This window comes from Salvelinus fontinalis, chromosome 21, assembly GCF_029448725.1.
Source record: "Salvelinus fontinalis isolate EN_2023a chromosome 21, ASM2944872v1, whole genome shotgun sequence".
NCBI classification, from domain to species: Eukaryota; Metazoa; Chordata; class Actinopteri; order Salmoniformes; family Salmonidae; genus Salvelinus; species Salvelinus fontinalis.
The window spans coordinates 38,935,822-39,068,023 of NC_074685.1; the positions used below are offsets into that span (position 1 = coordinate 38,935,822).

Here is a 132,202-nt window from a genome sequence, read left to right on the forward strand (position 1 = left end):
AAAACATGGCAAGATAACACTTTTACTTCAACATAGGTCCCCAGAAAACTCATTCAGCAAAGACAATCAATGAACAAACATGGACTTAAGATGTTGCCATGTAAATTTCAGTTCCCATTTTTCTAACTCAAGTTTAAGTTAAATGATATCAGCAATATGAATTACAAAAATTTTCATTAAAAAAATTAAAGTGAAATTTGAGGCCCATATCATGGGATTCAATTCATATTTTCACCAAATATTGACCCAGATTAAATTAGCGCATTGGAATTCATGTTTAATGGGATATGACTATTTGTAGGCCTTTGCTAGCTCCTTTTGAATACTGTTTATCATAGTTTGTTTGAACTTGACATGTGCTTTGGTGAACATGGAAACGAGTGCACTATCATGACACTAGTGATTGCGTTTTGTTAGCAATGCTACATATAAAGGAAATTTCCAGTTGAGATCGGATTGAATCCCCTGCCTTAGTGCTGGATTCAATCCCTATCGAGGAAGATCTGTTCTAACTCACGTTTGCGGTGACTGCATTCACGGTAAGGGCTGCAAATGTCGGCCCAATGAGACATTTTCTTTAAATGGCGTTTATTTTTTTTAAACCTTTTTTTGTCAAATCATATTTTACATTAACATTTTAGTCATTTAGCAGACGCTCTTATCCAGAGCGACTTACAGTGCATTCATCTTAAAATAGCTAGGTGGGACAACCACATCACAGGCATAGTAAATACACATTTCCTCAGAGTAGCTATCACCAAAGTCTGAGCTGGGGAGGGGGGGGGGGGGGGATCAAGTGCAAGTGTTGGTTCAGGATTATTATTGGGGGGGTTCGAGGTGAGGGGGATTATTTAAGATACTTCTTGAAGAGGTAGGGTTTCCGGTGCTTTTGGAAGACGGGCAGGGACTCTGCTGTCCTAGCTTCGGGGGAAGCTGGTTCCACCATTGGGGTGCCAGGACAGAGAAGAGCTTGGACTGGGCTGAGTGGGAGCCAAGAGACCAGAGGTGGCAGAGCATAGGGTTTGAGCATAGCCTGAAGGTAGTGAGGGGCAGTTCCTCTTGCTGCTCCGTAGACCAGCACCATAATCGTGTAGTGGATTATGCGGAGGAGCAGGGTGACTTTTTTTGTTTTATTTAACTAGGCAAGTCAGTTAAGAACAAATTCTTATTTACAATGATGGCCCGAGAGAACTTGCAAACAGAGATCCAGCCTAACAAAACTGAGTCACAGGTTTCTTGAAAGTTTACCATAGTCTGAACTGCCCACACTATCTCTGCTACTCTCACCCTGATCTGGGTATGTGTAAAGTTCAATTGAACTTCCCTATATTGTGCACAGTTAGCTGTCCTCCCTCTCCTACGAGCTATCCCCTGTAACAATATACCTAGTCTCTGGGAATGATACCCCTCTATTACCACAACCTTAATTTATACATTTATAAGCCCCCCACAGATCTTCACTGCAGTCACATTCCATCCCACTTAACAGCCCTATCTAAACATTCCGTCTCAAACACAGGCCTCGTGTACCTCGCCTCCTGCTACAGATACATTTGATTTGCACATATATCATTCCATCTAACCCATAACACACTAGTCACTACTCCTAATGCACTTCTACAGTTATAAACATACTGAAACATTCTCAAATCAGTAGGTTAATATACATCAGTCCCTCTGGAACAACGATCACTCTTATGTTCCACGAAACCTAAAAACATATTGATTTGAAAAGGAAAGAGAAAAAAAGTGCATGTTTAACGACTTCACACCACCCTTGATGCGACTAAAACTGGGGAAAGAACCGTCCATCCGTTACATTCTATACCCATGTAATGCTGGTCTCCATGCCCTCTCCTTCATTTTCCTCCTTGGGTGTTATCGCAAAACACAGACTATGAGCCTTGTATGCAATTAATTGTACCGTATCATCCAGCCATCTCTATGTATCGATGCGATTTAACATAAAAATTCTGACACGGTAAAACAAAAGAGAACAATAAAAAAAACGGAATGGTTGACCCAAGCGATCATCCAGTGAGTTCTCTAACAACCTCAGCATACTTAAAGATAAGGTATCTAGAGCCTCCCTAGGCCTAATAAATTTGAGCAGTGTCCCCACCCCTCACCATTTGAAAGCAACTCTCTCTCGCTGTGTCCGAATCATAACTAAAACATTTTATAAATTATCCAACCCAAATTCAGAATGACAGTCCTTAGTGCTTACTTTGAGTCTAACCCGGGCCTCCAACCCGGAAGCCAGCCGCACCAATGTGTCGGAGGAAACACCGTGCACCCGCCCCCCTCGGTTAGCGCGCACTGCGCCCGGCCCGCCACAGGAGTCGCTGGAGCGCGATGAGACAAGGATATCCCTACTGGCCAAACCCTCCCTAACCCGGACGACGCTAAGCCAATTGTGCGTCGCCCCACGGACCTCCCGGTTGCGGCCGGCTGCGACAGAGCCTGGGCGCGAACATGGACCACTTGAGTTTTTTCACTAGGTTTCTTTGTCTTACCTTGGCCATTGAAACCACTGTTAATGACTTTCCCTGTGGCCGTATTCACCACTTGCACATCTGCGAAGTGAACGGAGTTATATTCCACTCTCAAAACATCTTCCTCTATTTCATCCACAACCCCCGCAATTGTTGTTTTGATCACAGGTTTCAAACCTGCCATCAAAGCCGAAGTACAAATTCTATCAATGTACCCAATCTTTTTGCAGCTGAATACATCTACTAATTTCCCATATTCGAGCCAAATTATTAGACTGCTCGTGCGCTTCTTTCCATGGTTTTATTAAAATCCTCTAGCTCCACTTTACCGGGAGAATCTGGGCCGTCTGTCGCCATATCAATAGTTATTATTCCGCAACCCCTCCCATCGGTGTCCAGGGTGATTTAGATTTCTTCACTCCCATCTATAAAACACACCTTCTATTAACTATTTTCCAAGGTAGCGCTACCCACTTCCCCGGAGAATAGTTACGGTATTTGTACCTAATTAATTGATCACTGCAATTAATACCTTGTATTAGAACCAATACTATAGCATCTGCAAATGTATTGACTTAATGTCTTATTCCAGTATTACGCCTCAAATATCACTGTTGTTGATAACACACATTGCCAAAATTATTCACACTTGTCTTCCTATTCCCACATAATCTGCCATGGTTACATTAATAGGGTCCTAGACTACAGATTAACAATATATATATTCATTATAGAGGTTTAATATTGTTCCACAGTTTTTTTCTTAGAAAGAAACGCTCTGAGACAGAACTCTGCAGGGGAGTGTAAGAAATAAGAGACTAGTCAGACATTCCACTATAAATCAACTAGGGGAGTGGACATTTACTGCTTAGCCCTTAGAAAACATTGGATCTATTGTATCTCTCTTGCAAGTTTGTATAGCTGTGTATGCATGGGCTTGGTCTGATGAGTAGAAGGTAATGCCGTATGCCGTGACATCACTAGGGCTGGACTTTGTGCTTAACCTTTCAGTGATACCCATCCGGGAGCATCCTCATCAAAAAGGCTGACTAGCATAGCCTAGCCTAACGGGACAGGGATATCATATAATATAATTTTCATGAAATCACAAGTCCAATACAGCAAATGAAAGATAAACATCTTGTGAATCCAGCCATCATTTCCGATTTTTAAAATGTTTTACAGCGAAAACACTATGTATTTATATTAGCTAACCACAATAGCCAAAGACTCAACCGCATATTTTCACCATGTTTCTACCGCATAGGTAGCTATCACAAAACCGACCAAATAGAGATATAATTAGTCACTAATCAAGAAACAACTTCATCAGATGACAGTCTTATAACATGTTATACAATACATTTGTTTTGTTCGAAAAATGTGCATATTTGAGGTATAAATCATAGTTTTACATTGCAGCTACCATCACAAATAGCACCGAAGCAGCCAGAATAATTACAGAGAGCAACGTGAAATACATAAATACTCATCATAAAACATTTATGAAAAATACATGGTGTACAGCAAATGAAAGATAAACATCTTGTGAATCCAGCCAATATTTCCGATTTTTTTTAAAGTGTTTTACAGCGAAAACACAATATATATTTCTATTAGCTCACTACAGTAGCCAAACACACAACGCAATTTACTCCCCGCCAAAATAGCTTGCACAAAACTGACAGAATAGAGATAAAATTAATCACTAACCTTGAACAACTTCATCAGATGACAGTCTTATAACATCAGGTTATACAATACACTTATGTTTTGTTCGAAAATGTGCATATTTAGAGCTACAAATCCTGATTATACATTGTGAATAGGTAGCATCGATTCACCAGAATCTCCAGAGATATTTTGGACACTCACCTAATCTGACCAAAGAACTCATAAACTTTACATAAAAATACTTGTTGTATGGCAAATGAAAGGTACACTGGTTCTTAATGCAATTGCCGTGTTAGATTTAAAAAAATAACTTTACCATAACAGCTTGCGTTATTGCGAGACAGCGCTCGCCAAAACGGCGGAGAATAGGACTCAACACTTTACACAGAAATACGAAATAACATCATAAATTGTTCTTACTTTTGCTGAGCTTCCATCAGAATCTTGTTCAAGGAGTCCTTGGTCCAGAATAAATCGTTGTTTGGTTTTAGAATGTCCTTTTCTTCTGTCGAATTCGCGCCACAATGCTAGCCAATGTTGATAACGTTCCCACCTTCTCTTGACGCAAAGAATGGAAAACTCCAAAAGTCCCAATAAACGTTGAATAAACTGATAAAACTCGGTTGAAAAAAACGACTTCACGATGTTATTATAACATGTATCAAATAAAATCAGAGCCGGAGATATTCGCCGTGTAAACCGAAAGCTTTTCAGAAGCTAATGTCGAGCTCCGCCTCGCGCCTTGGTAGACTAATGAAATTCCTGACCTGCCACTCCAAAAGCTCTTGTTCGACCTCAGATCAAGCTAGACACCCCATTCCACCTTCCACTGCCTGTTGACATCTAGTGGAAGGCGTATGAAGTGCATGCATATCGATAAATATAAGACAATTGAATAGGCAGGCCCTGAAACAGAGCCCCATTTTCAGAATTTTCACTTCCTGTCTGGAAGTTTGCTGCCAAATGAGTTCTGTTTTACTCACAGATATAATTCAAACAGGTTTAGAAACTTGAGTGTTTTCTATCCAATAGTAATAATACTATGCATATTGTATGATCTAGAATAGAGTACGAGGCCGTTTAAATTGGGCACGATTTTTTCCAAAGTGAAAATAGCGCCCCCCCTATTGACAATAAGTTTAAAAAATAACTTGGGACTTTTCCTATTTTGCAGAACATACTTGGGAAACATGCGTGCTATGTTCCTGTTGTCAACTTCTGTCTGCAATTGCATTAATAAAGGTTTTTGAATGATTTAATTAAAGATATTGTCAGAATGATAATTTCGCCAATGAGCCAATGATTAACAAGGAACTAACCCCATCACCTGGAACTCAAGCCTAACCTAGTCCCGACAGGCAGCGCAGACATAATCCTCCAATGATAGGATGGTTTTCATACAGGACTGCTGGAACCATCGTGGGCAGCGTTCACAAACAATCTGAAGTGTATGATGAATTTTTTAAATATATTTAAAACAAATACATTTTCTTGAGTTACAATTATTTAATTATCAGACAAAGCGATCGATGATACTACCTCTAGAAATATTACTGCTTATACAAATTCGTACTCCTAAAAATGTGCCTTTTAGAAGTGAACAAGCAATTACCCAGTTAGTGTCTTCCTCATTATTGTCCACCTCCCCACAGAAGTGGCTCAGGTCATCTAGCCATTTGCTAGATGGCTCAGGTCATCTAGCAAAACATAAATGGCAAGTAGTCTATACATCTTTACATGTATTTTTCTGAGCAAAACAGGGAACAAGAGAATAGTATAGGTTTCTTGTAACAATTATTTAAATACATGTGTTTAGTGGCCATCTAGTCAGAAGTTGGATCAAGGAGAATTTTGGCAGGCAAGAAAATAGCTGAAATCCTCCCCCCTTTCTAATTTCCTTAATTTTGTGGCTAGAGTCAAAAACTTTCTATAGAACAAACTTCACGTCAGGATAGGCAACCGAAATGAATAATAAATGTATGTGTGTTATATTAAACATTGAGGGAGTAAAACTTAGGCAAGCAATAAACATTTCAGAACAACTACTAGTCGAATAAGACATGAGAGAGATGACACATTTTGGAAAAGAGATTTATTTATAGACTAATACACTTGAAACAAATAGCCAAACCGAAAACTGCAGACATTACAGGTGCCTCCCCTGCGATCAAACCAACATAAAAATGTTTATGAAACGCAGCCTGACGTGATCAGAAATCTCAACTAGCAAGCAAGTCGCAGCAATGAAGAGTTGAGTGTGTGTGTGTTCACACAAAGGGGGGGGGGGGGGGGGGATTCTGGCAGGGGGAGATTTTCAGCACAACACCGGCTCCTGTTTCACTGATTCTTGTTTGACTGCTCGCAGCGCCAACTGTTGAGTTTTTTTATTCTGAGAATTATAACCTAACAGACACTATAAAAGCTTAACCACATTTATTCTTCCCAGAGGGTCCATACGGCTGCATTCAGACAAAAACATTTTCACACAAGCACTGATATGTAACCCTTCCTCCTAGGCTGAATCTCCTCCTACACATCTGTACAAACATTGTATCTTTACTGCTAGGGGCCATACACTTCAAACTTCATCACTAATCCATGGCTCTCTCCCCTTATCAATGCCTGCCACACGTGATTGCTTCCCTGCACTCAATATTTCAATAGGATACCTGATATAATGTAAAAGTTATACATTGCCCTCTCTCCCTCAGTGACATGAATAAGTATATTTCATATTCTCAGAACCCCAACAGTAGTAACACGTGTCTTCAGTTCAGCATAATCTCGGAGAAAAAAACAGTGTGTCTGATACACACGAGCTAGGTAGCAAGTTCTCAAAGTACGAACAAATTCACTGTCCTTTAAACCAAATTCATGCAAAAACTCACACCAAACTTGAATTAACATTTCATTGCACGTTGCTAGTTAAAACAAAAGACAGGAAAAGACAGCCAGATTTTTATCTAATCAACTATATTTAAAGGATTAGGAGTGCACCCTTGTGCCGCTCCCTCTGAACTATCAGTTTCCCTGTAAAAATAAATCCATAGCAATTTCAGTACAATAAAATATAAACAATCAAAACATGACAATGTTTCTGTGTGAATTAAATTCATTCTTCAACCCATATTTTTTTTTTTTTATATATATAAAAAAAACAGTTTGAAGGAAACAAAATACACCCTAGGGAAATGTAAAATAAGTGAATTTTCCCTTTAAGCTTGGCCCTGGAAAGGTCAGAACCAGAGATGTTAGAGATATAACCATCCATCTAAGGCACTGTAGCCTTTCCTGAAAATATAGATAGTGACGCTAGAGACTGATGCTTTTGACCTCGTGCTTGTTGACAGAGCTGGCAGGAGGTAGAATAGATACAAAACAGTTAGGCAGAGAGAGTTAAAAAAAAACAATGCCCTAATTATCTCTATCCCCACAAAGAAAGGAAGAACTCCGGGGGACCATGCCCTTGTCAGTAAGTTAGTCCTACCTGTTACTTTATACTGCATAAAAAAGGATGCTTGGCTTAAGTGGCTCTCCTGTTAGCAACTAGCTTATTGACAAAGTGATGGTGAGGTTCTCTTGAATATGCCAGGGAACTGGGTACGTGCATGTCCGTGTGTCTGCCATCTGTGTCTGTTTCAGTGTGTTGGAGTCGAGGGGAAGCAGGCTCAACAACGGGCACATTATCTCAGTATCGGTACATGTGATAGGTTGAGACCCAGGAAGAGGGGAAGGCCCACTTGGGGAACCTCTGTAGCATGTCGTCTAGCTGAACAGTCCTCTGGTCCTCTCCAAAGTAATAGTGAGATGAGATGGCTACTGAGATCATCCCCTCTGGGCCCTCCTCTCTGGGAGGCTGGAGAGGGGAAATACAGACACATCAAAAAACACAATCATATATGGACAATATATAAATAAACACATAAATGTACATTGTGCCCAAATTAGTGTGAAGCTTTTGAAAATACAGTACTAGTCAAAAGTTTGGACACCTACTCATTCCAGGGTTTTTCTTTATTCTTTCTTTTTTTTTTTTTTTAACCCTTTTCTCCCCAATTTTCGTGGTATCCGATCGCTAGTAATTACTATCTTGTCTCATCGCTACAACTCCCGTACGGGCTCGGGAGAGACGAAGGTCGAATGCCATGCGTCCTCCGAAGCACAACCCAACCAAGCCGCACTGCTTCTTAACACAGCGCGCCTCCAACCCGAAAGTCAGCCGCACCAATGTGTCGGAGGAAACACCGTGCACCCGCCCCCCTCGGTTAGTGCGCACTGCGCCCGGCCCGCCACAGGAGTCGCTGGAGCACGATGAGACAAGAATATCCCTACCGGCCAAACCCTCCCCAACCCGGTCGACGCTATGTCAATTGTGCGTCGCCCCACGGACCTCCCGGTCGCGGCCGGCTGCGACAGAGTCTGGGCGCGAACCCAGAGACTCTGGTGGCGCAGCTAGCACTGCGATGCAGTGCTCTAGACCACTGCGCCACCCGGGAGGCCCGTTTCTTTATTCTTTCTACATTGTAGAATAATAGTGAATATATCAATACTATGAAATAGCACATATGGAATCATGCAGTAACCAAAAAAGTGTTAAACAAATCTAAATATATTTTAGATTCTTCAAAGCAGCCACCCTTTGCCTTGATGACAGCTTTGCACACCCTTGGCATTCTCCCAACCATCTTCATGAGGTAGTCACCTGGAATGCATTTCAGTTAACAGGTGTGCCTTGTTTATTTGTGAAATTTCTTTCCTTCTTAATGCATTTGAGCCAATCAGTGATCAGGCCTACCACTGTTGTTTCGTCAGCAAACTTAATGATGGTGTTGGAGTCGTGTTTGGCCACGCAGTTGTGGGTGAACAGGGAGTATAGGAGGGAACTAAGTACACACCCCTGAGGGGCCCAAGTGTTGATGATCAGCGTGGCAGACGTGTTGTTGCCTACCCTTACCACCTTGGGACGGTCCGTCAGGAAGTCCAGGAGCAATGGACATTAGACCGGTGGAAATCTGTCCTTTGGTCTGATGAGTCCAAGTTTGAGATTTTTGGCTCCAACCGCCGTGTCTTTGTGAGACGCAGAGTAGGTGAACGGATGATCTCTGCATGCGTGGTTCCCACCGTGAAGCATGGAGGAGGTGTGATGGTGCTTTGCTGGTGACACTGTTGTGAATTATTTAGAATTCAAGGCACACTTAACCAGCATGGCTACCACAGCATTCTACAGCGATACGCCATCTCATCTGGTTTGCGCTTAGTGGGACTATCATTTGTTTTTCAACAGGACAATGACCCTACACACCTCCAGGCTGTGTAAGGGCTATTTGACCAAGAAGGAGAGTGATGGAGTGCTGCATCAGATGACCTGGCCTCCACAATCACTCGACCTTAACCCAATTGAGATGGTTTGGGATGAGTTGGATCTCAGAGTGAACGAAAAACAGCCAACAAGTACTCAGCATATGTGGGAACACCATCAAGACTGTTGGAAAAGCATTCCAGTTGAAGCTGGTTGAGAGAATGCCAAGAGTGTGCAAAGCTGTCATCAAGGCAAAGGGTGGCTACTTTGAAGAATCTCAAATATAAAATATATTTTGTTTAACACATTTTTGGTTACTACATGATTCCATATTTGTTAGTTCATAGTTTTGATGTCTTCACTATTCTACAATGTAGACAATTGTTAAAAAATATATATTTAAAAAAATTGAATGAGTAGGTATATCAAAACTTTTGACTGGTACTGTACATTGTGCGCGAAAAAAAGCAAGGTATGAAATGAAGCGCTAACCCAGCAGGCAAAACTGGTCCAAATGATGTCATTACAATCAGATAACAGACAGTTTTGTTGTCACCAGCTTTGCCTGCTTGGAACCTTAAATCCCTAATATTCAATACCTGTATTTCGAACCAGAAGTTCCAGGCGGGGGCGTCCAGGCCATGGGTGTAGAATATGAAATACTCTCTAGCCAGGTATAACTGGGGGGTGCCGTCCCCAAACCACCAGCTAGACAGAGAGGCTCCTCGGTGGGGCATGAGGTAGAGGGACATGTGGCTGGGACCTGGAGGACACACATTCAGTTATGAAGTCACACACACAGTCTCACACACAACGCATAGGCTCAGGAGTTAATCCTGACCATATGATGTAATAAACTATGGGTTCTCGTCACACGAGGGTAGTGCCATTTTAACAAAATATTTGGAAAGAGCTGGGAGGGGTAATGGATCTTACAGAAGGTAGGAGGAGAGGATGTAGACACACGGTGCAGAGGATTAGAGGATGAAAGGGACATCTCACCTTTGACTTCAAAAGTCATCTTAACTGTTCCCCATTTTGTCTCCTCTTTAGAAAGGAGCTGAAACTCCACAGGAGACTTGGGAAAGACCTCAGGGGCTGGGAGGTACCAGTTATTCCTGAAAACAAGAAAAGTAGATTTTCTTTTTTACAGCTGTTATTTTGTTTTTTTTGCTGAACCAGTCAAAACTTGCCAGAAAGTGTTCAAGAATAAATATATGGTATATGCATGATACAGTAACATTTTAAAAACAGTTCATGTCTTTCTTTTTAAGTATACAGTACCAGTCAAAAGTTTGGACACACCGACTCATTCCAGGGTTTTTCTTTATTTGAACTATTTTCTACATTGTAGTATAATAGTGAAGACATCTAAACTATGAACTAACACATATGGAATCATGCAGTAACCAAAAAAGTGTTAAACAAATCAAAATATAGATTGAGATTCTTCAAAGTAGCCACCCTTTGCCTTGATGACAGCTTTGCACTCTTGGCATTCTCTCAACCAGCTTCATGAGGTAGTCACATGGAATGCAATTCAATTAACCTCTCTGGGATATGTGGGACGCTAGCGTACCAACTGGCCAACATCCAGTGAAAATGCAGAGCGCCAAATTCAAATAAATTACTATCAAAATTTTACTTTTGTGAAATCACACATTCAATATACCAAATTAAAGCTACACTTGTTGTGAATCCCGCAAATGTGTCAGATTTCAAAAATGCTTTACGGCGAAAGCAAACGACACTATTATCTGAGGATAGCACCCAAGCAAACAAACACAGACCATCATATTTCAACCCTCCGGGCGCGACACAAAACGCAGAAATAAAGATATAATTCATGCCTTACCTTTGGCGAGCTTCTTCTGTTGGCACTCCAATATGTCCCATTAACATCACAAATTGTCCTTTTGTTCGATTAATTCCGTCGATATATATCCAAAATGTCCATTTATTTGGCGTGTTTGATCCAGAGAAATACCGGTTCCAACTCGCGCAACGTGACTACAAAATATCTCATAAGTTACTTGTAATCTTTGTCCAAACATTTCAAACTACTTTCGTAATACAACGTTAGGTATTTTTTAACGTAAATAATCAATAAAATTTAAGACGGGATGATCTGTGTTCAATGCCGGAGGAAAACAAAGTGTAGCGAGCTTTCAGGTCACGCGCCTCTAACAAAGACTACACTTCTCTCTACCCTCATTCTGAACAGTGCTACTTCTTCATTTCTCAAAGGGAAAACCTCAACCAATTTCTAAAGACTGTTGACATCCAGTGGAAGCAATAGGAACTGCAAGAAGGTCCCTTAAATCTGGATTCCCAATGAAAACCCATTGAAAAGAGAGTAACCAAAAAATAAAAAGATCTGAATGGTTTGTCCTCGGGGTTGTGCCTGCTAAATAAGTTCTGTTATACTCACAGACATGATTCAAGCAGTTTTAGAAACATCAGAGTGTTTTCTATCCAAATCTACTAATGATATGGCTTTGCATATCTTAGCTTCTGGGCATGAGTCGCAGGCAGTTTAATTTGGGCACGCTTTTCATCCAAAATTCCAAATGCTGCCCCCTATCCTAGAGAAGTTAACAGGTGTGCCTTGTTAAAACTTAATTTGTGACATTTCTTTCCTTCTTAATGCGTTTGAGCCAATCAGGTGTTGTGACAAGGTAGGGGTGGTATACAGAAGATAGCCCTATTTGATAAAAGACCAAGTCCATATTATGGCAAGAACAGCTCAAATAAGCAAAGAGAAACGACAGTCCATCATTACTTTAAGACATGAAGGTCATTCAATCCGGAAAAGTTCAAGAACTTTGAAAGTTTCTTCAAATGCAGTTGCAAAAACCATGAAGCGCTATGATGAAACTGGCTCTCATGAGGGCCGCCACAGGAAAGGAAGACCAGAGTTACCTCTGCTGTAGAGGATTGCACCTCAGATTGTGAAGCATTTATTTGGGCTGCAGAGTTCAAGTACCAGACACATCTCAACATCAACTGTTCAGAGGAGACTACATGAATCAGGCCCTCATGGTCTAATTGCTACAAAGAAACCACTACTCAAGGACACCAATAATAAGAAGAGACTTGCTTGGGCAAAGAAGCACAAGCAATGTACATTAGACCAATGGAAATCTGTCCTTTGGTCTGATGTGTCCAAATTTGTCTTTGTGAGATGCAGAGTAGGTGAACGGATGATCTCTGCATGTGTGGTTCCCACAGTGACGCAAGGAGGTGTGGTGGTGCTTTGCTGGTGACACTGCCTGTGAATTATTTAGAATTCAAGGCACACTTAAACAGCATGGCTACCAAAGCATTCTGCAGCGATACGAAATCCCATCTGGTTTGCTCTTAGTGGAACTATCATTTGTTTTCAACAGGACAATGACCCAAAACACACCTCCAGGCTGTGTAAGGGCTATTTGACCAAGGAGAGCAATGGAGTGCTGCATCAGATGACCTGGCCTCCACAATCACCCGACCTCAACCCAATTGAGATGGTTTGGGATGAGTAGGACTGCAGAGGGAAGGAAAAGCAGCCAACAAGTGCTCAGCATATGTGGGAACTCGTTCAAGACTGTTGGAAATGCATTCGTCACGAAGCCGGTTGAGAGAATGCCAAGAGTGTACAAAGTTGTCATTAACGCAAAGATTGGCTACTTTGAAGAATCTAAAATATATTTCGATTTGTTTAAAACTTTTTTGGTTACTACATGATTCCATGTGTGTTATTTCATAGTTTTGATGTCTTCACTATTATTCTACAATGTCGAAAATAGTCAAAATAAAGAAAAACCCTTGAATGTGTCGGCCGTCATTGTAAATAAGAATTTGTTCTAAACTGACTTGCCTAGTTAAATATAGGTTAAATTTAAAAAATGAGTAGGTGTGTCCAAACTGTTGACTGGCACTGTACGTTCTACGAGGTTAAGGTTCAGTTTAGGTTTATTTGAACATCTTGGAACGTATGAGACATACATACAATGTCAAACAATATAAAACAAGTCAAAGAAAGATATGATCCGCCTAACTACATGGACAGTGCACCATCAATTCATAAGACGTAAACAAAATCCATCATGGCCAACAGAACTTTAAACAACAGAGCAGACGAGTCACGGAGATACAACAACACATCAAATGTATTGTAATTATAAAAACGTTCCATTTAATTCTGTGGGTGTGACTTACTTATCAGATCGGAACCAGGGGTAGCCACAGAAAGGCCTGTCCTCCTGACAATTGGCCATGATGGTATCATTGATCTCTGGTATGATAGGCGTGATGTGCTGCATGCCAGTGTAGTCAAAGCTGTTGATCCACAGACCTGAGTCTCTACTCTCCACCTGGCCGTCCAGACCATGGACGATACGAGTGGTGTGCTTTTGGGGAGGGGGGGGGGGGTGGGGTCCCCGCATCAGATAATCGTTTATTCAACGTGTCAACGTGGTTGCATCTGTTTCTAACTAAATAAACCATTCATGAATTTCATTCAAATAATACATTTGTTATTAACTGACTTGCCTGGATAAATAAAAGGGGAGATAAAAATCGGTCAAGGTGTGTGTGTGTGTGTGAATGTGTGTGTGTGTGTGTGTGTGTAAGCAGAAAGAGCCTCAGATGGTCTCACCTGGATGAAGACCCGTTTGGGGCGTGGACCAGAGGGGTCTGCTGTGTAGGGGAAGAACATACCACAGGATACAAGCAACAGAAACACAGTAAACACTGTTCCCAGACCTGCCAACAGCCACTTAGTAGACCTGGCCAGGTAGATAAAGTGGAGCTAGACGAGAGAAGGAAACAGAGAGAAAATGAGAGAGAGAGAGGCTTAAAAACACCTGGCATCACATTTTGCTCCTAAGAGACACTTGAAACAAGTGGAGTTTCTAATCTTTCGCTAAAGAGGTACTTGTAACTGTACTGACAAAGAAGGAGGAGAAGAAGAGTATGGTGAGGGTGACGATGGTGGCCAGGACCACATCAGCAGGGTATGTGTTGCTCCTTCCCAGGGTGGGCGTGAAGACCTCAAACACCAACCAGATCAGGAACATGAAGTGGACGTAGGGCAAAGCCAGACCCAGCTGGTAGAGCACAGAGTACTTCACCGAAGCACCTGGAGATATAGACAGGAGAGATACATTTACATGAACTAACTCTAACCCAGCTGGTAGAGCACAGAGTACTTCACCGAAGCACCTGGAGATATAGACAGGAGAGATACATTTACATGAACTAACTCTAACCCAGCTGGTAGAGCACAGAGGTATCCACAGATACACCTGGACCAAAGCAGGACAGGAGGGACATATTAACAGCCAGGATAATAACAATTCCTGCCTTTCCATTTAAAGAAACAATAATGGTTAGACACATCAATGCATCAGCTGAGCTGTGAAAATGAACTGAAAAAGACCTTCTGATTAAACATCACACTTAATAATAACAACAATGGGACCATTGAACAGTATCCAGTAGGGTTGGGTCGACATATGATTAAAATAGAATATCGTGATATTTGACATTGACGATATATCGTGAAGTGGAAGAAAGACTATACTCCGTTTGAACTTCACAAATAAAAACGGCCCTTTTATCAGTTAGGCTGCACCGATATGTTGACAACGAAGTCCAAATGAATTAACTAAGCCTCATTTTTTTTTGCCACACAAAGATTATTTAAATGAGGATGTGACTATAAAATTGTAAATCGGTACAAAAAAATTATTTGGCCGTTATTGGCGCCAAACGATCATATTGGATATTGAGACATTTGGAGTAGCACACCGCAAATATCACCCAACCCTAGTATCCAACACTAACCAGTATCCATTTATTTTCCATGAAAAGGATCTTCCTCATCGGAAAGAAATTCGAATAAAAGTTATAAATCTGTAACACAGAACCAGGTACAGTGTGGTACAATGTTTTGACCACTCAAGTCTCTTGACCTCGGAGTTTGAACTCCCTGGCGAGGAGCAGCTTGGTGGCCAGGGGGAAGGCCACCATGAGCATGGGGACGTAGGCAGAGCAGAGGCTGTTAGCTGTGAAGTAAACCAGTGCGCCACACCACAGCAGCAGGCTCACGTCAAAGTAGAGCTCCCCCACCTCCAGACGACGCGCACCCTGGAGGAGGAACAGACAGACCCACGGAGTGAGAGGGGTCAACAAGGGCATGGAAGAACCCTGGTGACATCTATAGCAGGAGAAAACCATAGAGAGACAGGTCACTAAGGGCAAACACATTATCACCACTTAACCGCTGAAATATTATTCTCCCAAAAAAGGCCCATCAATTTCAGTTCATAGCAATACAATGTTCCTTGATTCTCAGGGGTAGTTGCACCTCTTAGCTACACAAAAACAGTAACACTAGTTTTGAGCTGTGTTCTCCCTGGAGCCCAACTGTGGTCTTGCAAAGTGAACGTGTGAGAGATGGAGTGTGTCTGAACGTCAGTCTAGATAGAGTGAGAGGGATGGGAGGGACTCTCTTGCTCTTTCCCCCTGCTCTCTCAATTCAATTTAAGGGCTTTACTGGAATGGGAAACCTGCCAACATCGCCAAAGCAAGTGAAGTAGATAATAAACAAAAGTGAAATAAAGACTGTTGCTCGCGCTCTCTTTCCCCCTGCTCGCGCTCTCTTGTTTCCCCCTGCTCACGCTCTCTTTCCCCCTGCTCGCACTCTCTTGTTTCCCCCTGCTTGCACTCTCTCGTGCCATGGCAACCTCTCACTCTCTCCCAGCTCCACTTATAGATGTATGCGCTGAGCACTAACAGAGGCCTAATTCACAGGCTGTTCAGAGTTCAAAACCACTTCATTATTACTAGCCACTGTGCATGTCTGCACACTCTAAATACCCTCCTGAGAATACCTTTTACCACACACACCGAATAACGCTCTCCTCCTCTGAGGCTAGTAAATACTGCAGCATACTGCACTCATTAGGGAGACCCCGTCATGTTGCAAGGAGCAGAATGTTGTTTAAATTTACCTATTCCAGGTCACAACGCGGAGAAAATGACTTTGAAACAACGTTGATTCAACCAGTTTATGACCAGTGGGAGGAAAGCTTACTGTGGTTTCAACTTTAAGCCACTTGTGAATGTACAGGTAGACAGAATGCTCTGCTCACCCCGTACAGGAGGTTCTTGACCAGCGTGGGCCACGCACCGCACACCCACCCACACACACAGCTCACCCCATAGAGGTTCTTGGAAAGTGTGTGGAAGAGGACCATCATCCCAGTGGCAGCAGAACCGTACATAAACATGCAGGTGTAGAAGTTGTTGTACCTAAAGAGAGGACAATGGAAAATACAATATTTATGCAAAATTGACTTGACTTCTATATGTAATGACAAGATTCAACATTATTTTGAAAAAATTCTAGAATTGTCCTCCGAAGTGGGTGGTGGGGACAAGCCAATATATACATACAGAACAAATATTGATTTGATAAGTCTACTTCCATATTTCTGTTCTTGTTATACTCAATATTAATATCTCAATGTTTTTAAATAAAAGCAGAATAAACTAGAAAAGGTACATTTCCTGAAGAAAATGTGTGTTTCAAGTGGTACTACCAGAACATGGATCGTCCCATCAGTGACACCACAAAGGCTATAAAGACCACGGTCAGCAGAGTGACCAACCAGCTGAGGATGACCGCCACCGTGGCACATGCCAACTCCTTCACGTAACGACCTCCTGGCAGAGAGACCGGGACATACAGACGTCATCAGCTTTAACCTACTTCAGAAGAAAAGATCTAGACTGTAAATGGAACGACCATATGAGTTGGCTATTCCGCACTAGAAAAGACCCTGTGCCCAGGTTACATAACCAGACCAACCTGCTCTGCACTGACACTTAGACCACATTAACATCCTTCACAAACATACAACACCCATTCGAGGGCAGAGTGTCATGTGCTTACTGCTGCTGAACCTGGAACACGTCGAATCAGAACCACTGCCCTTCTGACTCGCACTCCTCCAACCTTTCCTTTCCACGGGTCCCTATCCGTTTAATACAAACGCAAACAAAGGAATGAATAAATGTCAAAATATGCTCATGATACCACTTACCCACGTTGCTGGGATGGAGGCACTTCTTCAACAGGTAGAGGAAGGTTGCTATGGCAGTCGTGTAGTTGATGATGGTGCCAACATGTTCCGGGTACGCCACCACCACCATGCCAAGCAGGTCAAAGAACACCATGTTGCCATGGGCATACTCGGACGGGTCCGCCAGCTCCTTAGACATGACCAGGTGCTTCAGTACTGCCAGGATGTTGTCACCTAGGGATACGATGAGGTAATGTATTCATTATGTATACATTTGATTTATTTATGTGAGGGCAATTTGGATAAGCAGTTTAATAAATGAACAATGGTTCAGAGGGTTTCGTCTGTTCAAATCCCATCTGGATTATACTGCCCATGTGCCCTTTAGAAGGCAACAGCCTGAATGGCTGTAGGGATTCACTAGTATAATTAGTCGAGCAATTGCTTTCAATAAAAGCATTTGCTAAGCAAACACAATGCAATATATCAATCATTAAACAAACAGCAGAGCAACGCAATATATCAATCATTAAACAGACAGAGGGATCAGTGGGAGGATGAGATACATGAATGTGTTGCATTCTATGCAAAGACAACAACACCCCTAAACAAATGGGCCAACAATACAAAGGCAGAGATACACTATATATACAAAAGTATGTGGACACCCCTTCAAATTAGTGGATTTGTCTATTTCAGCCATACCCGTTGCTGACAGGTGTATAAAATCAAGCACACAGCTATGCAATGTCCATAGACAAACATTGGCAGTAGAATGGCCTTACTGAAGAGCTCAGTGACTTTCGATGTAGCACCGTCGTTGGATGCTACCTTTCCAACAAGTCAGTTCGTCAAATTGCTTTCCTGCTAGAGCTGCCCAAGTCAACTGTAAATGATGTTATTGTGAAGTGGAAACATCTAGGAGCAACAATGGCCCAGTCGTGAAGTGGTAGGCCACACAAGCTCACAGAACGGGCCCACCGAGTGCTGAAGTGCGTAAAAATCGTCTGTCCTTGGTTGCAACACTCACTACCGAGTTCCAAACTGCCTCGGGAAGCAATGTCAGCACAAGAATTGTTAGTCGGGAGCTTCATGAAATGGGTTTCCATGGCTGAGAAGCCGCACACAAGCCTAAGATCACCAAGCGCAATGCAAAACTTCAGCTGGAGTGGTGTAAAGCTCGCCGCCATTGGACTCTGGAGCAGCAGAAACACATTCTCTGGAGTGATGAACCACGCTTCACCATCTGGCAGTCCGACGGACGAATCTGGGTTTGGCGGATGCCAGGAGAACGCTACTTGCCCGAATGCATAGTGTCAAGACTGTCCTGTGAGGACAATAATTCTAACATAAAAATGTGGGGAACGGTCAGTGAGGAGCTATTGAAAACTAATGTAATATTGCTTTTCATTTTGTGATGACATTAAAAACTCTATGGACGAAATACTGTAAGTTGGAAAGTATATCCCCTTTGTCAAGTTTCCATCCAATACGTTGCGCATATAATATGAAAAATGAAAGTATTTTTGTTAAGATATGCATGTGATTTTAGGAGGTATACGAGTATCTATCTCTTTTAAACTGTGCATAAGTAAGTAGCCACGCCCCGAGTATGGTTGGAGAGCGTGTCAGACTGATGGAACCATCCTTTTCTGAGGAGAACGCTACCGAAGTTCTACCAACACATTGACTGTAGCACTCGCTCTGACAAAACATTGGACCACTGCTACTCAACTTTTTGAAAAGCCTACAAGGCCCTCCCCCGCCCTCCCTTCGGCAAATCTGATCACGACTCCATTTTGCTCCTCCCTTCCTATAGGCAGAAACTCAAACAGGAAGTACCCGTGCTACAGACTATTCAATGTGGATCTGACCAATCGAAATCCATGCTTCAACATTATTTTGATCACGCGGACTGAGATACAAAACCTATTTCCCCTCAGGACACTGAGAAGAGTTGGCATGCGTCCTCAGATCCTCAAAAGGTTCTACAGCTGCACCATCAAGAGCATCCTGACTGGTTGCATCACTGCCTGGTATGGCAACTGCTCGGCCTTCGACCGCAAAGCACTATAGAGGGTAGTGCGAACGGCCCAGTACGTCACTGGGGACAAGTTTCCTGCCAACCAGGACATCTATACCAGGCAGTGTCAGAGGAAGGCCCTGAAAATTGTCGAACACTCCAGCCACCCTAGTCATGGACTGTTCTCTCTGCTACCACATGTCAAGCGGTACCAGAGAGCCAAGTCTAGGTCCAAGAGGCTTCTAAACAGCTTCTAGCCCCAAGCCAAAAGACTCCTGAACATCTAGCCAAAGGCTATCAAGACTATTCACATTGCGCCCCCCCCCCCCCCCCTCCCCACACCACTGCCACTCTCTGCTGTCATCTATGCATAGCCACTTTAATTAACTCTACCTACTACCTCAAATAACCGGTGCCCCCACACCCGCACATTGACTCTGTACTGGCACGCCCCTGTATATATTGTTATTTTTTACTGCTCCTCTTTAAATTACTTGTTACTTTTATCTCTTATTCATATTTTTTGAAACGGCACTGTCGGTTAGGGGCTCGTAAGTAAGCATTTCACTGTAAGGTTGTATTCGGCGCATGTGACTAATAAAATTTGATATGTTCCGGGTAGCCTCTTAGAATAACATTGATACGGTGACTGAGTTTATCTGGTAATGCATAGGAGATGTTGTACCCACTGTGACTATTAAAACCTAGATTGCATCATTCGTGCAACACTGAAAGCACAAACCACCGCATTTAAAAATTGCAAGGTGACTGGGAATATGGCCGAATACAAACAGTGTAGTTATTTCCAACGTATGACAATCAAACAGGCAAAAAAATCACTACAGAGACACAGTGGAGTCGCAATTCAACAGCTCAGACACGAGACGTATGTGGCAGGGTCTACAGACAATCACAAACAACAAAAGGAAACCGAGCCACATCGCGGACACCGACGTCTTTCTTTCGGATAAGCTAAACACCTTTTTCGTCCGCTTTGAGGATAACACAGTGCCACTGATGCGGCCAGCTACCAAGGACTGTGGCCTCTCCTTCTCCGTAGCCGATGTGAGTAAGACATTTAAGCGTGTTAACCCTGGCAAAAACAAAGGAGCTGATCGTGGATATCAGGAAACAGCAGAGGTTAGCACCCCCCAATCCACATCACCGGAACCGCAGTGGAGAAGGTGGAAAGCTTCAAGTTCCTTGGCGTACACGTCACTGGCAAACTGAAATGGTACACCCACGCAGACAGTGTGGTGAAGAAGGCGCAAAGAAGGCGCAACAGAGCCTCTTCAACTTCAGGAGGCTGAAGATATTTGGCTTGGCACCTAAAACTTTTACATAGGCCCAATTGAGAGCATCCTGTACGGCTGTATCACCGCCTGGTACGGTAACTGCCCCGCCCGCAACCACAGGACTCTCCAAAGGGTGGTGTGGTCTGCCCAACGCATCACTGGGGGCAAACTACCCAGTCACCTAAAGCACCCGATGTCACAGGAAGGCCAAAAAGTTCATCAAGGACAACAACCACCCAAGCCACTGCCTGTTCACCCCGCTATCATCCAGAAGGTGAGGTCAGTACAGGTGCATCAAAGCTGGGACAGAGTGACTGAAAAACAGCTTCTATCTCAAGGCCATCAGACTGTTAAATAGCCATCACTAGCACGTTAGAGGCTGCTGCCTATATACATAGACTTGAAATCACTGGCCACTTTAATAATGGAACACTAGTCACTTTCATAATATTTACATATTTTGCATTACTCATCTCATATGTATATACTGTGTTCTATTATACTTTATTTTAGTCTATGCCACTCCGACATTGCTCGACCAAATATTGATATATTCTTAATTCCATTCCTTTACTTTAGATTGTGTGTATTGTTGTGAAATTGTTAGATATTACTTGTTAGATATTAGTGCACTGTTGGAGCTAGAAACACAAGCATTTCGCTACACCCGCAATAACATCTGCCAAACGTGTATGTAACCAATGAAATTTGATTTGAGTTGTGCCATATGGAAGAATATTTTTGTTTCTACTGGGAAATTCCAAGCATCTTACGAATCTTAACCCATACCTCTTGGGAATGTCGTAGGATTGGGCTAGCCTCTTCAGTTTTGCGGCCTCTGAATATTTTTTCCGTGATAAGGTCTCAATAGGTCTAAACGTGGCCGTGATAGACCTCTCAATCTGAGTCCATCCCAAATGGAAATCACAATTGCCCCAATGTCTGGCCAATTTGGCTACGTCATATGATATGTTATATAGTTCTACATTGGATAATGCTAGTCCTCCTCTATCCCTTGGAGCATATAACTTGTTCACATTTATTCTGGGGGTTTTCCCTTCCCAAAGGTAATCCTTAATCATTTGATTGTATTGCTTAAATAGTAAGGAAGAAATGGTCACAGGCAGCATCATAGACACATCATTGAACTGTGGTGCCACACCTATTTTAACAGTATTTATTTTGCCCTATAAAGTAAGATTAAGCAACCTCCATTTATCAAGATTATTATTTATTTTTTGTAGTAGTGGCATCATTAATTTGCATGATATTCTGTAGTTCGTTGCTCAGTCTTATACCTAGGTATTTCATCCCTGATGGCATCCATTTGAATGGAAATTAAGCAATTGCAACAGGAGGATAACATTTGGATACACGCATAGCCTCTGACTTCTGCCAATTAATGTTATAACCAGATATCTGTGAGAATGTGTCAATTGTGTTAAAAACCTGAGGGATCGATGTGGCCAGTTCCCTTATAAGTAACAATATGTTGTCAGCATATAAAACAGCTTGTGCTCTCTGGCACCTCCCATCACTCCTTTGATTCCTGAAGCAGTTCTGTTTGCTGCTGCCAAGTGCTCCAAAAAGAGTAAAAAGGAGAGGCGAGAGAGGACTACCCTGCTGGGTTCCCCTTGACAAATTAAAAAAGGAAGAGACCATACCATTTGTAAGGACTGCTGCTCTGGATTGGAGTATAATACCTTAACCCACTTGACAAATCCAGGGCCAAAGCCAAACTTGAACGGTATATGTCAAAAAGCCTCACTCCACCCTATCGAATGCCTTCTGCCTTCTCCGCAAGAGCTGCCAGCTGAGTATCCTCTTTTTGACTCAGCCACGAGGTGAAGCAAACGTCTAAGATTGTCTGTGGAAGTTCTACTTTTTACAAATCCCACCTGATATGTGTGAATCATATGAGGTAGAACCTTCTCCAGCCTCATGGCTAGTACTTTGGAGAGCCCCTTACAAATTAACTCTGATTAAACTGATAGGGCGAAAACTCCCTGGGTCAGTGGGGTCTCTATCCTTCTTGAGAATGAATGAAATGAGTGCCTTAGTAAAAGTGTCAGGTAGCTGCTCAAGTCCCAGAGCTGCTGCGCACACCCGTGTTAATATATGGGCTAATACGTCAATAATATTCCCCTTATAATACTTAACCGGGAAGCCGTCTAATCCTGGTGACTTTCCAGACTTCGTTGAGATGATGGCTGTTATCTCAGATTCTAATATAGGAGCATCCAAATCTTCTATTTGATTTGGGGACACCCCCAGAAGCTATTTTTTTTTTTTTTTTTTTTTAAAGGCATTCAAATGAACTGCATCTAAGTTACATTCAGACTTATAAAGCATTGAATAACACATTGTCAATATATTTTGTACCAGTCAGTACCTCCCCACTTTAATTTTTGATAGCTGGTATTACAAAACTGGAATCTTTTTGTTTACATTTTCTAGCCAAAATGTAACCTGCTTTTTCATAAAAGTTGGTCCTCTGCCGAAACATTGCATACTCAGCCTTTTTTGTTAAAGATCTCATGTAATTGAAACTTCAGATCACAGACTTTTCTTGGATAACTCTTTTTCCAACTCTTTAATTTGTCCCTTTCTTTCTACTGGTGTGTGCTATTATTTTGCCCCTAACAAACTTTAGAGGCCTCCCACACTGTACTCATTTATCAGTGGAACCAATGTTTGTCTGAAAAAACCCCACTTAAGATTAAATGTTTAGTTTTAGAATAAGGATGAATTCATCCTCGATCTAATGCTTTTCTTAGACATATCAGCACTGCTATACATAATTCCACTATTGCGTGGTCAGTCAAAGTAATAACCCCTATTTTACAATCTATCACCTCTTTAGTCATACTCTTGGAAATTGGGAAGTAATCTATCCTGGAATGATATTTATGGTTATGTGAATAAAATTAATATTCCTTCTCTCTAGGATTGAGAGAAGGAAGTCTCCATACGTCTACCAGATCCCTCATTAAGGTTATGAGAGAAATCATTGTTGGAAATACAGTGGTGGCGGGAGACTTTAACCAGGTTCAAGATGGTATCTTTGATAAAGCTACTTATTCTAAAGCTGTAACAAGGAACAAAGCAGCGATACACCAACCTCTTAAGGATCTGACCCTTTTCCCCCCCAATTTTCGCTTAAGACGACATACCCAAATCTTTTAAAAAACACAGCAGGGGTTCAAACTGTAGAACCCATTTCCTACATTTGAATATAAAAATTGATTTTACCTATGCTACATTTTATCTCTGGGACCCTCAGGATGACCAATCAGAGCAATATTACTGAATGTAAGTACATTATTTACCTTCAGAGGTGAATGTCAAACCAGTTGCCGTGATAAGTTTTTTTTTTGTGCACTCTCCTCAAACAATAGTATGGTATTTTTTCACTGTAATAGCTGGTGTAAATTGGACAGTACAGTTAGATTAACAAGAATTTAAGCTTTCTGCCCATATAAGACTTGTCTATGTCCTGGGAAATGTTCTTTTTACTTACAATGTCATGCTAATCATATTAGTGCATGTTAGCTCAACTGTCCCGCGACAGTTGAGGTTAACCTCATGGAAAAACCCAGGATCCTCCTTGTTTGGTGCTTAAATATTACACATAACCTTATTACCATTTACCAGAGCCTCAACACAAATCATTATTTCTTCCTCATACTTATGTTGCTTTAACATGACAAAATTCAATTTATGTACCAAAATTGCAACACCATGTTTTTGCTTGAAAATAAGATATGAAATACCTGCAAAATATATTTCTCCCATGGGCAAAGAAATTCAAAAGGGGTGATGGTTTTAATTAACAATAATTTTGATCCAAATGTGCAAATTGTCCAAACAGATCCTCAAGGTAGATGGATTATTTTAAATATGATATTGGACAATAAACAGATATGGCTTATTAACCTATACGGTCCGAATAATGATGATCCAAGCTTCTTTGAAAATATATAGAAGAATTTATCAACTCTACAAGCAACAGTAGACTCTATTATTATGGAGGGAGATTTTAATACGGTCTTAAATACCTCTATGGACCGGAAAGGAAATCCCACTACAAACTATCACCCTCAGGCACTTAAGGAAATCATGAATGTCATGGATATATTGGAATTAGTGGATATATGGAGACTTAAATACCCTGACCTAGTGAAATATACATGGCGGAGGCTTAATCAAGCTAGTCGTCTTGACTACTTTCTTATGCCATTCTCTCTGGCACCAAAAGTTTAAAAAGTGTTGATAGGGGACAGAATGCGGTCGGATCATCACATAATTGGCATATACACTGCTCAAAAAAATAAAGGGAACACTTAAACAACACAATGTAACTCCAAGTCAATCACACTTCTGTGAAATCAAACTGTCCAATTAGGAAGCAACACTGATTGACAATAAATTTCACATGCTGTTGTGCAAATGGAATAGACAAAAGGTGGAAATTATAGGCAATTAGCAAGACACCCCCAAAAAAGGAGTGATTCTGCAGGTGGTGACCACAGACCACTTCTCAGTTCCTATGCTTCCTGGCTGATGTTTTGGTCACTTTTGAATGCTGGCGGTGCTCTCACTCTAGTGGTAGCATGAGACGGAGTCTACAACCCACACAAGTGGCTCAGGTAGTGCAGTTCATCCAGGATGGCACATCAATGCGAGCTGTGGCAAAAAGGTTTGCTGTGTCTGTCAGCGTAGTGTCCAGAGCATGGAGGCGCTACCAGGAGACAGGCCAGTACATCAGGAGACGTGGAGGAGGCCGTAGGAGGGCAACAACCCAGCAGCAGGACCGCTACCTCCGACTTTGTGCAAGGAGGTGCACTGTCAGCGCCCTGCAAAATGACCTCCAGCAGGCCACAAATGTGCATGTGTCAGCATATGGTCTCACAAGGGGTCTGAGGATCTCATCTCGGTACCTAATGGCAGTCAGGCTACCTCTGGCGAGCACATGGAGGGCTGTGCGGCCCCACAATGAAATGCCAACCCACACCATGACTGACCCACCGCCAAACCGGTCATGCTGGAGGATGTTGCAGGCAGCAGAACGTTCTCCACGGCGTCTCCAGACTCTGTCACGTCTGTCACATGTGCTCATGTGCTCAGTGTGAACCTGCTTTCATCTGTGAAGGGCACAGGGCGCCAGTGGCGAATTTGCCAATCTTGGTGTTCTCTGGCAAATGCCAAACGTCCTGCACGGTGCTGGGCTGTAAGCACAACCCCCACCTGTGGACGTCGGGCCCTCATACCACCCTCATGGAGTCTGTTTCTGACCGTTTGAGCAGACACATGCACATTTGTGGCATACCACTAGAGTGAGAGCACCGCCAGCATTCAAAAGTGACCAAAACATCAGCCAGGAAGCATAGGAACTGAGAAGTGGTCTGTGGTCACCACCTGCAGAATCACTCCTTTTTTGGGGGTGTCTTGCTAATTGCCTATAATTTCCACCTTTTGTCTATTCCATTTGCACAACAGCATGTGAAATTTATTGTCAATCAGTGTTGCTTCCTAATTGGACAGTTTGATTTCACAGAAGTGTGATTGACTTGGAGTTACATTGTGTTGTTTAAGTGTTCCCTTTATTTTTTTGAGCAGTGTATATTACTCTTACAGAATTTCCACGTGGGCGAGGATATTGGAAATTTAATCAAAGCCTACTAGATGATAAATTGTTTAGAACTAGGACAGAAGAATTTAGAACTGACATTTTCAGACATAACATAGGTACAGCAGATCCCCGTATTGTATGGGACACTTTTAAGTGTGTCTTTAGAGGCCATGCAATTCAGTACTCATCTATAAAACAAAAGCAATTTATATCAAAACAGTCCATATTAACAAAGGAAATTGAAGGACTAACAGTACAGTTAGATAGTAATAAAAACGGTACCATAGAGGCACAGAATAAGTTAGAGGAAAAACAAAAAGAAATGGAGGAACTTATTCAAGAAAGATCCAGTGTAATATATTATAAAAATAAAGCGAACTGGATGGATTATGGGGAAAAATGCACAAAATTATTTTTCAATCTTCAATATAGAAATGCTACCAAAAAAATGTATTAAAACTTGTTACAAATGATGGAGTCACGCATGATTCACCAAATTATATTTTGAAAGAGGAAGTAAAGTACTTTAAGAATATGTTTTCATTTCAGGCTCCTCCATCTCCACTAACTGAAACTAGTATTTAAAAAAAAAAAAAAAGGATTTTTTCCCTAATAATAATGTAAAATTAACATCTGTACAGAAAGATTCATGTGAAGGCCAAATTACAGAGGAGGAACTGCTTGATGCAATTGGGGCCTTTAAGGATGGGAAAACTCCAGGGCTGGATGGCATACCAGTGGAAGTATACAAAACTTTTTTTGATATACTCAAAGGACCATTATTAGCATGTTTTAACCACTCCTATATAAATGGTAGATTATCTGACACGCAACAAGAAGGTCTGATATCATTATTACTGAAACAGGACCCAAGTGGTAAATATAAAGATCCAGTCCATTAAAAAAATTGGAGACCTCTTACACTTCAGTGTTGTGATGCAAAAATCCTAGCAAAATGCTTGGCGCATAGAATTAAAAAAGTATTGTCAGATATTATTCATCCTAATCAGACAGTTTTTTTTACATGGACGATACATTGGAGATAATATAAGACAAGTACTGGAAAAAATAGAATGCTATGAAATATCGGGGACACCAGGCCTGGTTTTCATAGCTGATTTTGAAAAGGCTTTTGATAAAGTACGACTAGAGTTTATATATAAATGCCTAGAATATTTCAATTTTGGGGAATCTCTTATAAAATGGGTTAAAGTTATGTATAATAACCATAGGTGTAAAATCTTAAATAATGGCTACATCTCAGAAAGTTTTAAACTATCTAGAGGAGTAAAACAAGGTTGTCCACTATTGGCATATCTATTTATTATTGCCATCGAAAATGTTAGCTGTTAAGATTAGATCAAACAATAATATTAAGGGATTAGAAATCCGTGGCTTAAAAACTAAGGTGTCATTGTACGCTGATGATTCATGTTTTCTTTTAAAACCACAATTAGAGTCTCTCCACGGCCTCAGAGGATCTAGATACTTTTGCTATCCTCTCTGGATTAAAACCAAATTATGATAAGTGTACTATTTTACGTATTGGATCACTAAAAAATGCAAATTTTACATTACCATGTAGTTTACCAATTAAATGATCTGACGGAGATGTGGACATACTCGGTATACAAATCCCAAAAGAAAGAAATTATCTCACTCTTATAAATTTTTATAGAAAGTTAGCAAAAATAGATAAGATCTTGCTACCATGGAAAGGTCTTTTATACTGATAACAAGTTCAAACAGGTACTATTAATACAGGTAACGAGTGGAGGACAGAGGAGCCTCTTAAAGAAGAAGTTACAGGTCTGTGAGAGCCAGAAATCTTGCTTGTTTGTAGGTGACCAAATACTTATTTTCCACCATAATTTGCAAATAAATTCATAAAAAATCCTACAATGTGATTTTCTGGATTTTTTTCCCTCATTTTGTCTGTCATAGTTGAAGTGTACCTATGATGAAAATTACAGGCCTCTCTCATCTTTTTAAGTGGGAGAACTTGCACAATTGGTGGCTGACTAAATACTTTTATGCCTCACTGTATGTCGGCCCTGTATTAAAGAACATAAATGGTTAAAGAAAAGTGTGATAAATAAAAACATATACCAATTTCATTTTAAGGAACAAAAAACTGACAGCTGTGCCATATAAATTGCAAAATAATTTCGGAAGAGATTTTCGATGTACCCATTCCATGGCACATGGTTTATGAATTGATACGCAAAACAACGCCGGATTCAAAACTTCGAATTTTTCAATTTAAATTACTGAACAAAATTCTTGCAACTAATAGAATGTTATATACATGGGGGATACAATCTTCCCAGCTCTGCAGATTCTCTTGTGAGGAGGCAAAGTCATTAGATCATTTATTTTGGTATTGTCCATATATAGCTCATTTTTGGTCACAGGTCCAGGAATTGCTGAAGAATTGCAACATTTGCCTAGAACTAACGCTACAGATAGCAATACTGGGCGATTTGAAAAGCCATCGTCAATCAATCAATAATATAATAATTATTTTAGCAAAAATGTTTATTTTTAATTTACAATCTGTAGAAGCTATGAGAATAGAAAGTTTCAATTATTTTGTGAAGCATCACAGCACAGTTGAAAAATATATGGCAAATAGAAACCCGAAATGGATGATGTTGAGAGATAGATGGGAGGGGTTGAATGGAGCTGAAGGGTGTGACTAATAACAAGATAAACAATGTAAAACATACGGGATCTGTAAAATGTATATAGGTTCGGAACTTTTGTGAAATAGCAAAGTTACAAATAGAAATCAAACTGGATGGACATCAGAAATAGAGGAAGGACTAAGAACAAACAAGAGAGAACTATTGTAAAGTAGACTGTGTCTGTAAAATGTGTATAAGATGTATAAATTGAAGGTAAAAGCCGAAGTGTTTATTAGTTTACTCCAATTGGGGGATCGGTGGTAGGGTTTGCAGGGAATAATAATAAAGGTATATTCTTTAAAAAAGTATATATATCTATATAGGTATGTGTAACAGTTTAACTTTAGTCCGTCCCCTCGCCCCGACGTGAACCAGGGACCCTCTGCACACATCAACAACAGTCACCCACGAAGCATCGTTACCCATCGCTCCACAAAGGCCGCGGCCCTTGCAGAGCAAGGGGAACCACTACTTCAAGGTCTCAGGGCAAGTGACGTCACCGATTGAAAGGCTATTAGCGCGCACCACCGCTAACTAGCTAGCCATTTCACATCCGTTACATATGTTTATATGTGTATATGTATGCATGCGTGTACGGATATATATATATTTACAAAAAATATATGTGGGGGATTGGAAATGATGCAGACAATTACATTGATGGAAGCAACATTCTTTCCGCAATATTAAGCTGATCCACCCCTTAAAAAAAAAAAACATCACACCCTCTCCCTTTGTTTTTCTACTTGAAGAAAAAAGCCCTCCTCCACTTGGTCTGCGAGAGACCGCTTGTAACCGAGGAGAGTGTGAAATGTACTCATGCAGCCTCAATTTATCCGCCGGCTCCTTGATCATATCGGGAAAGAATGATAGCTTGCAGCCCTTCCAAGCCACCTCTCTCTTCTCCCGATACATTCCCTTCGCAGAGGCCAGCACTCTTTCTCTCCAGACCCCTGAGAAAGCGGATGATGATCAGTATGGGCGGCTGATTCTCGTGTGGTATTTGGTGCAAGGGAACCGTGGACTCGTTGAAGCTCAGGTTCTACCAAATCCACCCCCAGAGCCTTCAAGATTATTTGTCTCACGCATTCCTCAGCTTGCCATCCTCCAGACCCTACTTGACTACTAAAAGTCTTAAAATGAGGTGCCTGTCTCGGTTAGCTGCGTCCTGCATGGTTCTGTGGAGATCCTCATAAAGTTTGGCGTTCTTCTCAGCTTTCTTGATCAGCCGGTCATTATCGTCCTCCACCGTTGATATCCGACCCACTGCCTCATCGAGCCTCTGTAATATGACCGATACATCTTCTTGCATATCCATCTGAGATTGCTTTACCTGAGAGACATCCGATTCAAGAATGGTGCTGACTACAGCCATTTCTTCCATGGCCTTCTGTAGGGATAATTGCAAGGCCGACAACGAGCTGGGTTCTATGTTCTGCCCTTTCAACATCATGCTTGCTGAAGTGCTAACAGAGCTATCCCTGTTAGCCGCTGCGCTAGCGATCATGCTATGTATACGCGTTGAAGCTGATTTTTTTTAAACGCAGACGATAAAACAAATTAAAAAAGTAACTTTTCCCTCAAAAACAATTATACTAAATTAACTATTCTATCGAACTTTGAGGAAATTGGGAGGGTTTTATCAGGAGGCTCCTTTCAGACAACCACCCTGCTTCACAGCATCACAACTCCGATTCTCTCTCCTTAAATATTTGTCATCTGATGTATTCGTTTTGCTCTCTGAATTTTTTTATTCAACTGTTAGCTACCAGCTCCTGATATCAGGGCATAAAAACTACAATCTGTGTCCTGAATTAGCCTATTGCGCATGTGAGCCCAGCATGTTTTCCCGGTTTTCCCTGGCTAAATTAGCTGGCTAGTTGAACTATGCTAGCTTTCGTCCTCATTGCCAAATTTCTTAAATACTGCACCCTCAACTTTAAAACGTATTTGATAGTTATATAATAATGTAACTAAGAAATGTTTAATTTCTTGTTTTGTTGAATAGTCAAGAATGCTTCGAGGTATCTGTCGTGGTAAAACAAAGGTGGCAAAGGATATCATTGCTACTTAACGTGGATCCAAGTTCAGTTTTGAGATTCACCGGCGTCATTGGCGTAGGGTTAGCTAGATGTCTCTGACTGGTCTTGGAACTGTGACAACGGGCAGCTTATCCCTGCTTGGCTCGATGGGATATGTAGTGATTTTGCCAGCACAGCCAGGTACCCTTAACCTTTAAAAAAATCTTATTTGTTGATTAAATCTGACTTTTATTAGTACAATGAGTAATCCAGGAATGTCACGAGTTAAATTGGCACAAGAAAACGGCAACTCTACAGAGCACAATTGGCTACAATGAATGGCTAAATTACTTCTAGACACGAAGGCTCCGTGGAGCTCCTCCTCACCACCACCACCGTCGTCGTATTCCCTATATAAAGCCCTATGGGCCCTGGTCATAATTAGTGCACTATATATGGAATAGGGGGTCATTTTAAACCCATGGCTAGTGTGGGAATTCCATTGGTGATAATGAGGTAAGTGCTTTGTACTGATCTTTCTTTCTGTCTGTCTGGCCTGAGCTGTGCGTCGGAGCACAAAGAGGAGAGAAGGACGGAAGGTTATGGGAGGTGTAAAGTTGTTAAAGGTGACCGTATTACTGCCACATCGGCGGCCACGAGTCATGACGGCAGTCAAATTCCACATGACGGTTTAGTCATGGTAATTGCTGATGGTCATTAGTAGTCTACCAAACTTGCTAACTGTCTGGTACTCAGCAGCGCATGTTACGCAATATTTATATAGGCTACGAAATTCAGTGAAAAAACAGAGTGATGGCCTCTTAAAAACAGTTATTAGGCTAGGCCAACTATATTTATTTATCAACTTTTCTAATATTAAAGCACATTGCTTCTCTTTACAACAGGAGTATAGCCTACCTGGCTGGCATGAAAATGGACCACGGGAAAAGCGTCCTCCATTCGCTATTTAATGCATAGATGACATGTATTTTTCCCCCCTGCTTCGAGTTAAGAGCATGATAATGGTCCATTCTAAATCAAATTTTCACACATATATTATTTAGTATATGTAAAGATAAGATCAAATCAAGAATTTGCCTATATATTATTAGCCTATCACTTGTGAATGATGCCCAGTTGGTGTTCAGTAAGAAACAGCGCATGTCTTTTTTAGTAACTTTTTCAAATCCTAGTCGCACACCTCATGTAGTCTAGCCCATAGGCCTATATGTTTTGATAAGGTTTGTATTACAACTAAAGTGGCCAAATCACTTCTTAAAATTAAGCACATTAATCCGCTTTACAACAGGTGTAGAGCCTAACTGGCATGCAGCGCGTGAGTTTCAAGTTTGGGGAAGCTAAATTGCACCTTTTATAATAAAAGCATTGCATGCATAAATCACATTTGCAGTCACTTTTGAGAATGGTGTTTTCCCGCTAATTGCTTATATTTTGGAACATTTGCTCTTATAGCCTACTGTCGTGTGCACATTGCTGCACTTATAATGTAAAGAAATAGCTTAGTAGTTTATCAACATTTTCAGGTAAACGTTCTGATCTGTTGCGTCTGCCTCATTGCCTAAAAACGTTTTTTTTTTTTTATGCTAGTGGTTGTATTCATTTGGGATCTATCGCATCCCACAACTGTCCCAGACTATGTTTGGAATATTTTTTTTTTGCACAGAATAGGTCAATTTTTGTACTATGAGGGATGGTAGATTGCTATGTCAATCTAATATCCCCCATAGTACAAAAGTTGATAGGCTAGTGCTTTTGCTGTTCATTAGGCCTACTCATCTTGTTGCCTGACGAAAAGTAAACGTTGACAGTTCTTACAATATCTTCAATATGCGCCTCCGAATTGGATCGTCGCATCATGCAGCCTTATAATTTATTAAAAATCAAAAACATATTATCCAATGTTTGTGTCACAACTAAAGTTGCATAAATAATTCTAAATTAAGCATATAGGATGACCTGTTTCTTTGTTAACTGCTCAACACAGAAAAGCCGCATGTGCGCACTCCCTCAAATCGTTTGAAGAAAATATCCTTTCTAATTTATGTTCAATGGTATCCTTCATACTATAAAATAATGCCACGGAATTCTAAGCAAATCTCGTCTACTAAATTAACTAGTGTAGCCCACAGCCATATGGCATAGCCAGATCAGGACCTAACACAAGGACAACTCAGAGTATGCTATTCTGTTCTTCTGAAATAGACATTTTATTCATATCATGTCTCTTTAGAATAAAAAATAATAATTAATGGATTTATTGTGACAATGCAGGCTATATTACATGGATTCATTAGACTTTTTAAAATGTAGATGTTCCAAAGGTCTGCATCAGTGGCTAATTAATTAACGGTGAATTACCGTGAGACCGGCAGTTATTTGCTTGACAATCAACGGCTGACAAGATTTCTTGACCGCCACTGCCCTAGTGTGGCCTGAGCTGAGCTGAGCATTGGAGCAAGGAGAGAAAGATGGTGATGGAGGGAGGTGTAGGTCTAGTGTAATTTCAAACGTCACTGCAGAACACCCACCATTTGCATATGCACCAAGCTCCAAGACAGGATTGTGTTGAGGATCTGGGGAAAGGTACTAAAACATTTATGCAGCATTGAAGGTCCCAAGAACATAGTGGCCTCCATCTTAAATGGAAGAAGTTTGGAACCCCCAAGACTCTTCCCAGAGCTGGCCGCCCAGCCAATCTTAGCAATTAGGGGAAAAGGGCCTTGGTCAGGGAGGTGTTCAAGAACCCGATGGTCACTCTGACAGAGCTCTAGAGTTCCTCTGTGGAGATGGGAGAACCTTCCAGAAGGTCAACCATCTCTGCAGCACTCCACCAATTAGGCCTTTATGGTAGAATACATGAAGGTCAGGCAATCCAGAAAGGGTGTTGAACACCTCTTTGGTTACTACATGATTCCATGTGTTATTTCATTGTGTTGATGTCTTCACTATTATTCTACAATGTAGAAAATCATAAAAATATAGTAGGTGTGTTCAAACTTTTGACTGGTACTGTATGTAAATGTGTTATCAGTTTTTTTTTTTTTTCTAAAAACAAGTTTTTGCTTTGTCATTATGTGGTATTGTGTGTAGATTGACGTGGGTGAAAACACGATTCAAATCAATTTTAGAATAAGGCTGTAACCTAACAAAATGTGGAAAAAGTCAAGGGGTCCGAATACATTCCGAAGGCACTGTAGGCCTCCTGCCTGTGCGATCACACGAACCAAATATTCAGAATAACTTCATAGTACAGTTTGTAAAGGAAAACACATTTTCCTACCTTAGTTTTCAAAACCTGACCACAACAACACTCCCCATGTCAAATCCATTTAACGCCAGTAAATTTCTGTCTCAAAGCCATGAACAGGCTTGTGGCAGTGACATTTAGTTTCCTTCTAAAGTTGTTCTAAAGACTGGATGTAGTGTCAATTTTTTCATTTTGAGTGTTAACTATAACCTGGGTGTCCTCTTCAGCCTTATCTACAATGGTTGCTGACACCAAATACGCCTTGGTTCGGGCATGTTCAAAAACTTTTTTCCTGAGGGCTCTGTTTTTTTTCTGTCAGAGGCAGAGGATGTTACTATACATTTGTCATCAAACTCAATTACCTTTTCTTATCCATTCCTTATTTGACTTTCCCACGTTTCAAATTCAGTAGGGGGACGACTAGCCTAGGCTACGTGACGTGATTACATCGGGACCTTTTCACTAGTTGACCACCACAACCAAGACCTGTGTTAAGATCAGTTACTTACCCAACTGGCCCTCCCCATAACCTCTATGTATAAATAAGAGAGCAGGACTGGAATCAGTGTGTTTCAGGATAGAATGATTACACAGAAGGATGATTTAAATAATCTTTCTGGGGGGGAGGCGAGAGAAATAACGAGGAGGCAACTTGATTTAACACCCATCGCTTTTATTAGAATGTTTACAGTGAGAACAGTGAAACAAATAAAATCATTCGGCAAGAGGTACCGGATCCGGGTAAATAGGTGCCGAAACAGTCAAATCTGAGGTGCAGGATCCTGTTCCGTCTCAAATTAAGCACTTGTAAACAGGCGTAACCCACTATCCCTTGCCTAAACCCCACCAAAGCGGAGCTAAGCTGAGCCAGCCATGCAGCTGAGCCGTCCAAACACCCCGGTACCAGTCTTCTTCGACTCCCTGCAGCTTCAGATTGATGACGGAGAAACTGCCCTCCACACACACAATCTTTGCTCTTATCTGAGAAGCACCGCTATATGGCCCAAAGTACTCACCCGCCCTCTGGATGGAGTCTGTCAGTATCCTGTCGGGTGTGTCGTATTTGGTGTGGTAGATGAAGCCGTTCTCAATGAAGGCTAAATCAATGCCTACAGACAGAGGGACATGAGTCACATTGGAGGAAAGACTCCAGGGAGAGTATAGGGGATGGAATTTACTAATTAGAGGCCGACCGGTATAGTTTTTTGGGGTCCGATACCAATTTTGGGAGGAACAACTTACCGATATACAGTTGAAGTCGGAAGTTTACATACACTTAGGTTGGAGTCATTAAAACTCGTTTTTCAACCACTCCACAAATTTCTTGTTAACAAACTATAGTTTTGGCAAGTCGGTTAGGACATCTACTTTGTGCATAACAAGTCATTTTTCCCCCAAATTTTTTAGAGACAGTTTATTTCACTGTATCACAATTCCAGTGGGTCAGAAGTTTACATACATTAAGTTGACTGCGCCTTTAAACAGCTTGGAAAATTCCAGAAAATTATGTCATGGCTTTAGAAGCTTCTGATAGGCTAATTGACATCATTTGAGTCAATTGGAGGTGTACCTGTGGATGTATTTCAAGGCCTACCTTCAAAATCAGTGCCTGTTTGCTTGACATCATGGGAAAAACAAAAGAAATCAGCCAAGACTCAGAAAACAGATTGTAGACCTCCACAAGTCTGGTTCATCCTTGGGAGCAATCTCCAAACCCCTGAAGTTACCACGTTCATATGTACAAGCAATAGTACGCAAGTATAAACACCATGCAGCCATCATACTGCTCAGGAAGAAGACGCGTTCTGTCTCCTAGAGATGAACACACTTTGGTGCGAAAAGTGCAAATCAATCCCAGAACAACAGCAAAGGACCTTGTGAAGATGCTGGAGGAAACCGGTATAAAAGTATCTATATCGACAGTAAAACGAGTCCTATAATCGACATAAATCGGCATTTGGGGTGGCAGGTAGCCTAGTGGTTAGAGCATTGGACTTGTAACCGAAAGGTTGCAAGATCGAATCCCCAAGCTGACAAGAAAAAAACTCTGTCGTTCTGCCCCTGAACAAGGCAGTTAACCCACTGTTCCTAGGACAGTTAACCCACTGTTCCTAGGCCGTAATTGAAAATAAGACTTTGTTCTTAACTGACTTGCCTGGTAAAATAAAAAAATTACCTGAAAGGCCGCTCAGCAAGGAAGAAGCCACTGCTCCAAAATCGCCATAAAAAAGCCAGTTTACGGTTTGCATCTGCACATGGGGACAAAGATCGTACTTTTTGGAGAAATGTCCTCTAGTCTGATAAAAAAAAAAGAACTGTTTGGCCATAATGACCATCGTTATGTTTGGAGGAAAAAGGGGGAGGCTTGCAAGCCAAAGAACACCATCCCAACCATGAAGCAGGGGGGTGGCAGCATCATGTTGCAGGAGGGACTGGTGCACTTCACAAAATAAATGGCATCATGAGGTAGGAAAATGATGTGGATATATTGAAGCAACATCAAGACATCAGTCAGCAAATTAAAGCTTGGTCGCAAATGGGTCTTCCAAATGGACAATGACCCCAAGCATACTTCCAAAATTGTGGCAAAATGGCTTAAGGACAACAAAGTCAAGGTATTGGAGTGGCCATCACAAAGCCCTGACCTCAATCCCATAGAACATTTGTGGGCAGAACTGAAAAAAATTCTCTCTACTATTATTCTGACATTTCACATTCTTAAAATAAAGTGGTGATCCTAACTGACCTAAGACAGGGACTTTTTACTAGGATTAAATGTCAGAAATTGTGAAAAACTGAGTTTAAATGTATCTTGCTAAGGCGTATGTAAACTTCCGACTTCAACTGTTTCTGCCAACATACTGTAAAACAGTGGGGAAATTAAAGTGTAATTTTCCCACACTGATAATTCTCATAAATTGCCACTCAAAATAGCAATTGTCCAAGAAATATGATTCAAATGTTGACCTCTTACATTACAACAATAATGACATCACAAGAATGGGTGCAAATGATCAGATGAGCACGAAATTCCCTTTTTTTATCCCATTTATGGATATCTGTTATCGGTGGAATATCATCCGATATTGATATAACAGTAAGGCAAATATCGGACGATAATAAAAATCGGGAGAAAATATAAAAAATATTCAGTGGGTATCGTAAATTTTCACCCCCTTGGATTTTTTTCAGATTTTGTTGCGTTACAAAGTGGGATTGATAGATTTAATTGTCATCTATCTACATAAAATACTCCATAAGGTCAAAGGGAAAAGAAAATTCAACAATTGTTTACAAATAATTGTAAAAAATTATAACAAAAGTATAGTTGTTGTATTTACCCCCTTGGATTAGGCAAGCCTAAATTATTTCAGAAGTCAAGCACTTCCCTTAATAAATCACAGACTCCAGCCACCCTAGTCAGACTGTTCTCTCTGCTACCGCACGGAAAGCGGTACTGGAGTGCCAAGCCTCGGTCCAAAAGGCTTCCCAAGCCATAAGACTCCTGAACAGCTAATCAAATAGCTACCCAAACTATTTGCATTAACCCCCCCCCCCCCCCCCCCCCCCCCCCATTTTTACGCTGCTGCTACTTTGTTTATTATCTAGGCAGTCACTTTACCTCTATCTACAAGTACATATTACCTCGACTAACCTGTGCCCCCGTACATTGACTCTGTACCAGTACCCCCTGTATATATTGGTCTTTTTAAATCACTGATGAATGATCTTGAGACTGATTCCCTGACCTGTCAATGTTTTTAACTTGCTGTTTTTGATTTTTGTTATACTCTTGTGAATTCTATGGTTTTTACTAGATTACTTGTAGTTTTTCATGTTGTCTGTCTGTAATGAATTGGTGCTGCCTATTTTGGCCAGGACGCTCTTGAAAAAAGAGATTTTAAATCTCAATGAGCCCTTCCTACTTAAATAAAGGTTAAATTAATAAATTAAATTAAATTAAAATATAGCCTCGTTAATGTTATTTTATTGTTGCTCTTTAATTATTTGTTATTTTTCTTTTTTTTCCTTCAGTTTATTTTAGTCTTTTTTTAGACTTATTTTTCTTAAAACTGCATTGTTGGTTAAGGGCCTGTAAGTAAACATTTCACTGTAACTGTTCACGTGTTGTATTCGGCGCATGTGACAAAGAACATTTGATTTGATAATAAGTTACATGGGCTCAGTGTGTGAAATAATAGGGGTTGACATGATTTTTTTAATGACTTCCCCTTCCGCTGTCACCCATATATACAACATCTGTAAGGTCCCTCAGTTAAGTATTGCATTTCCAGCACAGATTCAACTGCAAAGACCAGGGAGCTTTTCAAAAGCCTCATAGAAGAGCAGTGATTGGTAGATGAGTAAAAATAACAAATCAGACACTGAATATATATCTTTAAGCATGGCCAAGTTAATAATTATGCTGTGGATGATGTGTTAAACCACACAGATACACAGATACAGTCGTCCTTCTAAACTGAGCTGCAAGACAGTAAGGAAACTACTCAGGGATGTCACCATGAGGCCATTGGTGATTTTAAAACAGCTACAGAGTTTAATGACTGTGATGGTAGAAAAATGAGGATGGATTAACAACATTGGTAGTGACTCCACAATAATGACCTAAATGGCAGAGTGAAAAGAATACAAATATACAGAATAAAAATATTCAAAAAACATGCATCCTGTAAATCAACAAGGCACTAAAGTAATACTGCAAAAAACACACAAAAGGAATACACCTTTTGGCCTAAATGTAAATCCTTATGTCTGGGGCAAATCCAACACAACACATCAATGAGTAACTGCCTCCTTATTTTCAAACATGGTGGTGGCTGCGACATGGTATGGGTATGCTTGACATCGGCAAAGACTTGGGAGTTTTTCAGGAATAAGCGTAATGAGCTACGCACAGTCAAAATGCTAGAGAAAAATCTGCTTCAGTCTGCTTTACACCAGACACTGTGAGAGGAATTAGCCCTTCAGCAGAACAATAACCTATAACACAAGGCAATATAAATTGGAGTTGCTTACCAAGAAGACAGTGAATGTCCCAGAGTGACCAAGCTACAGTTTTGAGTCAAATCTGCTTGAAAATCTATGGCAAGACTTGAAAATGGCCATCTAGCCATGATCCCAAACACCTTGAAAGAACTTGAAGAATGTAAAAGAAAAAAAAGATTTGCCTTTTTTAAATATTGCACAATGCAGGTGTGCAAAGCTGTTAGACTTACCCAGGAAGACTCATAGCTGTAACCACTGCAAAATGTGTTTCTAACATGTATTGACTCTGGGAGGGGGGGGGGGGGGGGGGGGCAACACTTATTTAATCATGATATATTTGCGTTTGAATTTTCATTCATCCTTAAAAACAAAACAAAAAATTATGAATTCCACTTTGTACCACAAAATGTGATAAGAATCCTAGGGAGGGCGGTTCAACACTAACGCATACATTAATGTTGAACTACAACACAGCAAGGCTTCAAATAAAGTGAAGGCAGACTGCAGTCGACTGAAAACAAGATGGCAGACTGAAGTCAGAGAGTTGATAACTTTACTTGAAGACTTCATACTGACGCTTTACCCTACCTGGAATGTTTCCAAAGTCCCTGTAGATGCGGAAGTCTGTGTCGGATGGGATCAACCTGCTCTGGAAGATTTCCTGTCCCACCACAGAAGCAAAGGGATGTTTGGCAGCATGGTTATAGGCCTGGATCAACCAGGGATTCTCAGGACCTGTGTGTATCAATGAAGGTGAGACGAGAGAAGACAGACTTGTGAAAGATGTGAAAATATCACTTCAATTGTACACAGAATTCACCCTATAAAGCAGGGGTAGGCAACTAGATTCAGCCGTGGGACGGTTTGTGTCGGATCAAGTGGTTGGTGGTCCGGAACAGAATTATAATCATTTATACACTGCAAAATGATCACAAATAAGTCCAAAAATAGATTATTGTATTTGAAAATAACTATTTAATATCTTTGATTTACATTGAGACACGATCACATAAGTCTATTTTATTTTACTTGTGGGAATACTTGGGAACAGATTTCTTAAATGAAACAAATGTTTAGCTTAATTCCTGGTGATTTTACCAAAAACTAAAATGCCTGCAGGCCACCTGTTGCTGACCCCTGCTTTAAAGGATACAAAAACAATAGCAAGCAGCATATACGGTAAGGTATTCACAACAGCAGGACAGTTTTGTTTCTGCAGCCAGTGAATTGTTTTTCCTAAAACACCTCTCCTCAAGTTGACATTTATGGGGACATTTGCATTTCTGCCAGGCAGTATAGTGCAACACAGCTCTACTCCGTCCCGAGGGGCAAGAAGGCTTGTTCACAGACACCTATATAAATGTGTTCCAATTGGCCCAGTTCCTGAGTCTTGTTCATTAGGCACCAAACTGAAGAAAACTGACTGAAACTGGGTTAACTGAATTTGTCCCGACGTTCTTGATTTAGTTTTTTATGTACTTCTATATATTGTTTTACTTTAACCCCTTTTTCTCCCAATTTCGTGGTATCCAATTGGTAGTTACGAGCTTGCCTCATCGCTGCAACTCCTCTACGGACTCGGAAGAGGTGAAGGTCGAGAGGCATGCATCCTCCGAAACACGACCCTGCCAAGCCGCACTGCTTCTTGACACACTACTCGCTTAACCCGGAAGCCAGCTGCACCAATGTGTCAGAGGAAACGTCGTCCAACTGACGACCGAGGTCAGCTTGCAGGCGCCCGGCTCGCCACAAGGAGTTGCTAGAGAACGATGAGACAAGGAAATCCCGGCGACCAAACCCTCCCCTGTGCGCCGTCCCATGGGGCTCCCGGTCACGGCCGGCTGTGACACAGCCTGGGATTGAACCCGAGGCTGTAGTGACGCCTTTAGACCGCTGCGCCACTCGGGAGCCCCTTATTTGTGTACTTGTTTGACATTTTACTGCATTATTAGGAGCTACTAACATAAGCATTTCGCTGTGCCCATTATAACATCTGCTAAACTGTGTATGCGACCAATACACATTGATTTTTAACTGAACCACCTGAATCCCTTTCTTGTTTGCAGTTGCAAAACATTTGGCTGCAGTGTGCCCTAATAAAAGGCGTCCACCAACCTGTCTGGAACACCAGCTCTTTGCCCCCCACCCCCACTGCCTCCAGGTTGATGAAGGCTCGGACCTGCTTGGCCCAGGGATGCTGAGTGATGAAGCCATGACTCCCCTAACACAGAGAGAGTAGAAAATATTTCACATTCCATATTATGTCATTGAATAGAATTCTACAAAGAACAAAAAGGTGTCCTTGCACAAAAGCGGACTAGTATTTATGATTCTGGCCGAAACGCGATTGTGAAATTCCTCTCAGTTGACCTGACCAGTGATCACTACTGTTCCCAGTTTCTCTCTCACCTGCAGCATGGTCTCCTCTGCTCCGTTGAAGAGGAACACCACCCCGTGTCGTAAGGGAGTGGACAGATTGGCCAGGGAGCTGAGCACCTCCAACATCACCGCACAGCTCACCGCATCATCACTTGCACCTGTCACACGCACAGGTGACATGGGGTCATACACTAAAAAAAATGCTGTCAGAATAGCTTTGCGCATGTGCGCGTGTATATATAGTCTCGTAGAATCACACAGGTGTGTTTGTCAATATTGGCGAGCGAGATTAGTGTGTGTTTGTGTGTGCGCGCCCGTGCCAGTGAACGCTCTGCTGAAATTCCTACCTGGAGGGATGAAAGCCTAATTTTAACATTTAACATTTAAGTCATTTAGCAGACGCTCTTATCCAGAGCGACTTAGAAATTGGAAATTTCATACATATTCATCCTGGTCCCCCCGTGGGAATAGAACCCTGGTCCCCCCGTGGGAATTGAACCCACAACCCTGGCGTTGCAAGCGCCATGCTCTACCAACTGAGCCACACGGGACCTAATCACACAGTGGGAGCAACAGTGATCACTTAATGCCCAACTGTTACTGCCTAAACATCAGACAAGCTACACAGTGGGAGCAACAGTAGCCTAAGTCTACTTAGAACCGTTAATCAGAAAAGCTATTCAGCACTGCGCGCCCAATGCATAGCCTGCCCTGTAGGTAAAATGCCCATCTCGTGACAGATTCTGGTTCAGCGGTTGGTGCTGAAGACTCAGGACCACAATTCACCCCCGGAAATGCAAGGTTGAGTCGCGGTCCGGCCGCTCACCCGTGTTGCCTTCTAAAGCTATTCCCATCTGATAAAAACTTAAAAAATACAAAATACACTACAAGTAAAACAGAAGGAGGGTGGAATTCCACACTTTGGCCCTTTGTCCCATAACCCAAAAAAATCATGTCCCGCATTTTAAATCAACAAATTCAAACAGCTAATTTACAAAAAAGGCAAATTTGTCCTGGATTTCAGTCAGACATTCCAACCTGTCTATTTTGCAGTCAAGTTTTTCTGTTGACGAGATATACACCCAGTTTGGCCAGTTTATTAGGCACTGGGTCGGACCGCTCTTTGCCTCCAGGACAGCCCAGATTCCTCAGGGCATGGAAACATTGCTCATTTGGAATCAAGGGACCTAACGTGTGCCAGGGAAACATACTCCACACCATTACACCACCAGCCGGTACTGTTGACACCTGGCAGGATGGGGCCATGGACTCATGCTGTTTACGCCAAATCCTGACTCTGCAACAGGAACTGGGATTCATCGGAACAGGCAATGCTTTTCCACTCCTCAAATTGTCCAGTACTGGTGTTCGTGGGCCCACTGGAGCTGCTTATTCTTGTTTTTAGCTGATAAGAGTGGAACCTGGTGTGTTAGTCTGCTGCAATAGCCTATCCGTGAAAAGGACCAACAACTTGTGCATTCCGAGATGCCTCAACAGTGGTACTGCACCGTTATTTTCCTGTTTGTGGACCACCTGTTAGCTTGCACAATTCTTGCCATTCTCCTTCGACCTCTCAATGAGTGGTTTTCGCCCACAGGACTGCCTCTAATGTTTTTTTTGTTTGTCGCACCATTTTCGGTAAACCCTAGACACGGTCGTGTAAAAGCTCAGGAGGCCGGCCATTTCTCAACTCTTGGAACTGGCGCGCCTGACGCCGACGTTCAAGGTCGCTTAGGTCACTCATTTTGCCCATTCTAACAGTAACTGAATGCCTCGATGCCGGTCTGCCTGCTTTATATAGCAAGCCACGGCCACGTGACTCACTGTCTATAGGAGCGAACCATTTCTGTGAACGGGGTGGTGTACCTAATAAACTGGCCACTGAGTGTACAGTACCAGTCAAAAGTTGACACACCTACTAATTCAAGAGTTTCTTTATTTTTACTATTTTCTACATTGTAGAATAATAATGAAGACATCAAAACTATAAAATAACACATGGAATCCTTTAGTAACCAAAAAAAAAGTGTTAAATAATTCAAATGTTTTATATTTGAGATTCTTCAAAGTAGCAACCCTTTGCCTTGATGACAGCTTTGCATTCGCACCCCTTGACGTTTTCTACATTTTGTTACGTTACAGCCTCATTCTAAATGGATTAAATTGTTATTTTTCCAAAGACACATTTGTTGTATTGTACTGTACCTGGACTGTTGGCCACAGTATCAAAGTGGCAATTGGCCAGCATGAGGTGCTGAGCCCCAGCCTTGGGCTCCAGACGGACAGCAATGTTGCTGACCTTACAGTAGGATGTGAACCCTCCCGGGATCTTGTAGGAGCCTGTGGGTCTCTGTACGTCCACAGTGACAGAGTTTAGTCCGGAGGCGCTAATGGCCTTGATGTGCTCTATCTGCTCCAGCAGGAAGTTCACCGTTAGGACCTCGTTCTCTCGGCTGCCCACGGGACGGGGACCGACGCTGGTGATGCGCTCCAGGTGCTCCCTGGTACCAAACAAGGCATACAGGGAGTCAGCAAATATGCTGAGGTATGGCCATTTCCATGTACAAGGACCCATGAGCACCAATATGTGAAGTACATAGGAGCATGTCAAATTGGGTGTAAAATGAAAGCTAGGCAAAGGCTTTGATTTCTTGTCAAACAAATGGAAAGGGGGTCAATAAACAACATCAAAGTGTTCAAAAAGGTATTCAAAATATATCAAAACACAATAATGTTGAAGTCCACTTCCAACTAATAAACACAACGTGTTGGTCCTATGTTTCATGAGCTGAAATAAAAGATCAGAGAAATTATCCATATGCACAAAAAGCTTATTTCTCTCAAATTTGGTGCACAAATTAGTTTACATCCCTGTTAGTGAGCATTTCTCCTTTGCCAAGATAACTTCTTGATATGCCACACCTGTCAGGTGGATGGACTGATTAAACAGGTGAAACTTGCGCTGGGGACAATAAAAGACCACTCTAAAATGTGCAGTTTTGTCACAACACACAACAGATGTCACAAGTTGAGGGAGCGTGGAATTGGCATGCTGACTGCAGGAATGTCCACCAGAGCAGTTGCCAGATCATTCAATGTTAATTTCTCTACCATAAGCCGCCTCCAATATCGTTTTAGAGAATTTGGAATTTGCTCTTCACAAATTAATCCCAGTTTCAACTGTACCGGGCAGACAGCATGGCATGTATGGCATCGTGTGGGCAAACTGTTTGCTGATGTCAACGTTGTGAACAGAGTGCCCCATGGTGGCAGTGGGGTTATGGTATGGGCAAGCATAAGCTGCAGGCTTATAATTTAATTTTATCGATGGCAATTTGAATGCACAGATAGACCGTGACGAGATCCTGAGGCCCATTGTTGTGCCATTCATCTGCCACCATCACCTCATGTTTCAGCATGCAGCATGATAATATACAGCCCCATGTCACAAGGGTCTGTACACAATTCCTGGAAGCTGAAAAAGTCCCAGTTCTTCCATGGCCTGCATACTCACCAGACATGTCACCAATTGAGCATGTCCCCTGCAAGACCCAGAGTTACCTCTGCTGCAGAGGGTAAGTTCATTAGAGTTACCAGCCTCAGAAAATGCTGCCCTAATAAATGCTTCACAGAGTTCAAATAACAGACACATCTCAACATCAACTTTTTAGAGGAGACTGCGTGAATCAGGCCTTCATGGTCGAATTGCTGCAAAGAAACCACTATTAAAGGACACCAATAAGATGAAGAGACTTGCTTGGGCCAAGAAATGCGAGCAATGGACATTAGACATTAAACTCGAAAGCCCAGGGAAATTAACAGGTACAGTAGGCGACAATATTGTAAAGTAGGCCTAATAATGCTAAAAAATAATGCATAAAAAAATCTACTGCTGGTCTTTACTGTATGCTGCACATTTTTACATTGTATTCCATTTCCAATGAGATTATTCAAGCCGTCGACTCGCTGATGAATGAAGATGATGAGCGATCGGCAAAGGCCATCTGTAATCGGCTAGCATCGCGGCACGACATCAACATCGCTCTAATCACAGTCAGAAGACAGTTGAAGAAACTTGGATTTACGGAAAGGCTCGGTAAGAAATGTTATGTTTTTTTATAAATTCTCTGAACATTAACCATGTGTTTGCTTGTTTTGTACTGTTCTGTAGTTTTGACCCAATGATTCGTCTGACAAACAAAGAACTTTGCGTCCTGCAGGCCCAAGGATCAAAGCTGGCGAGACATTCAATGACGTCATCTTCACATACGAATCAGCCGTGGCCCTTGGGCAATTTACTCAAAATTGCTACAGAAAAAAAGGAAGAAGATCAAGCAAGCTGTCCCAAGCATCTGCTCAAACTCCATGTGTGGGAGGCAATTTCTCACCAGGGACCAAGCCCATATTAGATTTTTGATGGTAAGTTCAGCTATTTACAAAGCAAAAGCTACATAGAATATTGTAGCCTACACCTCACGGACTGTTATGTTTTCAACAATAATTCACTGTTGCCTCCTTTTTCAGGTATCATGGCTCGAGAGTTCTTTGAGGAAGAAATCATCAAGAGATATGCTGGACCCTATGTCAGAGAGGTGTTTCTGGGAACACATTGTTTCTTTCAAGGTAGGATTAGAGCAATATTTTGTTATGTTTATTACATGTATATTTCTAGTATTGTATTTTTCTTCCCCGAATGCAGACAATGACCCAAAACACACTGGGTTTGCATTGCAAAGGAGGGCATAAACTGGGTCAAAATGCCAACAGAGTATGTAGACCTTTATGTAGTAAAATAAAGGTTAAATTAAATAATAAAATGACCTACAACACCTACGGTAGGCCTACAGTATATCTACAAATATATATTTTTTTCCTCTCTACATGTAGGTCTCCTGATTTAAAGCCGATGGAACTTGTTTGGCATCAACTGAAAACATTCATCCGTAACTCTGCCAAGCCGACAAGCAAAGATGAACTGGTCAAGGCCTTCAAGACGTTTTGGCTAGAGAAATTGACGATACAACAATGCAACCATGTCACGTTCCTGACCTGTTTTCTGTTGTTTTTGTATGTGTTTAGTTGGTCAGGGCGTGAGTTGGAGTGGGCATTCTATGTTATGTGTTTCTATGTTGGGTTAAGTGTGTTGCCTGATTAGGTTCTTAATTAGAGGCAGGTGTTTGACGTTTCCTCTGAGAACCATATTAAGGTAGGCTGTTCTCACTGTTTGTTTGTGGGTGATTGTTGCTGTGTCTGTGTTTGTGCACCACACGGTACTGTTTCGTTTTGTTTAGTCTGTTCGTGCGTTCTTCGTTTTATGTTAGTTCGCATGTTCAGATCTGTTGACGTCGTTTGTTGTTTTGTAGTTTGTCTTGTATTTTCGTATTCGTTATTAATATTAAATTCATTATGTCTACATACCTCGCTGCGTGTTGGGCCGATCCATGCTCCTCCTCATCTGAGGAGGAGAACGACTTCGACAGCCGTTACAAACCAATACATTGATCATCTCAGCAAGGTTTTAGCCGTGGTTCTCTCATCAGTTTATTAACGAAAGCATAAAGATGTTGATGAAGAAATACCGTACTGCTGTTTTGAGTTAGAAATGTAACACTTTAGAGTACTTAAGCGTCGAATACATTGCAAGTTGAGGGATCTATTGTCCTGCTAATAGGAAACATTGTTTGCATGGTGGGCTACACCTGCTACAGTACACTTGTGAAAAACAAGTGTTTGAAAACCTGTTTTGAAAATGCCTCCAGTTGTCCATCACTACTATATATAAAAAAAACACAGCATCTTGTTTACATTCTTTATTGTATCTACCGTTACAATTACTTTTAGAGTTTGGGATTTACAAATGTGCGCTTTTCATTATTACTTACATTGCACGTTCGAACTAAAACAGACTTTGTCTTTAAATGATAGTTTTATGTAGGATGCTACATTTTTGACCAGTTGCAATTGTAAGTAGGCCTAATACAAAAATCCTACTTCGATTAGGCTGTTAAGCCTCATAGCCTACCTCAGCCAGTTAAGTTATTTTATATACAGTGGCAAGAAAAAATATGTGAAGTCTTTGAAATTACCTGGATTTCTGCATAAATTGGTCATAAAATTTGATCTGATCTTCGTCTAAGTCACAACAATAGACAAACACAGTGTGCTTAAACTAATAACACACAAATTATTGTATTTTTCTTGTCTATATTGAATACATCATTTAAACATTCCCGGTGTAGGTTGGGAAAAGTATATGAACCCCTAGGCTAATCGCTTCTCCAAAAGCTTATTCGAGTCAGCTAATCTTGAGTCCAATCAATGACACTAGATTGGAGATGTTGGTTAGAGCTGCCCTGCCCTGTAAGAAACTCACACAATTTGAGTTTACTATTCACAAGAAGCATTGCCTGATGTGAACCATGCCTTGAAGAAAAGAGATCTCAAAAGACCTAAGATTAAGAATTGTTGACTTGTATAAAGCAGGAAATGGCTACAAAAGTATCTCTAAAAGCCTTGATGTTCATCAGTCCATGGTAAGATAAATTGTGGACTTTTGCTACTCTCCCTAGGAGTGGCCGTCCTGCAAGGATGACTGCAAGAGCACAGTGCAGAATGCTCAATGAGGTTAAGAAGAATCCTAGCGTGTCAGCTAAAGACTTACAGAACTCTCTGGGGGGCGATTCGACAATACGTCAAACAAGAATGGTGTTCATGGGAGGACACAATGGAAGAAGCCACTGCTGTCCAAAATAAACATTGCTGCATGTCTGAGGTTCGCAAAAGAGCACCTGGATGTGTATTTGATGTGTATTTGTCACGTGCGACGAATAAAACAGGAGGTAGACCTTACAGTGAAATGCTTACTTACAGGCTCTAACCAATAGTGCGAAAAAAAGGTATGTGTGTGTAGGTAAGTAAAGAAATAAAACAGTAAAAAGACATTTGAAAATAACAGTAGCAAGGCAATATACAGACACCGGTTAGTCAGGCTTATTGAGGTAGTATGTACATGTAGCTATGGTTAAAGTGACTATGCGTATATGATGAACAGAGAGTATCAGTAGCGTAAAAAGCGATACTGGCAAAATGTTCTGTGGACAGATGAGTTGTTAGGAAGGAACACACAACACTATGTGTGGAGAAAAAAGGCACAGCACACCAACATCAAAACCTCATCCCCACTGTAAAGTATGGTGGAGGGAGCATCATGGTTTAGGGCTGCTTTGCTGCCTCAGGGCCTGGACAGCTTGCTATTGTCGACGGAAAAAATGTATTCCCAAGTTTATCAAGACATTGTGCAGGAGAATGTAAGGCTATCTGTGCGCCAATTGAAGCTCAACAGAAGTTGGGTGATGCAACAGGACAATGACAAAAAACAAGTAAATCAACAACAGAATGGCTTCAACAGAAGAAAATATGCCTTCTGGAGTGGCCCAGTCAGAGTCCTGACCTCAAAGCCGATTGAGATGCTGTGGCGTGAGAGCAGTTCACACCAGACATCCCAAGAATATTTGCTGAACTGATAAAGTTTTGTAAAGAGAAATTGTCCAAAATTCCTCCTGACCGTTGTGCAGGTCTGAGCCGCAACTACAGAAAACGTTTGGTTGAGGTTATTGCTGCCAAAGGAGGGTCAACCAGCTTTTAAATCCACGGGTTCACAAACTTTTTCCACCCTGCACTGTGAATGTTTACAGTCTGTTCAATAAAAACATAAACATATAACTGTTTGTTAGTTTAAGCAGACTGTGTTTGTCTATTGTTGTGACTTAGAGGAAGATCAGATACAATTTTATGACCAATTTATGCAGAAATCCAGATATTTCCAAAGGGGTCATATACTTTTTTTTGCCACTGTAGGTCTAGGCCCCGAAGAAAGACTCAAATTATTATTATTATTTTTTTCTTCAGAACATTAACGTGTGTAGGTAGATACATGTGTGTAGGTAGATGTGGAAAGGTAGATAAAAATGATTTGTAGGGAGTTGGGGAGGGGGGGGGGGTTCACACCTAGCTCGGCTATTAGACAATTCTTTAGTAAAGGTTGAATAGTCTATTGTTCAGCTAATAGAAACATTGTTTGCAGAATTCACAGCCTGCTTGTGAAAAACAAATGCCTTCAGTTATCGAAACACAGAATATCTAAGGAGCTTTTATATAATAACAATGCAGGGTTAATAATAATAAATACTTTTCCCCCTTTCCACTTGTTAAAGATTCCAATGTACAAAGTATTTTTAGCCACAATCGGCCCAAACCCCAATTAATATATTTGGCCAGTCGATTGCGCGCTGTACTTCGGGCTAAAAAGTGGAGGATTTGAAACTTTCTCCCCGCTTGTTTCATTACATTGGTGTCAGAAGTGACCGGACCTTTCATCCACAAACGTACGGGTGCTTGGCCAGTGAGCGCGTTCCCGTAAGACGTTGAGTAGCAAGCAAGCAAGGTATCGACTCTGCCGCTTGAGCATGCTTTTGGTGCACAGTTGATAGCACGCTGGACTTCGGGCTAGAAGATTGAGGGTTCCAAACCTGCTCTCTGCTTGTTTAATTACATTATTATTAATCTAATCATTATTTTTTAAATTCCAGAACATTAACCATGTGTGTTCTCTTGTTTTGTATCTCTTTGATTTATTTATCAAAACCAACCAGTCCCCGTGCAGGTCTCAGAGCAGCGCGAAACCGTGATGAAACAGTTGATCACATGTCATTCAGTGATATTTACTCCCCTGGTAATTCGTTGAAATTCCCTCCAGTTGTCCATCACCACTGTAAATAAAAACACAGCATCTTGTTTACATTCTTTACTGTAACCACAATATCTACCTTTCCAATTACTTTTTTTACAAATGTGCGCTTTTCGTGTCATTTTTCGTTAAACCCATTTCGGTTTTAAGTATCACTTTTGCCCTCCGAATTCATAAGGGGCATTTTTCGTTAGGGCAAATCTGTTCTGTACTGTGTTCTACTTTGATGTCCAAACTTCTGAAACAGTCATCAAGTTGACAGTTGATGTACAGGCATGTAGACCCCTACTTCCTAGCCTGGTCCCAGATCTGTTTGCGCTGTCTTGACAACTCCTATGGTCATTTGTCATGCTTTAAAATCACCATGAGTTGGCAAGACAGCACAAACAGATCTGGAACCAGGCTACCCCTTTTCTTTCTCCACTCAGGAGACGGAACTGCAGAGTTCGCGCCCAGTGCCCGGGCAGTCGCTGTATAAACATTTCACTTCACCCACTATAACATCTGCTAGTCTGTGTACATGACCGATACAATTTGATTTGGTAGTCTCAAAAGGGCTATATGGGTGTGGCTAAGTAAACTGCACTATCCAAATAACTTCAGATTCCTTTTCCTTTGTCTGGCAGGTTTGTCCTCAGATTAAGTAGGCATAAGTAGGCACCTTCATAAGGCTAATGTATGTAGACTCCCACCTCTTAAGTTCCTTTCCTCCACTAAAGAGTCACTAATAGAGAGTATGGCTGTGGCTAGGTCTAACATCCTTTCCTGTATGTTAGCCTCAGGGTTGCCCTCGGATTATATAGTCTATACAGCCTATATGTGTCACATGAACTTTCATCGGGTGTATGTGTCTACTTTTGTCTCTCTATGCAATAGCGGCATGAAGCAGGATTTCACGAAATAAGCAGCTGCTCTTTGATTAACTGAACCGCAGACATCAATCAACTGTTTTTTATGGGAATGAAAATACATATGTTAGATCATGGGCTATGCTATACAAGCCTTCAAGTATCTATGCTGCAACAGTCTATGTGCCAGGGGGCTAGGGTCAGTCTGTCCTATCTGATGTCATTCTCCTGTCTTATCGGGTGTCCTGTGTAATCTTAAGTATGCTCCCTCTAATTCTCACATCTCGCTCTCTCCCCTTCCGGAGGACCTGAGCCCTAGGACCATGCCTCAGGACTACCTAACCTGACGACTCCTGGCTGTTCCTGTCCCCCTAGTCGTGCTGCTGGTCAAGTTTCTGCTGTTTTGCCTGTGGATATGGAACTCTCTCGCCTGTTCACCGGACATGCTACCTTGTCCTGGACCGTCTGTTTTCGACCCTCTCTCTATCTATATATATTATTATTATTTTTAATCTATGAACATCTTGAATAATGATCTGGTTTTAATGGCCATGTATTCTTAGAATCTCCCCCTGGCACAGTCAGAAGAGGACTGGTCACCCCTCTGAGCCTGATTCCTCTCTAGGTTTCTTTCTAGGTTCCTGCCTTTCTAGGGAGTTTTTCCTAGCCACCATGCGTCCATATTGCTTGCTCTTTGGGGTTTAGGCTAGGTTCTGCATAAGCAATGTGACATCTGCATAAGCAATTTGTGACATCTGCATAAGCAATTTGTGACATCTGCATAAGCAATTTGTGACATCTGCTCATGTAAAAACGGCTTTATAAATACATTTGATTTCATTCAGTTAAGCCTATGTACAGGAACATTGGTCTCTCTGTCGGGTGATATCACCTTCACTACTGACATGTTCAAACTGTCAAGAAACAATGGAGAAACATTGTTTTCCATTTACTCCTCCAATTATCAACCGACCTTAGCAACACCCTAGTGACACCTGGGGTGTAATTAGTCCAAACAGTTTCGTTTTGCAACGAAAACGAGAATTTTTATTGGACAAATTTAGGTAGGTCCCTCCCTATTTAGTTCCGTTTCAGAAACGTTTTGCAACAGAATGTGGCTTAACTTGCAGGAAAACAACTACCGGTGGATTGTACTGTTAGTAGCTAGGTGGGACTCGTTGAGATAAACAACTAGAGGAAAGGTTGGTTTGCGCAACGGGGACTTTAAAAGGTAACCTGGAAGTGATTATCGTGAAATAAGTTATATAATGCAACTTGTTGAGATTCGAGAATACGTATCTGCAACAACATCAAGACTTACCTTGCCCTGACAGCATTGAACTCGCCAGTAGCTTTTCCAAAGACAAGTTGCTGTAATGATAAATGAACAAGTCCCCACAGCACCAGAATAAATACAGTCACCAGTGCGACTCCGACGCCTTCGTGTAGCAGGTAAAAGCTCACTTCGGGTTTCTTTTTCAAGACACTGCATCCGTTGGTTCCGCATTGATCCTCAGGGTCATAATTCCTTTCGGAAACATTGTTTTGCAAGCAGACTTTTATTCTCCTAATATTGGTGCCACTCTGCATCCTTGCCACTGGTACACCTTCAAGCGTCGCTTCGGTGAACACCTGATGGATGACGGCGAGGGGAAACTTCTTTCACTACAAGGAAGTAGACGGTGGTAGAAATAAAATCGAAGTTGCATCAGTTCCCAGTCAATTATAAGTTCTCTGGTCTTATCAATTAGGTATCTATTAGGTATCTTGGTTATGTAGAGAATACTTGTAAATAAGGCCAATACCTGTGCACACAGTCCCGGTGATTTCTTCCCTTCTCAGTTGTCAGTCACTTACAGCCTCCTGATTTCCACCAATCAGCGTGCCCGAATGCATATTTGGACTCTGACCCCTCCCACTCCAGGTCAGAATGAGGGGACTCGTTTAATCTAGCCCAAACGAAAGATGATTGCATTCGTTTTGGAACCGGGCAGCTTCCCAAGCACAAACCAATTTCCCCGTTCAAAGCCAACGGTGAAGTCGGTTCAAGACAAAAGTGACATCATTAAGCACGTGGAGTGATGAGTAGTGTTATGTGTTTCCACGTGCAAAAGTGATTGCTTTTGATTAAACCACATTATCTGCCTTCCCAATGAAATCTAGTTTGAAATACTCAAACATGTTTTATGGAAAAGAGATATTGTATGTTTCTGGACGATGCGCCTTGTTGACAACATGGCCAAGCGCCGCAGATTACTGTTCGATTGGAGAAGGCGGCTCCTCTCTCACCGCTTTTCCCGTTTACGTCATGGGCCATAGACCGGTCATCCCAGCTCAGGATAATCTAATCCGCCCAGTGGCTATCCTTGTCGGCAGATGAAGGCGCAAATTTGACTGCCGACCAAATTTTCAGTGAGTTTTAATCTATATTGAACAAAAATATCAAAGATTTAACTGAGTTACAGTTCATGTAACGAAATCAGTCAATTTAAATAAATAAATTAAACGTTAATCCAGGGGTGCAACTTTCACTGGGGACATGCCCCCACGTTCTGAAATTGCATTTTTGTCCCCTCAGTTTTATAATTGGAATGTGATACAAAACGAGGCAACGGTGTGCTTTAGGACCATGTGGACGCCTCCAAGTGGTTGGGTAGGCTGTTTGGAGTGTTTATCCTGGATGAAAAAAATATATATATTATGTCCCCCCCACTTCTAAAACTAAAGTTGCCACTCCTGCCCTAATCTATGGATTTCATATGACTGGGAATACAGATATGCATCTGTTGGTCCCAGATACCTTTTTTTTTTTTTTTAAATGGGCCTCACAATGGGCTCCATGATCTAATCACAGTATCTCTGTGCATTCAAATTGTCATCAATAAAATGCAATTGTGTTCGTTGTCCAAAGTGTATGCCTGCCCATACCATAACCCCACTGCCACCATGGGGCACTCTGTTCACAATGTTGGCATCAGCAATACACGTTGACAAGACGCCATATGCGGTTGTGAGGCCGGTTGGAGGTACTGCCAAATTATCAAAAACTACATTGGTAGTTAACATTAATTAACATTCATTTCTCTGGCAACAGCTCTGATGGACATTCCTGCAGTCAGCATGCCAATTGCATGCTCCCTCAACTTGAGACATATGTGGCATTGTGTGGTGTGACAAAACTGCAAATTTTAGAGTGGCCTTTTATTGTCCCCAGCACAAGGTGCACCTGTGCTGTTTAATCATCTTCTTGATATGCCACACCTGTCACATGAATGGATTATATTGGTAAAGAAGAAATGCTCACTAACAGGTCCGTAAACAAATTTGAGCACAACTTTTGATAGAAATACGTTTTTTGTGTTTATGAAACATTTCTGGGATATTTTATTTCAGCTCATGAAACATGTACCAACACCTTACATGTTGTGTTTATATTTTTATTCAGTGTAGAGGTGTTATGCATGCATCCGCAATAAACCACAAAGATAATTTATATGATGTGTGTGTGTGCAGCTGTGTGGTGGTGACCAAGAGTTAATAAAGCTCTGGATATAGACACATCTAACTTGTTCTTGCCGGATAGCCTAGCGAGTCAGAACTTTAACAATCAGCATTAAAGCCAATGAATGTTATATTGTTTTTGTGCATCTCTGAGTGATATTCTATCGATTCCTTGAGTAATTTCAGGTTTTCATGTGTATCTGCGTTATTGGCGTTCAAGCAGGCAGAAATCCGTCTGTGTGGTGAGATATCTGGATCCGGTGGAACACGACGATAGGAACGCTTATTTCAAAGAGCACTCCGTACACCACGCCCCAGTGGGCAGAGCTAGGCATGTTGGACTGGGACACGTTTTAATATGGTGAAATGACTCTCATTTTACAATGGGTCCGCCGTGGTTCTGTGTAGCCTATTTATACTAATAAAAATGAGACCAGTGTTTTGCAGTTAATTTCGTCTTTGACTTTATATGTCAAATATCTTTGAGTAGTAAACAGGGAAACAACGAGTCCCAGACAGTTCACAAAAGAATATACCAGAGGGTGACATTGTTTACTAGGCTACTTAAATTATCAGGATCATCTGGTTACCACCAGTGTTTGGAATACATTGAGTTCGTTGATAGGACACATTTTCACACACAGATTTTTGGGCCAAAGGTCCGCAGTGGGTCTTTGTAAACTCTGCAATTATATTGGAGATAGATTTATAGCAGTGAATGTAACCTATTAAATTTACTGTTATAGTATTTATAAATAGCCAGGGAAAGTAATTGTTCTCACTTTATGGTGGAACATTCATATGTTTCTGCTTGACTGTTGTGCTCTTTACCTGAATTGAGAGGATTTTCTTGTGATCACAACCAAACTACATATTTTGCTCAAATAGAGAGAGAATTAAATTGTGTTTTCTTTGAAAAGATGGGCCTGGCTGAGAATTTAACTTTCCGTTTTTTTCCCGAGTGTAGCGCTGTTTACTGCACGTTTTGGGAATATCTTATAACCAGACTTTTTTTTACTCAACTAGAGAATGAAATAAATGGTGTTTCTTTAAAAAGATGGGCCTGGCTGACATGGACTGTTTCCTCACCTTATTCTCCTTGTGGTTATCCATGGTCGCTGGTTATTTACCAGGTAACAACAAGTGAAAACGGAACAAGGACTAAAGCACTAGACTCCTTATTTTACTCAGATTGAATTAAATTAAAGGTGTAAGCATTTAACAATGCAATGCAATATCCATGAGCGGGATGGACAATTGGTATGCGGCCATTGATTTCAGGTAGCTTCATCAACAGATGGATTGTGTCCCAAATTGCACCGTGTTCCCTATACAGTACATTCGGACAATATTCAGACCCCTTGACTTTTTCCTCATCTTGTTACGTTACAGCCTTATTCTAAAATTGATTAAATCGTTTCCCCCCCCTCAATTTACACACAATACCCCATAATGACAAAGCAAAAACAGTTTAGACATTTTAGCAAATTTGTTCAAAATAAAAACTTAAATATCTTATTTACATAAGTATTCAGACCCTTGATTCAATACTTTGTTGAAGCGCCTTTGGCAGTGATTACAGCCTTGAGTCTTCTTGGGTATGACGGTACAAGCTTTGCACACCTGTATTTGGAGAGTTTCTCCCATTCTTCTCTGCAGATCCTCTCAAGATCTGTCAGGTTGGATGGGGAGTGTCGCTGCACAGCTATTTTCAGATCTCTCCAGAGATGTTCGATCGGGTTCAAGTCCGGGCTCTGGCTGGGCCACTCAAGGACAATCAGAGACGTGTCCCCAAGCCACCCCTGTGTTGTCTTGGCTGTGTGCTTGTGGTCGTTGTCCATAAAGTCCCAAAGTTATTTTCGGCCATAAGAGACATAAGAGACAACATTATGTAGACCTGTTGTTTTTCAACTCTTAATGATCAGCTATGAAAAGCCAACTGAAAATTATTCATGATTATTATTTGACCATGCTTGTCACTTATGAACATTTTTGAACATCTTGGCATAGTTCTGTTATAATCTCCACCCGGCACAGCCAGAAGAGGACTGGCCACCCCTCATAGCCTGGTTCCTCTCTAGGTTTCTTCTTAGGTTTTGGCCTTTCTAGGGAGTTTTTCCTAGCCACCGTGCTTCTACACCTGCATTCTAGCTGTTTGGGGTTTTAGGCTGGGTTTCTGTACAGCACTTCGAGATATTATCTGATGTACGAAGGGCTATATAAAATAAAATTGATTGATTGATTGATTATGTACAAAATAAGTAAAAAAATAACTTACAAACAACGCTAAGAAACAAACAAAAAAACTATTGGTTGGGAATGCGTAAAACATCAGCCTTCTCCAGCGCCATCATGATGCTGCCACTACCATGCTTCACTGTAGTGATGGTGTCAGGTTTCCTCCAGACGTGACGCTTGGCATTCAAGAATCTTGTTCCTCATGGTCTGAGAGTCCTGGCAATCCATCTGGCCCCGCGGCCTCGTGAATGTTGACCTGTTTAAAGGTCTTACTCACATCGGCTGCGGAGAGTGTGATCACACAGTCGTCCGGAACAGCTGATGCTCTCATGCATGTCCCAGTGTTACTTGCCTCGAAGCAAGCATAGAAGTTATTTAGCTCATCTGGTAGGCTCGCGTCACTGGGCAGCTCTCGGCTGTGCTTCACTTTGTAATCTAATAGTTTACAGGCCCTGCTACATCCGACGAGCGTCGGAGCCGGTGTAGTACGATTCAATCTTAGTTGCGTATTGACGCGTTGCCTGTTTGATGGTTCGTCAGAGGGCATAGCGGGATTTCTTATAAGCTTCCGGGTTAGAGTCCCGCTCCTTGAAAGTGGCAGCTCTACCCTTTAGCTCAGTATGAATGTTGCCTGTAATCCATGGCTTCTGGTTGGGGTATGTACGTACAGTCACTGTGGGGACGACGTCCCCGATGCACCCATCGATAAAGCCAGTGACTGATGTGGTGTACTCCTCAATGTCATTGGAAGAATCCCGGAACATATTCCAGTCTGCACCAGCAAAATAATCCTGCAGTTTAGCATCTGCTTCATCTGACCACTTTTTCATAGACCGAGACACTGGTGCTTCCTGCTTTAATTTTTGCTTTTAACTTCTACTTCGTCACAATCCCGGATCCGGGAGCACCCCCATCAGTAAAAAAGCTGACTAGCATAGCCTAGCATAGCGTCACAAGTAAATACTAGCATCTAAATATCATTAAATCACAAGTCCAAGACACCAGATGAAAGATTCACAAGATGTGTATCCAGCCATCATTTCTGACTTTTAAAATGTTTTACAGGGAAGACACTATGTATTTCTATTAGCTAACCACGATAGCAAAAGACAACTTTTTTTTCTCCACCATTTTTTCCTGCATAGGTAGCTATCACAATTTCGACCAAATAAAGATATAAATAGTCACTAACCAAGAAACAACTTCATCAGATGACAGTCTGATAACATATTTATTGTATAGCATATGTTTTGTTAGAAAAATTTGTATATTTGTTACGGTAGTCCTCCTTCTCTTCAACCGAAGAGGAGGAGTAGTGATTGAACCAAGGCGCAGCGGGTTGTGATGACATATTTATTTACAGAAAAGACGAAAACACGAACTTGACTATAAACTAACAAAACAACAAAACGGAGTAGACAAACCTGGACATGCGAACATAAATAAAACGCAGAACTCACGAACAGGAAAATGACTACACAAAAGACCGAACTTACAAACAAACCGAACAGTCCCGTATGGTGCGACAAACACTGACACAGGAGACAACCACCCATAACAAACACTGTGAAACAACCTACCTAAATATGACTCTCAATTCGAGGAACGCCAAACACCTGCCTCTAATTGAGAGCCATACCAGGCAACCCTAAACCAACATAGAAACAGACAACATAGAATGCCCACCCAAACTCACGTCCTGACCAACTAACACATACAACAAACTAACAGAAATAGGTCAGGAACGTGACAATATTTCAGGTATAAATCATAGTTTTACATTGCAGTCACCATCACAACTCTCACCAAAGCAACTAGAATAACTACAGAGACCAACGTGAATTACCTAAATACTCATCATAAAACATTTATGAAAAATACACAGCGTACAGCAAATGAAAGACAAAGATCTTGTGAATCCAGCCAATATTTCAGAATTTTTAAGTGTTTTACAGCGAAAACACAATATAGCATTATATTAGCTTACTACAATAGCCAACCACACAACAGCATTGATTCAAGCCAACAATAGCGATAACGAATAAACCAGCAAAAGATATTAATCTTTTCACTAACCTTCTTAAACTTCTTCAGATGACAGTCCTATAACATCATATTACACAATACATATAGAGTTTGTTCGAAAATGTGGCACAAATCGTGGTTATACAATGAGAATAGTAGCCAAGCTGCCAACAAAATGTCGGGAGAAATCTTGGGAGAGGCACCTAATCTAATCAGTAACTAATCATAAACTTGACTAAAAAATACAGGTTGGACAGCAAATGAAAGATACGTTAGTTCTTAATGCAACCGCTGTGTTAGATTTTTAAAATTAACGTTACTACGTCATACAGTGTGCGTTAAAGCGAGACCGCACCGAAATTAATAACATCAAAAATAATTCTTACTTTTTGATGAGCTCCCATCAGAATCTTGGGCAAGTTGTCCTTTGTCCAGAGGAATCGTTGCTCGGTTGTAGATTGTCGCCTTCAACTTTGGAATTAGCAGTAAACATTAGCCATGTGGCGAAGACGTGTCCAAATCACTATAACGCAGCACTAAGAAATATCCGAAAATCGCAATATACTGATATAAACTGATAACTCGGTTTAAAATAACAACATTATGATGTCTTTAACACCTATATCGAATAAAATCAGAGCCGGATATATCTAAGGCCTATAACGGGAGCTTTCCAGAACGCAATCCTGAGGTCTGTCTTGCGTCAAGGCGAATGTTGAAAAGACTGCACCCCACGTTCCAAGCCCATTTATATGGCCTCAGATCTGCCTAGCAACTCCATTCCAATTCTCACTATTTGCTGACATCTAGGGGAAGGCGTATGCAGTGCATCTCGACCAATAGAAGACATGCAAATTAATAAACTGACCCCAGAACAGCCTGCCTGATTTCAGATTTCTCACTTCCTCACAGGAAAATTGCTCCAACTTGAGTTCTGTTTCACTCACAGATATAATTCAAACGGTTTTAGAAACTAGAGAGTGCTTTCTATCCAATAGTAATAATAATATGCATATTGTACGAGCAAGAATTGAGTACGAGGCAGTTTAATTTGGGAACAAAAATTTTTACAAAGTGAAAACAGCACCCCCTATTGAGAAAAGGTTTTAAACAAGAATCAGGAGGATAGAATTGTGGACAGATTTGCCAAATGGAGGACGAGGGAGAGCTTTGTACACGTCTCTGTGTGTGGAGTAAAGGTGGTCCAGAATTTTTTCCCCTCTGGTTGCACATTTAACATGCTGATAGAAATGAGGTAAAACTGATTTAAGTTTCCCTCCATTAATGTCGCCGGCCACTAGGAGCGCCGCCTCTGGATGAGCGTTTTCCTGTTTGCTTATGCCGGAATACAGCTCATTGAGTGCAGTTTTAGTGCCAGCATCGGTCTGTGGAGGTATGTAGACAGTTACGAAAAATACAGTTGAAAACTCTCTAGGAAGATAGTGTGGTCTACAGCTCATCATGAGATACTCTACCTCAGGCGAGCAAAACCTCAAGACTTCCTTAGATATTGTGCACCAGCTGTTGTTTACATAAATACATAGGCCCCCATCCCGTGTCTTACCAGATGCTGCTGTTCTGTCCTGCCGATAGAGTGTATAACCCGCCAGCTGTATGTTCCTAATGTTGTCATTCAGCCACGACTCGGTGAAACATAAGATATTACAGTTTTTAATGTCCCGTTGGTAGGATAAACATGCTTTCAGTTCATCCCATTTATTTGCCTGATACTCACACGGCACCCCGATCTCCTTCCACAAATTCTCTGTTTCCTTCTCCAGCGAATAACAGGGATCTGGGCCTGGTCGGGTGTCTGTATTATATCCCTCCCATCAGACTCATTGAAGAAGAACTCCTTGTCCAGTTTGAGGTGAGCAATCGCAGCTCTGATGTCCAGAAGCTCTTTTCAGTCATAAGAGACAATAGCAGCAACATTATGTACTAAACAAGTTACGAACAACGCGAAAAAAACAAACAAAATAGCAAGGATGGTTAAGACCCAATACGACGGCAGCCAGGGAGGCAACAACAGGCAGGAAGCATGTAGAGAGGGGCCAGGTAGGATTGGGCCAGGGTGCCCTCAGTCACAGCCCAAGAGCCTCAGGCCCTCTGGAAGAGGAGACAGAGAAAAGACAAGGGTTAGTGAGAGCATGGCTAAGACCATAGTACACCACATGCACTGGAGGTAAAGAATCATCAATAGTGTTGCTCTGGACATTGGATAATCTGACTAACACACACACTTGTTTGACCTCGCTCTGATACTGTAGGCCTACTTATGTTACTTTTTGGAGTCAATTCAGGAAGCATTCAATGTCCTGCGTTTGTATAAACCACTTCTTGTTACCTGGTAAATAACCAGCAACCATGGATAACCACAAGCAGAGGCGATTTTAGCATTTAACTATTGGTGGGGCAAAAAATTAAAATGTGGCATGCATGCCAGCAAAGCCACTATACAACACTAAACAACACACGAATTGCAATATAATGGTGCCAAACGGTGCCCACAAACTGTTAGGGCCTACATTAAGCTGTCCCAACAGCAGTCACAACACCTTACCACTGTTACACCTTGCTATCAGCGGAGCCTTGTCTGGCAGCGAAACAGTTCATTCAGCCTCATTTACTGCCTTTAAAAAAAACATAGCTGATATGGCTGACTTGCTTAAACAAATGTAGTTTCTACTGACAATTGAGATGTACAAACTATAGCATAAGGGGACGACAAGCGGATAAGAGGCAATCCGTAATTTAGATTAAGACATTAATGAGCGAGCGACGACGGACGTAGTCAATATAACTATTTGTTCAGCACTTTTGAAATGTACAGAAACATAATTCAGAACATGGGCCATTCTTACAGTATTCTCTCTGTATTCCAAGTCAGAACTGTAGGATAAATAAAGGGGGCATACAAGCAGACAATGAAAGCTCTTACAATATTCGATGATTACAGTTCTCTAAAACAGGTTATAGGCTACATGTGCACCACCAAGCTAGAATAGAAGGCGAAATGAAGAGGTGAAACTAGACCAAATTATTAGGGTGAGGCATATTGAACGCCGTTTGGGTCTTTGCGTGTCAAAAAAGATACGTCAAATAACACTATTTGACTCGTTATATAAGCTTTTAATTTGACACGTCAAATAACACAATTCTATTATAGAATGTTGTGTGTGCTGAATTTGCAGGTGCAAGCCAAGCGCCACCACTACTATCAGTAGCACTGTCAAAGCTGTACAGAAAATGTCTGCAAACAATCACACACCGGCTACTAATAGCTTAATACACAACATTCACTTAATATTACTTTCTTAGCTACCGTATACATATCTCCATGGCATATTACATCATTTATGCAGCAGCATACAAGACATTTTTGGACTCACCTTGCTCACTTAAACAGGACGGTGACGCGGCGGTCCGTTGTGGGCAAATTCTGTCATCAAACTTTGTCATCAAAGTCTGGCATTCTCTGGATTTATGGTGGGAATTTCGGGGGAAAAACACACAGCCACTCCACTGAATAGCAGGCTAGGGATTGCTTTGCTATGCTTGAAGTTAGCCACTGATTACTTCCAAACCCCTCATTGTTGAATTAGCAATTTTCAGCTTGTTGTGTAATGGGTATGTCCAGTGGCCGATGAGAACCAATACGTTTTATCTATAAATTCTCTTCATTCTTTCTCTTCATGTGACAAGGATAAAAAAGGATTTGCCTTTAGACTGTAGACAATGATTCATGATGATGACTGCTAGCTAAGATTTTGAAAGTAAGATGTTGACAACCTGCCCCACCTGCCCTGAATGACATGTCGCCACTGGCCAGGTCAGAATCCGGCGATATAAAAGATCATGTGAAAACAGCTAGCAGGAGCTCATCTGAGTGGTCGCTGTGAATGCCCTCACCCACTAGTACTTAAAGGAAAAATCCACCCAAAACAACTCATTCCTTTAATTTACAGTGTTAAATAGAGCTAAAATGTGAGATATTTTTTTGTGAACAAATGTTTCATTTTGGTGTTATAATAAGATTGGTAGAAACATGAAAAATCGTTGTCGAAATCTGTTCAAGTCGACTACAAAATCCACAATGCAATGCTCTCTCTATGGGCTAGCAAGCTAGCAAGCAAGGAAACGTAGCCACACACAATATCAAAGACATTATCAGCATGTAAAGTAACTAGTTAGCTGTAATATCGCCTAAACAAACTGCACTATCAATTTAGGAATCTACAATCTCACCAGGTTCAACCTGCAGATAGATGTCTTCTATGGTAGAATGGCGTTCGCAACAATTGATGTACATTCCGCCACTTACTGTGCGGGTAGATAATAAGGATCCCAAAAAAGGAAATAATGTGGGGAAAAATAAGTAGAATATCATACAAACTATCAAAAACGAAATTAACTAAACTAAATCAACCTGCTTTTCTGTAAAAAAACTAAAACAAATTCTAATCAGGTCCCTACACAGGCTCAGAAGACTCCTCTGAGGGTGGGACATTTCCTAGCGACAATAGTTCTTGCAGTGCTTCTGCCGCGAAGTCTTGGAGCCCAAAAAACTTCTTGACCTCAGATATAATGATGTCCAGCTTCTTGGACTTCTTAGACACAATTAATCACTGTGGTTATAAATGGCACAACATCCACCTTCACAATGAGTGTATTCAGATAACCTGATTGACTTAAAACACCAGCAACTGGTTGCAAAGCATCCACCGCTATATCTTCACTCTTCAACCTCTTGCCCCTTCGACTCTCTTCACTGCCTCCACATAGGAGATCAGCTGCACAGTCCTAGTCCTTGACACCTCGACCACCTTCACCCTAAGAGCGTACTCAAGGAAGTCCAGAGTATGGGGAAAAAACGGTCTCCGACTAGGAGAATATGTTTTGAACGGTCCTCCTACTCAAATCTGGCCTCTTTCTAGAGCTCCGACCTGAAGATCACTGACGTCATGATTCAACCTTGTTTTTTCCAGAGTTCCCAGTTGTCTTGAAAGCACCATAAATCCAGAAAAATACAGACTTTGATGACAAAGTTTGATAACTATAATGTATGAAGGTAAGACCCAGATGCAGACCACATCGAATAAACAATAGTTTAATGATCCAATTGGAGCAGGCAATAGACAGGTCAAGGCAGGCAGTGGTCAGTAAACCAGAGGAGAGGCAACAGTACCGGACAGCAAGCAGGATAAGGGTAAGCAGAGGTCAAAAATCCAGCGGGAGTTAAAGGTACCGGTCGGTAGGTAGGGTCAGGGGCAGGCAGAGTGGTCAGGCAGGCGGGCTCAGAGTCAGGACAGGCAAGGGTCAAAACCAGGAGGATGAGGAAAGAGAGACTGGGGAAAAGCAGGAGCTGAGAAACAAGCCGTTGGTTGACTTGACAAACAAGGCAAACTGGCAACAGACAAACAAAGAACACAGGTATAAATACACAGGGGATTAATGGGGAAGATAGGCGACATCTGGAGGGGGGTGGAGACAATCACAAGGACAGGTGAAACAGATCAGGGTGTGACAACAACAAAATTTGCCCACAAGAAGGACCGCCGAGCCACTTTCCTGTTCAAGTGAGCACAGCACAAGAAGGTGAGTCTAAAAATGTATTGTATGCTGCTGCATAAATTATGTAATATGCCAGGGAGATATGTAAACTGTAGCTAAGAAAGTAATATTAAGTGTATGGTGTGTAGTAAGCTGTTAATAGGTCATGTGCCTCACCCTAAAAATTTGGTCCCTTTCCCCCTCAGCTTATTGTTCTGACTTGGTGGTGCACATGTAGCCTATAGCCTGTTTTAGAGAAATGTTATCATTGAATATTGTAAGAGAATATTGTCTGCTTATATGCCCCCTTTATTTATCCTATGGTTCTGACTTAGTGTACAGGGAGAATACTGTAAGAATGGCCCATATTCAGAATTTTGTCGCTGCACATTTCAAAAGTGCTGAACAAATTATATTGACTACGTCCGTCCTAACTCGCTCATTAATGTCTTAATCGGAATTATGGATTGCATCTTATCCGCTCATCGTCCCCTTATGCCATAGTTTGTACTTCTCAATTGTCAGTAGAAACCACATTTGTTTAAGCAAGTCAGCCATATCAGCTATGTTTTTTTAAAGGCAGTAAATGAGGCTGAATGAACTGTTTTGCTGCCAGACAAGGCTCCGCTGCTTGCCAGGTGTAACAGTGGTAAGGTTTCACTACATGGTGCTGAAAAGAAAGCTCTGCCGTTGGGACAGCTTTATGTAGGCCATAACAGTTTGTGGGCACCGTTTATCACCATTATAGTGCAATTATTGTATTGTTTAGTGTTGTGTTGTGTAGTGACTTTGCTGGCATGCATCCCCCCCAAAAGTGGGGAGTTTGCCCCACCAAGATTTACATGCTAAAATCGCCACTGGACCTGGCTACAGTGAAGATTTCCCAGTACCCAAAAGAGGAGTTGTTTCTGCGCCCCAGGATGCAGACGAGTTATCCTGCATTCCTAAGCAGTATGGGTCTGCTTTCACTACCCACAACACACACACACACAAAGCCGTCAAGTCCCAGGAGAAGATGAGCTGCAAGGCCCTACACAACTCTCTCATCGCACAGTAGACCATCCCTACTGCAGGCCTCCTAATAGGTTACCATTGGCTCATAATACCTTATAAAAGCCTAACTACTTATTTTGCAAAATAATGCCTAGCTATCATCAATTCAAGTCAAAGTGTACTGGTCACACAACCAGAATACAGAATGTAAATGTTGCAGTGTAATTATTTTTTAATCCTCAACATAGAAATGCTACCAAAAATGATTTACTGAAACTTGTTACAAATGACGGAGTCACCCATGATTCACCAAACAATATTTTGAAAGAGGAACTAAAGTACTTTAAGCATATGTTTTTGTTTCAGTCTCCTCCATCTCCACTAACCAAAGCTAATTGTATGGATTTTTTTTCTACTAATAATGTAAAATTAACAGCTGTACAGAATGAAACACGTGAAGGCCAAATTACAGAGTAGGAACTTCTTGATGCAAACTAAAGCTTTTAAGTCCGGGAAAACTCCAAGGCTGGATGGCATACCAGTGGCGGTATACCAAACCTTTTTTTATATATATACTCAGAGGACCGTCATTAGCATGTTTTAACCACTCCTATATAAATGGTCGATTATCAGACACTCAACAAGAAGATCTGATTTCATTATTACTGAAACAGGATACAAGTGGTAAATATAACGATCCAGTCCATTACACTTCAGTGTTGTGATGCAAAATGCTTAGCGCATAGAATTAAAAAGTTATTGTCGGATATTATTCATCCTAATCAGACCGTTTTTTTTTACATGGACGATACATTGGAGATAATATAAGACTGGAAATAATAGAACACTATGAAACATCTGTGAAACCAGGCCTGGTATTCATAGCTGACTTTGAAAAGGCCTTTGATAAAGTATGACTGGAATATGAATGCCTGGAATATTTCAATTTTTTAGAATCTCTTACAACATGGGTTAAAGTTATGTTTAGTAACCCTAGGTGTAACATAGTAAATAATGGTTACTTCTCAGAAGGATTTAAACTGTCAAGAGGAGTAAAACAAGGTTGTCCACTATCGGCATATCTATTTATTATGGCCCTCGAAATGTTAGCTGTTAAAATCCAACAATAATATTAAGGGGTTAGAAATTCAGGGCTTAAAAACAAAGTTGTCTTTGTACGATGATAATTCATGTTTTCTTTTAAATCCACAATTTGTATCCCTCCACAGCCTCATGGAGGATCTAGATACTTTTTCTAACCTCTCTGGATTGAAACCAAATTATGTGTGTGTTTAACCTTTATTTAACTAGGCAAGTCAGTTAAAAACATTTTTCTTGACAATGATGGCCTACCCTGGCCAAATCATCCCCGAACCCGGACTACGCTGGGCCAATTGTGCACCTCCCTATGGGACTCCCGACCACGGCCGGTTGTGATACAGTCCTGGATCGAACCATGGTCTGTAGTGAGGCCGCTAGCACTGAGATGCTGTCAGGACCCGGTGTGAGAAACAGTCACTAATAGTCGGCAGAACCCAGAAGATGAGGCAGACACAGCAGTACTAGAGACGGTGGTTTAATCAAGGTAAAAGATCTAAAGGCAAAAAATATAAATCCACAACGTCAAAAGTAAAGCCAAGAGAAAAAATGGATATCCTCCAAAATACAATGAAAATCCACAAAGTGGTAAGAACAGCAGGGAAAAACAAACCTCAAAAGACTAATCAAAAATAAACAAGAACAAAACCAGAGTACCTCTGGAAAATCCAACAAGAGAAATATATGTTCACAGCATGGCTGGGGCTGGGTGCTAACATACAAACACAGAGCAAAGAACTGAGGGACACTAATGGTTTAAATACCTACAAGGAAATGAGGCACAGGTGAAAACAATAATTAGAAGGGGAAAAAAACAAAAGGTTCAAAAAGGCGCAATGGGGACCAAAACCTGAATAGTCCTGGCCAAAACCTGACAGATGCACTGCCTTAGACCGCTGCACCACTCGAGAGTCTATTACATATTGGATCACAAAAAAATACAACCTTTACATTACCATGTAGTTTACCAATAAAATGGACTGACGGGGATGTAGACATACTCTGTACCCATATCCCAAAATAAATAAATGATCTCACGCCCATAAAATGTATAGAAAATAAGCATGGAAAGGAACCAGGAACCATGGAACCATGGAAAGGAAAAAAACAGTATTTTTGTGGAAAAATCATTCTGATTAACTCTTTAGTCATATCCCAGTTTAACTACTTGCTTATGGTCTTGCCTACACCTAGCGACCTGTTTTTTAATTATTATTGTAAGGACAGACGCTGGAGATGAGAAGCAAGTACAGGGAGTGAACATTTAATTAACAATGGATATGAAACAGGACAGGACAGCATCTGGACATGAAAACATTAACGCTGACATGGAGAACCAACGGAGGAACAGACAGATGTAGATGGGGAAATCAACAAGGTGAAGGAGTCCAGGTGAGTCCAATGAGCACAATGAGGGTGACAGCCTGGCACCCTCGAGCGCCAGAGAGGGGAAGCAGGCGTGACAGTACCCCTGGCCTTTTTCTCTTTATTCAGATTACAACCTCTCACTTTCGGTTATTTGAAAATTAAATCACCTACAAAATATCACTATTTTTAAAACAAGCCATAGAAAGTTGGTTGCAATTTCAATTTAATCCACCAGAAAAGACAGAAAAAATAATACAACAAATATTGTGGTTAAACTCAAATATACTAATTGATAAAAAGAGAAACACACTGTTTTTACCACTGGTTTGGTGATGATGAATAGGTGGAGGAATTGCCCTTGAAATTAACTTCCAGTTTACAATTCCAAACATTATTCTTAGATATTTAAAAAAAAAATATTATCTTTGTAAATGATGTCATAAATAGGACTGGTGTCACACATGCAGCTAACAAAAATATATGGAAATGTCTGCTCTACCCAAAATTACAACCAACTAATTGCAGCAATACCGCAAAAATTGAAGAGGCAAGTAGAAGGGGGGAAAAAGTAAGGAATTTGTCTGTCGGCCCTGCATTAAAGGCCAAAATTTGTTTAAAAAATATACCAGTTTCATTTAAGGACCAAAAAATGTACAGCTGTGCCATGTAAATTGCTAAATAGTTAGGAAGAGATTTCCGATGTACCAATTCCATGGCACATGGTTTATGTATGAACTGATACGCCAGATTCAAAACTTAATTTTTCAATTTAAATTATTATACAAAATTCTTGCAATCAATAGAATGTTATTTATATGGGGGATACAACCTTCCCAGCTCTGCAGATTTTGCTGCGAAGAGACAGAGTCATTAGATCATTTATTTTGGCACTGTCCATATATATAGCTTGTTTTTGGTCACAGGTCCAGGAATGGCTGACGCTGCAGATAGCAATACATGGTGATTTGAAAAGTCATAGTCAATCGATGAATAATATAATAATACTTTTAGCAAAATAATGTATCTTTAATTTACAATCTGTAGAAACTATGAGAATAGAAAGGTTCAGAACTTTTTGTGAAGCATCACAGCACAGTTGAAAAATGTATGGCAAATAGAAACCCAATATGGATGGTGTTAAGAGATAGATGTGGGGAGTTGAATGGAGCTGAATTGTGGGACTAATAACAAGAAGATAACAAATGTAAAATATATAGGTTCAGAACTTTTGTGAAACAGCACAGTTAAAAATATATGGCAAATAGAAATCAAACTGGATGGACATCAGAAATAGACGGGAGAGTTGAGGGTAGAGGAAGACCAGGACTAAAAACGAACAAAACTTTGTAAAATAGATTGTGTCTGTAAAATGTACATAGTATGTATAAGCTAGAAGTAGAAGCCTAAGTATTGATGTTCGTTAGTTTACTCCAATTAGGGGAGGAGTGGTAGGGTTAGTGGAAAATAATAAAGGAAAATATATTTTAAAGATAGATATATATATAAGGTACCAGTCAAACGTTTGGACACACCTACTCATTCAAGTTTTTATTTATTTATTTGTATTATCGTCTACATTGTAGAATAATGGTGAAGACGTCAAAACTATGAAATAACACATGGAATCATGTAGTAACCAAAAAAGTGTTCAACAAATCAAAATATATTTTAGATTTTAGATTCTTCAAAGTAGCCACCCTTTGCCTTGATGACAGCTTTGCATTCCCTCATCCAGCTTCATGAGGTAGTCACCTGGAATGCTTTTCCAAAAGTCTTGAAGGAGTTCCAACATATGCTGAGCACTTGTTGGCGGCTTTTCTTTAACTCTGCGGTCCAACAATTTCAAAACCATCTCAATTGGGTTGAGGTCGGGTGATTGTGGAGGCCAGCTCATCTGATGCAGCACTCTATCACTCTCCTTCTTGGTCAAATATCCCTTACACCGTCTGAAGGTGTGTTGGGTCATAGTCCTGATGAAAAACAACTGATATTCCCACTAAGCGCAAACCAGAAGGGATGGCGTATCGCTGCAGCCATGCTGGTTAAGTGTACCTTGAATTCTAAATAAATCACTGACAGTGTCACCAGCAAAGCACCCCCACACCATCACACCTCCTCCATGCTTCACGGTGGGAACCATACATGCGGAGATCATCCGTTCACCTATTTTACATCTCACAAATACACAGCGGTTGGAACCAGAAATCTCAAATTTGGACTCATCAGACCAAAGTACAGATTTCCACCGGTCTAATGTCCATTGCTCGTGTTTCTTTGCCCAAGCAAGTCTCTTCTTATTATTGGTGTCCTTTAGTAGTGGTTTCTTCTTCAACCATGAAGGCCTGATTCACGCAGTCTCCTCTGAACAGTTGATGTTGGGATGTGTCTGTTACTTGAACTCTGTGAGGTGCAATCTGAGGTGCAGTTAATTGCCGATTTCTGGGGCTGGAAACTCTAGTGAACTTATCCTCTGCAGCAGAGGTAACTCCTTTCCTGTGGCGGTCCTCCTGTGCCGGTCCTCATGAGAGACAATTTCATCATAGCGCAATGATGATTTTTGCGACTGCACTTGAAGAAACTTTCAAAGTTCTTGAAATGTTCCTTATTGACCTTCATGTCTTAAAGTAATGATGGACTGTCGTTTCTCTTTGCTTATTTGAGCTGATCTTGCCATAATTTTGACTTGGCCTTTCACCAAATAGGGCTATCCTCTGTATACCACCCCTAGCTTTTCACAACACAACTGATTGCATTAAGAAATTCACGTTTAACAAGACACACCTGTTAATTGAAATGCATTCCAGGTGACTACCTCATGAATCTGGTTGAGAGAATGCCAAGAGTGTGCAAAGCTGTCATCAAGGCAAAGGATGGCTACTTTCAGCTAGGTTTGCAGCCTTCCACCATACATGGCTTGCAGTACTCAGTAGTAGGTTCAAAATCCCCTGCCCTGCTAGGACCTGATTCGGGGGGCCTGCTGTCTCCAGTTCTGAAAGACCCTCCGGCCCTCGCATCTGCGGAACCAGCTGGCCCCTCCGGGACCCAGCTGGCCCCTGCTTCCAGATCCCTGATGAGCCTCGCCCAGGGCTCCCCACCTGTTCCACCATGGAAGTCATCGCTTTCAGCTGTTTTGAAAGAGTCACCAACCTCAGCCGCAGCCAGTGAGCTGCCAACGACAGTTGTAGCTGGTGTGTCACATTCCTCCGCCGTGGCCAGCTGTGACCTCCAGCCGTGGCCAGTCTCCCTTTACCAGCATCCCTTTACCGGCTGAGTTAGAGGATCCTCCGCCACCCCCGTGGCATCCCATGGGGGCGGCCAGACACTGTTCCCACAATGTTGTGCACTCTCCTCACGGGGCGGCCCCTAAGTCCCTTATGTGCACCAGAGCCGGCACCCTCCAGGCACCCATGGTTCTCTAAAGTGACACTGGCTATCAGCTTCCCCTCTAGTATGGCCAAACATACACAAGGACTGAACTCAATCCTGTCTGGTACCTTAGCTGCTCTGCCCCTCTGCCCTGTTTGTCTTGCCGGATAGAACTAGGCGGTTAAGGTCTAAGCCCCCCATTGAGGCCTTGTCCAATGTGTGTATTTCCATAAGAAATCCAGAGGCGGCTGTAAAAAAAAAGACATGCCTGTGCACGTGACTTTCCCCACAGTCCAGTCAGGAGGATTTCTCCACTTCTCAGCTGTCCTGGTTTCCACCAATCAGCGTGCCCGAATGCACATTTGGACTCTGACCCCTCCCACTCCGGGTCAGATTGGCTATCGTTGTCGGCAGATTAAGATGCAAGTTTGGCTGCCAATCAAGTTATCAGTGTGTTTTAATTTGGGAGTGTTGTGCATGCATCCACAATAAACCACCAAGAGTACTTATATGATGTGTAACTGGGTGGTGGTGACCAAGAGATAATAAAGTTAGGATATGGACACATCTCCATTGTTCTTGCCAGACAGACTGTAGTGAGTCAGAACCTTTCTTTTTTATCCCTTATTTTACCAGGTAAGTTGACTGAGAACACCTTTTCATTTACAGCAACAACCTGGGGAATAGTTATGGGATGAATGAACCAATTGTAAATTGGGGATGATTAGGTGGACATGATGGTATGAAGGCCAGATTGGGAATTTCACCAGGACACCGGGGTTACCACTCCTACTCCTACAATAAGTGTAACGAACGTCGTCGGGAGAAGGAGAAGAGGACCAAGGTGCAGCGTGGTAAGTATTCATAATACTTTTAATAAATACGAACACTTGAAAAAAAACAACAAAACGACAAACGAACAGTTCTGCAAGGTGCAATACACAAAACAGAAAACAACTACCCACCAAGCACAGGTGGGAATGAGGCTACCTAAGTATGATTCTCAATCAGAGACAACAATAGACAGCTGCCTCTGATTGAGAACCACACCAGGCCAAACACCTAGAAATACAAAACATAGAACAAAACATAGAATGCCCACCCCAACTCACGCCCTGACTAAACCAAAATAGAGACATAAACAAGGAACTAACGTCAGGGCGTGACAATAAGTGCCATGGGATCTTTAGTGACCAGAGAGAGTAAGGACACCCGTTTAACATCCCATCAAAAAGACAGTACCCTACACAGGGCAATGTCCCCAATCACTGCCCAGGAGCATTTTTTTAGACCAGAGGAAAGGGTGCCTCCTACTGGCCCTCCAACACCACTTCCAGCAACATCTGGTCTCCCATCCAGGGACTGCCCAGGACCAACAATGCTTAGCTTCAGAAGCAAGCCAGCAGTGGGATGCAGGGTGGTATGCTGCTCACCTTTTTATTTTTATTTATTTATTATTTAACCAGGTAGGCTAGTTGAGAACAAGTTCTCATTTACAACTGCGACCTGGCCAAGATAAAGCAAAGCAGTGCGACACAAACAACAACACAAATTACACATGGAAAAAACAAACATACAGTCAATAATACAATAGAAAAAGTCTATATACTGTGTGTGCAAATGAGGTAGGATAAGGGAGGTAAGGCAAGAAATTGGCCAGAGTGGCGAAATAATTACGATATAGCAATTAAACACTGGAGTGATAGATGTGCAGAAGATGAGTGTGCAAGTAGAGATACTGGGGTGCAAAGGAGCAAAATAAATAACAGTATGGGGATGAGGTAGTTGGATGGGCTATTTACAGATGGGCTATGTACAGATGCAGTGATCTGTGAGCTGCTGACAGCTGGTGCTTAAAGTTAGTGAGGGAGATATGAGTCTCCAGCTTCAGTGATTTTTGCAGTTCGTTCCAGTCATTGGCAGCAGAGAACTGGAAGGAAAGGCGGCCAAAGGATAAATTGGCTTTGGGGGTGACCAGTGAAATATACCTGCTGGAGCGCGTGCTACGGGTGGGTGCTGCTATGGTGACCAGTGAGCTGAGATAAGGCGGGGCTTTACCTAGCAAAGACTTATAAATGACCTGGAGACTTTGGGTTTGGCGACGAATATGAAGCGAGGGCCAGCCAACGAGAGTATGCAGGTCGCAGTGGTGAGTAGTATATGGGGCTTTGGTGACAAAACAGATGGCACTGTGATAGACTGCATCCAATTTGCTGAGTAGAGTGTTGGAGGCTATTTTGTAAATTAAATCGCCGAAGTCAAGGATCGGTAGGATAGTCAGTTTTACGAGGGTATGTTTGGCAGCATGAGTGAATGAAGGAGGCTTTGTTGCGAAATAGGAAACCGATTTATAGATTTAATTTTGGATTGGAGATGCTTAATGTGAGTCTGGAAGGAGAGCTTACAGTCTAACCAGACACCTATGTATTTGTAGTTGTCCACATATTCTAAGTCAGAACCGTCTAGAGTAGTGATGCGGGAGGTGTGGGCAGCGATCGATTGACGAGCATGCATTTAGTTTTACTTGCATTTAAGAGCAGTTGGAGGCCACGGAAGGAGAGTTGTATGACATTGAAGCTCGTCTGGAGGTTAGTTAACACAGTGTCCAAAGAAGGGCCAGAAGCATACAGAATGGTGTCGTCTGCATAGAGGTGGATCAGAGAATCACCAGCAGCAAGAGCGACATCATTGATGTATATAGTGAAAAGTCGGCCCGAGAACTGAACCCTGTGGCACCCCCATAGAGACTGCCAGAGGACAACAGGCCCTCCAATTTGACACACTGAACTCTGTCTGAGTAGTTGGTGAACCAGGCGAGACAGTCATTTGAGAAACCAAGGCTGTTGAGTCTGCCAATAAGAATGTGGTGATTGACAGAGTCGAAAGCCTTGGCCAGGTCGATGAATACAGCTGCACAGTACCTTAACAATCAGCATTAAGTACTAGCAGGTGAGAGCATTCACAGCCAACAGTTCATACAAGCTCCAGCTAGCCGTTTTTACAATACTGTATGAAACACAATCATTTTGACATATCCTATTGTCTAATGGATACTCTATGGCAAACAATTATTATTGGCTTTAAATGTTTCAACATTTCTGCTTCATGTCTGTTTTTTCCAACAACAACAAAAATGTGGTTTATGACTCAAGTAGTTACCTTATTTGGTATGTGTTTGTTAATTCAGCAAAAAAAGAAACGTCCCTTTTCCAGGACGCTGTCTTTCAAAGATAATTCGTAAAAAATCCAAATAACTTCACAGATCTTCATTGTAAAGGGTTTAAACACTGTTTCCCATGCTTGTTCAATGAACCATAAACAATGAATGAACATGCACCTGTGGAACGGTCGTTAAGACACTAAAAGCTTACAGACGGTAGGCAATTAAGGTCACATATATGAAAACTTAGGACACTATAGAGGCCTTTCTACTGACTCTGAAAAACACAAAAAGAAAGATGCCCAGGGTCCCTGCTCATCTGTGTGAACGTGCCTTAGGCATGCTGCAAGGAGGCATGAGGACTGCAGATGTGGCCAGGTCAATAAATTGCAATGTCCGTACTGTGAGACGCCTAAGACAGCGCTACAGGGAGACAGGACGGACAGCTGATCGTCCTCGCAGTGGCAGACCACGTGTAACAACACCTGCACAGGATCGGTACATCCAAACATCACACCTGCGGGACAGGTACAGGATGGCAACAACAACTGCCCGAGTTACACTAGGAATGCACAATCCCTCCATCAGTGCTCAGACTGTCTGCAATAGGCAGAGAGAAGCTGGATTGAGGGTTTGTAGGACTGCTGTAAGGCAGGTCCTAACCAGACATCACCGGCAACAACGTCGCCTATGGGCACAAACCCACCGCCTCTGGACCAGACAGGACTGGCAAAAAGTGCTCTTCACTGACGAGTCGCGGTTGTGTCTCACCAGGGGTGATGGTCGGATATGCGTTTATCGTCAAAGGAATGAGCGTTACACTGAGGCCTGTACTCTGGAGCGGGATCGATTTTGGAGGTGGAGGGTCCGTCATGGTCTGGGCCGGTGTGTCACAGCATCATCGGACTGAGCTTGTTGTCATTGCATGCAATCTCAACGCTCTGCGTTACAGGGAAGACATCCTCCTCCCTCATGTGGTACCCTTCCTGCAGGCTCATCCTGACATGACCCTGCAGCATGACAGTGCCACCAGCCATACTGCTCGTTCTGTGCTTGATTTCCTGCAAGACAAGAATGTCAGTGTTCTGCCATGGCCAGCAAAGAGCCCGGATCTCACTACTTTTGGGACCTGTTGGATCGGAGGGTGAGGGCTAGGGCCATTCCCCCCAGAAATGTCCGGGAACTTGCAGGTGCCTTGGTGGAAGAGTGGGGTAACATCTCACAGCAAGAACTGTCAAATCTGGTGCAGTCCATGTGGAGGAGATGCACTGCAGTACTTAATGCAGCTGGTGGCCACACCAGATACTGACTGTTACCTTTGATTTTAACCTCCCCTTTGGTACACATTATTCAATTTCTGTTAGTCTGTGGAAGTTGTTCAGTTTATGTCTCAGTTGTTGAATCTTGTTATGTTCATACAAATATATACACATGTTAAGTTTGCTGAAAATAAACGCAGTTGACAGTGAGAGGACGTTTCTTTTTTTGCTGAGTTTACGTTCTGTTGCAGTGCTCATTGCAGTGGTTTACAACTTTATTTGACTATAATCTTATTCACAGGAATTCTAATAGGTTAGGTTAGAATTACAAAGCAATATTTTGGTATTATTTTAGTGATTCATTTGGTCATCATCATTTTTGGTGACTTGTACAGGGAAATGTTCAATATATCAATAGTGTGCAATAAAGGTAGGCTACATAAAGTTATTATTATGAACAGAAATTAAAAATAAATGTACTCAAATGATACTATGAATTATATTCAATATTTTAATCCTTGATGTATTACTTATATATAAGAATAGGAATAAGTGTTTATGAAGTTTCCCTTATTAATGTGAATAAGGAAGCGTGTTGAGCGCGAGCGCCATGTCAGACAGAAAGAGTCAGCAGATAAAGTTTCCATAATTGAGTCCATAATATAAATTGTGTTCTGGCTCCAGGACCGGAGGGGTTTCACGCCCATTAGTCCAGGTCAATGGCTTTAAGTATGAGCTGTAGAACTCGTGACGGTCATGAGAATTCCTTTCCTTGCTCACAGCTCTAACCTTTTCTCAAGTCAGAGATTTAAGCAAAGAAGAGTGAGACAGAGCTTTCGGGAAAGCGCTGGGAAGCAATTTAGAAGGACCGGACCCTTCACAATCTAATTATCTACTTTAGGTAATTTTTTCGACCAAAACACAGACCATTGATGGACAGGTCCATTCAGTTTTCTTTTGAACTAAGAAAAAAGTATTTTAAATTATTACATTTTCAAAATTATCAATTTATTTCAATATTGATAGAAGCGTAGGCTATACAATGTTGATCAAGTTTCAGATTTTCTGTTAGTTATGGTACAGGCTACATATTGCTGGTGCGATGAAATAACATTATTCATAGCCTTACAGAAAATATTATAGGATATAAAATGTAAATATCTTCTGATTTGTTGATATGTTGCTTTGGAATTTAGCCTAAATTCAATTTGTAGCTACGTATTTTAGCGGCAAAATGTTCAATATACTTGACCAGTGGATTAGCCTATATAGTTTAGCCTGTTATTGATGTTGAAATAAACGCGTAATAACGGTTTCCTACCGTCTATAACGGTAATTGCGTCATGTTCCTCAGGTGTAAAAGTCTGGATGGAAAGAGATGCCTCGCGGTGACTTCAACGTTCATTTTGCAAGCAGAGGAGGACAGCATTTCAGGGCCGAAGAGTTCGTGGATTTTATTGACTCGAACTAAAAAAAAAAAAACATGAATTAAATTGATGTTTTCTGATCATTTATATTATTTGTAGAATTACACTGGTAGTTAGAACTGTGTAGAATATAGGCCTAATAGACATTCAGAAAACTTCATTCGATTTGTTATGCCATCTTATATCTTAAAATTGATCCATTGGTGAAGACAGTATTATTCATTTATTCATAATACTATATTTTGTTTGGTGCTCCACAGGGCAGCTGGCATAGCTCTGTTGGTTGTAGTTCTCGCAGCCCTTCTCATCGTCGGATGCTGGTATTTCAAGAGGAGAAGCGGGTACAAAATGATCAGGGTAAGAATTGTCCAAGCTGCACCTGCCTTGCATGACAAAGGGTGCATATCTCTATAGTATAAAATGGCATCATCTTCTCCCCTCTCTTCTTCACTTCATGTAATGATCTAAAGAGAATAGGCCTAAAATAGGTGAAAGCAATAGGAATATACAGTATATGTATCTTTCACATGTCCAGGTCTTTCACAGATCTATAGGAGATGGAATAGTGGCAATAGGTAATCGGTTGCTGTCCAACAGGGTTTATTCCTCCTGTTCCCCTTACTAATGTTGCTGTTTTCTCCTGTTTTCTACCCACAGAGCCCAAGATCAGGGTCCCTGCCAGGATTCAGTAGAGGACAGTTCAGCGAGGGGAGAGCTGCAGCAGAAAACAAGATGGGCCTCAGTGAGCTCCGACCTGTGGTAAGAGACTCAGACTGGATGTACTGGGATGTCAATGGTCAGAACTTTCTTTTAAAGAGTATTTGATGTTTTATCGAATGGAGTTGTCCTCTATTGCTGCGTTTACACAGGCAGGCCAATTCAGATATTTTTCCACTAATTGGGAAAAGGATCAGAATTGGGCTTTCTGTGTAAACCCAGCTGCAGGTTTAAATCTGTATACAAAGACAGAAGTGAAGAGAGAGTTTCTGTTTATGCGTAGTGGTGGAACCAGGATTCGATCACATGCTGCAGACATGGGCAGTTATGCGCTGGAAGGCAATAGTGTGACCAACCCATGGCCATGATCATTCTCTCATCATAGCATACTGCATTCATTCGACTATACACAACAACACAACCTTGAAGGAAGGCCCTATAGTTCAAATCTCCATGACTTTTCCTGAAATTAAAGGGTTCTTTGTGGAATAAGGGGCACATGAGCTGCCTGGTGCAATATGGCTGCTGGTGGTGCAGCCAGAGATTATGTCTCCAGACGTCAGGAGGGGATTACGATCTGGAATTCATAGGGCCCCAAGGGCATATTTCGACATAAGGGCTTTTCACAAGACCGAGCCGAACCAAGCTGTACTGAGCTGACCTACGCATCCATCGTCATTGCAGCAATCATTACGAAAAGGACGATGTGAAAAGAAAATATCCAAGCCAGCAGTTTGGTTCGTGTCGGTACAATACTGTGGAAAGGGAAATAGTATTTCAATTATCAGAGGGGTTTATCCTGGTTGTTTCCTAAATGGTGTGTGTATTTTTGTATTGATGTGTTTCAGCTTCCCAATGCCCCTCCTGCCTATGAGAAGATCTCATCCGGACCCCTACCTCCTCCCTACTCGCCCTAATAACAACAGTCCTCTGTGGGATAACCAAAAAAAGATGAAACGTCACATGTTATTTCATTAAACACATGATCAAACTTGTGAAGAACAAATTATTGCACTCTATTTACTATCACAAGTTTATAGAAGTATTTTTCAATGGTTTTTTTTGGGGGGGGGGGGGGGGGGGGGGGCGACACTGTAGTTTCATGTTAATGTGCTGACCTTTTCGCTCCACAAGCTTTCATGAATGCTGCTCAAAGAACAAGACTTTTTATCAATCCCTGTATATCTAAACATAACATATATTGTACTTCGGAAATTGTTTGTTCATTTCGAGAATAACCTAGCTTCTGCCGAGTCCCCAACAACCGGATGTTCCGGTTTTCAGGAGAAATGGAAAGCGAGCTTGTGACGCAACTTCCCCTTTTGGACGTTTACAAGGCGACGCTCCATCTTAACTCCTCCTCCACATTTACTGGATTGGTTGAACAGTGCAGAATAGAACCTCCCCGGACAATATTTTTTCTTCTCGTCAAGACCAGTATGTAGGGGGGGATCTAGTTTCAGGTGTTTCTTTTATGCCTGCTACGTTACATTAGTGATAACCAAATGTGTAGCAGCAATTGAGAATTCCTCTGAAGTTAAATGACAACAGCTTACCTGCTTGATTGTTGGCTTATATATTTCAACATGTACGTATGAGGATTTGGAAATTATACATTTCAATAAAGAACTTAAAAAAAAAAAAAAAACACCATTGAGTTTACCAAGAGCCTAATTCACATGAACACCACAAATCTCTTATGGAGGACAGTTGCACCATTTATTTCCATGCAGAAATGTCCACAGTTATCCAATGACAATGTACCCACTAAATATTTTGAGAAATCTATGATAGGAAAAATAAATAAATATAACATCCAAAATGTTTTATATTGGCTCCGACAAATCATTTAGAAGTTGGACTTCAATCATGTAAAATGCTATTTTTTCCCCCAAATAGTTGCTGGAAATAGAAGAGAACCAATGTAATTACATTTGGACACTGACCTGCCTCTTGAGTAGGCAACACACATCTGAAGAACCTACTACAATAGGTCTGAGGGAAAGTCCTAAGAGTCTGGGAGACAGAATAAAACAAGGGTTGTTCCAATCTAAGGAATTAAATGGATATCATTTCAGAATTATATTCAATGTCAATGAAAAGTATTACCATCACATTCAAATCCATTTGCTCTACCCTGCAATCCTAGCAATCTACAACATATTTATTACTGGCCTTGAAAAGGTTTTTAAAAAACTAAAAATGTCCAAATTCACATTTAAACTTTGTGAGAAGGCAACCCCAAAATGCTGTTAGCTTAAAGAAATAGAAAACCATCACAAATACATTTCCACCTACATTTCTTGAGCAAACTGAGCCAACTATAGAGCTTATCTAGCATCGCTTAAAACACACTCAGGTATGCAAAGTAAGAATGCAGCTCAACCAGGCAGTTTCTCAACCAACCCCCCCCCCCCGCCTTCTACCAAAAACCATTCTAGAATGTTCTAAAGCGGTCCAGAACACAAAGTTAGCTGGAATATGTGTCTGCTTCATCACAGACACTGGTACTGGCTTTCAATCGCAGTCTTTCATTTGATAGGGCCACTTCACTCAGCCTGTGTAGGCATGAAGGGATTGGCAGTATTTGCGCTAGGCAACGGCACTCTCCCAGTGGAGTTAGGAGTAACAATCAACGCAGCCAAAGACTTGTTAGCCATCTCTGGCAGGCCTGTGATGGTGGTAGGGCCTCTAGCCACATTTAAAACAGCACCACCAGGACTCACTAGTAGCTTGGTGGTGCGGCTGTTTGTTTGCACTGCTGATGCAGGCGCCTGTAAAGGCTGCAAAGGGGGCTTGCCCAACCCCAGTATTTGCTGCTGCTGAGGATTGGATAAAACAGTGGGCATGCGGATGGTCTCTGCCGACATCACCGTCCTGATAGGTTGTGCTGGTGCCATGATTATAGTGCAGTTGGATGGAGGCACAGTTGCCACAGGAGACGCCTGTTTGCTACTGAAAGCACTCCTGATGGATGGTGTGGTTGCCACGGGTAGAGTCCGCATCCTGGAGACAGTGCTCCCTACTGGGCGAACAGCTACCGCCGGCAGCACCTGTGTTCTGGACCTGGAGACCACTCCCATAGGTTGCATGAATGACATTAGCTGCTGTGCTTTGAGTGGTGTGTTGACACCAAGTGCTGTGTGCAAAGGGAGCTGTTTTGATGGGCTCTGTGCAAGTCCTGCCATTTGAGCTGCGCTGGGACTTCCTGGCAGGGAAGAGAGTGAGAAGCCGCCCATCCCTTCGGGTTGAGATAAATGTGGAGCTGCAACCACATGAGTGTGTATGGTGGCCGGAGCAGGGAGCCAGTGTGAAACCTGTGGAGAACTGTTGGTGGTGGTGCTGGTGGGCGATAGTGAGGCTCGAACAGCCACCATCTGGCGAGGGACAGTGAAAGAGACAGGGATAGAGGGTCCAACTTTCACAGTGGATGGTGCTGCCAGGGTTGGGGATCTAAGTGCTGCTTGTTGAGGCCGGTGTGTCCCGGGTGGTCTGGCCATTCTGGGGCTTTGTGCAGGTAGGGCTAGCCCAGGTAACATTGGCCCTTGTGGTACACCGGTGGTTGGGATCGCTCCCCTGGGACTAGGAGCTACCACAGGCACTGCAGGGCTGGAGATTATGAGGACATGCTGACCAGGCCCAAGGCCTTCAGGAGGAACAACAAAACGGGTGTTGTTGAGGAGAATCTGCGTGCCGCCTGCAAGAGCAGCAGTGGTGTTGATGACAATCTTTTGTTGCAAAGTGGTGGTGGTGGTGCTGGAGACAGGATTGGTATTACCAGCTGGCTGTACTGGAGAGGACAGATGAGTGGATATAGGGGTAGTTGGAGACTGTGGAGTGCTTAGCATCTGAGCAGGTGTGGCGACACCGACAGAGTACTGAGACTGAGAAACCTGCGCCGGGGATGTGAGGGGGGATGTTTTGACAGGGCTTAGCGGTGTAGTGACTGACACAGGTGTGTTGCTGGAGATCAAACCTCTGATTTTAGAAGACCCTGGCTGCCCAGCTACCTTGATTCGATTGGGGATCACAGAGGATGAAGGGATGCCTTGTAGTTGAGATCCAGTCAGCAGTGTGGAGGACGGCAAATGTGCAGTGCTAGTGACAATATGAGACGAAAGGTCCGACTTTGAGGCAGATACAAATGTGTTTTTTAAAGTAGATTGTGCGAGTGCACTAACTGGCCTGCAAAGGTTTGCCTGCTGTGGTAGCCTTATCTGAGAACCTGGTAGCAGATTGATGCTCTGGACCTTATTCAAAGCTCCGAAGTTCGCGCTGCCAATAGCTCGACCAAGGTTGAGTCCGATCTTCATCGCTTCGGTGGGTATCGACATGGTCGGGGATTGTGTGGTGGGTCCAGACACTGATGATGCCGGTTTTGGATGACCGGTAGATGGTGATTGGCTGATAAACATGAAACTTTGACCTGGAAGAGCAGAGGGAGCCGTGGTGGAAGTGACTTTGGTTGCAGCCACAGACGTGATGTTCGAGGAGGGAGAGACCAGGATGAACTTTGTGAATGGGGGGGACCTACCCTTGTCATCTGGACCTACCCTTTTCAGAACAGGTTTGTTGACACACTGGACCAGAGACGTCTGGGCGGCACCTGCTGGTTTACCAGGTACAGTGACAATGCTTTTAAGTAGCTGTGCGTTAACAGCAAGTGTAGATGAGACAGTGCAGCCCTGGTTTACAGCGACGGTAACATCAGAACTCGCCGTCTGACTTGTGGCCATTGGAATGCCAGCAGTGATCGGAGACTGGCGTGTAGTTGTTGAACTTGTGACAGTTGAAGACCGTAACAGTGAAGGTCCTGATCGCGACTGGGCTACAGGTGAGCTGGTGACTACAGGGACTGTAGTGGCAGCAGGTGGAAACGTCTTGGACACGAGGAAGGCTTTGAATTGTGGAGAGATGGTGATGACAGGCCTGGCACGTATCGAACCAGATGTACTCTGGTCAGATGACTGCACCTTGACAACGCCAGTGTTGCCCCCCCTAGTGGTGACTAGAATGGACTGCGAGTCCCTGATGCACACAGTCTTCAGCTCTTGTTTGCGGTCCGGAGGTTTACTGGGATCAGTAGACGCTGCACTGGTGGGGTTGGATCTATTTGGTATAACAATTTGGGGAGTGCTACTTGCTTTGCAACAAGGGAGTTGGACAACCTTGTAACCTGGAGTTAGAGATGTCTGCAACCTAGGAGAGATGGTAGGAGAGGGTGTTAGGCTCCGGTTGTCATGACGTTGAGGCATGGTGAATCCAGAGCTTTGTGACAGTGGGGTGGACTCTTTGGAGGCTGGGACCTGGAGAGTCCTTAGTTGCTGGGGGAGACTTTTATCCTCCGACTTTTGAATGAGCAAGTTCGATGGCAGGATGACCACTCGTTGCATTATCTTATTCCCTGTTTTCTGGTCCAGGATTGGCTGTACTTTGATTTTCACAGGGCTCCCATCTTTCCTGACCAGACCCATGCCCTCAGGTATCTTGTATACAACCTGTATGGGGCTCTTTGGTATGGGCGTGGCATGGACCGTCTGTGAGTGTTTAGATGTTGGTGTTGTGGGTTGTGGTAGGTGTCGTGAGCTTTGTGGTAAAGAAGGTTGAAGTTTGGTAGCTTGCATGGAAGAAGCACAGTCCTTGCTTTGTGCCTGACCAACATGGCTGATAACACCTGTACCAGGCTGATGATGAATTAAGGTCACTTTATTCCCTACACTCTTAGCCAGCAGGGTATGTAGTTGAACAGGCTTGTAGGCCCTTTGGAAACCAGCCATAGGTGTTACAACAACTGGGCTCGTCTCTCCAGCCTGCTGTGTTGCTGAATTTGCTTCCCTGGGTCGGTTTTCCATTTCTGATCCTTCAGGAGAAGGTGTCATCTCGTTACTGCCAATCCTGCCTCTCTTAATGAGACTTGGGGCCTCGTCTATACCGCTGTGCAGGCGCTTAAAGCCCCGAGTGGAAGGTCTATGCTCATTCAAGGTCAACATCTCTTGTCTGGTTACCACGGTGAAGCTGCCTCTCAATGCCTCTGCACTAAGCTGCACCGAGTCCTCTGCACAAAAAAAATAAAGTACAATGTATTAATTCTAAAATGCCCTGACAATTTTTATTATGTGGTTTCAATGCATATTTATTCATTTAACTAGATAAATGATTAAGAACACATTCTCTATTACAGTAACGACCTAACCAAGAGGGTGCAGGTAGTATATGCTGCTTCTGCGATTTATTATTCAATTGTACCAACAAATAAATGTATTTTTGTTTTTATTGTCGGAACTAGAAGCACAAGCATTTCGCTACTCGCATTAACATCTGCTAACCATGTGTATGTGACAAATAAAATTTGATTTGATTTGATAAAGCACCATTTACCTCCTGTCCACAGAATTCTCTGAACTGCCTGGTCCTGCTGTTGCTGTTCCTCCTCTTCAGTCAGTCTAGTGTTGTCACCTGCGCTTCTGTCCACGTCCTCTGCCACCCACTCCTCTCTGACAAAGTTGTCATAGTCAGGGTGCTTTTTGAAGTCATCATAATCCTTTTTTAAACGTAGCCTGTGGGGACAGATGACGTAACAGGCATCGAGGAGTCAGTTCTGCGTTTTGCCGGACACAGCTTGTGGTTAACATAACTGCCTTCAGGCAAGCTGCCTTACCTGTTCCTATGGAAAGCCTTGACCAGTTTGGGTTCCCATGGGGAGAGCTCGTTGAGCAGTCTTATGAGAGTGATGTGCAAATCTTTCACTGCTTCTCTCCTGAAATACCACCTTTCCTGTAAAACCATTCAAACACACATGACGTCGAGAATAAACAAACCCAATGCTTTGAAAGCATTAACCACTGTATTTCGTATTCCCCCTCTTATTCTCGATGTCGTATACTCCCATAGTAGACAAGCTATAGAAATGTGTTCCCTCCATCATTCATTTGTGAGATTGTAACGATGTAATCCATCCATACTGTGTAAAAGTTGTTTCGGTATATAATGTTTTTTTGACACAGTACAGTCAAACCAAAATACCAAAAATGAAATATTTTATTACTTTACTAACAGATCTCTTTTTGGTGCTCTCCAGCTCATCCAGCTCATCCTCCGTCCTATTGATGAGTTCCCTCAGCTCCTCTAGACTGGTGCACACCAACTGGATTAAGAGCGTAGAGAGTCAGATGGGGAAGAGGAGGAGAAAGACAAATCAGCATGCATGGATTTAAATCGCATATTAATTCCTATTCCGTATTTTGCATTAAAACAATACAACAGCAAAAAACTTGTGAAAAACTGTGGGCCTTACCCTAAATCCATGTTCAACTGGGAGTTGAGGTTTCTTCTTTGAAGACAGCTTTTTTCCTGCTGAGAAAGAAGATTATTTTACTGGGTAATTAAGACATCAATCAGCCAAAGCGTTTGAATTCATTTAAAACAAACAGTCTCTTGACGGGTTTTTACATAATTTGGCCAAACAACTGCAAAAGCTTGATGTAGGAAGACAGGATTAGCATGCAAAGCAGAAAGTTATTTTACACACTCATTTTGCGTTTTTTTCTCTTGTCCTTTTTCTTGATGTTGGTAGCAGCTCTCTGGAGGGTGGATTTAGCTGCTTTGGCCTTGCAGAGTCGGGTCCTGTCTGGTCTGCGCTGTCCACCTGTTGCACGTACCTCCCTCTTTTTTTGCCTTTTCTTTTTCTTGGCCCGAATCCTGTCCATCTTATCCTCTGTCAAGTTCATCTTGCGGGGGTGGCCACCCTCAGAAGCTGAGGTTGTTGATGCCTTGTTCTTGGCACAACGGCAGCGATGATTGTCCTCTGACTTTGCCCCCATTTTGGAGACACATCTTGGACATGGCCTCAGCCCCTCAGTGAGTTTGTCCCCGTCGACTTTAACGTCAGTCTGTCTCATTGGTACAGCCACACTAGGCCTACCTGTTATCTCACCGGGGCCAGCAGGGGACTTCTCCGTATAGCTGTGTTCCCGCACACTGAGACGCTTCTCACATGACTCTGAGGATGACCCAGAGGAGGATGAGTCCGATCCCTCTTGCTGTTTCACCTGGAGTCTATCGGGCATATATTCCACTTCCTGTGGCTTTTTCATCACACACCCTCTGCCCACAAAGTCCTTGATATGTGAGGAGGGAGTAGAAGAGCCAGTGTGTCTGTTCTGTTTAGGCTTATAGCCCTCCTTATCGCCATCCTCTACAGAAACATCCTCATCCTCCTCCTTCATTCCCCACGTGTGAAACTGCCCACCCCTGCTTGTGCCCCAATTCTCCCCTTTAATCCTACCACCACTCATTCTGTCAAAACTAGGTTTCTCCTCATAGTCCTCCGTCTCCATGGAAACCAGATGCTCAGAGTCCTTCTGCTCGTCCGACTCCTCTGATATTCCCTCATCAGGCTCCACCCGCCTGACCCAGACAGCTGGAAAGGGGAAGTCAGGGGGCATGCTGGCACTCTGGCAGTAGATACGCAGGTCCGCCCCGCAGAAGTGCGGGAAGTGGATATAGGCGTTCTCATTCCCGTCATAGCCCAGGATGGACTCGCGGCACTCGTGGATGGGCTGGCCCAGCACAGCGTCCTGCACATCCTTCTGGGTCTCATACACGTTGTCACACAGGCCTTTGAGCAGCCACACACGCTGAATGAAGGGTAAGAGATGGAAGGGGTTCTCCTCCAGGGGGCTAACCTCCCCGGCCGTCCTGAAGAACTGATGGGAGAGGCCGAGCTGCTCAGCCATCCAACCCTGATCCTCCGCCGTACCCATAGCATAGTACCAGCCCTGCACCCTCTGACGCAGCTCGGACTCCCAGCGGCGGTATGTGAGGGCTGGGCGGCGGTGGACCGTCCCTCTCCTCTGGGGCGGGCAGAGAAGTGAACTCATGATCTTGGAGAGGAAGATGCTGCAGCGAGGCATGAGGAGGCACCGCTCCAGCTCAAAGAACACTATCTCTGGGAGGTTGAGAGCTGCCTGGGCCAGGCAGAGGAAGTGGCCGATGGCAGGCAGTTCCCACAAGGTTTTCACGGGATTCTGGGCCACCTGGGAGAGAAGACTGCGCTCCCACTCCTCTACATCCTTGGCTGAGGTTTCCTCCGCCTCCTTCTTCTCCAGCTCCCGCTGCCTAAAATCAGAAATGAAGGATGAGTTGATGGAGGGGTCATTCCATTTGATATCAATCGCTTTCTGACTGCACCACTTTTGATTTGAACAAAACGTTCTATACAATAGTTTGACAACCCTGTTCGTAAGCTTTCAAATTATATCAAACTCAATCTTGTTTTTTTTTCTTCCAGTGAAGACAGATGTTTCATGGTAGGGTATGCAAAATGGACCAACTTTGAGCATCTGTATCTCCTAAATGTTTTGGCATTCAGGTCCAAAAAGCTACTTTCTGACCACTTCTACCATTTAAGTTGACATTTGATGGTGGGTGGACCGGCAGCCATCTTTGTGGTAGTAATTGGACTTTAAAATGTTAACTCAATAAAAATGTCAATTATGTGCCAGCTAAATTACAGGTGGTATGAAGGGATATGCCCATTTATATTTCTATGGTTGAAATGACACCCACCCTGCATTCACCAGTATGCTGTCTCAAAATAGGGTCTAAATTACAACATGTGAAAATTAAAGTTCACTTTTCAAGAAATTATCAAATAATCTGGCATCTGTGTTTGTAAGCTTTTAAATGACACCGTTTATACACTGCTCAAAAAAATAAAGGGAACACTTAAACAACACAATGTAACTCCAAGTCAATCACACTTTTGTGTAATCAAACTGTCCACTTAGGAAGCAACACTGATTGACAATAAATGTCACATGCTGTTGTGCAAATGGAATAGACAAAAGGTGGAAATTATAGGCAATTAGCAAGACACCCCCCAAAACAGGAGTGATTCTGCAGGTGGTGACCACAGACCACTTCTCAGTTCCTATGCTTCCTGGCTGATGTTTTGGTCACTTTTGAATTCTGGCGGTGCTTTCACTCTAGTGGTAGCATGAGACGGAGTCTACAACCCACACAAGTGGCTCAGGTAGTGCAGCTCATCCAGGATGGCACATCAATGCGAGCTGTGGCAAGAAGGTTTGCTGTGTCTGTCAGCGTAGTGTCCAGAGCATGGAGGCTCTACCAGGAGACAGGCCAGTACATCAGGAGACGTGGAGGAGGCCGTAGGAGGGCAACAACCCAGCAGCAGGACCGCTACCCCCGCCTTTGTGCAAGGAGGAGCACTGCCAGAGCCCTGCAAAATGACCTCCAGCAGGCCACAAATGTGCATGTGTCTGCTCAAACGGTCAGAAACAGACTCCATGAGGGTGGTATGAGGGCCCGACGTCCACAGGTGGGGGTTGTGCTTACAGCCCAACACCGTGCAGGACGTTTGGCATTTGCCAGAGAACACCAAGATTGGCAAATTCGCCACTGGCGCCCTGTGCTCTTCACAGATGAAACAGGTTCACACTGAGCACATGAGCACGTGACAGACGTGACAGAGTCTGGAGACGCCATGGAGAACGTTCTGCTGCCTGCAACATCCTCCAGCATGACCGGTTTGGCGCTGGGTCAGTCATGGCGTGGGGTGGCATTTCTTTGGGGGGCCGCACAGCCCTCCATGTGCTCGCCAGAGGTAGCCTGACTGCCATTAGGTACCGAGATGAGATCCTCAGACCCCTTGTGAGACCATATGCTGACACATGCACATTTGTGGCCTGCTGGAGGTCATTTTGCAGGGCTCTGGCAGTGCCCCTCCTTGCACAAAGGCGGAGGTAGCGGTCCTGCTGCTGGGTTGTTGCCCTCCTACGGCCTCCTCCACGTCTCCTGATGTACTGGCCTGTCTCCTGGTAGCGCCTGCATGCTCTGGACACTACGCTGACAGACACAGCAAACCTTTTTGCCACAGTTCGCATTGATGTGCCATCCTGGATGAACTGCACTACCTGAGCCACTTGTGTGGGTTGTAGACTCCGTCTCATGCTACCACTAGAGTGAAAGCACCGCCAGCATTCAAAAGTGACCAAAACATCAGCCAGGAAGCATAGGAACTGAGAAGTGGTGTGTGGTCACCACCTGCAGAACCATTCCTTTTTTGGGGGTGTCTTACTAATTGCCTATAATTTCCACCTTTTGTCTATTCCATTTGCACAACAGCATGTGAAATTTATTGTCAATCAGTGTTGCTTCCTAAGTGGACAGTTTGATTACACAGAAGTGTGATTGACTTGGAGTTACATTGTGTTGTTTAAGTGTTCCCTTTATTTTTTTGAGCAGTGTATTTCCCAGTGATGAAGACGTGGATGTCTCAATGGTAGGATATGCAAAATGGATCAACTTTGAGCACCTCGATCTCCTAAATGTTTTGGCATTCAGGTCCAAAAATGTACTTTCCGACCACTTCTACCATGGGCTAATATGTATGGACGTTTTTTAAATCAAAAGGAGTGTGGTCAAAAAGTTTTTGAAATCAAATGGAACTACTAAAAACTGAGTCTAACAATCACAGTCACATCTTTTGATATAGTCATACACAGAATTAGAATGAAATATTATAAAACTTGTTTTTGTAATCCTGTATGTTTAGTGTCATTGGATTAAGTAGTCTATGGAATTTGTTTGTTTTTATTCTGACCATGGAGGGAATCGGGACATAGAAAACCCAACATCTGCCTGGCCTGGCCAGGCCTTAGCCTCAGGCACTGGAGCATTACATTTCATCCATATCTTACCTCTTCTCTTCCTTGGCTTTCTGCTGCTCCTCCAGCCTGAGTGCCTGGATCATGATGGACTCATTTCCCCCCACTGTTATAGTTGCCAGGCTGCGAGGCACGGACCTCCGTCTGGTTGAGGTGCCCACAGGCCCCCTCTCATCCTCGGTCCCGAAACGACCCTTGGAGGTCACCGCCAGAGTGGTCTTCTCTCGCAGCGTCCTGGTTGGGTAGGTTGTTACAAACAGAGCATCATAGGGTTAGGGTCTCAGTAGTTTCATGGGTCATGGATCAAACAAACACTACTGATGTCAAAGGTTAAATTATGTAATAAAATACGTCTTTTGTTGTTTTGTTACTACTATAGCAGGAAATCATTATCATTGAATGTGTGTTAAGTGTGAATTAACGTAGCCTGTGTACAATATGTACGCTTTGTAATGAATGTACACCATTTTTTTTTTAAAGTTTGGGGTCACTTTGAAATGTCCTTGTTTTTGAAAGAAAAGCAATTTTTTTTTGTCCATTTAAAATAACATCAAATTGATCAGAAATACAGTGTAGACATTGTTAATGTTGTCAATGACTATTATAGCTGGAAACGGCAGATTTTTGTTATGGAATATCTACAGTTGAAGTTTGAAGTTTACATACACCTTAGCCAAATACATTTAAACTCAATTTTTCACAATTCCTGACATTTAATCCTAGTAAAAATTCCCTGACTTAGGTCAGTTAGGATCACCACTTTATTTTAAGAATGTGAAATGTCAGAATAATAGTAGAGAGAATGATTTATTTCAGCTTTTACTTATTTCATCACATTCCCAGTGGGAATGGTGTTTTGCGGGTACTATTTAATGAAGCTGCTAGTTGAGGACTTGAGGCGTCTAGACACACTAATGTACTTGTCCTCTTGCTCAGTTGTGTACCAGGGCCTCCCAGTCTTTCTATTCTGGTTTAAGCCAGTTTGCGTTGTTCTGTGAAGGGAGTCATACACAGCGTTGTCCCAGATCTTCAGTTTCTTGGCAATTTCTTGCATGGAATAGCCTTCATTTCTCAGAACAAGAATAGACTGACGAGTTTAAGGAAAAAGTTATTTGTTTCTGGCCATTTTGAGCCTGTAATCAAACCCACAAATGCTGATGCTCCAGATACTCAACTAGTCTAAAGAAGGCCAGTTTTATTGATTATTTAATCAGAACAACAGTTTTCAGCTGTGCTAACATAATTGATAAAGAGTTTTCTAATGATCAATTAGCCTTTTAAAAGATAAACTTGGATTAGCTAACACAACGTGCCATTGGAACACAGGAGTGGTTGCTGATAATGGGCCTCTGTAGACTTTCCATAAGAAATCTGCCGTTTCCGGCTACAATAGTCATTTACAACATTAACAATGTCTACACTGTATTTCTGATCAATTTTATGTTATTTTAATTGACTTTTTTTGTTGCTTTTCTTTAACAAAAACAAGGGCATTTCTAAGTGAGCCCAAACTTTTGAACGGTAGTGTATGTATGCAAGGCTTGCACTTTCTTACCTTGACAGCAGTGTCAACTTCTGCTCAAGCATAATTTCCAATTTCTGCGCCTGTTTAGAAATCCAGTGGTCGACCCCATGGTGCCTGTAGCAGTTCTCTAACATCAGCCTTAAGTCTGCCACAAACTCTGTGATGGTTTCATACTCCCGGCTAACAAACTTCTCCTCCATCCTTCTGAAACACATGGACTGCTTAAGTTGACCCTCGGCCCTGTCAGTGTGGTCCTTGAAGCCGATGGGGTGCAAGAATGGAGTCGTAATGCCTTTGTGCTTTTCCTGGAGAAACCCGTGAAATATCCTATAGGCCTGCTGTAACTCGTAGCTAAGGTCTTCAACTCTAACTGCGGTAGGTATGTAGACCTCAGGTAATGACAGATCGTCTGAGATTTCAGGCACCCCATGTCTTAGTGCAAAATCATTGGTAGAACTACCGTGGGAAAGAACATTTACATTCTCCAGGGAGGTTCCGTTGCTGAGTCCTTCAGTGACTAGCCTGCTGCATTGAGTGCTGTGCCACTTTGAGTCTGATGATGATACAAGGTGAACCTTCTGCTGCTGAGATCCTGAACACAGTTCATTCCGACAGTCTTGGTTGAGAGAAAAAAAAAGACTGTGGTGGTTGTCCCTTTTGTCTGACATGTCGTTTTGTGGGACCTTGGATGGGTTGCAGGTTTCAGTTTGCACTTTCATGTTGCTGGCAGCCCTGCATTTCAATAGGACGTAGCTAGCTAACCAACTGATTAAAACTGTCCCACTTTTATTGGGTAACCTTGCTAGCTAGCTGACCGCAGCAGTAGCATAACGTTAGTACGCTTAGTTGCCATCTTTGAAAAGCAGCTCGCACAATTGGTAGTGGATATTATCTCCTGACAATTACATTAGGGTCACATACATAACTTGGCGACCTAGTCCTTCCTTGTTTGACTCTTCAAAGCATTCACCGGCAATTGCAATAGAGTTGACAATACAGTGTCAGTGGTAACTAACTTTAAGTCAGCTAACGTAGCTGCCAGTAAGCTAGCTACCAGCTGGATACTGTAGCTAGCCAACATGCCTTAGCTAGTGCTAGCTAGCTACTAGTTGGTTAACGGGACATTCTGAGAAATGTTATGTTGACGTTAATTTGATAACTAACATTCTTCGTTTAGTTAGTTATGTGGGGTTTATTTAGTTAACCGATCCACCACAAACTATCTAGCAAACGATTAACAGTAGCCAAGTTCACTGGCTGATAGCAAGCAAGCAGTAAGCATGATAGCTAAACAAAGTGTAGTGTATGTCAACATTTGCTAACGTTAACTAGCTATTGGTCTTCTTTTTCTTAGTTTGGTACGTTATGATGGGACCGGTAGTCTACAGAATGGAGAAATATATCTTAACTTACAAGGCCAATACAGTAGCTACCCCAACAATCTGCGACTTCAGTTCGCCTCCAATACAAGCTACTACAGTAGTAGCCAAATTGTTAGCTAGCCGGCGTTGGCTGTCTCCTCTATCCGAGCTCATTGTTTCCAATCAAAGGCCTGCGTCTGTACTGTCCGCAGCAGCGTTAGCAGCTGAAAATACTGTGATTTACAGGAAAGTTAGGCAACACAGCAATGAATCCTTGCTATGATGAGCCAACGAAACAAGCTTAGTAAGATAGATAAGAGCGATTCAGCCAGAAAAAGCTTGCTATGTAGCTGGTAGCTAGCCAACGTTAGTGGGTTAGCTAACGATTAATGTAAATTAACTTGAACATTTCTAAAACAAAATTAAACTAGCCAATGACAAAGTAGCTTCATAACTGTAGCGATTTTGCTATCTCAGTCAACTAAACGGTCTACAAAGTTAAGTAGCTAGCGGTTCAGTAACACTAGAGTCGAGAGGCTATGCTATCAAAATATTCCCCGAACGTTGTTTCTTCGCAACCTCCTCAGTGCGTGCACCCTGACGTAGTCGCGTGTCACATAATTTAATTGGGTTTAAAATATATATATTTTTATTTGGGTTTCATAACGTAGATATGACTTTTATTTGCATCGGGCAATATAAGGACGATGTCAATGTTAACAGAATTCTTCAGAACGACAGATTGCTACCTTATCAGCTCGGGGATTCGATCCAGCAATCTTCCGGTTACTGGCCCAACACTCTAACCACTAGGCTACCTGCCTCCCCTTGACTGGAGAGTAGTTTGGTAGATAACGCTCACTACACTTCTCACCTATCCTGTTAAAATTTGTTTCAGAGTTTTTTTTAAATCAACAGAGGAAAAGCATGACAGTGTTTCCATGTGCAATTCACGTGAGGCTGATGGCAAATTGACCAATAATTAAGAAGATTCAGTGGGGTCAGTCAAGCTTCATCAGTTCATAGCGGTTGACATATGCACCCTGGAGCCTCATTTAACAAAAGTGCGTGTGCATAAAAAATTACAACCTTTGCGTGCGCCAGTTTTCCTGCAAAGCTTGGTATGTATGAAATCAAACCAAGCTTTATTTATACAGCACATTTCAGACATGGAATGGAACGCAATGTGCTTTACAGGAAAAAACGATGAAAATAAAAGCTGAAATATTTACTACACAACAAACATAAGATAAAAAACAAAAGAAAAAAGCAAACTGAACAACTAAAAAACAACCTAAGGAAAAGCAAAAAAATATGTGTTTTGAGATCTCTCTTAAATATGTCCACAGTTTCGACCACACTCAGGTTCTCTGGCAGGCTATTCCAAAGGCTGGGGGAATACTAACTAAAGGCTGCCTCTCCATGCCTCTTCGTCCTAGGCTTTTGGATAGTTAAAAGGCCAGTGCCAGGGGACCTGAGGGACCTACCCTACTGGGTACATAACTTAAAAGCCTGTCTGACATGTATTGGGGTGCACAAGTGTGGATGATTTAAAAACCAATAGAATAATCTTTAAATTAATTCTAAAACTCACATGCAGCCAGTGCAGAGACCTGGTGTAATGTGTGCTCTCCGTCTGGACTTGGTCAGTACCCGTGCTGCAGCATTCTGTATGTTTAGCAGTTGACCAATGGCTTACTTGGGAAGACCAGACAGGAGAGCATTACAGTAGTCAAGCCTGCTTCTAATAAAAGCATGGATGAGTCTCTCTGTATCAGCCTGAGAGAGAAAAGGCTGTAACTTGGAAATGTTCCTCAGGTGGTAAACTATTTTGATCACATTCCTAATGTGTGATTCGAAATTTTGTTCAGAATCTAAAATAACACCTAGGCTTTTTACCTGGTGTTTTATCTTTATTGCCCGTGAATTAAAATGTGCGGCAAGATTCTCTCTCTGTTGCTTTGGCTCCAACAATAAGTATCTCGTTCTTGTCTTGATTTAGCTGGAGGAAGTTGGGAGCCATCCAGGTATTTAAATCAAGAATACAGTCTAATTTATTTGTGGAGCTAAAATCCTCTGATGAAACAGAAATGTACAGTTGTGTATCGCCTGCGTAGCAGTGAAAATCAATGGTGTGCTTTCTCATAATGCTACCACGGGGTAACATATATATAAACTGAACAGTACCAGACCCAAAATCGAACCTTGTGGAACTCCACATGTGATATGCATTTTCTCTGAGTTATGGTCACCAAGAGTGACAAACTCTCTCAACTGGATAGATAGGTCCTAAACCAATTTAGAACTGAACAGGAGAGACCTAAAAATTGAATAATCTAGATTACTTTTCTTCAGAAGGGGTTCCACCATAGCAGTTTTAGTACAGTGGGGGAAATGCCTGTGAACAGGGAGTGATTAACAATAACTTGTACTTCTTCAGATATGCAATTAAAAACTGTTTTGAAAAATGTGGTGAGGAAAGTATCGAGAAGGCAGGTAGAAGGCTTCAATTGTGATATCACTTTCCTGAGCATGTCTGTGTCAACCAGGGAAAATAAATCCGTAGTGCCTTAGCATGGTAGACTACGGCACATACCATCAAATTTCTCATCAGGTCTCGGTTGACTGATACCCAGCCTAATGTTTGTTATCTTATCTCTGAAATATGCCGCAAACTCATCACATTTATATGTGGCGTCAAGTTCACATAGGTTTGCGGAGGTAGGATTTATCAGGCCACAATGTTCGAGAAGAGCACTCTCGAATTATTCTGATTAATCGTGATCAAATTGGCATTTCTAAATGTTTTGTTATATATGCCAAGTTGCTATCTCAGAATATCATAATGGACCAGCAACTTTGACTTTCTCCACTTATCACCGTTGAACTGACTGGAAAGTATGGGTATTTCCACGCAAATCTCAGACCATGCGTATGCACAGCTTTTAGTGGTTGGTCAACTGTATTGCAAGCAAAGATTGGAGTTTGATGCACAGGAATTATCAAATCAAATCAAATTTTATTTGTCACATACACATGGTTAGCAGATGTTAATGCGAGTGTAGCGAAATGCTTGTGCTTCTAGTTCCGACAATGCAGTAATAACCAACAAGTAATCTAACCTAACAATTCCACAACTACTACCTTATACACACAAGTGTAAAGGGATAAAGAATATGTACATAAAGATATATGAATGAGTGATGGTACAGAACGGCATAGGCAAGATGCAGTAGATGGTATAGAGTACAGTCTATACATATGAGATGAGTAATGTAGGGTATATAAACATAAAGTGGCATAGTTTAAAGTGGCTAGTGATACATGTATTACATAAAGATGTCAAGATGCAGTAGATGATATAGAGTACAGTATATACATATGAGATGAGTAATGTAGGGTATGTAAACATTATATTAAGTGGCATTGTTTAAAGTGCCTAGTGATACATTTTACATCATTTCCATCAATTCCCATTATTAAAGTGGCTGGAGTTGAGTCAGTATGTTGGCAGCGGCCACTAAATGTTAGTGGTGGCTGTTTAACAGTCTGATGGCCTTGAGATAGAAGCTGTTTTTCAGTCTCTCGGTCCCTGCTTTGATGCACCTGTACTAACCTCGCCTTCTGGATGATAGCGGGGTGAACAGGCAGTGGCTCGGGTGGTTGTTGTCCTTGATGATCTTTAGGGCCTTCCTGTGACATCGGGTGGTGTTGGTGTCCTGGAGGGCAGGTAGTTTGCCGCCGGTGATGCGTTGTGCAGACCTCACTACCCTCTGGAGAGCCTTACGGTTGTGGGCGGAGCAGTTGCCGTACCAGGCGGTGATACAGCCCGACAGGATGCTCTCGATTGTGCATCTGTAGAAGTTTGTGAGTGCTTTTGGTGACAAGCCAAATTTCTTCAGCCTCCTGAGGTTGAGCGCCTTCTTCACAACGCTGTCTGTGTGGGTGGACCATTTCAGTTTGTCCGTGATGTGTACGCTGAGGAACTTAAAACTTTCCACCTACTCCACTACTGTCCCGTCGATGTGGATAGGGGGGTGCTCCCTCTGCTGTTTCCTGAAGTCCACAATCATCTCCTTTGTTTTGTTGACGTTGAGTGTGAGGTTATTTTCCTGACACCACACTCCGAGGGCCCTCACGTCCTCCCTGCAGGCCGTCTCGTCGTTGTTGGTAATCAAGCCTACCACTGTAGTGTCGTCCGCAAACTTGATGATTGAGTTGGAGGCGTGCATGGCCATGCAGTCGTGGGTGAACAGGGAGTACAAGAGAGGGCTCAGAACGCACCCTTGTGGGGCCCCAGTGTTGAGGATCAGCGGGTTGGAGATGTTGTTACCTACCCTCACCACCTGGGGGCGGCCCGTCAGGAAGTCCGGGACCCAGTTGCACAGGGCGGGGTCGAGACCCAGGGTCTCGAGCTTGATGACGAGTTTGGAGGGTACTATGGTGTTAAATGCTGAGCTTTAGTCGATGAACAGCATTCTCACATAGGTATTCCTCTTGTCCAGATGGGTTAGGGCAGTGTGCAGTGTGGTTGCGATTGCGTCGTCTGTGGACCTATTAGGTCGGTAAGCAAATCGGAGTGGGTCTAGGGTGTCAGGTAGGGTGGAGGTGATATGGTCCTTGACTAGTCTCTCAAAGCACTTCATGATGACAGAAGTGAGTGTTATGGGGCGGTAGTCGTTTAGCTCAGTTACATTAGCTTTCTTGGGAACAGGAACAATGGTGGCCCTCTTGAAGCATGTGGGAACAGCAGACTGGGATAAGGATTGATTGAATATGTCCTTAAACACACCAGCCAGCTGGTCTGCGCATGCTCTGAGGACGCGGCTGGGAATGCCGTCTGGGCCTGCAGTCTTGCGAGGGTTAACACGTTTAAATGTTTTACTGACCTCGGCTGCAGTGAAGGAGAGCCCGCAGGTTTTGGTAGAGGGCCGTGTCAGTGGCACTGTATTGTCCTCAAAGCGAGCAAAAAAGTAATTTAGTCTGTCTGGGAGCAAGACATCCTGGTCCGCGACGGGGCTGGTTTTCTTTTTGTAATCCGTGATTGACTGTAGACAATTATAATAATTATAATAATGATAGGCTGATAAAAACGTAGGTCTAATGATAAAACTGATGCATTTACCGTTGGCAAGATTGCATAGCAGAATGTCGCCTAATATATTTATTTTACTTTTATTATTTAGGCCTAAATCATAATCATATTTCAGGGCATGTCTCTCCTTTTCTGATATGACTGGTTTATTCCCGCTACACAACAAATATTAGACTACCATTTATCCATCGCTCATTCAAAAGCCATAGCCAACCATGCTCGAATGTAAATAGACCGGTCGCCTATTTAAAAAAAAGGTGCTATCTAGAACCTAAAGGAGTTTTTCGGCTGTCCCCATAGGATAACAATTTAAAGAACCCTTTTTGGTTCCATGTAGAACCCTTTTGTGTTCCAGGTAGAACACTTTCAACAGAGGGTTCTACATGGAACCAATGATGTGTATGAACCCTAGATGACTGGCAGGGGGCGCTGTATTGAAGCCACCGCGCAGCCTTCATGGTACTCCACCTCAATTGTAAAAAATACATTGGAAGCTATAGAAATGTATTTATTAATGTCTACATTCATTTTTGACACGTTTGTTATATTACAGACACCTTAATACATACTTTTAATTTATGTGAGATAAAGATAAAAATGAAAAAATATATTAAAACATTTTCCTTTTTTTAGAGAGTACTAATAGTGCTGTCCCCACTACAACACAAAATACTTAAATAAATGTAATAGTATACTTTAAACATGTATTTGGAGGACTGCTGTTACTAGGGAGTGCCAATATGGCCGACTGGTGGCTTCAAAGCCAATACATCAGCAATCCAGGATTTATCATGTATCATTTATCATGTATCATGTATTGATAAACAAAATATTGAATAACAATGTGTCTTTTGCATAGAAATGTGGGCTTTAGCCATCATTTACTTTTAAATTGTTCAATAGAAAATCAATCTTACAGAACATGAGGCCAGTGTTTGCCACTTCACTATAGGTAGCATGCATTTTTTGTAAAAAAAACAATAATAATAAAGTAATTGAAAAAGATTAAAACATTCTGCCCACACACTTTCTTTTAGAAACTGTCATGGCCCAACATCTCCAAATAATTCAGTAAATGCCTCCATTTCAAGTTTTGCAATCTCATAGGCAGCGCGGTTTAATATACAGCCGTCTAATTTAACTGGTGAACCGACAGGTGATCTTTTACGTTGAAGTAAGCTACTGTATGTACTGTAGGCTGATTGCATTTTTTGTAGCCTGCCCTAGACAATGTTTCAGAATTCTCGGGCAGTCCATCATATTTAGGCTGGGGGAAAAGTCAGTGCAAAACATTGTTCAATTCAAAAATTCTGCTGACAGGTCCACAACCATTTGCCAGAAATGGACACAGTCCTTTGCCAGATATGCAGCAGAAATTACTGCAAAATATGAAAACATTCTGCCAACACTGTGGTAGCTTATTTTTATTTTATTTATTTATTTCACCTTTATTTAACCAGGTAAGCTAGTTGAGAACAACTTCTAATTTACAACTGCGACCTGGCCAAGATAAAGCAAAGCAGTGCGACACAAACAACAACACAGAGTTACACATGGAATAAACAAGCGTACAGTCAATAACACAATAGGAAAAAAAAGTCTATATACAGTGTGTACAAATGGCGTGAGGAGGTAGGGCATTAAATAGGCCATAGCAGCGAACTAGTTACAATTTAGCAAATTATCACTGGGGTGACAGATGAGCAGATGATGATGTGCAAGTAGAAATACGGCTGTGCAAAAGAGCAGAAAAGTAAGTAAAAACAATATGGGTGAGCTGAGATAAGGCGGAGCTTTACCTAGCATCAACTTATAGATGACCTGGAGCCAGTGGGTCTGGCGACAAATATGTAGCGAGGGCCAGCCGACTAGAGCATACAGGTCGTAGTGGTGGGTGGTATATGGGGCTTTGGTGACAAAACAGATGGCACTGTGATAGACTGCATCCAATTTGCTGAGTAGAGTGTTGGAGGCTATTTTGTAAATGACATCGCCGAAGTCGAGGATCGGTAGGATAGTCAGTTTTACAAGGGTATGTTTGGCGGCGTGAGTGAAGGAGGCTTTGTTGCGAAATAGGAAGCCGATTCTAGATTTAATTTTGGATTGGAGATGTTTAATATGAGTCTGGAAGGAAAGTTTACAGTCTAGCCAGACACCTAGGTATTTGTAGTATGTTAAATATTTGACAGTGGGTAGGCTCAGGGGCGCTGCCAGGGATTTTGGGCCCTACCAGATATCACATTGGGCCCTACCACCACAGGCCACCACAACCCTGCACAATTGCTGTAACCACACACCTCCAGAACCCAATCGACTCATTCAAAGCTTTAAATAACTCTACATGTGCAGACTTGCAACTCTCTTGTAGTCCAATATTTACTGTCAGTGAGCTGTGAAAATATAACACTGTGCAGACATGTAGGCAACTTTCTGTATACAGTGGAATTCACTATTTGATGCAAGACTGATACCCTCTATAAGAAATGTGCTAAAGGCCATCTTTTACAGTCTAAATGTCATTTTAATGGTCAAATTCTTGAATGGAAAATGCTCTTAAAAAATGTATGAATAACTTAAAATAAATATAACTTAAATATACATTAACCTCTTCAATGAAAATAAAATAACATTATCATCTATAGAATGATATAACAAACAAAATAACAGAATCAGCAGCAGATTTTTGAACTAAGTATATGTAACAGTATAACTTTAGTGCGTCCCCTCGCAGGGCGCGAACCAGGGACCCTCTGCACACATCAACAACTGACACCCACGAAGCGTCGTTACCCATCGCTCCACAAAAGCCGCGGCCCTTGCAGAGCAAGGTGCAACACTACTTCTAGGTTTCAGAGCAAGTGACGTAACTGATTGAAACGCTACTAGCGCGTACCCGCTAACTAGCTAGCCATTTCACATCCGTTACATATACATACCAACTACAAAATAAGCAGCCGTAAAAGTGGAAATGGAAAACAAACTGGAAATGGAAATGCCTGATGGTGGCACTAGAGGAAAACAAAATGGAAATGGGAATGGAAATGCCTGATGGTGGCACTAGAGGAAAACAAAATGGAAATGGGAATGGAAATGCCTGATGGTGGCACTAGAGGAAAACAAAATGGAAATGGGAATGGAAATGCCTGATGGTGGCACTAGAGGAAAGGTCAAGAGGTCACCAAATCAATAGGTTCCTTCCACTTGGGGTCTTGATTGTGCGCAACAAATTGTAACAAATTGCAATCCAGCCATTATTTTGAGATATATCTTGTTCTCAGCCTGTGGGCATCATGTGTGTAGTGATCCAATATCCAAAGCCATGCCATTGAACAGTTATCACTGGCCCTTGCTCACTCTTACTCACCAAGAGCCCAGCGCCGAGCCTTCTTGCTAGCAAAGTCACTGATCAAGTCTTTGAAGTCTAGCTTTCTAGCTAACTGACTTTCAATGGACAGTGTGGCAAGACTGCAAAGCCTGTCCTGGGACATAGTGGACCTCAAATAGTTGATCAGTTTTAGCTTACTGAAAGCTCTCTCGCCACCAGCAACAGTCACAGGCAGTGTGCAAAATATACGTAAAGCAATGCACACTTCTCCAAAAATGCTTTGCAGCTGCATCTTATAAAGTGCATTCAGGAGACCCGAGAGGGGACAAGTTAGGGGGGAAAGTAGCAGCATATACAGTGTTCAGGTGTCTTACTTCATTTTGAAACTCAGGTGTAAGATCTCTGGAATACTTCATGATCAGTGGTTGGCACACAGAAGGGACTTTCCTCACTAATCTGCCCAACCTTCAGAACAGCAGAAAATGATTCTGGGGGGGGACACACACACGACATCTTCTACATCATCCTGAAATATATTGGAGAGGGGGGGTTTAAGTCTTTAAACATTGGTTTAAGACTATACCACTCATCATATGAGAGGGGGGTTAAGTCTTTAAACATTAGTTTAAGACTATACCACTCATCATATGAGAGGGGGGGGTAAGTCTTTAAACATTGGTTTAAGACTATACCACTCGTCATATGAGAGAGGGGGGGGGGAGTTAAGTCTTTAAACATTGGTTTAAGACTATACCACTCATCATATGAGAAGGGGGGGGTTAAGTCTTTAAACATTGGTTTAAGACTATACCACTCATCATATGAGAGGGGAGTTAAGTCTTTAAACATTGGTTTAAGACTATACCACTCATCATATGAGAGGGGGGGGGTAAGTCTTTAAACATTGGTTTAAGACTATACCACTCATCATATGAGAGAGGGGGGGGGGGTTAAGTCTTTAAACATTGGTTTAAGACTATACCACTCATCATATGAGAAGGGGGGGGGGTTAAGTCTTTAAACATTGGTTTAAGACTATACCACTCATCATATGAGAGAGAGGGGGGGGAGTTAAGTCTTTAAACATTGGTTTAAGACTATACCACTCATCATATGAGAAGGGGGGTTAAGTCTAAACATTGGTTTAAGACTATACCACTCATCATATGAGAGGTGGGGTTAAGTCTAAACATTGGTTTAAGACTATACCACTCATCATATGACACCTCCTACCTGTGTGTTTTGTTTTCACCGCCTTTTTCGATCTTTCAACCTCTCTTCTTCAGACCCTCGTGAGTGAATTTTTATTTATTTATTTTATTTCACCTTTATTTAACCAGGTAGGCTAGTTGAGAACAAGTTCTCATTTGCAACTGCGACCTGGCCAAGATAAAGCATAGCAGTGTGAACAGACAACAACACAGAGTTACACATGGAGTAAACAATAAACAAGTCAATAACATGGTAGAAAAAAGAGAATCTATATACAATGTGTGCAAAAGGCATGAGGTAGGCAATAAATCGAATAATTACAATTTAGCAGATTAACACTGGAGTGATAAATCATCAGATGATCATGTGCAAGAAGAGATACGGGTGTGCAAAAGAGCAGAAAAGTAAATAAATAAAAGCAGTATGGGGGTGAGGTAGGTAAATTGGGTGGGTAGTTTACAGATGGACTATGTACAGCTGCAGCGATCGGTTAGCTGCTCGGATAGCAGATTTTTAAAGTTGTTGAGGGAGATAAAAGTCTCCAACTTCAGAGATTTTTGCAATTCGTTCCAGTCGCAGGCAGCAGAGAACTGGAAGGAAAGGTGTCCAAATGAGGTTTTGGCTTTAGGGATGATCAGTGAGATACACCTGCTGGAGCGCGTGCTACGGGTGGGTGTAGCCATCGTGACCAGTGAACTGAGATAAGGCGGCACTTTACCTAGCATAGCCTTGTAGATGACCTGGAGCCAGTGGGTCTGACGACGAACATGTAGCGAGGGCCAGCCGACTAGGGCATACAGGTCGCAGTGGTGGGTCTTATAAGGTGCTTTAGTAACAAAACGGATGGCACTGTGATAAACTGCATCCAGTTTGCTGAGTAGAGTATTGGAAGCTATTTTGTAGATGACATCGCCGAAGTTGAGGATCGGTAGGATAGTCAGTTTTACTAGGGTAAGTTTGGCGGCGTGAGTGAAGGAGGCTTTGTTGCGGAATAGAAAGCCGACTCTAGATTTGATTTTGGATTGGAGATGTTTGATATGAGTCTGGAAGGAGAGTTTGCAGTCTAGCCAGACACCTAGGTACTTATAGATGTCCACATATTCTAGGTCGGAACCGTCCAGGGTGGTGATGCTAGTCGGGCGTGCGGGTGCAGGCAGCGAACGGTTGAAAAGCATGCATTTGGTTTTACTAGCGTTTAAGAGCAGTTGGAGGCCACGGAAGGAGTGTTGTATGGCATTGAAGCTCGTTTGGAGGTTAGATAGCACAGTGTCCAGGGAAAGGCCGGAAGTATACAGAATGGTGTCGTCTGCGTAGAGGTGGATCAGGGAATCGCCCGCAGCAAGAGCAACATCAGTGATGTATACAGAGAAAAGAGTCGGCCCGAGAATTGAACCCTGTGGTACCCCCATAGAGACTGCCAGAGGACCGGACAACATGCCCTCCGATTTGACACACTGAACTCTGTCTGCAAAGTAGTTGGTGAACCAGGCAAGGCAGTCATTAGAAAAACCGAGGCTATTGAGTCTGCCGATAAGAATATGGTGATTGACAGAGTCGAAAGCCTTGGCCAGGTCGATGAAGACGGCTGCACAGTAATGTCTTTTATCGATGGCGGTTATGATATCGTTTAGTACCTTGAGCGTGGCTGAGGTGCACCCGTGACCGGCTCGGAAACCGGATTGCACAGCGGAGAAGGTACGGTGGGATTCGAGATGGTCAGTGATCTGTTTGTTGACTTGGCTTTCGAAGACCTTAGCTAGGCAGGGCAGGATGGATATAGGTCTGTAACAGTTTGGGTCCAGGGTGTCTCTCCCTTTGAAGAGGGGGATGACAGCGGCAGCTTTCCAGTCCTTGGGGATCTCAGATGATACGAAGGAGAGGTTGAACAGGCTGGTAATAGGGGGTGCGACAATGGCGGCGGACAGTTTCAGAAATAGGGGGTCCAGATTGTCAAGCCCAGCTGATTTGTATGGGTCCAGGTTTTCCAGCTCTTTCAGAACATCTGCTATCTGGATATGGGTAAAGGAGAAGCTGGGGAGGCTTGGGCGAGTAGCAGCGGGGGGGGGACGGGGCTGTTGGCCAAGGTTGGAGTCGCCAGGAGGAAGGCATGGCCAGCCATTGAGAAATGTTTGTTGAAGTTTTCGATTATCACAGACTTATCAGTGGTGACCGTGTTATCTAGCCTCAGTGCAGTGGGCAGCTGGGAGGAGGTGCTCTTGTTTTCCATGGACTTTACAGTATCCCAGAACTTTTTGGAGTTAGAGCTACAGGATGCAAATTTCTGCTTGAAAAAGCTGGCCTTTGCTTTCCTGACTGACTGCGTGTATTGGTTCCTGACTTCCCTGAACAGTTGCATATCGCGGGGGCTCTTCGATGCTATTGCAGTTCGCCACAGGATGTTTTTGTGCTGGTCGAGGGCAGTCAGGTCTGGAGTGAACCAAGGGCTATATCTGTTCTTGGTTCTGCATTTTTTGAACGGAGCATGCTTGTCTAATATGGTGAGGAAGTAACTTTGACATACATTACCTACATTACCTACATTCAATATGAACATATATTCAGGTCAGTCTGGCTACAGTGAAACAAGTGATTTTAAGGATGCAAATGAAAAGTTTTTATAATGTTCAAGACTTACGGTGTGGGAAAGTTCTGCAAGAGAACTAAACACCACCATCGCCTAATTTGCTGCATGTTTTCCTTTGAAAAAGAAAATCACATAACCGGACGGGGATCCCAAAAAACATATCCACTAGTAATGAGAATTTCATAATTTATACATACCTCGGTGAAATCACACTGTGCTCCATTGCAATGTACCGAGCATACTGTAAGTTAAGAAATAGTAGGTTGTTAAGTTTGATAGTTATGATAACAACAATAATGATAATAGTAAATGATAATAACAACCCTACTCAAGAAGTCACAGCATGTCACATCAGCATCCAGCTCTGCAGGAGTTTGATGAATGAATTGTGCATGTCGTCTAAAAACTGTAGCAAATATGTCCCAAAAAGTGTCAAGAATAATAAACAAGAAAGCATATGAGCAATAACAGTAGTCTGCTTTGTATGCTGCAAGCACATAAATAATAATAACTTTTCATATGTTTTAACAGAAAATAGGACTAATATAGGGTTTGGGTTAAACGCGTTTGACTCTGCCCACATTGAGCCCGGCCCGGAACTGCACACTGCAGTCAGGGGCTTTTCGAGCCTATAGGCCAACCAAGGCAGGACATAGAAACCCAATAATCTACTGATAAACTATACCGATCAAAAACATAAAAGCAACATGCAATAATTTCAAAGATTTTACTGAGTTACAGTTCATATAAGCAAATCAGTCTATTGAAAACAATTAACTAGGCCCTAATCTATGGATTTCACATGACTGGGAATACAGATATGCATCTGTTGGTCACAGATACCTTATAAAAAGATAGGGGCGTGGATCAGAAAACCAGTCAGTATCTGGTGTGACCACCATTTGCCTCATGCAGCGCAACACATACCATTTCCATAGAGTTGATCAGGCTGTTGATTGTGGCCTGTGGAATGTTGTCCCACTCCTGTCCCACTTCGCTGTGCGAAGTCGCTGAATATTGGCGTAAACTGGAACACGTTGTCTTACACGTCGATCCAGAGCATCCCAAACAGGCTTCATGGGTGAAATGTCTGGTGAGTATGCAGGCTATGGAAGAACTGGGACATTTTCAGCTTCCAGAAATTGTGTAGAGATGGGGCCATTGATTATCATGCTGAAACATGAATGAATGTCACAATAATGGGCCTCTGGATCTTGTCACTATATCTCTGTGCATTCAAATTGCCATTGATAAATTGCATTTGTGTTCGTTGTCCGTAGCTTATGCTTGCCCATACCATGGCCACCATGGGGGACCATGGGGGACTCTGTTCCCAACGTTGACATCAGCAAACTGCTCTCCAGCACAATGCCATACACGTGGTCTGAGTTTGTGAGGCCGGTTGGACGTACTGCCAAATTCTCTAAAACAATGTTTGAGGCGACTTATGGTAGAGAAATGAATATTACATTTTCTTGCAACAACTCTTGTGGACATTCCTGCAGTCAGCATGCCAATTGCACGCTCCCTCAAAACTTGAGACATCTGTGGCATTGTGTTGTATGACGAAACTGCCCATTTTAGAGTGGACTTTTATCGTCCCTGTCACGTTCTGACCATAGTTCTTTTGTATTTTCTTTGTTTTAGTGTGGTCAGGGCGTGAGTTGGGTGGGTTATCTATGTTTTGTGTTTCTATGTTGGGTTTGTCGTTTGGCCTGATATAGTTCTCAATCTGAGGCAGGTGTTTGTCATTGTCTCTGATTGGGAACCATATTTAGGTAGCCTGTTTTGTCTTTTGGTTTGTGGGTGTTTGTTTCTGTGTCAGTGTTTGTCGCCACACGGTACTGTTTCGTTTGGTCATCGTTTATTGTTTTTGTTCCTGTGTTCAGTTTTTGGATTTTATTAAAGACATGAACACTTACCACGCTGCGCTTTGGTCCGATCCTTCTACCACCACAGACGATCGTTACAGTCCCCAGCACAAGGTGCACCTGTGTAATGATCATGCTGTTTCAACAGCTTATTGATATGCCACACCTGTCAGGTGGATGGATTATCTTGGCAAAGGAGAAATGGTCACTAACAGGGATGTAAAATAATTTGTCCACAAAATTTGAGAGTAATAAGAATTTTGTGCATATGGAACATTTCTGGGATCATGGGACCAATACTTTACATGTTGCGTTTTTATTTTTGTTCTTTGTAAATATTTAACAACAATAGAACTATAGAAGTGTGGGCTATAGCATTTAGCCTAGTTTTACATTGTTTCGAATATGCAATCAACCTTGCAGAATGTGCAGACAGGCACTGGCTATGGCAGCATGAATGTTTAGCAAAATATCAAAACATTCTGCCCACACCTCTACAGAAATGTGATCAAAATTGCCATTGCTCTTTCTTTTAGAAACTGCTGTGGCCTAATTCCAAAAGTTCCAAATTGTTCCAAATTATACAGCAAATAAAGGGCTTTATTTCTATAAAAGGTTCTATATACACAGTGAAGGGAAAGAACCTTGAGGGTTCTATCCGTACCCCAGAGTGTAATGGGGATTTTAGAAAACAACAGCTAACAAAAGCTAATGCAGTCTGAAAACAGAGCCAATGTCCCTTTTTAATTTGTTTCCGATGTTTTCCATTGACAATATCCATATTAATGATGCTGCTGCATGGTTTCGCTGGTAAGAAAAATGGCTAGCTGACTTCCGAAACTGTTGGTTGCAACCTGATCTCAGATCCTTTCGTATTATTCTGCACGTAAATCAGAGACATTTTGTTAGTTTGATAAGTTTCATTTCATATGGTATGTATTAATTTATGGATGTCCATCACCCATTTTTTATGATATGTTATGAATTACAAACCGTATCATATGTTACGAATTTGCGAAACGTACAATATGTTACGAATTTGCAAAACTTCTCTACGAATTTTCGAAAAGGTAAATATGATACGAATTAGAAAACGTACAGAATAATATGAAATGCTCTGAAACCAGGTTGGTTAGCTCTCAATGGCAGAAGGAAGATTCAATTAATATTTTGCAACATTGTTATCAAGGACAATGTCTGAGTGGCAAACACTATGGTTCATACAAACCTGTGCTGTTGCAAACTATATGCTAGCTATAAACAAGAGCAAAAAATTATGATTTGCCATTCTGATTCAAAAACCAACTGCCATTCTGCATGATGATGCAAAAGGATGGTGGTTGAACCAACTTGCAAGTAGCCTGCATAAAAGCACTTTATTTTTCAATCTATAGGCAAAGTTGATTATTTAATTCAAATATATGAAACCAAGTCATATTGTCACGTTCCTGACCTGTTTTCTATTATTTTTGTATGTGTTGAGTTGGTCAGGACGTGAGTTGGGGTGGGCATTCTATGTTTTGTGTATCTATGTTAAGTGCCAGTGTTAATTGACCTTGTATGGCTCTCAATCAGAGGCAGGTGGTTTACGTTTTCCTCTGATTGAGAACCATATATAGGTAGGCTGTTTCACATTGTTTGTTGTGGGTGGTTGTCTTCCGTGTCTGTGTATGTTACGCCACACGGGACTGTTTCGTTGTCGTTCGTGTATGTAGTCTGTTCCTGTTCGTGAGTTCTTCGTGTATTTATGTAAGTTCCATGTTCAGGTCTGTCTACGTCATTTTGTTAATCATTTCAAGTGTTTATTGTGTTTTCGTCGGTATATAATAAATTCGTTATGTCAAACTATCACGCTGCGCTTTGGTCCAATCCCTACTCCTCCTCTTCTTCTGAAGAGGAGGAGGACGACCGTTACACATATGATAAACTACAGGCTAAATATATAAAGGTGAAACGTTATTAGAATTTGAGTATGTTTGTAAGCTCGCTAGTTAATTATATATAATAAGTATTGGTGATTCAATAGCCTAGTTAATCACCACATGACTTTTAACACACTATCTATGTTTTGCCCAGTCTGGCAGTAACCCAACTAACAGACACAGAGGATCTCTTTAGGTTGCTGCTGACAACTACTACAAGTTGTTCTTCTACATCATAATACATATGTCTGCATAGCATTTTGTCTTCATTTTGGCAGATTAACTCGTGTTTATTTCTGAAGATGAACTCGTGTTTTTGCTCCTTTTCTCTTCTCTGGAACCAGTCCGAACTCAACCAAACTCATACTGTACTGACTGTACAGAGAACGGAGCAAATGACACATTTGTTGTTCGCTGTAACTAATGGACAACGTTCTATTGTATTGTATAAAAGGGTTCTATATACAGTTGAAGTCGGAAGTTTACATACACTTAAGATGGAGTCATTAAAACTCGTTTTTCAACCACTCCACAAATTTCTTGTTAACAAACTATAGTTTTGGCAAGTCAAGTTAGGACATCTACTTTGTGCATGACACAAGTCATTTTTCCAACAATTGTTTACAGACAGATTATTTCACCTATAATTCACTGTATCACAATTCCAGTGGCTCAGAAATTGACAGACACTAAGTTGACTGTGCCTTTAAAAAGCTTGGAAAATTCCAGAAAATGATGTCATGGCTTTAGAAGCTTCTGATAGGCTAATTGACATTATTTGAGTCAATTGGAGGTGTACCTGCGGATGTATTTCAAGGCCTACCTTCAAACTCAGTGCCTCTTTGCTTAACATCAAAAGATATCTGCCAAGACCTCAGAAACAAATTGTAGACCTCCACAAGTCTGGTTCATCCTTGGGAGTAATTTCCAAATGCCTGAAGTTACCACATTCATATGTACAAGCAATAGTACGCAAGTATAAACACCATAGGACCACGCAGCCGTCATACCGCTCAAGAAGGAAACACATTCTGTCTCCTAGAGATGAACGTACTCTGGTGCGAAAAGTGCAAATCAATCCCAGAACAACAGCAAAGGACCTTGTGAAGATGCTGGAGGAAAAAAAGTACAACAAAAAAATACAAAAGTATTTATATCCACAGTAAAATGGGTCCTATATCGACATAACCTGGAAGGCCGCTCAGCAAGGAAGAAGCCACTGCTCCAAAACCTCCATAAAAAAGCCAGACTACGGTTTGCATCTGCACATGGGGACAAAGATTGTACTTTTTGGAGAAATGTCCTCTGGTCTGATGAAACAAAAATAGAACTGTTTGGCCATAATGACCATCATGTTTGGAGGAAAACGGGGGATGCTTGCAAGCCGAAGAACACCATCCCAACCATGAAGCACAGGGGTGGCCGCATCATGTTGCAGGAGGGACTGGTGCACATCACAAAATAGATGACATCATGAGGTAGGAAAATGATGTGGATATATTGCAGCAACATCTCAAGACATCAGTCAGGAAGTTAAAACTTGGTCGCAAATGAGTCTTCCAAATGGACAATGACCCCAAGCATACTTCCAAAGTTGTGGCAAAATGGCTTAACGACAACAAAGTCAAGGTATTGGAGTGGCCATCACAAAGCCCTGACCTCAATCCTATAGAAAATTTGTGGGCAGAACTGAACAAGCGTGTGCGAGCAAGGAGGCCTACAAACCTGACTCAGTTACACCAGTTCTGTCAGGAGGAATGGGACAAAATTCAACCAACTTATTGTTGGAAGCTTGTGAAATTCTACCCAAAACATTTGACCCAGGTTAAAAAATGTAAAGGCAATGCTACCAAATACTAATTGAGTGAATGTAAACTTCTGACCCACTGGGAATGTGATGAAAAAAATAATAATCTGAAATTAGTCATTCTCTCTACTATTATTCTGACATTTCACATTCTTAAAATAAAGTGGTGATCCTAACTGACCTAAGGCAGGGAATTTTTACTAGGATTTAAATGTCAGCAATTGTGAAAAACTGAGTTAAAATGTATTTGGTTAAGGTGTATGTAAACTTCCGACTTCAACTGTATGAAGCAAGCAATGGAACCCTTTTTGGTTCTATAAGGAACCTTTTTTCCTATGATTGCAGGCTAGTCTCTTGTAGACAGATTACGGATGCGTTCATCTGCCCAGGTGTTGCTGATGCATGCCAAATATTACAATGCCTGGATAGGTATTTTAAGTATCAGCTAACCACATATGCTCTAACAATCTGGCAGTTGATGACATGGTCGATGACGTGGCATGCAACCATTGGTTGATGCATGCGACGTCTGCACAGGGGAATGCTAATGCCGCGTTCAAAACAGCTGGGAACTCGGAAATCTCTGACTTCCGACTTCAGTTTGTTCAAGACCACTGTGAGCACTGACTGAGGAAAATCGTTCCCAGTTGTCGTAAACGCACCAGAAGTCCTCCTGACTTCAATGAGTCACAGCTCTCCCTGCTCTGTGAATCACGTGGGTCACGTCAGCCAGGCTACTAATTGCATACACTTGATGCCAATGATTGACCCTCCCATAGGAACAACATTCTCTTTGGAGGAGACAGTAAGGCAGCAGGAGGGAGAAGTGCAATGAAGTGAAAGCGAAACATTGTCCCTAAGTACAAACCACCGTACCCTGAATACAAGCCAAGAAAAATGACTTGGAAATCTACTTGATCACTTCAGCATATTGAGAATGTTGGATCCCATTGGTCTGATGGATTTCTTGAGAATCATGAGATGGAGTCAGTCGACTTCAACGATTCCTCTGAAATGAAGCCTGACCCGGATGAAAGCCTATCTGTGGCAACAGGTGTGGTGGTAGAGATTTCCAAAGTTTGCCCTGAGAATCCTACCAGAGATTATTTGGGACCTGTAGGAGTGAGGTTTTTTGAGAAAGGGGGTCCATCCTTTTTGGCTGACCCATATGTTGTTTCAAGCTGGGTAAAGGACAAACTGGGAACTGTTACGTCTATCAAAGTTTCGAGAAGTGGAATTGTTTAGATTTTGAGGCAGCGGGCATTCCGTTTCATTCGTATCGTGCTCGACCTGTCGCGCTTTGCTCTCCGGAGTGATCAACGGATTGGAGTTGAGTGTAGCGGTGGATAAGAAGATAAAGAATATTCCTGGTGTTTGTGATGCCCGCCGTTTGGTGAGATGCAGACTCGGTAGAAATGGTGAGACGGAGGATACCCTGTCTGGCTTGTTGAGCTTCGCAATGGAGTTTCTACCAGATGAGGTCAGGCTAGGATGTATTAGCTATTCGGTGAGGGCATTTGTTCCAAACCTACTATGCTGCTTTAGGTGCCAAGGATTCAGACATGTGCCAGCAGAATGTAAAAGGGAGATCCCACGATGTGGAAAATGTGCATGAGGGCATAATCAGAGGGAGTGTGGAGTTGGGGTTGAGAAAGCAGCTTGGGATCTGAAATGCTCTGTACGAGAGAGAGAAGTTGAGATTGCCAGAGTTAGAGTGGTGAAAAAAGTTTCATACGCTGAGGCAGCAAGGAGAATAGATGATAGCCCAAGGATGAGGGATTTGACTGGGAGCCCCGCAGTGAGTAGGCCTGAAGAGAGAGATTCAGAGAGGATGAGTTTTAGTAAGGTACTGCACTGATGGAGTGGAAATTACAGAAGAGAGAGAGGTGTGGTAGTTGCAGCAGCAAAGTATTTTGGTAAGAGATTTTAGTGCAGAAGATCTACAGGGAGTTTTGGGAGACGGGGTTCCAAAGCAGATGGATGGGGTGATGGGTTTTGTGGATAGTGTCTCGGTAAGTTGCAGGGTTACATGGTGGTGCAATTAAAACTTTTGCCCTTCCCCTTTAACCTTTTTTTAACCAAAATATGAAATCCGCACACCTACCTGCGGAAGACAGCAACACGCAACACAGCGTCTAGTCTGACAGAAATTCACAGGAAGAAAACCCTCCATAAACGTATATAAACCGTTCATAGAAGTGTTGAACAGTTTGGGAGAGTAAGTGGTATAAAGAAGCTATACATGCCATCAATGCTTGTCCATGTTCAGTATAGGCTGCATTTTTCCCTTTTTAATCCCATCTGTTTTGAAAGAAATATTTTTATATATATATATATATATTAAAAAAAAAGATTGTCTATTTATCAACCATTAGAGCAATGGCTAGCTCTTTACAATGCAAGTCGGTAAAGGCTTTAATTTGACATTGAAGTCATACATTTGATATAGATTTGTAGAATGTCCACTGCTTACATTGCACATTCTGAAAACAGTGAGATACTTTCATCCCTTGTATTCGTTTATTCATTGTACTGCCCACAAAAAAAAAGGGCCCTGCGCCTTTAACGGCAAATTGTACATAATTTTATTTCGCGAGATTTGCTTGGCGCGGTGACCCATGTGAGAGACACATCCTGCAAAAATCATTCTACCCTGCAGAGAGAAAGGCTATGGAGCGCTGAACATTTTCACTTGTAATACCCCTTCCCCCAAAGGCCCCGTATTTGTTGTGATCAGATTTCTGTAACATTTTTTGGTGGCTATCGGGCGGTGGAACAATGTGGATTCAGATTCGGACCATAGACGGAAAGGAGACACGAACCATTGAGGATCTTTCCAGGCTGACCAAAATTGAGTATCTGAGGCTGAAAATCAAGGATATCTTCAATGTAAACCCCCAACAACAACGGTTATTCTATCGGGGCAAACAGGTAGATGCTATCTGTCACCTATGGCCATCCTAACAGTCGTTTGTTGTGCGTTTACGGTGCCGGATTAGGTGCTAGGCTGTTAACGTTGTACATAGCACTGGAGCTTCCTGTTTTGAAGGGAATTCGCCAACAGTTCTTGCGCAAGAGCTGAGAGGACGGACTGTGGTGCCATATTCATATGCTGTCATTGTCCCCATGCATTATGTCTACAATGTTGCCGTTTTCAGTAGGCCTGTTTTCCAAGATGCATGCAACAATGTATCAAGGTAGTAGCCAACACTTGAGCTAGACAGCTGGGAAAATGCATATTCTTCGTGATCTTTTTCCAGATTTACAATGTTCTCCACATGTCAGGAAGGCATCCCGTTATTAGAACCGTATTCAGACCCCCATGTCCAGTTCGATATAATCTGGATGCATTGCAAACAGCATTCTACCACGTTTTGCAAAATATTCGGGGTCTTGATGACTGTCGTCATGGCCTTTTGATGTTCATGTAATTTTGTATTATTCATTTGTTTAGTTCAGGATGCGTTGCTCCACGTGCCTTGCCGTCAAGTGAAGTGCAGTGTTTACACCCGCGCGCTGGTGGTTTGACACAAACTCAACGTCACTGCATCGTGAATAGTGGTTAGGTAGGCGCCACTGTGAAAGTGATCTCTGCATGGTGACTTTGTTTCCCCATATTCTGCATGTAGGTGACATGTAAAATCATGGTTGATAGATACGAATTCTGCGGGACAGTGTTGAATGAATCTAATACTACTGGGGATTCTAGAAGCTGAAGTAGTAGATTCAGAGACAATTGTCATGGAATGTGAGATTTCAAAAACAAATTCTCTCCAAGTGAGCTTTGACATTGATCAGCAACATTACACCTTTTACAATATGACATTGATCAGTCATGACAACATTGTCTTTTCTGCGACTTCGTATGATGCCTTGTCATCATTTCAGTGTTTGTGAAGGTAATATGCTAGAATGCTCTGTACCTTTTTTAGGGCCCTGTTTCCAGTCAAGTAGTAAGGACTGGCGACCAGAGTGTTGTCAGAGTACGCATACACCCAGCTTGTATCCCTTCTATCCAGTGGTTGAGACAAGTTATAATGACTCAAAATGGCATCAGAAAGACAATGGTGATTGGGTTGGAGATGGAAATGCTGCCGTGCCCCTGTGATGGTCATTCAACCTTTGTGGGTGTGCGTGTGTGTATGTGAGGAGGAGGGGGGGGGGGGGGGGGGGGTAATTGTCTGACCACTGTGCCCCTGTGTATGTCCCAAATAGCAACCTTTTCCAAAAAGCACTACTTTTGACCAGGGCCCATATAGGCAATATGTAGGGAATAGGGTGCCACTTGGGACTTGCCATTTGGGACAGACCGTGTGTGGGGAATATTGCATCTGGAATAATGACTCAGCATGCACCTCATAAAGAAAATACTGCTTTTTCTATTATCATAATTTAATATGCTTCACACCATCCTTTTTTTAATCCAGTTATTTGACTTACCATATAAATTGATTCCTCTGAAGGCACTTTAGCCATTCTTAAATCCTAGGCCCTGTAAATAAATACAAAAACCAAAGGAGAATCATGACTGCCATTGAAAATAAATGGCTTGCTCTTGTTTTGCTGGATTTTTGACACTACATTAAGGATTTAAGTAGTTTTGTGTTTACACATCCATGCTTTGGGAGGGATTCCAATTTCGGGGATGTTGTTCGTTGCTGTATAATGTGCAGTACAGCATGACGTGTCAGCCATTTTGAATTTTTGAATGAGGAATTCCCTTGTGCTCTCTTTTGAGAGGAAACATGGGACGTAGCCACGGCAAGCTTTTTTCTCTCCATTTTTTTGTGGGGATCAAGCAACTAAGCGTATTCCGTTTGAATGTGAATTTAAACAACAAAAGACCTGCGTTCGATTTGCTTCAGTTGGCAGCCTACCTACGTTTTCATCACCTTGTGATGTAGGGTATGCATGGCTGGCTGTTTCTAAGGAAACAATATGCTTTTCCCTTCTCTCTTTTCCATACTGAGTGTTGCGTTTCCCCATTTATCCTTTTATTTAGGCCTAGTTTATGAGATACACACTGGATTATGTTTATAAGGTTTGTTATACAAGAAGACCTTCGGTTTTCAGTGCTGCTATTGTGTAGTACTGTAGTGAAGTAGTAGTGTAGGCCTAGTAGTAGAGTATGTACTGTAGTAATCTTTGTATTTCCTCTGCCTCATAGGAAAGCAGGCAGGGTGGGTGGGGGATTTACACGTGTGAAGTAATGTGAAGAATGAACCACGCGCAGTACCGACTACCGTCACACTATTAAGACTGTTGCCAGGAGCCAGAGGAGACTCATTCAATTTCAAAATGGCGTCGTCCTAGCCCTAGTTCAAAGCATGTTGTACTATGCCCTTGCGTTTGAACGACTGTCACTGTTAGAGAGCCACAGAGGTCTTGTAACAGTCTCTTAATTAAGTCTGTGAACGGATCTCTACCTGCCTATAGTCAGTCCCAAATGTTCCCTTTCCCGAGAGTACAGTCCCAGCCTTTCACTTTTAGATCCTGAGCATACCGTCTTGTCACACACACAAAAACCGAACACTCTACTGAGCAGACCCTGTCTGCTAAACATCTACTCTGAGACTTGAGATTGGCTGGTTTTTGAATTGTGCTCCCTCTCTATTGGCGAATGAGTGTCTCTCAGGGTTAATATTTCATAGAATTTGTTGCAAAGAAAGCCACTTGCACTGATGGCATGTTTATAAATGCTCATAAATGTGAAAAAAGACAGATTTAAGAACTCTTTAATACACACACACATTTTCAACATTACACTACAGGCTAATAAGCCGTGACACTTTTTTTCTTAGTTGGAAAACTTGGGCATTGGTTCAGTCGTCTTGTTATTGCTCTGTATATGAGAGGCAATATGGCGTTGTAAGAGAGCTGGTTGGTTGCGTTCCTGGGTCTTTGCTTATGGGGGACTAAGATGGTGTGTGTGCTGCAGTCAGCCATGTGTACAGATGCCCCGCTCTCCAGTTTAGGGTTGGCTGAAGGTTTGGAGCCTGTTGTCTGACACGGCTGAGGGCACTTGAATCCAGTTACACTAATGGAAGTTGGTGTCCTTTCTGAGTTACGAAAGGGACGGTGTGTTTCACGCAGTGGAAAAGTGACCGATCTTTATTTTGGCTCTGTGCTGAGCAGGCAGCGTGAAGTAGAGGCAGACAACAAAGGACCCGTTTTCAAACATTTATTTAAGGCATGTTTTTTTCTATAACTGAAGTCAAGACTCCGCCCATTCTCCCTTCCCATATTCTTGATTTGAGTTATTTTCAGTTGTATCGAAGAAGTTACTTTTTAAAAACCATGCAAGATTAAAACGTAACGAATTAAATAAACAAAAAAGGGCCCAGGAAGCAGGCGTCCATTTTCTTAAACTGTTCATCTTACATCCTTTTAGTAGCTACGTGCTCTCACCAAACGCTTGCCACATGCACCCTGCAACAGGGATCCACCGTGCTTCTGGACTGCATCACATCCGGTGGGATGTCCGCACCTCAAACAGAAAGAAACAGGGATTCTTATAGAAGTCAAGTGAACATGCGTTACTCAATGAACCAAAGTCTGCAGAGTTAACAGTACATGACTGATTGCCAAGTTTAAGCAGCGGTACTTGAGGTAGATCAATGCCACACACTGAGAGCCCAATTCTGATATTTTTCCCCCACTAATTGGTCTTTTGACCAATCACATCAGTACTTTTCATATCAGATTTTTTTCAGAGTTGATCTGATTGGAAAAATGTCGAGTCCCAGTTTAGCAATTTTATGTTTGTATCTCTGCATGTGGATTTGGATTTAGCCTAGTTATCACCGTGTCAGCTCAGTCTAGTTGTTTTGTTTACGGTTCCTTCAGTGGGGAAGTTTTTTTACTTACAGTGAAGCCTGTGCTTGACTTAATTTGAATATCAGCTAGCTACAGGAACTGTGTGTCAGTTGATCTTGGTAATGCGAGGTAAATGGAAGTGCTTTCTTTTTCACTCTACCAGACCGGCTTGTCAAGAACGCAGGGTCCTGCTTTACGAACACGACGGCTAGAAAGAAACAAGGTTTCGGGGGTAGAGGAGAGCAAGCCGAGTCTATTCAAGCCCAACTTCTTTCTATCCATATAATTACTAGAGATGAAGAATGGAATCTGTTTTGAGGTATAATTTTTGTTGTTGTTGTGTGCTGTATAGATGAATAAATAAATTGAGTTTGGTATAGGCTTGACAGCGAGTTCCATGTCAGTGTTTTGGGCTGCTTGGGGGGTGTTCGCTCTTGATTAGAAACGTGACCTATTTTTTTTTGTTCTATTGGCGGTCTAGTGGGAGGGAGGCGAAGGGTGGTTTGGGTGGTGGGGGGAGGGGTAGGGAGTGGAGCTCACTGTCTGGTTGAGTAGTGTGTGTGTTGGGCGTTTCCTGCCCTATCCCAGAGTTCCCTGCCAGGCTCTGACTGCAGACTAGTATCTGACCACCCACTGAGTGATTTGGTTTTGCACCTTTGTTGCGTTAGGGAAATGAATAGTCACACATACACCAGCCCTGACTCGCTTACAAAAATACACATGAACGCCACACTTGTACGTACACACACACACGCAGCTGTGCGTACACACGAATGCACCAAGTGCATTTCGGAAGCGCAGGTCATGTACCCATTCTTTTTTTTTGAAAGGCTTGGCACCTACGCAGAAACACCTTTCCAAATTCTGATAGAAATCTCAGGTGGTCCAATTCACTTAATTGGCAGGCAAAGAGCACCACCACAAAAGTAAAATGGTTATAATGGAAATGTTCTGTCATTTTAATTGCGTATGCAGAGTACTTTTCTCTGTTGCGTTAAATCATTGATAGGCTAGATGCCAAAGCATATGCGTCAGCCAGGATAGTATCTAATAGACTTTTCCAGGTTCGGCCTGGTGAGGTAGTGTTGTCCTCTCCACCCGGAGTAGATTAGGTTTCTATTCTGTGTCATAATGAACAGGATCCGTCCAGCAAATTGCCTAATTCAAATACAAAAGTAGCTGTCTAATTATTACGTATTCAGAATATGTTGTTGCAATTTAGCAAGGAGCTTTTCAAAGACAGTCTGGCTGACTTGTCAGTCGTCACCTCGGATAAACAAAGAAATGAGTTTGACTGAGGAGAGGTGGTGCTCGTGATCTACAACCAAATAATTACACACGCGTGAACACACACGCGCACAAATGTACACGCGTGCACGAACGCACACACACACACACACACACACACACACACACACACACACAAAGTGGTTGTGCCACTGCCACCACGTGGTCGATTTTTGACCATGCTTTCAAAATATTTTTTCCATTTAGTGTTTCTTTTCCTCCTTAGTCTAGCAGACGACTGAGGTTTTATTGCACATTCCTAATGTTGTTATTGTTGACATTTACATCGTACTCTGGAACTTTGATATGCCCGTAGAGTAAATTTATGTTCAACAATGTATTGAGAAATTTGCCAAAATGTAATACATATGCCAACTTTGATTTAATTGTTTCTCAATTCTGCTTTTTTGATATATATGTCAACAATCCTTCCAAAGGACCATGCTATGGATTACATTTTGTGAAAATCTCCAAAATCATGGTCTTTTTTTGGTCTGGGTTGTGAGAGGAATCGCTTGTATGAGAAATGCATTTCAGCATATTTTCCAAGAGAATCTTAGCTAGAATACGTTTTCTAGAATACGTTTTCAGTCTGAAGAATACGTAACGCTGAAAGAGGATACGGACAATGAAAAGAGAGGAACCAATTATAGACCATACAAAACCTTAGTTTCCTAAAAGCTTAAGATGATAAGGCGCATGTTTTATGAAACCCCCCCCTCAAATTTTTTTTTTATAGATGTTACATTGCCTGTCCCAGCCACCCTCATACCTTTACAAGACTGTAGAATACGCAAGCAAAACTTAGTATTGCTTCATTAACATCTCATCTTCGTAACGAATACGGGGAACAGCTGTGAGTGGAAAAACAAGCTTTGTGAGCCCTTTCTAAAAGCCATGAAATATGATTGACTGAAAAGCCTTTTTTTGAGACTTGGCCACCTACTCTGCAAATGGTCAAAATTCATGAAATTAAACATTTTCAAATAAAGCTTGAACTCCAACACATAGACCTTTTTAAGGATAACGGTTTCATTTGGAAATGAACGCTCAGGTCAACTTTTACACAGAATCGCCCAGCCATAACTTTTCAAACGGACAGGATGGAAGACGTCCGATCGCCCAAATGTTTTACCATCCCTTGACAATATCTAAACCCCACATTTGTAGAAGCGTTATAACATCCCATATCATGGTTACTAACTGGACCTGGCTTTTTGAGTGTAATTATTGTTATTGCCTAAGCCCTAAGGAGCCTATAAAATGTCTTGTTGAAGAGGGAGATTATGCAAATAGTAATTGACTCTCCAGTTAAAGGTCAAACGTGGCTAATGTACGCTGTGTTATGGGATACCATGCATGACATAAAATAGGCTTTTCCCGACACAATAGATTCATTCTAGTCCGTGTGCCGCAGCCTGCCCGGTGTCCCTTCTCTCCATGATGGTGTCTAGTCCACCATAGAAATAGAATTAATAGAATGGACATTCCCGTTGAAGTCAATGTTCTGTGATGGGTAGTAATTATATTTCTGGGCTATGCTGTTCACTCCACACGGCAGGCAGACAGACAGACCATAGAAACAGACAAACGCACACAGACAGGTGACCATAGTGTGTGTGGCGAACCATAGTGTGTGTGGCGAACTGCTCTGTTCTAAATTTCACGAGATTATTAAATAAGGGAGGCTAGAGGACGGGAGATTGCGCTCTCTGTCATAAGCCAGTCTGGAGCGCCTCCACTCTCGTTTCTCCTTTTCTGCCTCAATAAGTAACCGAGGAGAGGAGCGAGTGGCCATGTTTATTTCTCCAACACAATGGAGGATGGGAAATGGTCTGGTCACTGGCTACCTCGCTCGCTTCTGTTCTGATGAGACGAAGCTACGTAGGTCCATTGGTACACAACTAGCTGTTGGCTCACCATTTCTACCGTAACATTTTCATGGAAGTAGGCTATAACAAGAGATACAGTAACTGAAACGCATAGCGAGTGATGAGGCAGCCAGAGATGCAATGTTTCTTTATGTGAGGAGTCTCTCACTCTCAGAGTAGAGCCATTTTCTGACACAAACCAATGACTGCGGAAATGCGCCACACCACCATCTGAAAGACAGACCGAGATTGTGGGGAGGGAGTTTGTCGATATGGAGGGGTGGTGGGGAGGGGGGGGGCTCCTTTATTGGTTGCCATAGCGACTTAGGTAGTGTCCCCCTCCAGATTATTTATTTTATTTCTGTATTTATTTGAGGAAAAAAAACGCAGTGGAAGACAGAGATTTGTGTATTTTTGTTCATGAATGGATGTTTGTTTTTTCCCCCGTAGCTTTTAGCTTTTATTCCGAATGGTGTTGAGCATCAACACATTGTCCCTCACCCTTCTGAAGAACCGTGGAATTCTGTCTTTTTGCCGAGCTCTTTGTTTGCTCGGCGATGCTATGCTGTTCATTTTAATATTGCGCAGATGTCTGCCAGTGCCTGAGAAGAGAACCCCCCCCCCCCCCCCCCCCCCCCCCCCCAAAAGAAAAAACTACGCCAAAATGGCTGCCGAACAGATCCGTGTGTGTGATTTTTCAAATGCAAGATAGTCAAACAGCGTATGGCTATCACACAGCTGTTTTACCCACCTCAAGCAAAACGGAGAATAAAATGTCTGCCGAGCTAACAGATCCATTTGTGTGTCAATATTTTTCAGATGGAAGATGGCCACACGCTATATGACTACAACGTGGGGCTGAACGATATCGTCCAGCTGCTGATCCGTTCTCAGGCAGGGGACGCTCCCGACAGCCCCCTCGTCCCGCCCATTGCACCCCCTGTCAACCCTAAGGACGGTGACACCATGCCCATGTCCAGTAGTACAGCTCTGCCCCCCACCACCCCCAACACCACGGCTGGTGCAGCTACCACCCCCTCCCTATCCAAGCCTACCATAGTGGCCCCCAAACCCATCCCTGCCCTCACCACAGTCAACAACAACACAACCACAACCACCAGTAACAGCAGTACCACCAACACCAGTACCACCAGTACCAAAACCAGTAACACCAGTGATCCCAATAACAACAGGGCCAAGTCTTCTAGTCCACCAGCACCGCTGGAGAAGCTCGACAACCAGCCATCAACCTCTACACGTCCCTTCCTCATAGACGCCGGCATTGGGGTGTTCAAGGTGAGAGAAAGAACTTGCTGGTCCGTGGTACCATTTTCTCTCAGGTTGTGGTTTGTGTATGAGATAATATAATATGTAATATTACGTTCATTCAATAATGGTGCTTTTGAGCCGGATATGAACCAGCTAAGCGACCCCTAAGGATACAACTCTCCCCAACAGTATTTTACAACTCTCCCCAACAGCACTTTCCCCAACAGGGAAACGGTCTGTGAACATGCATGACAGACCTGATCCATTGTCTCTACTCTAGGATTAGCATACGCTAACAGACATTAGCATACGCTAACAGACATTCAGTGTATGTTGTCCTTTTTTCAGGAGCGTATTCACAAAGCATCTCGGAGTAAGAGTGCTGATTTATAGGATCAGTTTAGCCGTTTAGATCATAACGAATACGATATGGGCAGGGGGGACTTGTTCCTACGTCAGCCCTCCTACCCCGAGAAGAGTTTTGAATATGGGCCATTTTACTTAAATTTCCCTGTTGAATTACGTCTGTACTGGAGCTCTGCACGTTCACCTCATGGTAACCATGTTGCTACATGTTTAATCTCCCCAATGAATGACATTTGAGTTGGAAAACTTTATTGCCATGCAACAAACGGTTGCTGAGATTTTTCTTGGTATTTTTTTTTATTTTTTATACTCCGTTACAGTAAGTGGCAAGGCTGACACGTTTTGATAGACGTCCTCTTAACAGTTAACACCGTAGCCAAGCTGCAGGGGAGCTGGGGCTAAGGATGCCAAGCAGACCCAAGCCAAGAGACACATGCGCAGAACTTAACCCTGAGAAAAGGCATGCTGGCCTGCTGCTGGTGAACCACAGTGGCTGTAAATGATATTTTCTGGAACATGGGCAGTAACAGTCTCTTGGCTCAATGAAAAGCCAGTGCTAGCCATCTACCATCAAGGTGATGACTGGCCCTGTGTGACTCAGTTATGGGTTAATTGTATGCAGGGATCACGCATAGACATACCAAAATTGTATGCACTCTGATATATTCTTAGCTTTGGGACACATCATCGGAAGTAGGTGTATTGGCTGGACTCCCTGAGTTGTCCATCGTTCTGGTGGGTGGCAACAGAAAATAACAATACCACAATATAGCTGGCTCCACCCCAAAAAAAAAAGTTTCCTGTCAACAAAAGCATATGTATAATCTCTAGGAACTCTACTTACCAGACGAAGTGAGATGTGTCCCTCATTATCAAATAAACGTCTGAATCCAACATTTGTCCGAAGCGCACCATTCCTGCCAGTAGACAACGCAATTCACGCTAGATTTCCTACCACGAAGTCTACCACTACACTGCAGGAATACTGTGCGGTTTGGACAAAAGTTGGATTCAGATGTTTATTTGATAGCGAGGGACACGTTTCACTTTACGTCTGGTAAGTAGAGTTCCAAGAGATTATACATATGCTTTTGTTGACAGGAAACGTGTTTTTTGGTGAAGCCGGGCTAGGGTTATTTTCAGTCGCCACCCACCAGAACGATGCATAACTCAGGAAGTCCAACCACTACACAGACTCCCGATGTTGTCCCAAAGCTAAAATATTTCGTACTGCATGTGAATATTAAGAGTAGACCAAAAAGGCTGCCTTACTATGATGTTGTGACTTTCCCCCCCCCTCAGCCTTTGTCCACAAACACTCACTGAGGAACATTCCAGAACAGTGATATAATCCTCAGTTGCTAACTCTATTAGCGGACTATGCTATGCTACTCATCATAACATAAACGGATGACGCATCGAGAGGCGACCTGAATCCAGACCCAAGCCTTGAATGCACGGAACACAGAATATTTCAGACGTCATTATAAAGGCCTTGAGAGAGGGGGTGGGGTGTTAGTCACGAAGAAACAGTGGGCTCTCCAAAACCCACAGTCTGGAGAAGCGTGTTTGGTTCCTCACTTCATATCTGGATGAGAATCCGTCTGAGGATGCTTCATTCAGACTGCTATGTCATGTGGTTATGTCATTAGCTCCAGGGGAGACAGATAGGGAAAGCAGTGTTATCTCCACAGGCCCACAAGGACTGCTAAAAAAAAAAGTGGCACTCGGTATCAATGATACTCTGAACCTGCAACCAGTAACTTAAATAAACGGTATAGAGCTCACTGCTTCTGCAAATCTCAATTCCTTTAGCCATGATACACATTGTAATATCAACATTGCTAGGCCCACGCCTCAGACAAGGAGGGGCAAAGCCAAACTCGGTCTGTCTCAGTTGTGTGCTTTGCTCTTCTTCCATCGTTGAAGGTCCAATGCAGCTGTGATTTGCAGAGAGGTTTGGAACTCTTCCTTATTGGTCTATTAACTAATTTACCACCTGGTACTGTCACCAGGCAGGCCAAAACTCCATCCCACCAAAACAGGCAGAAATTTCAGGCGGTCTTTTCAAACAGCTCTTACACTAAAAGGGCATAATCACAGTTGTTCACAAGTGGAAATATATATTTGACTGCACTGGGCCTTTAAATAAACAGAGGCTAGTTGGAGAACTGATAGCTAAACCCCATTAGCTAAAACAATTTCACACTTAAAAGTCTTTCTCATTTTGTTGCTTCCAGTGGTCCACTGATGTTTTTTTTTCAGCCACTTTGTATTCCATTGTAAACAAATGCTTGCCAACAATAGTAAACGTTTTTTTAATGGGTATTTTAGAAGTAATTGCAGAGGTCTATTTCTTTTAGAAATGTCCAATATGTCTTTGTCATTTTTATTTGATGCAACATACATTTAATTATCCAGACACCTGCTTTCATTAATACCGAAACCAGATGTACTCTTAAAATTCTAAAGAATAACACGTGTAATTTTATGAATATTTAAAAGCTAAACTATTTAATTTTTCTGATCTCCCAGATAAATGAGTTGGTGGACTGCAGAGACATAAGCATCGGTGCCTGGTTTGAAGCCTGCATCGACAACGTGACACGAACTCCAAAGGGTCAGAACAGCAAAGCTCCTACAGCGGGGAAGGTTGGCAGGCCTAGCAAAAGGACTAATGGCAAGCTGGAGACAGAGCCAGGCCAAAGCCACCCTTCCTCCTCCACGGACAATAGTAATGGAAATAATAATTCTATGTTAAACTCGGACAATGGGCCTGGGTCCTCCATCTCTCAAACAGACTCTACTGCCACAGACAAAGAAAAGGAGGATGTCACGTACCATATCAAATATGACGAGTAAGTTGGTGCACCTGAGGAAAAAGGCAGGATGACTTGTCGGTATTCCCACTTAGGAACCCTAGTTTGGATTTATTTTCCCCCCTTTTTGGGGAGGGGTCATCTACAAATGATAGTTTCACCCACCCAGGTTTGGTTTCCTTAATTCTCTGCTATTTGGTTTCTTTAAGGCGTGTTACAGTAGGTCCTATTCTTTTGGAATGGGTCACCTACTTTTGGTTGGTAAGTAGGAGTACGGTATGTTGTGATGAATCCGACCAGGTACAGTGAGCTCTAAAAGTATTGGGGCAGTTTTTGTGGTTTTGGCTCCGTACTCCAGCACTTTGGATTTGAAATGATACAATTACTGAGGTTGAAGTGGAGACTGTCAGCTTTCATTTCAGGGTTTTTTCATCCATATTAGGTGAACCGTTTTGAAATTACAGAATTTTTTTGGTACCTAGTCCCCCCCCCCCCCATTTTAGGGGACCAAAAGTATTGGGACAAATTCACTTATACTGTATGTGTATTAATGAAGTAGTAAAAAGCGTAGTGTTTGGTCCCATATTCATAGCACACGATGACTACATCAAGCTTGTGACTTTACACATTTTATTGAATACATTTGCGGTTTATTTTGGTTGTTTCAGATTATTTTGTTTCCAATAGAAATGAATGGTAAATAATGTATTGTGTCGTTTTGAAGTAATTTAAAAAATATATTTATTTTGCCCCTTTTTCTACCTAATTTTGTGATATCCAATTGGTGTAACCTGCAGTTAGTCTTGTCTCATCGCTGCAACTCCCGTACGGGCTCGGGAGAGGCGACGGTCGAGAGCCGTGCGTCCTCCGAAACACGACCCAACCAAGCCGCACTGCTTCTTGACACAATGCCTGCTTAACCCGGAAGCCAGTCGCATTGGAAGAAACACAGTACACCTGGCGACCGTGTCAGCGTGCATGTGCCCGGCCCGCCACAGGAGTCGCTAGAGCGCGATGGGACAAGAACATCTCTGCCGGCCAAACCCTCCCCTAACCCGGAAAACGCTGGGCCAATTGTGCGCCACCCCATGGGTCTCCCGATCTCGGCCGGCTGCGACAGAGCCTGGACTCGAACCCAGAATCTCTAGTGGCACAGCTAGACCACCGTGCTACTCAGGAGGCCCTTGGAGTCACTTTTATTGTAAATTAGAATACAATATGTTTCGAAACACTTCTACTTTAATGTGGATGCTACCATGATTATGGATAATCCTGAGAAAGAGAGGCATAAATATCACACCCCCCTAAAATGCTAACCTCCCCTATTATTGTAATGGTGAAAGGTTAGCATGTCTTGGCGGTATGAATATTTGTGCGTCTTACTTTCTCACTCGCCATTATTCACGAGTCATTCAAGACTATCCGTAATCACGGTAGCATCCACATTAATGTAGAAGTGTTGAGAAACATTCTATTCTTATTTACAATAAAAGTGACTCAAATTTCTATTGGGGACAAAGTAATCTGAAACGCAACGAAAACAAACAAAATGCATCCAACACATTTGTAGAGTCACAAGCTTGACGTAGTCATTGCGTGCTATGAATATGGGACCAAATACTAAACTTTAGACTACTTTAATACTTTTGGTCCGCTAAAATGGGGGGTGCAAGGTACAAAAAGTGCTGTAATTTCTAAAAGGTTTACCCGATATGGATGAAAATGCCCTCAAATTAAAGCTGACAGTCTGCCCTTTAACCCAATAGTCAATGTATCATTTCAAATCCAAAGTGCTGGAGTACAGAGCCAAAACAACAACAAAAAAAGGGGTCACTGTCCAAAAGCGTTTGGAGCTCACTGTGTCAGAGCTGTGTAGACTGGGGTTGCTGGGGAGTTCAGGAGATGCCATTACATGCCATATATTTGGCCGTAGAAGTGCTTTGATATCCCCTTACAGTATGTAGTCCCCGCCCCAGTAAATACAGAGGAGGTGCGATTGCATGCAATACAAGTGGTGATAAATCTAACATGATACCCCTTTTTATGTATTGCCGCACCAGAAGTGCCAGCCACTCCCTCAGTAACCTTTGACCTGGAAAACTAAAGCTCAGGCAGTAATGAAACGGCAGCATTAACTGTTTTCCTTACTAGCCTGGTGGGGCACCGGCCAGTGAGTCAAATTGAGTTCAAAGGCAGGCCAAAAGGCAACAGCGTTATTTCCTGTCTCAGAAATCCATTCCCCCAAAAAATGAAGCGTCTGTAGACCAGTGAGCTTTGCATGTTTTAGGACAGACGGATTAACCCTCCGACACTGGCTAGTCACCTGGAGTAATGGCATAAGAACCAGATTTAATACAGTAGACAAGTCAGTTGGTAATCTGAGATGTTGAGTCTCATTTTTACACAACTTCCATGGCCTCTCTGGAAAACATTGTCAGCAGTTGATGTTTATAACCAAAACTTGGACGACATGTACAGTTTTGCAAAAGTAGTGTCACGAACCGGCTCGTAGCCCTTAACAAAGAGGGAGACCACGTGCAGATAACGGAATAACAAAAATAGGTTTATTAACTAAAGTAAACTATATATACAATTTAACAATGCTGTGTGTGTGGGTAGTCCGTAATCAGTAGTGTAAGAGAGTGGTTGCGTACAAAGATGGTGATAATGAGAGGTGCCAAAACTTACAAGCCACAAAATGCCACAACCAAAAATAGTATGTCTGTGTGGAGAGAAGGCTCCTCAATGAATGGGGGAAAGGTGTATTTATCCCCGGAACACACCCGAGCCCAGGTGTGTCCCATTTCGCTGACGACCCTCCCGGCTCCGCCCGCCGTCATCCTGTTAAGGAAAACAAGTGTAAAGAGAGAATTTGGCAGACAATGAGAGGGTCGTCAAAGTAGCTAACATCTGCAACATATTAATATAACTGTTTTGTTCTTGTACTCTTTTACGTAATTAATCAGAAATCACCCTACATCCTGCTGGATGGTGAAAGTCCCTTTTGTTGGGGATGTAAACCTACAACTCTTTGGTTCAGAGGGAGAGGAAAGGGGGTTGGGTTGGGGCAACTAGTTTAAAACCACAGCCCCTGATTCTGCCTGCCTGTCTGCCTGCAGCTTATAAGGGAAAGGAGGATAGAAGCTGCTAGATGGAATTTGGAGTCATCTTTTTCAGGGAAATGAATTCAAAGGAGCCGTTTCCAAGGTAACCGCGGAGTTCTCGGGAGCGTTACTCTAAACCCCATTCCAATTGCTGCCTAAAATCGAGCTGCACATCCAGCATGTTGCGAGTGAGGTGCATAAAAAGCTCTTTGCTTAGTGAACCACTTACACCACTTCTGTAGCTACCAATCTCTCGAGCCCATATGTATCAAACTCATTCCACAGAGGGCCGAGTGTCTGCAGGTTTTTTGCTCCTCTCTTGTGTTTGATTGATGAATTAAGGTGACTGATGGGTTCGGAACTCTCCTCACTTGGTTGTACAGGTCTTCATTGGACACAAATTGAAAGGAGAAACCAAAAACCAGCAGACTCTCAGCCCTGCGTGGAATGAGTTTGGACACCCCTGTTCTACACATTGGTCATATTTCAGTATGATGATGGGAAATAAACATTTATATTTCAAATGACCCCAAGCCAAGCAGCTTTTTTCTCTCTCTCTCTCGGTGTGTTGTGGTTAGGCAAGGCTTTCCAAGGCTCGCCTGCCTGCTGTATAATTTGAGGCCGAAAAACAGCTTGTCAGAACTGAAACCACCTGTTTTACTTAAGTCTTGGACTAATCTGTAAGAAATCTTAATTAATGAGGCTCAAAAGCGTTGCCTCCAAGATGGAGAATCGTCTGCATTCTTTTGGCCTGTTTCTCCATTATAACAAGCGTCTCAGATCTGGCTTATGGTGGGTCTCGCTTTCGGCCCAACCAATGCTTTCAGTGTAGCGTTTGGCACGACTGATGCATGTACATCCATCCAAGCAAAGAAAAAAACTCTGGAAAGTATAAACAATTATCAGATTAAATGGTTATATAAAAAAAGACCAGAAGGAATGTATTATTGCATCGCTGCAAAGGGCACGCTACATGCTATCTTGCAATTGTGACAGTCACTGTATTAGTGAAGCTCTGACTGCCACCATATTTCTGCTCTGCGATTTAGCCGTATTAATTAGACCTTGTACTTAAATGTAAGAGGTCTAATTCAGTATTCCATGATTGCTGAGATCAAAAGGCCTGCAATTCCATTTAGTTTTAAACTAATACTGTTCAAACACACTAAGGAACCCTTATTGTTTGAGTAGCTCATAGCTCCAGGACTGCCTATTCACCTCCAATACTAGTCAGCTACTCCTCCACACACTGTCCTCTCCTGCACTTCACTCACTTATCCTCCCCTCTTGTTTTCAGATTAAATTTGATTAAACAGATCTTTAAAAAAAATAAACAAGGTTTCCATTGAAATATTAAATTACAAATGAACAGGGAGATTAACAGAATGGGATCATTTCGCCCATGTGATGTCGTCATGGCGTAATTACACTCGGCTAAGATCAGCCAGACTCCTCTGCGTTGGTGTCTGTCGGTGTGTGTGTGTGTGTGTCCTCTGACTCCTAGACACCCTATCAAACCATGCTGCTTATCTGACAACCATGGTAGTGCTTCATTTTGAGCTAAGGAGAAATACTCGTTTTCACACACCTCCTCTACATGCAGTATAGGTGCTCTGTTTGGTCGTCTACATATGATGATGATGACGAACACTTTCATAGTTTCTTCAGTTAACACTCTAAATTCTCTAGAGTCTAGATTCTAAATTGTAGTTTCCAGATTTTAGAGTCCAGATTCTAAAACCCAGATTCTAAATTCCATTCTAGAACCACTTCTAGTTTCCTGCTCTTCGCAGGCGCTGTGTACAATATGAGGGTCTGTGTGGCCCATGGCGGGGCCGGCCCGGGGTGGACTCTAATCTCTTCCACTGGGTTGTTCCCGTCTCTCCTTTGCCACAGGAACACCGTGTGCTGAGCACTGACTTTTGTTCTGTTCTGTTCTCCCCTTGCGGAGCTTCTGTAATCCCCTCCACCCAAAAAAGGAAATTCATGCCTCTAGCCTGCTACCCTCACATCAACATCTCGGAGCTATCAATGTGCTCAAGCTTTCTTCGCTAGTGTTACTATTCGATCTACTGTACCAGACAAAAGATTGGACACACCTACTCATTCCAGGGTTTTTCTTTATTTTTTACTATTTTCTACATTGTAGAATAATAGTGAAGACATCAAAACTATGAAATAACACATATGGAATCCTGTAGTAACCAAAAAAGTGTTAAACAAATCAAAATATAGATTGAGAGTCTTCAAAGTAGCCACAAATGAACTTTTAACAAGGCACACCTGTTAATTGAAATGCATTCCAGGTGACTACCTCATGAAGCTGGTTGAGAGCATGCCAAGAGTGAGCAAAGCTGTCAAGGCAAAGGGTGGCTACTTTGAAGAATCTCAAATATAAAATACATATTTGTTTAACACTTCTTTTTTGGGGGATTAATACATAATTCCATATGTATTATTTCATAGTTTTGATGTCTTCACTATTATGAAACAATGTGTTCTGGTATGCACGTACACAGGCACCAAAACACACACACATAGAGGATATTGCTGTAAACCGTAGGCTGGTCTTTCTCTCTCCCTCTGTGTAAAGCGTCAGCCCTGGTGCTATAGAGGTAGGGTGTGTGTGGAACCATGGATAAGAATTCAGAACATGAACTTGAGTGTGCACGGAGCACATTGCAGGGAGAGGAGAGGAGAATGTGAAGGACACTAGACAGTAGAAATAGGAGACGTACGACTGTAGCTAGCACCTTCACAGTACAGCCAGTGGCTACTAAGCCGCTTCACCATGCTAATGTCTGTGAACCCGATTTATCTTGTCATCCATCAGCAAAATATTATGTCAAAATAATCAGTCAGCCTCCTCTGGTCAGATAGGACTCTACCACTGTCCCATTTCTAGGACGGGTGTGTTGGGAATATCAACGGTAAAATCCCACAAACTACTCAGCAGTTTATGAAAGATAAAGATGTGTCTAGTGTGCTTGTCACTTAAATTGTGTGACCACGCTTCAATGTAGTGATGCTGGGGAGGAGCTCTGTGACTTGTGACACTGCAGAGAGTACGTGCTGGATTGTGATGAAAGCGTTGCCTAAAGCGGGCCTTGGTGTGTGAGCTAGTCTCCAGTGTTCACTGTCCCTTTTTTGAAATAGTCAACCACCTTTCTTGTTTGACCTCTCCGGGACTGACCACCTCTACCGGTTTTATGTCGGACATTCTTTTGAAGTATAAGTAACTCTCTTAACCTTAGAAACCTTCAGGGCTCCCTGACTTTGGAGTGATGAGTTAGTCACACACACATATATATATATATATATAAGCCACCTTTTTTAGAGTTGTCTTTTTTTCCAGACGGGATGTTTTTGCAACATATACACAGTGTTTCATTTCCTCCTCTGTCTGTTCTTATGGAGATACAGAGTTGTTAAACCCATTCTTAAGCCTGTTGCATTAGTCCCAGTCCAAGCTGCATATTATACTGATTTTTGTCTCTGAAGTTTTGTGCTTACGTGTGTGAAATTCCAATTTCTCTTGTCTGGCTGTCCTTAAAAATTTTTTTTTAAATTAATTTAAAAAAGATATAATTTTGGCCTGTCCTAGCAGTTTCTCGACTCAGCTTGCTACGTCTGAGTAACAGGTATAACTAAGTGAAACTACTACGTAGTTCTGTATGCCTTTTGAGGATAACTAGTTTTGAGTTTTACACATCTGGGATATCATACTTTATTACGAATTCATTAGGTGAAGTTTTTTGATATTTGATGTAATGTTGATGTTTATAATGATGGTGACAGTGTTAATCTGCTAAATTGTAATTATTTGATTTATTGCCTACCTCCTCATGCCTTTTGCACACATTGTATATAGATTCTCTTTTTTTCTACCATGTTACCATGTTTTCTACCAAAATGATGATGATGTTCTCTCCTCTCCCTAGTTACCCTGAGAACGGCGTGGTGGAGATGTGCGGCGGTAACGTGAGGCCGCGGGCTCGGACTCTGCTCCGGTGGGACCAGCTCAGTGTGGGCCTTGTTGTCATGGTGAACTACAACATTGAGATCCCAGAGGAGAGGGGGTTCTGGTTCGACGCTGAGATTACTGCGCTCAATGAGATCTCCAGAACCAA

At 42.3% G+C, this 132,202-nt stretch overlaps 4 protein-coding genes across 6 annotated transcripts in view; 2 read left to right on the top strand and 2 right to left on the bottom strand.

Moving 5' to 3' along the window:
• Positions 1-6,246: 6,246 nt before the first annotated feature.
• LOC129818863 (endoplasmic reticulum metallopeptidase 1-like) lies at positions 6,247-53,401 on the bottom strand. The gene is made up of 17 exons (XM_055875147.1): positions 53,252-53,401; positions 52,768-53,111; positions 44,058-44,353; positions 41,883-42,010; positions 41,589-41,694; positions 40,062-40,208; positions 35,483-35,575; positions 17,562-17,774; positions 17,058-17,181; positions 16,674-16,767; positions 15,426-15,600; positions 14,403-14,590; positions 14,108-14,260; positions 13,669-13,859; positions 10,471-10,586; positions 10,068-10,231; positions 6,247-8,025 (listed from the first exon to the last, which is right to left on the bottom strand). Exons 2-17 carry the CDS (start codon positions 53,034-53,036, stop codon positions 7,858-7,860), a joined length of 2,625 nt encoding a protein of 874 aa, XP_055731122.1. The 5' UTR covers positions 53,037-53,111; positions 53,252-53,401; the 3' UTR covers positions 6,247-7,857.
• Positions 53,402-76,749: 23,348 nt separating this feature from the next.
• Positions 76,750-79,224, top strand: mlana (melan-A). Its single transcript, XM_055875151.1, has 5 exons — positions 76,750-76,908; positions 77,362-77,450; positions 77,695-77,791; positions 78,092-78,193; positions 79,000-79,224. Exons 2-5 carry the CDS (start codon positions 77,386-77,388, stop codon positions 79,066-79,068), a joined length of 333 nt encoding a protein of 110 aa, XP_055731126.1. The 5' UTR covers positions 76,750-76,908; positions 77,362-77,385; the 3' UTR covers positions 79,069-79,224.
• A 624-nt stretch (positions 79,225-79,848) lies between these two features.
• LOC129818864 (uncharacterized protein KIAA2026-like) lies at positions 79,849-93,333 on the bottom strand. 3 transcript variants are annotated; one of them, XM_055875149.1, is made up of 8 exons: positions 91,394-93,333; positions 89,872-90,072; positions 85,680-87,268; positions 85,446-85,501; positions 85,197-85,295; positions 84,810-84,925; positions 84,530-84,708; positions 79,849-84,206 (listed from the first exon to the last, which is right to left on the bottom strand). In XM_055875149.1, the coding sequence occupies exons 1-8, from the start codon at positions 92,080-92,082 to the stop codon at positions 80,701-80,703; spliced, it is 6,435 nt and encodes a 2,144-aa protein (XP_055731124.1). In that variant the 5' UTR covers positions 92,083-93,333; the 3' UTR covers positions 79,849-80,700. The 3 variants fall into 3 exon arrangements, with proteins under 3 accessions (XP_055731124.1, XP_055731125.1, XP_055731123.1); XM_055875150.1 differs by having other exon boundaries at positions 85,206-85,295; positions 85,446-85,504; XM_055875148.1 differs by having other exon boundaries at positions 85,446-85,504.
• Positions 93,334-113,128: 19,795 nt separating this feature from the next.
• The window catches only part of LOC129818867 (E3 ubiquitin-protein ligase UHRF1-like), a 47,611-nt gene continuing 28,537 nt past the window's right edge, over positions 113,129-132,202 (top strand). Inside the window, exons 1-4 of the mRNA XM_055875152.1 lie at positions 113,129-113,471; positions 121,334-121,810; positions 124,685-125,007; positions 132,014-132,202. The exon at positions 132,014-132,202 is cut by the window's right edge and continues 30 nt beyond it. Coding sequence (XP_055731127.1) covers positions 113,319-113,471; positions 121,334-121,810; positions 124,685-125,007; positions 132,014-132,202 — 1,142 coding nt within the window. The 5' untranslated portion in view covers positions 113,129-113,318. The remainder of the gene's footprint in view (positions 113,472-121,333; positions 121,811-124,684; positions 125,008-132,013) is intronic.

Coding starts and splice junctions, on each gene's coding strand:
- LOC129818863 (XM_055875147.1), bottom strand. CDS start 53,036: ATGCAGAGTGGCACCAATATTAGGAGAATAAAAGTCTGCTTGCAAAAC. Junction 35,576..40,061: donor GGACTTTGGAAACATTCCAG/GTAGGGTAAAGC, acceptor CTCTGTCTGTAG/GCATTGATTTAGCCTTCATT. Junction 17,775..35,482: donor AGACTCCATCCAGAGGGCGG/GTGAGTACTTTG, acceptor TCGTATCCCTAG/GTGACAACATCCTGGCAGTA.
- mlana (XM_055875151.1), top strand. CDS start 77,386: ATGCCTCGCGGTGACTTCAACGTTCATTTTGCAAGCAGAGGAGGACAG. Junction 77,451..77,694: donor CAGCATTTCAGGGCCGAAGA/GTTCGTGGATTT, acceptor GGTGCTCCACAG/GGCAGCTGGCATAGCTCTGT. Junction 78,194..78,999: donor TCAGTGAGCTCCGACCTGTG/GTAAGAGACTCA, acceptor GATGTGTTTCAG/CTTCCCAATGCCCCTCCTGC.
- LOC129818864 (XM_055875148.1), bottom strand. CDS start 92,082: ATGAAAGTGCAAACTGAAACCTGCAACCCATCCAAGGTCCCACAAAAC. Junction 84,926..85,196: donor AAAAGAGATCTGTTAGTAAA/GTAATAAAATAT, acceptor ATGGTTTTACAG/GAAAGGTGGTATTTCAGGAG. Junction 84,709..84,809: donor AAGGCTTTCCATAGGAACAG/GTAAGGCAGCTT, acceptor CTGTCCCCACAG/GCTACGTTTAAAAAAGGATT.